The sequence below is a fragment of the Passer montanus genome, unplaced genomic scaffold, assembly GCF_014805655.1.
Source record: "Passer montanus isolate IOZ18808 unplaced genomic scaffold, ASM1480565v1 scaffold83, whole genome shotgun sequence".
Lineage (NCBI taxonomy): Eukaryota > Metazoa > Chordata > Aves > Passeriformes > Passeridae > Passer > Passer montanus.
In genome coordinates this window covers 328946-471843 of record NW_024373590.1, presented here as the reverse complement: position 1 = coordinate 471843, position 142898 = coordinate 328946, and the positions used below count along the sequence as shown (strand labels likewise).

Genomic DNA, 142898 nt, shown 5'->3' with positions numbered 1-142898 from the left:
ATAAGGGTGATTAATGTACATTGGATTAAATTCACAAATATCCTAAAAGAAAAGCTTTTACTTGTAATGCCTAACTTTACTGTTATATAAATTGGAACTGTCTCAAATAGCTTTAAGTAAGAAGCAACAAGCAAAAGCTTCTTGTACAAGGGCACCCAGATATCCTTCTTTTTCAGTTTGGGCTGGACTTTGTAAACAGACAAAGGAGAAAACTCAGTATAAGGGGATATAAGATACAGAGAGATGATATAAGTGATCTGCCAAGCATAACACAGCAAGCCTGAAAAATAAGAAAATTAAATTTAGATTTTCTAGCACCACAATACTGAATCAGTCCAGTCACAGGATTTTCTAAGGCTGATCCCTAATTTACACTCAAGAAAAAAGTTTTTTTTTCTCTACTTTCATGGGTTCTCTTTATATTTACATATAAAAGAGGTGTCAGAAATGACCAAACTGACACCCTCTGTTGAGTGCCAGAAAACATTGCTTCAGGCTCTTTCCAAATAAAATGTTTTCTATGAGGCTTCCCATTATTCTTTAAGGGAAAGGAAATGAAACCAGCATCTTGAGCTTTATTTTTTCTTGTGCTAAATGTTTTATATTTCTCAATTACAAAACATTTTAGAAATCTGTTAAAACAAAGTACTCAAACATAAGCTGGACAAAAATATTGGACAATTTGTAATATCTTACTGTTGGATCTGTTTTTCACTGCAAGATAAAAGGAAAAAACATTTTTATGTTTCCAACAATATTTTTAGCAAATTAACCACATATTAAAAACCTCACATTTTTCCAGTTCAGCACTACATTCTCTCCACAGTTTCTGGCTGAAGGAATCTCCTTTGGTTAGTCCTAGAGACGAATAATTTCCTTCAGTCATGTGAAAAGAATAATCTATTATTTTATGGAAATAAATACCACTGAGATGTAGAAAATCCAAAGTTTACTATGTCAACATCCTTCATCTTTTCACATCTGAGCATGATCCATGTCTTTATGCATCCTCCTCTTTCAAGAAACCATTTGCAAGCTCCAAAACATACAAATATTGGCATATACCTCACTTCCGTCAGCTTCAAGACTTTGTAGCACCTAGTATCACAGCAGCCTGGCTTAAATGTCTCAGGAGCAGTGCACACTCAGAAACATCCAAGCTTGCTCTAGCAGAGGATCAGGTGCACATACACCTTTCCTCCCATTCAATTTGCAGCCCAGACTGTGGTGGCTATGCCTTTGTTTGAAGTGGATTCAGCCAGAAGGAGGACAAGAAAAGATTACCAAAAGCAAACAGGCCAAGTTAAAAACCCATTGTGCTCTGATATTTGCAAACAGGCTAGAACTATGTGGGGATCTTCTAGTGAATATTTTCCCACTGTTCAAAGTGTTGGTTAGAAAAAACTGGAAGTTTCCTCAAAGATGTATCCTGTATGACTTACACAAGAGAAAAATTGTGGGTGTCTCTGAGCCTGTGTCTGCATGTGTGTGCAAAGGTCCACTACAATATAAGATAAGGAACATACATATCCCAGAAGTTTCTGTACAGCTCTTATACAGAACTATTTAAGGTGTTCTTTGTAATGAGACAATCAACATAGTCAATGTTTTTCACAGTTTTCCTCTGACCAATGAAATGACCAGGTCCTTCTCTGGATTATCTTTCTACCTAAAGCTTTATGGGTCAATCAAAAAGTCCCTGGTATCAACAGTAGCCAGTGTATACCTGGCATTTAAGAAGACCCTATATACGATTAAGCAGTAATTAGTTCTATTTTACTTAATTAGTTCTATGTAAGTTTGTGAGTGTGTTACCAGAGAAAGCTAGAGACTGCTTCCAGAGACCCAGTAGTTCTTTCATGTTATTATGTCCTCTGGCCAAACATAAGAAATAATTCCTTTGATTTGATTGAGATCCTAACATTATGTGAAGAAATTATGACTGCTACTAGTTAAAACACATAGGAAAAAATGAAATTTTTTAGTGAAATAAAATGTAACTTTTCAGACTTTTAATATTCAAGAACTATTAAAATTCATAATTCAGTAACACCATTCTCTCACATCTCAGATATCCTGAGAACAGTGTTCTCAGTTTTTATATTTTACTTAGTGATGCATTACTTGTGATGCATCACTAAGTAAAATATAAAGCTTGTGAAGGTAAAGATTACCTTTGTTTTACTCACAATTATTTAATACACTCATCTCATATTCCAAAGTAACAATATTACTGCCTCCACACTTGTTCTTGTTCAAAAATCAGCAGATATATTCCCAATGTGATAGACAATAGGGATACTTACACATCACACTCTGAATCCTCTTCAGTTACTAACACACATCTGTGATATTTATCCTGCAAATCCTAGATAAGAGATATGCATGAAATAATGAATAGATAGGGGTATGTTAACCCTGCCCACAGCACAGAAGTACAAGAGGAAGTGCAGCCTGAAGTATGCCTACACAGCTCAAAGTGAGCTACCTCTGCTTTCTAGCTCTATTATCTTTGTTCAGCATTTCCATTTCTGGAACTCATATGCACAGAATCAGGGGTTTTTTTCCCCCAGGGATCTGGAAGATAACTATGCAATTATTTCAAGGTAGTAGGCTCATCCTTAGGGAGAAAAAAAAAAATGGCAATGGATAAATGCATATTCAGTTATGAGTCTAAACAAAAAGAATAGAAGCCAAGAATGTCAGCTTCTACAAACTGACACAAGTCAGTGGAAATCAGAAGAAGATGACACATGTGCTGAGAGCCTCTCCCTGGAAGTGTAAAGTTATTCAGTGATGGAAAGACACTTTTCCCAATAATCTGCAGTAATACAGATACATTATACAGGATATAGTAATCTAAAGTGGTAAACGTTCTTGTCTTTTACAGTGTAAATCAATCTTAATAGGCTGTTTTTTATGAATAGGAAAAAAAGTGTTTCTGCTGATAAACAATTCCATAACTAAGGTTTTTGGTACTTTTGTTATGAACAGGATACTCAGATAGATAACCTGATTATCATGGAAATTACTAAACTCAGCAAGACAGGACAGCTACTAAAATATGAAAACGAAATGAGCAAAGAGCCACAATAGCAGAAGAGAAGCTGAGGGAATCTAGAGCAGCGATGAAATTATCTTAAGTGGAAAATGTCTAGAAAAGCAAAACTCTGGACATTCCAATTATCTTGTGAAATGTTGGAAAACCTAACAAGACATTATTAAATGCTCATTGTTGCATGAATAATACAGCATATCCTAATACTTTGCAGAACACTCATAATGTAGTGACACAAAAAAACAAAGGGCTGTCTACTAAATCTGTTATGGAAAAGTGTGCTAGGAGGGCTGTTCATCATGACCATCAAAAGCCTTAACAGCACTATAGCACTCATTCTGACAGCTCTTGCTTGTAAAAAATCTTAAAAGCATCATTCTACTACGTTATTGTTTTGCTCCTCCAGATTAAATCAACAGTGATGTACAACTGGTGTCAGAGGATGTGATGTATAAAGGTCATCAAGTTTTACCTGCTACCTCTGGGTCGTGATGATTGTGTAACTTGTCATGTTTAATGATCATCTTTCTCTCACTTTGTATTTGAAGCATTGGTCCATATTGTCCTGTTTTCTGTCTTGTAATTCTTTAGTGAACAGGATTAAATTCCATGTGCCAAGAGAAATATGGAATATCAGCCTGAAATATCCCCAGATAATGTGGTTTAAAAAGAGATATGTCTGAGCTCCCTATTGTGTAGCCATAATTTCACCTGTTTATAAGCCAGTGCATTCTATTAGACATCAATGTCCTACAGAGTTAAGTAGACAGAAAAGTAAATTTTAGTAGAATATATGAATTTGTAATAAAGGAAATGGTATTATTTGTAACTTGAGCAATCAGTTCAGTTATAGTACCTCAGGAATACATTTTGCAGTAAGCTTTAAAATAAACCACTTGGAGAGCAGTTTTCTGTTTCTGTTGCACTTTCCAAACAAAACTAAACAAAACAAAGCAAAAAAAATGGCTTTTTAATAAACCTTTTCATTATTGTTATGTACTGCATATTTTCCAGGAACAGAACTGAAAGAGATAATTTGTTATATAGGGCAATCAGCAATTATGTGCCAAGTAGGACTGCCTTTTACAGTGCCTTAACACTTCTGCCTTGTAATGTCCACACTGTTGGCCATGAGTACTGCAATTGTATTGCCCTGCCCCTCAAAACACTCACATAAATGAAGAGTGGGGAACCAAAAAGTCAGAACATCTGACCTGATAAATGTTCACGCACCACTTTTTCCAGGCCAGGCAAACCTCTGCAGAAACAAATTCCAAAGAACAAATGCATTATCCTCACAGTAACCACCAATACACGTGAATGTATTGCCAGCTAGCTGGTCTAAGGATAGAAAGTCACATAAATCTTTGTTGATTGACCTTTCTGCTTATTTACAACTGGGCCCCTGACCTTGGCAGGAATCTGACCATCTGGTTCTCAGGGAAAGCACTGTTTTAGTTGGATGAGGACAGGATACAGGACTGCATTATTTAAACCCTGGCTGACTGTGGCTCAGGCCAGGTGTGCTGTCAGTACCATCTTCACAGGGAAATCAGGTGAACCCCAGAAAACTGGGTGAGCTCAGAGGCCCCCGTGCCTGCTGGCCAGGCAGAAGAGTGGCCGGGACTTCGGGAGAGAAGGAAAAGCATGGCTCCTCCTCACCCAACCAATCTTCCACCACCCTGCCCGAAAAAAAAAAAAAAAAAAAAAAAAATAGTTCACAGGCTCATTCAGATCGAAGGCTCTCGAGCCCGTGGATGGCACCTAATTTTTCATGTCCTCCTAAACACCTATTACCTCCACTTGGATCAAAATTCCCTCATGTCCCCTAAGGCTGGGTCTCTGTGCTGCTGCCCCGTGGCTCGGCGTGCCCGCTGCGCAGGGAGGGAAGCAGGGAAGGAGGGAAGGAGGGGAGCAGGGACGGCGGGAAGGCGCTCACATGCCCGCGGCCAGGCCGCACCGCCCGCCGCCGCGCCCCGCGCGCCGCCGTTACCGCGGCAACGCCGCGCCGCGTGCAAACCCCTGCCGCCGGCGCGGCCGCCGATTGGCCAGCGCGGCTGTCAGTCACCGCAGGGGCAGCTCCGCCCCTGCCCGCCGGGCGCTGAGGGGGCGCGGGGAGCGCCTCGGGTTTGGGGCCAATCCCGATTTTTCCTGGCGGGGAATGCGGCTGAGGGTAACGCCGGATCAGCTGAGCATCGGCCAGTGTTCTGTGGGGAGTGACCCTGCTCAGGCTCTGCGGCCTTGCACAAGGACCCCTCTCTCAATCCCTTTCTCCTCTTGCCTGGGCGAGAAGGGACAAATGGCGTCATTGTGAAGTCCAAGCAGCAGAGAAGGATAAGCATGAGGAGTTCTAAATCCGTCTCCCACGTAGGCACTCTTCTAATTCAAAAATTCACACTTTTCAGCCAGACTGTTTTCAACACTTTTCCAAATTTAACTTCTGCAAGCTTCATATTTTCCTTGGAAGTTAATTCTTACAGAAACAATGATAAATAATTGCTACAAGAAAACACCGCTGGTTCAAGCATTCCCATGGCAAGAGTTCTCCGGTGGCAGTGCCAAGAGCAAGCCAGCAGAGCCGCTTTCATGCTGCCCCTTCCTGCATAACAAACTTCAGTTGTCAGTGAGAACTTAAAATGCACAACAGGCATCATTTGTGTAGGGTCATGCCAAGAGCAAGTGTTCTGCTAAGCAACAGAGATCTACTGCAAACAACCTCTAGTACCTGTTTGAAATTTTTGGTGTGCCTGGCATGCTGGTAAGGCAGAAGAAAAGCGAACCTATCAAACAGGCATTTGCAACATCACATCCTTCAACTAGGTGAATTCCCAGGCCTGAGACCCAAAGTTATACTTACAAAAAGCTTTCAGAGAAGTAAAATCAGGTTGTCTGATTTTACATGTTGCACTGCAAAACGTCTGTGTGCAAAGAAGGAAAGTGCTAGCATGCAAAGGTCTTTGGACACTGCAGCGCCAGGAAGCCCAACAGTTAATTCAGCTTTATGCTGTGTATGACAAAGGATGTTCATCAAATGAGTAGCACCTGGATTAAAAGCAAATTACATTTAACCTGCGCTTTGCCTTAGGGTTAAACACAATTTCTATTGCACCAAATTTATTGTCAGCATGACACAGAGCTCTGACCTTTTGACAGAATTAGAATGCAGACCCTCTTTTTAGCAGTATTTGCAGAATGCTTTGATGCCATAAAAAAATACAAGAAAAAATGATGTCACCTTCATCACTGATTTTATCACCCAAGACTGTTAGTTTCAACTTATTTGAAGTTACAAAACTGTGATTATTGTATGTGATAGATTATGTACTAAAGTACTAAAGAATAATAGTGCAGTTACAAAGTCAAAATCTAGGAAGTGCTAAGATTAGAATTACCCTTTGACTCAGCGATCTAACAGAAAGTTTATAAATAGATAATAAAAGTGTCTTTCCATGTTGTAAACATTAGCACTGACCTATGTGTCTTCAGAAAATAAAAAATAATTTTTCCCCATTGTATGATTTTAGGTGGTAGACAGGTAGGACTGTTGTTTCCACATGTTATTTCCACTGTCTCAGATGTCAACTCAAAGGTCTGAAAATAGAAAGAAGAGTAATCACAGTACAAGATTTAGGAAAAAGACCCTAACAACTTGCTATTTTTTTGTTTAAATTAATGAAAGTGTTTTCAGATCATTAAAAATGAGGAATAAACTAAACAATATTACTCTTCCAATTTAAAATCCCACCCTAAATCCTTAAAAAATTCTCATCAAGGTGAAGGAATACATTTTCTGGTACAAGTACCATAAATAAAACAGGTGGATTTTTAATAAGTTACTATGTATATAAAACTTGGTAATTTTTCATATAAATTAGTACCAACAATATATTAAAAATGGGTCAGAAATTTCCAGCCGAATTCCTGAGTGGTGTATTATGTAGGTATATAAATATGTACCTATGCTTGTATGTGTGGGGATGTTTAGGTATTTGAAAAACCAAAAATGGACAACCCTGAAAAATATTTGCTATATTACATATGCCATACATGTGATTTGCTGCAGCTGACTGGTACAGATCTCAGTGTTATTTTACATTAAACAGTACAAAGTTGCATTTAATCTGTTCTGGTTTGTATCTTTTCCGTACTCTATTATCAACTCTTGCTGACTAGATAGAATGCAAACAAAAACCACAGGAATTACTTTTACCAGAGAAAGAAGAACAGTAGAAATTAATTGCTTTCCACTGTGTATCTTCTTCAAGCCAGACTCTATCACGGACAAGATACTCCCTAGAACCGGCTTTATTATATGGAGTAATTTACATTTCATGTGCATGTGCAGTTAGGGCACCCTGGAACAATAGGAAGGATCATAGAGAAGCCATGGGAAACTTATCATAGGATATCAATGTGTCTTATAATTTCCCAAAGGGCCTGGGACAAACATCAATAAAACTATTTGTATCCCAGCAAGACAGGAACAACCCTGATATAATTACTTTGCACATATTTTTGTAACTATCTTTCCAAACAACAACTCCTTTGCTTCTGCTGCCCTATTTTGCTTCCTCCAAAACTCTGGGTGGGATCCTATCTGAAGGTCAACTTGGAAGCAGCAGAGGAACAATAAATAAACCAAGAGTATGAAAAATGCCTTTAAAAGTAGCTTGGATGGGGCAAAGATGAGAGGTCATCAATTGCTAGGACTTCTTTATTTTTACTCTCTATTATAGCTCATTTGCTCATGGAAAGAAAACAAATGAGGGAAGTCCATTTCATTATATATTATTTTTACTTTCAGGATTGCTTTTCGAAACATTTGGAAACGTTTGTTATATGTCTTTCCCATTACCAGTATTTCTTTTCTCTTGTGTGTAAAGCAGTAATATTAGCTCCACTGAAGATTTTCCTATGACAACATGTTTTGGTAACTGAGGATTTAAGAACTTGACTATTCAGCCCATGAAATCAGTCTGTGTTTAATATGATTTAGTTGTTGTGAAGAGATTACTTAGGAGACCAATGCATTTGGTTTTTGACATTGCCTTGTTAGGTGCCACCCTTTTGTTCTACTTGACAGATTAGCATGCAGACCCTCTCTTAGAGCATATCTTCAAAGCATCTGAAAGAATGTCAGTAAATTAACTTTTCTTTCCTGAAGAAGAGAAAGGTTACACTGAGGTTGAAAGAAACGCATGCCTTGTTTTCATTACCATTTCCAATGGTCAACCAGAAGACAGAAAAGATTATGTTGCAGCTAAGAACACAGTTCAAACGTGCACAACCAGATTTCCCTTTGAAGCTAGAAGTTTTCCCAGGAAGATGGATATGGCTGCAGCTGAAGCAACAATCATTTTTCATGAAATGAAATACTGCCACACATTCCAACACTGGACTACTCCAAGCAAATTACACAGTGTTAATGATATTTCCCCGTGTGACCACCTGAAAATACCTAGTGCTTTTTTTCACCAGAACTGTGTTTATCTCACAATTATACTTCTACAATACCTTTGATAGTACTTGTCAGTAACAAAGATTGGTGGGAAAAATGTCAGATCCTCTGAATTAGGGTCATTAACAAGAGAAAGAGAAATTATGAGAAATCATTTTGAAACTCCAAAATGCGGTGTGAGGGAGGAAGGACTCTTGTATTTGGACAGAAAAATAATCAACCCAGTACTCAGAAGAAGCAATGGAAGAATAAGTGGCAGCATAAAGATTATAAAATTATGAAGTTCTCAAAAAAAACAAGTCTTCCAGAAAGAACAATTTTAATTAGTGCATTGAATATCTTCTCTCTCTTGGCAGGAAGGTTTGATTCAATAACCAAGTAATAGGTTATTGAAGACATCTATATGTGAGCTATTCCTGTTGTGCAGTCTCACATTTCTCAGCCCGTCACAAAGGGTGCATACTATACTGCTCTGGACACTGCTATTAGTTTTTGCTCCCTCTTCAGGACTGTAGTTGCAGGACATGGTAGCCACGTTTATTGGCCTGCCTTCCCAGAAGGCAGCCCGAGAGTCATCACTCTGCACACACCAGAGCTCTCTGCTGTGAATTTCCTCCCCTGACTGCCAAGAATATCAGAGGAATTGGATTTGCAGAAACCCGAACTCCTCGCCTCCAGCTCAGGGCAGCCCATGGTTCCTTTATACAGACTATACATTTCTTCCAGCCCCCTCGGAGTGGCTGACTCATTGCAGCCTGACACAGTCTGCCATTTCACGCTCTTTCCTTTCTTTTTACATCGCACATTGCCAAATCTGTCCCGAGAGCTGGAACCACCTTGTCTCCAGTGCAGCCCCCTTTACCCTGCTATCACAGTGTCTAGCCATCAGCAATCTTGTGCCTCGAGCATCAATACCTAGATGCAAATTGGAACAGCAGTGTGTCAGCTGCAGGGGAGTCCAACTATATACGCACAGTATACTTCAGGAGGAGACAATTTTCTTGCAACAGATGTTCCCCATTCCAGTCACTCATATTACTGCTGCCTGGATGCCCTTTTTTTCACATATCTTTTGTACCTAGTGCACACTTTTCATTTCATAAGCATATTTCACATCAAGAACTTAATAGGTAATGAAGACTTCCAACAAAGCAGAAAAAGGCTTAACAGCAACAACAACAAAAAGAAAGAGGCTGAACTGTATAAAGATCAACCTATTTTAAACAAGAAGGAGTAAACTACCAGAGGAGAACTGTTAACATGCATTGAGTTCTTCCATCCCTCAAATCTCCATATCAAGCCCACATGACCTCAGGAAAGACAGGCTTTAGGCTAGCTGCAAAATTAGTTGGATGAAATACTACACTCATGTTACACAGTAGGTCAAACTAACAATCTGTTGATTCCTTCTGGCTCTAAAATCTATGAGTCAAGTTATTCTTCCTAAGCGGCCCCAGGGATTTGAGCCCTCTGTGACTTAAACCCCTACAATTTCTTTGTGCATTTACATGCTAAAGACTTTTATTTTTTAATCTACCAGCCTTTTTTCTTCCTATTTTGTCACAGTAGCCCCACCAAAATAGATCTCTTTGCAGAAGAGCTGCAAGTGATTAGCTATTCTGTCTTTTTCCCTCCATTTACTGCATTAAAAATAAATAAGCCAGAAATAGTGTCAGCAGAAAGGAGTGATTTCCAGTTCTTTCTTAAAAATCCCTTACAAGCAAGATCCAGAATTTAATTACAGCCAAAAGCAGTCAAGAACTGCACTTAGATCAGTTTTTATCCCATACTTCTAAGCCAAGATGTCACCAAAACAACAGCTGCATATTATAAATGTGACACAGATTTTAAAATCTCTCTGTACTCAACCAAAGAGTGAACAAAGAGATTCTCCAGTCTTCAGATGGGTCTGAAAATGCTTGAAGGCCTGCTATATGCAGTGTGTGAATGCATCAGGTGCCAAACATGTAAAATATCCACTAAGCCCTCTCCTGTGATCCTGGATTTACGTTCTGAAAGAGATCAAGCAAAGTCTTGGTGTGAGAAGCAGAGAGGCCACTTTGCAAGATCAGCTTTGTATTAATAATAGATGAAAGAATCTATCACTGTCACATTGGTCACTATCTGCCTTTCTTTTGTCTGCTTCCTCTTTCCCATATTGCAATCTTCCTTTGTCTTTTACTTCTTTATTTGTGTACACTTTATCCTCCTAGAATTTGACTTTGCTGATGTTTTGTTCTGTGGCAAACCTGCCAGTGCCAGCTTCCTTCTTCATCACCTTTCTCTTTTTCCCCAGTTTGCTTTCTCTCTCATTCCACTTTTCAGCATGCTCACCCTTTGTCTTCATTGCCTAGCTGTACTGTTTGGGCATTTTCTCTCTCCTTTTTAAGCCACTTACCTATTTCAGTCATATGTTCACATCCCGAACAGCTACACCTATCATCTATCTTTGTGATACGCTTTTAGTTGATTGTTTTATGCAGGCATATATATAGATTTACTATTCAATACATGTAACTTGTAACTGCAAGCACTGTGTTGATCTCCTAATTTGCTTGTGCGAAAAACACTTCCAGTTCTCCTCCGGTATTTCTTCTACTTCCTCTGAATCATCATCTGTATTTCCCTCAGCCTCTCTAGATAGCACCACAGCCATCAAGTTCTCTAGGCTTTCCCATCCTTCTCATTATTTTGTAGTCAGTTTTTGCTGCTGAAGAGAAGCAGAGGAGTTGAAGACAAAGCATGGGAGCCATTTCCAATTGCAGTCACCTGTTAAAGTCATCCTTCCTGTTAGTGGAAAGCAGGAGCAGCAGCCACATACCTCTTTGCAGCCTTCTCTGGAGAACAGGGCAATATGATAATTTGTCTAAGCATGAGGAGGGGGACCTGCAAGGAGATGGGGGAAAAGATATATACGGCAAGTTTTATGAAGAGGTAGGGGCCAAGATTACTACAGGAGAAACCAGAGAGTCTGTGGGGGAATAAAAGCATCCACAAAATGCTTCAAAAAATCAGAGAACTGGGTGAAATGAAGGGGCATATCCCTTTCCTGTAGGTGGGTTCACCCCATTAATACTCATACTTCTTGAATATTTTCTCTTTCTGTATCTCTTCAGCTGTCTGTATGCATATCAAACTATGCAGCTCACCTCACTTTCCCTAAGCTCAAAGGATTTCCTTGGCGCTTCCAAGTCCTGTGTGATACAAGCATGCCAGACAAACATTTAGCCCTCAAATGTACTTATGTAGTCTCTTGTTTTCCCCTTGTGTGGCTCTGAAGGGTTATGAAAATAAGAGGCCAAACAAATTCATGCCAGGAGTAATTCCAGCCCCACCCTGCAGAATGGGCAGACACCACATGGCCCAAGGAACAGCCAAATTTCATTATTACATTTAAATAAATGTTGACAGTTGAAAAGACTGCTCCGTTTCCCCCAGTTTTCATTCTCCTCATGTTCTTTCACTGCAGGGGGCTATCAGCACCTTGGCTAACTTGGCTGCAGCATGACATGAAGAAACTTCACTCTGTAGGAACAAAAAGTTCCTTTGAAAACTTGAAAATACCCACGTAACAAAGCAATACTGGTAAACAGGATTTTAGCAAGGGCCACAATGCTTAATGATTTCGGGGGTTAAGAAGAGGCACAGATGAGGTGGGAAGAACAAACTGCTTTTCCAAATAGTTTAAGTTCAGTGTTTGCCAAAAGCTGCAGGAGGGAGACAAAACCAGAAATATTAATAACAAGAAAATAAAGGATTTAGAGCAGAATTTCACTTAATTTTGTAGGCGGTTTGGGTATGTTGTTTGTTTGTTCTGCCTTTTTTTCTGTACTTGGCTGAGGGTACCTGTGGTATTATCTAGACACACCAGACAGGAATTTATAGTTGCCTTTTATTGAATTGTTCACAAGCTGTGTGGACAGTACATTTTTTGTAGTTCTTCTGATCCTTAGTTCTACAACAGACTTCTATGCTCTGCTTCTGGCTGTACAGGAATTTTTGGCATTACCAGAATTAGCAGGAGCTTTCATGAGCCTTTAGAAGAGTGAAATTTTTATTACCTGATTCAGAAAATATAAGGAAGATATTGTATATACATGAGACCTATTTTTTAAGGAAATAATTAGGAAAAAATTCAAGATTATTCTCAGTCCTTTTGTTTTCTGAAATCTGAGAATATGAGTTGTTCGCTCAGCTATTTCACTTTAATTTCTCTGTCCTGTGATTTGAATGCTGTCAATACAGATTCAAGAGGGCATATAAGGTTATTTTTAATGAGCATTTCATGGCCAAATAATTTAGAAAAGTTTACTCTACAATGATTAGAAATACAGCTGAAAATTTTGCAAATCCTGTCTCCATAGTTTGGGGGTTTTTAAATGGCAAATACTAAATTTACTTTTTTTAAACTGTGTTACAGAAGAAAGAAAGTATAGCTCAGACCTCACTGAGGTCTGAGCTACACTTGACATTGCCTATGTTACAAAGAGCAAAAATACTAACAACCTCTTTGTAATAGGTAGCTGTCAACTGTAAAAATGCTATGACATACTTGAATTTTCAAGTTCAGTATTTTTAGCGGTCAGAATGGGGCTTATGTTGTTGTTTACTTGGCATCAGTTATAAGTACAATACTATGATTTAAAGTTTTGAGTCTATTAATAACACATGAGATCTTTGACTGCTAAAGACAGTGTATAAGTTTGGCAATTTTGGATTTAGACTAAGGCTACATTACTTTTCTCATCCTTTCATTTTTTTTTTCCTTTTCACCTTCCCCTAATTGTTTTTGCAGGTATTGCCAGTAGCTGACTCTTGCAGGTTTGCCTTCAATATACTTCAGGATGTTGTTATAGGTAATAAGAGATCAATAGCATTGTGTTTCATGGACAACATATCTTCCTTGCAGGTGGCAAGACAGCAAACCTCAAGAAATCAAATGGCACAAGCATAACATATTTCTCCATATATTTCCCACTTGACTATTTGTCAGTAATGGATCTGTACCACTGATTAATTGTGTCACAGAAGACAAGACAATGCTGGCTCCGCAAAAACCTATCTAGTCTCCATGGGTTATTATCTTTGGGAAAAATGCAGTTTATGCAGAGCGTAGTGTAGGTTTGGACTGGGTTTTATCTCACTAGAGAGCCAGATTTGTTGTCTCTGCGTAGCACACACCAAACTAGAACTGTGGAACCCTCTGAAACTGCATCCAGTGGCCAGCAGATTTTATGCACTTGTGTTCATGCTGTATCAGGCATCATTTAGCTCCGGCTGTGCTGCAGAGCACTGTGAATTCCTAGAAAGTTTGTTAGCTCTGTTGAAATGTGGTGTACTTAGAGATCAGTTAAGGTCAGGTGCTGTGCATGAATGAGTGTGCTTCTCCTCCAATTTGGAGTGTCAGGTGGGGTACAGTGAAGGGATACTCCTAGGTCTGGCTGTTCTTATGAGAACTGGTTCCATGACTGCTCCTGGTACTTGCATCATCCATGTTTTTCTGCTATGTTTGTTTCTTTCCATCAGATAATGGAGAATTCGCCATAATTATTTTTGGCTGGAGTACTGCCATTAAAAACTATTTCAAAATGGTGTAATGCAAAATGGGCTCATGCCAGAGAATGGTTTCTTTGTTCTAAGAGAAAATGGTGTTACTGAAGGTCAGACTAAGAGGCTAGAAACCCCAGTAAAAATCAGCGTGATGCCGGAAAAGGATTGAACCTACTTGTGACATCAGTGTCCTAGCACAAGGACTTAACCTGCTGCTGTCAGCTACTTGAGAGAAGGACTCTGCAGTCTAGAGGTGATCATGACCAGCTTCTGTGACAAGACAGCGTCACCCAGGAGGTTTGAGAGCCCAGCCATCTCAGTATTTCCTGGTTGGCTGAGCAGGTAGCTCTTCTTAGCTTCAGGATGTTCAAACCATAACTCCTGTGGCTCGAGATCTGCATCCTGTATATCTCTGAGTGCTCTGGACACTTCACTAATGATTAAATACACTGTCATTGGCATTCACTGTTAAAAAACTTAAATGCAGAAAACTTTAAACTCTTAAAATTCACTCTTAAAAATATGTGAACTACTTGCATGATTTTGTTTTCTGGATGGGCACTCTATATGCCTGTAGAAAGAATGACAGAAAAAAAAGAAACAAAAAAATCACAAAATGCAGTTAATCTAAAGAATACATGCATTTTTGCTTTTTTTTTTTTAATTCACCAGATGGTAAAAATACCTTTTTTTACACAATATAATTAATGTTTAATTGGTATAGTGTCCATCACCTTGTTTCTCACATGAATATACCTGCCACTGTATTCTTAAGCCTAAATGTAGTACCTTTTGCAATCACTGCTCACAGGCTATGCCACAGAGAATGAAATTTACTTTAGCACATTTTGTGAACAAAGACCAAACCCCATCCTTATTAAAGTTCAGTCACTGGACTCTAGTAAGGTGATTTGGAGGAGTTCTGTTTCAAAAGAATGTTACAAAAAATGTGAAAGCTTCTACACTGGCATAACATGAGAAGACCCTACAGAAATTGAAATGCCAGACTAGTGAGCTGGAATTTGCCTGCGTTGCTAGCTGGGAAGGGAGCAGGGGGAAGAACAGCACACATTCCTACTGCAGAAGGAAAAACCTGGTTGTGACTCAGACAGAAGAATTTTTTCCAAGAACAGTTCATCCTAGTGAAACTAAGACACTCAGGTCATATTGCCAAGGTCATTGACATTTTTGTTTATCTGATCCTTAAAGGCAAATTACCAAGTTAAGAGTCTAGGGCTATATCCTCCATAAGGCAAACCATTGCACTCCACTGGAGGCACTTAATGAATGGCACTATGGGTTTCATGCTGTTTCTTAGGAGTTCATTTCTCATGTTATTTCAGTTTTGTATTACATTCAGTTTTAAAAATCTTTTCACAGTTGATTCCTGACTTTTCACAGTCTGGCTTCCCTATGTGTAATACTATAGCTGCATGGTTGTAAACAGAAGAGTGGAATGAAAACTTGTTTGAAATTGAAAACAGTATAACAAACATGCTGCATTAGTGTCTAAAGCAACACAGGACCATAACTCCCTGCCAATTGCTATCTCTTACCTCCCCCATTCAAAATAATCTCTCATTAAATGTCCGCCTTTTGCCTCCTTTCGTGTACCCTCTGATAAAAAGCAGCTGTCTAAGCCTCACAATTAAGCACTGCATTTATTAAATGTTGATCCCATGATCTCTCTATAGAATAAGCTGCACAAAACCCATCATCATTGCTTTTGTGGGAGGCAAGAATTTGAAAATAACTTCTTGCTCCAGATAGTGCCAGGTTTGTTATCTCAGTGTGATGAGTTCCATCCATAGTTTGAAATTGTGGGATTTAACTCTAGCACAATATCAGTGCTGAGGTCTTCTTATTTGTCTTCTGGGTGGACAGGCACTCCTTGCTGGCCAGTAAGGGGGGTATAAGAATAGTCCCAGATTCACTGCCGTAAATTAGACCAAAGGCAAATGTTTCTTTCTCGTTTTTGCTTCAGCGTTTTGCAGGCATACAGTGAACCAACAGGCCAGATTCAGCAGAGTCCTGGGATCACAAGTTATTTAACTTCTCAGTAAAAGCAGTGATTCTCACGCATTTGGATAGGTGGGGTTTTAAGAGCAATATCTCTCTCTGACAAGAGTTCTCCATTTGTACGTGTTGTCTTTAGTCACACCCAAGCTATGAGCTTAAAGGAGCATGTCTTCTCTCTGCTGTGACCAGGATATGCAGGAACCTGTTTCTCACTTGAAACTTGTGGATGGCAGTGATATGATGCCATTAGTAAAATATTGAATGGCTGTCAATAAGGAGCAACCTTCTGTGCAATTTTCTGCCTGACCAGATCTGTGAAATCTGATGTCCCTTTGATGAGGTTCTCTGGAAGTGTAATCTTCCCAGGCATCATAGGGGACCCTGGCATATACAGTGACACAACAGAGAGTGTCAACAATACAAACATTATTCCTCCTAATAAAAGGATCAAGAGTGATTATTCTCCATGTCTTTGAGTCATTTGTCCTACAGGGCGCAGCATGATAGTTCCTAGCAATACTCCTCAAGGAAACGCTTTGTGTAGGTTATCGCTTCATCTTCTCATCAAGAATACGGTCCAGATTTCCTCAACCACATCAAGCCAGTCAGTCAGAAGCCACTGTCATTTCATGTCTGACCTCAGCATTGCTTAACAAAACATTTTCCTGTTTTGGAAAACACTTGTCCATTCAAAGTACGAGCTGAGTACTACCCTTGTAGTCCCTTCAAGCAGTCTCATTGTGAAGAGTACTCAAGAGAAAAATACTGAAGGTTCAATAACAAACATATTTAGAAAACTGTAGCTAATCAGATGGGAAACCACATATTTCAGCACGTTACTCTATGCAAGATTTTTTTGTTACAGAAAATTACTAAATCAAACTGTTAAGAGAAATCATAAAATTATTTTATGACTAAACATTCCCCTTAATAAAATTACATATTAATCTACATGAAATACAAACTTTATCAGACTTCTTTGTCTACAAACACCCTCTGCATATCCCTAAAAAATTCAATAAATTCTTTTCTGAATTTATTAAAAGCTATGTCCATTAAGCAGTCAATATTTGTTGTTCCCCTGAGAGACTGCTTGAGGCAAATTTTACTGTATTTCCTTCCCTCCTGGTATTGACTTATAATAAAAGAAAAACATTTTTTCCGTGTTTAATGCATTTTCCAAAATTACATCAGTATCCATCCACTTCAAACAATTTCTAACAAAGGCTTGGTCCAGCTGGATAAACAAAATGATTTAACATATATTTCATTGTGCATTTTTTATGTTTTTTATTGTGAATATTAGAGCAAAACTTCTTGCCACTACTCAGACAAATAATGATTTGCATGTTTAAGCTGAGGTGTAGGTGTTTTTACTATCACAGTGAAGGTTAAGAAAAACATCCCAGTGTAATGAACTTGAAACCTCACATGAAAATAGGGCATTAGTACACATCAAGGATATCTCTGGAACAATAAATACTGACTGAAAAAAGAAAATAAACTTGTCATGCTGATACACCTGCCGTAAAGATGAGAAACATACGATATCTGAGCTTGTTTTCTTTTTTCGGCAGATTGAACACAGATCATTACCAAAGCTGATGGACAGATTTCCTGAGTGCAAAACTATTCTGAAACAAGCTGCCTACCCAGTGCCTCCTAAGATAAAAACTGTTTTCATTCCCAGCTGTTGATGGCACGCACCTGAATATGCTTAGAATGAAGCTTTAAGCATAAACTTTTGCGTTTTGTTTTCTTTTAATTAAAAACATTAAATCCAAGGAAACAAACCCAGTATGAGCCATCCTTCTTTGGTGCTTTGAGAAGATTCTGTTAAAGCTGCATTGAGTTCCACTTGATGTTAAGGAAAGGAAAGTCTGTTCCTGAGGACAAGCTGAGTGGCAGAATGGGCATGGGAAGAATGCCACTGTTTATGGATAAGTTTCAGCATCTTTGGTTCTTTTTTTTTTAAGGACATAAAGATAGATGAAAATTAGTTGACAATACAGAGGAGTTTTGAGTTACTGTATAACCCTGAAATATTATTCAAATCCAGCCTTTGCTTCCATTATCATGATGTCAGTGGAGTCAAATTTTCTTGTGGTGTTCTGCTATTGACTAGAGAAAATTTAACAAAAGGGATTTTTTCCAGTATTGGTATTTAAACTGATGAGTGCTCATGGCTGCCAGAGTTTTTCTGACTATAGTGTCTCACCACAGAAAGACCATGGAGTTCCCTTTTTTGAAAGCAGCAATGTACATCTGTAATTACTTGTTATATGAGGTACCAATTAAGAGTGTGTGTTTTCTTTATGTCAAGGTTTTCTTTTCCCCCAGTGACATGTATTTTAGAGCATCAGAGAAACTGGTGACTGTGTAGCTGATTCATAATCTTGTGGCAGAGGAATTCTGGGTCTTGCTCCAGGGTGGTCTTCCTGCATAATCTTTACAGTCAAGGGTCATTCCTTGTCTAATGACAACTGTGACCCTTGCATGCCACCACAAACAGTAGTGCATTGTGGTGGCTTAGCTCTGGCTAGCAGCTGAACTCCCACCTAGACGCTCATCACCCCTCTCCAGAAGAATGGGAGAAAAAATAAGTTGAGAAAGTTTATTGGCTGAGATAAAGATAGAAGATTGCTTATCAGTTGTTGTCATAGGGAAAACATACGTGGGGAAAATAAATTTCTTTTATTTTCAATTAAAATAGATTCAGATGGTAAGATACAATCAGTGGAACAGCTCTTCTCTCCTTTCCAAGGCCCACACTGACTTCTTCACTCCTGACTCCTCTATCCTCCTTGAGCTGCACAGCAGGGGCTGCAGTAAATACGCAGCAGTCTAACTGCCACCCAGCTGCTCCTTCCTCCTCACACTGTTCCCATGCTCCTGTAAGGGTGCTCTTCATGGATTCCAATTCGTCAGGATAAACGTGTTCCAACATGGGTTTTCCATGGTCTTCAGGGAATTTCTGCTCTGTTGTGGAGGATCTCCTTCTTCTTGTCTGACCTTGGTTTTTCCCTGTGCTGCTTCTCACTCTTTTTGTTCTCTCCTTCTCATTTTGCCCTTTTTAAAATAAGTGTTCCCTGACACACCAGCAGCATGGCTGAAGGGCTCAGCCATGTCCTGTGGTGGATCCAGTGGAGCTGGCTTGAGCAGCTGTGGCCCATGGGGCATCCCCCAATCTCCTCTTGCAGAGACTGCTCCCAAACCTTTCTTGGACACAGTGCCAATATTGTATTTCCTAATTGTACAAAGAAGTGCCTGCCATAATATTTATGTCATATCACTCTGTGCTGTGATATTATGCAAGGCAAAGTGACAAAAATTTGTGACTGGAATGTGGTATTAGTGCTGAAGGTTTACATTCTTTTTTTCCCAGCAAATTTAATTTCTCTGCATCCCTCTCTCAGCTTCCAGAAAACATTATGAAAACTCATAGGTTGAACCAGGTGGAAAGATTAAACAGAAAGGAAATACCGTACCTACAGCAATTTAATCACCTGAACAAATATTGTCAGCCAGTTTTCTCTCTGTGTGCTTATGTAAAAGAAGAGAGAGATGATAAAATGAAAATAGGGAGTGAGAGTATGAAGAGAAAGAACTTGAACATGAAGAAGGGGAACTTAAGAACGTATGCTCCAGACATTATGAGGCATTTCAAACAGCCATATATGCAGTTATCTATGGGGAAAAAAACCCCAAAAAACCAAAAAAACCCCACCATGCATAGGTGCAGACTGAACTAGGCTCAAGGAATGTTCGCATGTCTGTAACTTACTTCTCTGTAAATCTGTATCATACAGGATGCCTCCATTTTTCTGCTGGAGTACCAAAGCTGGGAGGAACATAACAGCATTTTAGGAATGGAAATTGATTTGTGACATCAAATATTGGCTGAAGAAAGCAATCTGTTGAGCACAGTGGTGGTTAAAACGTATTTGATCCAAGCTGCTACAACACGTTGCAGAAAAATTGGCATCTGTTTAATATTACACTTATAAGAAATACTTTAAACAAAGGAATTCTGAAGGTGACTACAGAAACCACAGACTTTAAAACAAGTTCTGAACTCTTAGTGTCAGCCTGTGTCAGCTCTGAAATACTAAACAGCCTGTGTCAGTCTTCCTGTATCAGCCCTGTAATACTAACCAGCCTGAGCTTTACCCAAATTATGACCAGTAAAATGCAGTGTATCATATGGGTGAGAAAACAGAAAAATCTGCAACTGGGAAACTTCTGAAAGTTCAAAATTACATATTCAATGTGAACACATTATGGCTACACTGGATTGTCAAGTATGATGAAGTAAACAAGGAAAATGCTTTTACGTATAATTGCCTTATTGAAGCACTTTAATGTTTTCAGAGGAAGAGGTTTCCAGTTCTCACGTATTTTATTCTAGGAGATATTTATTCTTCCTAGTCTCCTTTTTTCTTGCCTTGTCAGAAATCAATATTTCTTAAAAGAGGAGAAGAGCAAAAAATATCAACAGGAGGAAATGAGAAAAAATATTTTTGAAAGAGAACAAGAGAATATGTCTAGCTAATATGTTTTAAGAATGGTGCTGTCCTAAAGAAACTTGTCTGACAATTTCCTACTGACCTGTGATCTGACCCATTTGGGGTCACTCAATGTATATATAAAATAAAGCCATTCCCATTTTTAGTACTTATTGGTACAAAAGGGAGATGCAATGGATCAAAGGCAAACTATTTTAATTCAGTTTTATAGAGTGCCTGCAGATAAGAACAGAGACAGATTGACTAAGCATTGAGAGAATGCTACTATGAATTCTTCTGGAATAGGACAAGACAATTTAGAAGGCTGTCAACCTTTTAAATTTCATAACAATAGAGTTGCTATTTGCCTGTTTTGCCAGAATGCTTACAATCAAAATAATTTCTGCATTAAAATACAGTGATGATTCCTTAAGTCAGGTTTTTTGTGCCTTCAACTCTTGCTAAAGCCATAACATAGAAATAATATACATACAAATAATTAAATTGCTAAGTAGTGGTTTTACTTAACAATTGAATTACTGTCTACTGTACAGAATGATCATACAAGATTGGAGGGGGAGCTCAAGGATCATCTGGCCCAACATTCCTGGCAAAAGCACAGTGTAGACAAGATTACCCAGCACCAGGTTCAGCCAAATTCCCCAGTCGTGCTGGGGAATTCATTACTTTCCTGGGGAGATTAATCCAATGGCTTATTGCTCTTATTGTGAAAGACTTTCCTCTACTGTCTAAACAGAATATCCACAGGAGTAACTTGTACCAATTGCCCCTCATCTTTTCCATGTGACTCCCTGTGGAAAGGGAGTCTCAAATTTCTTTGTAGCTTTAAATACTAGAACACGTGGATATTCCCTAATTCTTTTCCCATCTGGCAGGCTTCCTTGTTCTTTGTGTCCCTTCTCTGGACTCTCTCCAGCCTATCCATATATTTTGTTTTGTGTGGCAGGGGCCAAGACTGAACACAATGTTCCAGGTTTAGCCTGGCAAGTGCTGATTAGAGTGAGACAATGACTCCTCTATCTCTGCTGGTGGTGTCCTTGTTGATGCAGCCTGGTATCCCACTGGCTTTCTCTGCCATAACCGGACTGTTCATGGAGCTTGTGTCAAAGGACATCCAGATCCCTTTCCACAGAGCAGCTCCTTAGCCAGGTAGATCGCAGCCCCTGCTGCATTCATGGATTATGTTTTTCCAGGTGCCAAACCTTCCACTTGTCTCTATAAGACTAACTCCATAAGATTCTTGTTACCCCATTCTTCCAGCCTGTGATTCTTCTACAGATCTGGAGTGCTGAGGGAGTTTTGGGCACCACAATGCAAAAAAGATGTTGAACTGTTAGAGAGTGTCTGAAGGAGGCCATGAGGATGGTGAAGGGTCCTGAGGGGAAGCCATGTGAGGAGTGGCTGAGGTCACTGGGGAAGAGGAGACTGAGGGGAGACCTCATGCTGTTCTGGAGTTTCCTCCTGAGAGGAAGAGGAAGACAAGCACTGATCTCTTGTCTGTGGTGACAGTGACAGGGCCTGAGGGAATGGCCTGAATTTGTGTCAGGGAAGGTTTAGATTCTTCACCCAAACAGCAGCTGGTTACTGGAACAGGCTCCCCAGGGAAGCGGTCATCAGCCTGACAGAGATCAAGGTGCATGTGGACAATGCTGTCAGGCATATGGTGTGACTCTTGGGGTGTCCTATGCAGGCCCAGGAATTAGACTTCAATGATACTGATCAGGCCCTTCCAACTCAGCATGTTCTGTGATTTTATGGTTCCTGAGGGGTGGCTCTTTTTTTCACAGTGTCCACATCCCTACTCATTTTAGAGTCATCAGCAAACTTTTTCAGGTTATACCTGGTGCCATTTTATCAGTGACTTACAGAGCTATTAAACAGAGCATTGGGCCCAGTATTGATATTGGGGGACCCCACTTGTGCTAGGATTCTGGTTTTTAAATGGCCTTTCTGGTTTTAAAATGGTGCATTCAGGCAGCCCCCCAGCCACCACATGGACCTCTTGTCTAGGCCACAACCTAGGCTCCTCTAGGAGCAGGCTGGGGAAATGATGATTTATTTGCGTTCTTTAGACACAAAGTGACACCTACTTTAATAAAAACTGAGCATTTAATTTTTTCTGGTTTTCCCATTTTTGTCTGTTTTTTCCCTTATTCAAGGAAATACACATACAGCATCATGTCCTGTCCTAAAATGAGGTTAAGAATGACAGCTATGTGCAAGACTGTGTGTTCCAACATTTCTTACTTCATATTGCTTGCTGGAGACTTTCCCCATCTCATCCTTGTAGATCTAGCAATTCATCCTTTACATCTAGCTGAAACAGTATGTTTTGCTTCACAATTAATAGTTCAGCTTTGCTTTGACTCTAAATTACAATGGCATTTGGGAATAATATTGTCTTCCTGTTCAATTAGGAAGTCAACTGAAGTAAATACTACTTATACTTGCATTTTTGAAGTGGTTCATACTGACTAAAAGTCTGGAATGGCAGAGCTACCAGCTGTGGCACCCTTCATTGTCAAATTGTGAGAATCACAGTAGTACAAAAAAATGGAAGAATGATGTCCATTTAGCTGGGACGAAGTTGATATGGGCTGACAGAAAGGCTTAACGCTTGGAGTGTGTTATTGTGAAGAGTAGCCACAGGAGAGAAGTGATAGAAAAACATAAAATATGCAATATATTATGCCCACAAAAAGATGAGCAGTTCAGAGCAAATTTGTACTTTGAGCCAGAAGCATAGAATCATTGAGCCAGGAGCATGTAAAATCACAGACCATCAGATTGACTGCAGCTCCAGAAAAATCTTAGTACCATTTACAGGTATAATTTAACCTTTATATAGAGTTTTGTCTGGTTTGAACTCTATAAAAATTCTTAGATTTAATTTGGACTGGGAAGATTTCAAGATGTAAATGAGAGTTAAATACACTATTCTTCTGACTTATTCATTTGAATTAAATAATTTAGGTATATTTGTTTGAATTTAATAATTTAGGTGAAGACTAAGTGAAATATAAATATTACTATCACATCAGCCTTGCAAGATTCTCTTTGTCTGCTTATACATGATAAGTAATTTATTATTATATGCATGTTTTTCTGATTGGGAAAAAGGTTATAAATAGGTTTTTTGCATCAATGAGTATGATGCAAATATAAAGGGGAATTTATGTGGGTGTAGTTACTCATTCACATTATCACTTGGCTTTTATGCCAAGGCTAACATCCTTTCTTTCTTGAACACTCCTCTACATATAATGGTAGCAAGTTATTTAAACCCTAATTCTCCCCTCAACTCACATAACATGCTGTACCTTGAACAACACAGCACTTCCTACCTTTGTGCTGGACGGCAAGGTTTGTTAGCAGGGACCCAAAAGAAGGCTGTTATCACCACATAGTGCAGTACTTTCCAGCAGTATACTTCCATAGAGTCAGAGAGAGCTGACCATATATTGTTTGCCTTCTTCTGGACTACATTTAAGATATTGTTTCTCAACTATTCCCTTGCATTGTTTTAGCAAATCAACAGCTCTCTTTAAAATTACTTTGCATGTATTGTTTCTTAAATACATTTTAAACACCTTTTAAAAGTATTTGCACTCTTCAATCTCTAGTGGGCTTCCTGGTCTTAGTTAAACAAATCGTAACACTTTGAAATGAGCCTAGAGTACAAAATTCTGTTAAAAATATATTTTTAAAATATGTTGAAAATCTGTGCCTGAATATTAATTTGGTGCTACTATTTTAAAAATCAAATTTGTTGGTCTTACACACACATGTGGCCCTGGAGCTATCAGGAGAGTAGCAAAAATGAGTCCTGAAGGATGAAGGAGTCCAGAAAGGCTGGGTGTGCTTTCAAAAAGCTATTAAATACTCAGAAGCAGGCTTTCCAAATGTGTGGAAAGACAAGTTGTCAGGGGAAAAAGACTGGCATGGTTGAGAAGAGAAGTTAGGCTAGTACTTAGGGGGAAGAGACTCTACCATGTCTGTAAGGCGGGTCAGGTAACTTGGGAGAACTATAAGGATGTCCTGAGGTCATATAAGGAGAAGATTAGAAAGGCCAAAACTCAGCTAGAATTTGATTTGGCAGCTATAGTTAAAGATAAAAAAGTTTCTATAAATATATTATCAACAAAAGCAAGGTCAAGGAGAGTCTCCATCATCTGTTGATTGCAGAGAGTACTGACATGGGATGAGGAAAAAGCAAAGGTGCTTGATGCTTTCTTTGCCTCAGTCTTTAATATCAAAACCATTGTCCTCAAGATACCCATCTCCCTGAGATGGAAATTGGTGATGGGGAGATCAATGAACCCTGCACAGTGTGGGAGGAGAGGGTAAGTGACCTGTTATGCCTCCTGGAAGGAGGTTGTAGTGAGGTGGGGATCCTGTATGGTGCCTGCAGTGCGAGCATAAGTAGAAATGGCTTTAAACTGAGACACGAGAGATTCAGATTAGATACCAGAAAAAAAATCTTTCCCTGTTAGGTGGTCAGATATTGGAATAGGTTGCCCAGGGAGGTGGTGGATTTGCCCAGAGGTGTTTAAGAAGGCTCTGGATCTGGTGCTGGGTGTACTCCTGAAGATTTACTAAAGGAAAGGCAAAGACATACCTTTCTAACAATTTTCATGCATTTGAACTCCTTAAGAGTCATGTAGTTTGTCATGGATTTGGATTGGTTGGAAGTATGTAGTCACATAACAAATAATCTACATGTAACCACTGCTGGAATAGCTCTTTATTTTCAATGTAAACCACAAGGCTCTCTTATCTTGAACCCAAAGACACACGGATGTGCCTTAGATAACCACTCCCTGTATGTGGCATGTGATATAACCTCTTGTATACTCTGGCTGTGGATATACCCAGAACAATATGGGATATGATGCCTTGTGGATAGTATGCTAATAGTCTCTGTATATTTTAGCTGTAGATAAACCAAAAGTTCTAACCCCTGTTAGTGCTACCATGTTATATAAAAGCCAGATTCCAGGATGTGGACATTTCCACTAAAACCTACCAGAAGGTCTGTTAAATCTGGCAGACAGATTATTTTGGGAGCACTGTGAAGTTATTTTAGACAAATTCTTTAGTCTAAACAGTCAGTTTAAAGTCTCATCCCATCAGAAGTAAAAGACTTCTCTTACTCCTGGGAGGTCTTGAAACCACCAACATACCTCCTGGACAATTTGGGATCTGAATGGAATTATCTTCAAATGTAGATTAATACATAACATAGCTAAATGAAAAGTGAAATTTTGGGAATGTCCCAATATTTTTGCTTTCACAACAACACTGAATCTGCAAGTTTGTGAGAGTGTACAAATTTGTGATATCAACAATTTTGCTTAAATAATTGTAGATGTTCATGCAAGTTTTCTAACAGAGCAAATGACTGGGGATTTGATAAATTAAAAATGCTGATTTTGCATTATAAAACACAGGGTCTTGCCATTCAAAGGAGGAAAATCAGGGATGATCACTGCTATGCCTGAGTTACCACCCTAGGCTTACTGCTGATGTGACCCTAATGAAGCTGACCTTGAAGACACCTGGTTTGCTCTCTGTCACACTTCCATGCCTGGAAGAGTCTTCCCTCAGGTGTGGGTCTTCAAAGTCTCTTTTACTACTTCAACATTCTCATTTCACAGGAGCAGGACAGCAGGTCAGAGAACAACTTTCTAAGTTAAATGTACTGATTGTAGTTACATTTTATACATGCACACTTGTATATGTAACATATACATACACACACAAAAGAAATACTTGTAGAAATAAGATAGGATTGTGCCCTCTACATTAATCAGAAGTAGCAAGTTTGCAAGGTAATTATATGCTAGTGAAAAAAAATACATTTTAGTATAAACTTGGCAATGGTCATATTTTTTAGTAGTAAAAAAAAATCCTCCCTATTCCCCTACTCTGCACCAGTCATGACTTTTAATTTGTATTGTTCCTCTGAAAACATCAGTTTCCTTCTCTGTGAAATAAAAGGTCCTATTCTAAGAAGCAACCTCATCAAATTAAAATGTAGAAAACTTAATATTAAGAAAATTGCCTACTGCAAGGGTTGTGAAACACTTGAACAGCCACAGAAAGCAAGTGGGGTCTTCATCCCTGAAGATACTCAGAACCAGTCTGGGCACTGACCTGAGCAAGCTGCTGAGGCTGTGCTTCATATGCTTCATGAAGAAACAAACTCCTCTGCCCTCTGAGGAATCCCTACCTATAATGGGCTGTTATCTCACAACAGCTTCCTTTTTTTTGCAAATATTTAAGGCAGGATGTTATGATGTTACCAAAAGCTCTTCTTAAAAAAAAATTCAAGAATTGTCTGCATGCTCCAAAGTAGGTGCTGCTGCAGCACAGGGAGCAGAAAGCTCTCAGGTGTGACTCCAGTGAAGCCTTTTAGCCTGGTATCTGCACCCTGATGAAAGGAGTTCTTTGTGCTACCTGAAAAAAGGTGTTCACGAGTGATACCTTTGACTGGCAAAGGAGTGCTTAATGTTCTTAGGAAATGCATTTTAGATATATTAAACCTGAAAACTTACCAGAGGAAACCAGGAGAGGGCAATGAGCACATAGAATATTGCTGATAGCTAGAAAGGCCCAAGTTACTGAATGGTATGCCATTTTTTCCTTTTTTATCAAGGGATAGATATATATTTGCACCATCACTGTCCTGAAGAAGCTGCAGTTCTGGGGTTAAATATTACCACATTGCACACAATAGGTCTAAGGGTCTCTCAAAACAAACCAAAGGTTTCCTCATCCATCTTGCTAAAATAAAAAACAGTTCAAAATCACTGCTGAGAATTTCCTCTTGCGCTAAATGGAAGAATGTGTTTAACTGGAAAAATTCCCAGAATTAATGCCACAGAAATTTGCATTAGAAAACAACAACAAAAAAAACCCACCCCAACAATCAGCATTTGGAAGTGGAAAACCCATTGAAAAAGATCTGTTCTAAGAAATTACTTTCACAACAGTCTTCACATGAATACACTCTTAGGTTGCTTCTTTCCCAGCACATATTCTTTTTAATAAACCTATTTATATCATTTTAGTCACTTTCAGGAAGTTTAACTTTTGGTGAACTCTGAAAAATCTATGTATTCATTAACAAAAGGAGGACAGCATTTGTTTGGTTTCCCCAGGAAAAAAATGCTCGCTGCTCTATGTGTTGCTGTTAAGTCCACTGCAGACATAAACAACAATAAATTGTACGGCAGGAATGAGGCATATAATTTTCTTAGTTTAAGAAGACAGGGTAACTGTTAACTTCAAAGATGCTGTAATAAAAAAAAAAAAAGAAGTTGCTTCAGCAGAAACAAAAATAACCCTCTCCAAAAGCAAATGAATAAGGTACATCATTATTCTCAGGTATAAACAAGTGCAGGGGTTTAAACTGGAACCTTTTTATAGTTGAAGTGGAAATATATTCCACCAAAAAAATACTCTTCTGAAGCTCAAGTCCTGATTTTTTATTTTTCAGCCTTAGTAATTTAGGTGGCATGTGTTGGATTCTGTTTTTGTCCTAAAGGTATTGGTTTAATATTTTATAACATAATATTTAAAGTCCTGAGGACTTCAGAATACTTTTAGTATCCACGGGAGCAAACAAACACATATTGCCTGCATACCTAATAGTCTAGTGGTTTACTGCAGTGAGAAACTGTCCACCACTTTTTATGGTTTAACCTCAGTTTTTTTATGGTTTAACCTTAGTTTTTTATGGGTTCCGATGAGTTGAGTTCATGTTTCTCCAGGATATTGTTTTCTCACACTTAAACTGCACAGTTTGCTCACTGTTTGGAACATCCTTCTGACATTTTGCATTTTAAATACCTGTTTATAAAAACATTATTTCATGGGATATGAAGAACAACATGACCATTTTTCTGGTCAAAGAAAATGACTGAATTAAATCTTGTGCTTTTCAAGAGGACAGACTTTATGAGAGCAATACTTTTAAAATTGGGGTGCTGCCACAGGGAGCAAAGTAAAAATTAAGGCAGATTTTTCTCAACAATATTTTAAATCCTAGAGAAAAGAGATGCTGTCCAGATGCTATACACCCACCAATGATTCAGAACAGGAAGGAATGTACCAGCAATCTTTATTTTGATTTGCAGGCTTTTTTCAGAGAAGTACTTTCCAGTAAGGGTTTTATCACATAGAGGTGGTGATGCAACAGACAGGTGCACAGGACTCAGTGGGACTGCACAGGCAAGACAGGACTGCCTGAGTCACACTAACTGCAGTGGAAATCTGTACCTTGTTTCTGGCCTCTGTTTGATATTTTTTGACCCCAGAGAAAGGAACCTGGTCGGTTTCTTCAGGTATGCCTTTTAAGCCTGGGAAAATGCTGCAAAACATGAAGTAAGACTGAACATAAGGAGCTCTGTGGTCCTGCAGTACTAGGCTTTTTTTGAGAAGTCCCTCCACTATGTACACCTTTTGACTACAATATGGATCCTAAATGTAATTTTATAAACTACATGTATAAATGTTCTGAATATAAATTTTGAATGGTGAAGGACTTTGAATTTTTTCAAGGGATGCAGTACTCATTCTGATCTCAGTGTTCAGCAAGCAAAAGCCATGTAACAAAAGAGAAGACTCGGCAATTTCACCTAATTAATGTGTTTGATGACTCCTTAAGAAAAAGACACCAGACTGTCTTCAGGTGCATGTACATGAAAACTTCCCAAAATGCTTCTGGAGGATAACTATATCTCTTCCTCCCAGCTGACAGTTACTAGTGGTTTTCTCAGCCCAGTAGCACTCCATCATTTGGTAGGAAGAATATAAAGTTAGATAAATAGATTTTCAGCACACCAGAGTCTGCATCAAAAACCTCCTTTACAGCAGCATTCCCTTTCTCAGCTAGAAACCCAGGGAGGGACAGTCACTCCAAAGACCAGATAATGCCACAGGTGTTTCAAAGCTGCTGCAGCTCAGATAATCAAAAATCTGATCCTTCCTCATGAAGCAAGCAGCCAGGAGGGAAAAGTGAAGGACCTTATAAAAATGAGGGAACAAGAACAGTAAACAAAACTTTTCTTTCTTTTTCTTAATTCTCTAGTCAACACTTATCATGCTTAAAACATTTTTATTCATGCTTGTGTTAACAGATATTTTCTTAGTACAGGTGCTGTCCTGAATGACAACTTCAGTTGAAAGTGTTCAATTCAAATTATAAACGAGGCACATTTGTTATGTTTTGTAGGGCAGGGAAGAAAGTATTGCATCAGCTGACTTTGGGATGTGGTGTGCTCTCTATCATTTGACCTCTTTAATCCAAGACTGTCTTTCTAAAAAAGATATCTTAGCTCAGATAATTATGATCTTTATGCAGAAATTGCTGGGTGAAATTCCATTGCCTGTGTTATGCAGAAGATCAGACTGTACAGGTCCTTCTTGGCTTTAAAATTTTGTAAATCCAAATTCTAACACATATAATCTTACTTACAGATTTCTCCAGGGATTTCTATAAAAGGATATTTAATTTTCTTTCTGTCCAACACTGCTCATTTACATTACTTCAACAGAGTTAACATGCTCTTCCTCAGCATTGTGCAAAGATCAGTCATGGGAGAGATTTCTGTAACATGCCTTTGAATCTTTCATGACATGATGCAAACCAAAGTTTCTTCTTGCTGGTTTTCAGTCTTTGGCAAATAACAACCTGCAAGGAGAGTGCAGTAATGTTGGAAAGGCAAGTAGTAGTTTGAGAAATACAGTACCTTGCCCTTCTTAAGTCAGGACGTTTAGATTGTGCTCTGGTTTGACTTCCTATACATTTAAACTTAAATTAACCAAAGTTTTACACCGCAATTGTGCTATTATAGTTTTAATGAGAAGCAAAATCCAAAGCCAGACCTACGATAAATAGGGCACCACAATATAGGAAACTGCAAACCCCATTAGACAGTGCCCAAAGGAGGGCCACAGGGATGTTGAAGGGCCTTGAGGCCCTTGGGGTGAAGCCGTGTGAGGAGTGGCTGAGGTCCCTTGGTCTGTTCAGCCTGGAGGAGACTGAGGGGAGACCTCACTGCAGCTACAACTTCCTCATGAGGGGAAGAGGAGGGGCAGGCACTGATCTCTGCTCTGTGGTGACAGTGACAGGACCCAAGGGAATGGCCTGAAGATGTATCAGGGAAGGTTTTGGTTGGCTTTCAGGAAAAGTGGGTGCTGGGCACTGGAACAGTGTCTCCAGGGAATTGGTCACAGCACCAGCCTGACAGAGCTCAGTAAGTGTTTGGGCAATGGTCTCAGGCACACAGTGTGACTCTTGGGGTGTCCTGTGTAGAGCCAGGAGCTGGACTTGGTGGTCTTTGTGGGTCCCTTCCAACCCAGCATTTTCTGTGATTTTATAATTCTGTGAAATAAGTGGGAAATACAATACCTGGAGCAACTTACGTTTTTTTAAAAGTCCATCACAGGACACATAAAAATGTGCTAAGTGCTCTACTCTCAGCTGCAAATTCTCACGCTAGTGTAACTCAATTAATTTCCATGGGAGTTTTCACTAGAACTCAGTATTAGCCACAAAACTTTTAAAGGTAATCCAGACATACTGTATTCCTTTCATGTCTGTGGGGGAAACATCTGATTCTGGAACCAGACATTCATTCTTCTCAAGCAGCATCTTTGCTTCTTAAACCTGCCAATGCTTAATCAGGTTCTGTCTTTCTACATGGTCTCTTCTGCTGCTATGATTCCTACAGGAGCCCTATAGCAGTTTCTGTAGTTTCTGCTCTTCTTTCCTCAAGAGGTCCATGAGAGTGAGTAAAACAATGCCACTAAGTCAAGGTTTTTGTATTCATTATTGATTTCTCTTTACCCTCTGGAAAAACTCTTTCTGGCTTACCCAACAACAACAACTTCACTGGAGCAGGCACAGAAACTTCCACTTAAAAAAGCAGAAAACCTTGGAGCAGGCATACCTCCCTAAAGTCCTTTCACACTGGAAGGTGTAGTCTGTCATACTGTGACTACTAAGATACCCCATGCTGTAGAATAGCTGCCACACTCCTGAGTTCTCCATAACAAAGGACAGAAATGATCATAAGTATAAAATCTCCTGAAGGTTAGGATTTTATGTGGGGTTTTTTGATGGTCTATGTAGATCCAAGAATTTGATTTTGTTTAAGCTCTGCCAGGAAATTGTACGTGCACCTAGATACAGTGTTATATACACAGATGCATAGAGAAAATTGTGTTAAACAAGAGCAAGTACAGAAAGAAATTACCATGGTAAAACTAGACCAAAAGGAAAAGGAAGGTGAGTTTACCTGTAGATTTATTGGGGAGGACAAGTAAGGGGTTTAATTTTTCCTGATTTTTCCTAGTTTTCCCCATCTCATGATCTCACATCATGTTTCCATATCACCACACAGATAACTCATACAAACCCAGCCACTGTGTGAAACCACAGCTTTTCCCCAGAGCTTTCAATTCCACAGAGAAGTCAGTGTTGCACCAGAGTCAAGGCTGTTGTCTGTGCACTCCTGCAGCCCATTGCCTGTCCTTTCATGGGCCTGACCTGCTGCTATCACACCACCCAGACCCAGCACAGGGAGATGACATGGGTCAGCTGGAGGGATGGAGAAGGGGTGTTGCTGTCTCAGTTAAAGGCAAGCAGCCACCTCTGTCGATACAGTGCACAGCTGAATGCACACACTTTTGAGTAAACTACCCATTTCACAGAAACTACCTCTTTTCTGTATGTTGAGATAATCTTGAACTCTCTGAAATGACACACATAAGAGCAGTTTAAACCAATTACTGTGTGAGACTTCAACTCAGAATAAACAGTGAAATCAGCTTGACCTACCGTATGAGTTCTGAGCTTGCCCTCAAAGAATGGTCTTCCATTATTAACTGCTTGAGTCTGTTCACTGTGATGGAAAAAAGTGTTGAACATCAACTTGATTTCAGCTCATTAAAGTCAAACAAGTTCTTTCTAAGTATACACTTTTCTTCTACTCTTAGTTGGTAAAGCAAATATTAGAGTCATTGCCCTGATATACCTTCAGCATATTTTTATAAACATTCCTTTCAATCTAACTGCATGACTTAATGTTTTACTTCAAAAAATTTCCCCAACCACTGAGAATATCTAAAGCTAAATCTGATAATTATGTGTGGATGAAAATAGGGATTAGATTAAGAATGTATTTCAAAAAGGATCTACTATAAAGCAGAATAGTAAAAGAGATCATAATATTGGTATGTAAGACAAAATATTATGATGAAATTTAGACCAAAGGGAAAACCACCATGGGTGTTTTATTTGAGTCAGAATTGCTGAGTGTCAACTCTGTTCAATAACACACACAGCTGCATGAGGGTTTTCACATGTTCTAAATGTCGCATTTGTTCAGTGCAGCATTCTGTATTCAGGACTGCTCTTCATATTGTAGCAGAGGCCAAAAGTAATAGTCAGACTCAGTGCCCTACTGTGAGCATCACTGAGCTGACACATGGGAAGCTGTGGTCCCTGCCCTGGGGAAAAAGAGACATAACAATTGGAAAAAAACAAGAGTAGCAAAGAGGAAAGATAACAGAACAAAGATCATGTGCTTGATAGGATGAGAATCTGAACAACAAACAATTTCTCAATAGTTTTAGTGTTCTCTTCACCTTATAAGGAAGGTAAATAAATAAAGTCAGTTTTTCCCAAGACTTACTCAATTAGCTACTACTTATTTCAATCTTTCTGAGATAGTTTAATTAGTTATGCCTAGACAAAGAAATGCTCAGAAGCCAAGAAATGCTCATCAGTCCAGACCATCACTTTAGGCAAACTAGCATATCTCTACTGTTGAATGTATGCTGATTTGTTTCAGGATTGGAAATATGTCTATTTTCACAGACTCATATAATGGTTTGGATTGGAGGGGACCTTCAAAAATCATCGAGTTTCAACTGTTCTGATATGGCAGGGACACCTTCACTAGTCCAGATTGCTCCAAGCCCATCCAGTCTGGCCTTGAATGCTTCCAGTGATGGGGCATCCACAGCTTCTCTGGGCAGCCTCCTTCCATGTCTCACCACCAGCATTGTAAAAAAATTTCTTCCTTGTATCTAACCTATATCTACTTGCTTTCAGTTTAAAAATATTCCTCCTTGTTCTGTCAGTACAGGCCTCAGTAAGAAGCCTCCCTCCATCTTCATTACAAGCCACCTCTACAGACTAAAATGCTGCTAGATTGTCTCCCTGGAGCCTTCTGTTCTCTAGACTGAACAACCCCACCTCTCTCAGCCTATATTCAAAAGAAAGTCCTCCAGCTTTCTGATCATTTTTGTGTCCCTCCTCTGGACCTGGTCCAACAGGTCCATGTCTTTCTTGTGCTGAGGACCCAGAACTGTACACAGTACTCCAGGTGGGTGTATCTGAACACAACAGAGCAGAGGAGCAGAATTGCCCAAGATCCCACTGGCTTTCTGGGCTGGAAGTGCATGCTGTACCCCTTATCTTCGGCAAATAAAACTATGCCACTCAGAAAATTTTTCAGGATGTTTTTAATCCCACTGCCTTGGTAATTAATGAAGATCTCAAGCACTACTGGTCTAAATAGTTACCCTTGAGGGACACCCTTTGTTACTGATCCCCATTTGGACAAGGAATGAAGCCATGCTGGCTGCCTCTTATTAACTCCCTGTCATCCAGGAGGATATGTTTATGTAATCCACACAGAAAACCTTTTTCAGGGTTTACACAATGAACACAGCTGTCTGATAAGCAAAATAGAAACAAAATAGAATACAAACATTTTCTTGCCAATACCATGCTAGGAACCAAGACTGAATTGCAAATGTCTTATTTTAGAAACATCCTTCCCCCTGATCAGGTGTTTCCATTTTGACATCATGTACAGCAAAGCACTGCTGTAGATATTCAGCAGGGATAGATGCCTAAACAATACTGTTTTTCATTAGGAGCTTGGCTAATACAACTTACAAGTTGGAACCTGCCTCCCTTACCAGAAACCTTTGTCAGGTTCCTGTGTCCTGCTAGAAGCAGATCTCACTCACTGGGGAGAAGTTGGACCATTCAGCTGTTTCTATTATACCCTAATTTCTTTTTCAATGCAAACTGCAAACCTATTTCTAATGTCCTTGATACCTTTAAACATTCTAATGTGAAGGTGCAGGAGGGTTGCTTGTTTTTACTGTGTATATATTCTCCAGTGAAAGCAAAGTAAACCAGTAAAATCCTAGACATAGGAGTTTCTCTGCCAGATCTTCATTTACCATCTTCAGTGCCCCACTTTTTATACATTCACCTTCATATTACGGGGAGCAATACTGATCAGTGTTTTAATTGAGCCTTGTCAGTATAACACCTTTTTTTTTTTTCTAATGTCAATTATGAAAGTTCACCTTGGGATTTGAAACAGGCATTTTCTCTGGCATTTTTCCGTCAGGCATTGAAGTTCCACAAATAAAGTCACCTGTCTCTGTGGTAGCCATGCAAATTTGGGGATGGTTATGAAGACAAAGATGATATTAAAAAAAATCACATCCAGCTGAGGTTAGGAGAGTTTTTTATGAGATGCATAGTAAAATCATGTTCCAGAATTTTTGCTGACATGTTCTGTTCTTACATTATGTTGGGCAGTGTTCCTCTTTGTTAATGATTTACAGGCACTCATGCCCTGCTGAAGATGGAAGAAAAATGACAGATTTGGAAAGCTATCAATTTCTCTCCCTTCCTACATAATCTCAACCTGGTGAAATGTCTCGATTCAAAACTAATTATTCTCTCAAGCCTTCCTCAGCTTAGGCTTATTAGATGGGTTTTCTTGCTTTTGTGTAAAATATGCATAAGGAAAGACTGGTTTTGGAGCACTGCCACAACAAAGATATGTATAGAACTGTTCAGCCAGTTTGTGTTTTTCACAGTAACCTCTCCTCAGTATCCACGACTTTCAATAAAAATTAGGTGCTTGTGCCTGAATGGTGGGCAGTGCTTTAGCACCTGCTCAGCTTGTGGAGACAATACAGGACTGAACTACCTAAGCAGTAAGGCACTGTTTACCCATGCACTGTCTAATCTAATCAGAATTCTATTGACATTGTTAAATGAAGATAACTCTAGTTCCTATCACAGGTGTAGCTGCACAGATCTTCACTTTGAGTGTCTCGGACTTCAGTTCCTTTGTATGTGTCATCTGACAACTTGCACACCATTGCAATGAATACTACATAGACAATAGATAGGGAAGCTTTCATTATAGATGCTGATGTATAAGGAAAGAAGAAGCTTTGGTGGATTTTTAACTCTCTGAATAAATTTGCAGTAACTGCATATTTATCTATTTATTTCACATTTTTCAATATCTCGCTTTTATAGAAATCTTGGAAGACAGAAAGCAAATAGGAAAGTTAGAAAAAATATACAGAGATGGAACACATTATAAATTCAAGAAGTGAAAGGCTTTTTGTTTAATATTCACTGTGTTCTTTCAAAATCTACATTCAAGAAAGAAACCATGTAACTGCATCCTGTGAAACCACTCATGTTCAGCTTTAGCAACACTTCAATACTCTAGGCCTAATTATACTCATATTAAAACCTCATCACAACCAGTGATTTGACAAATTCACTGATATCAGAAGGCTTTGTCTTCAGCCTTCACCATGCAAGAAAAGAGCAATGTCTGTCTCAGGTCCTGTAGCTGCTTTTCCTGATCAAGTTGTCAGAGATAAAGTGCGATTAATTTACTTAATCTGGTGAATTCAGCAATTCTACCCATGGTGCATAAAACCAAATAACCACAAACTGGTGTTGTGATGCAGATAGATAAACCCAAAATATTAGAGAAGGGACAGGTGGCATTTTGGCTGTTAATTTTGAATCGAGGTCTTTACCTGCTAATAAAATTATAACAACTTTATTTTTTTCATCAAATTAGCAAGTTCATCGAATCATTAAAAATCTGTCTGTTCCTTTATAAGTTCAGAGCAGAAAAAAAAAGTCTGAAAGTTTACTTTTGTGTTTTACTTATGGTAGTGGAAAGTTGGCTGATTAGAGACTTCAAAATCAGACATACAAAGGGTAGCTAAATTTAACTGGAAGACTAACTTTTGTAAAAATAATAACTGTCTGCTCCAAAGACTACTGATGTCAGAAAAAGTCTATAACTCTTGTCTCTAATTAAGTTTGTTCGTTAAAAAATATCTCATTACAGACCTGAATCTGAAAGTGCTCAGTGTTTTAGTTTCTAGTAAAGTTCACATAATGTAAAAAATACCTTTACATCTTAATCCAAATTATTAAGGGGAATTTATTAAAATTAGGAAGCTTTTAATCCAATAGACTTACAAGTGACTTCCTAAATAAAGATACCTGGACCTTCTGTAAAACATGCTTTAGAAAAATCCACAGTGTTCTGGTGTGCAACAAAATTACATAATTTTTAATATTTGAATGCAAAAAAGGGCAAGTAATAAAAAATATTATAAGTAAGATCTACGAAATAAGATATATTTGAATAATCTAGTTGCAACTCAGTGTTTATGCAAACTGAAGAATCAGAGTAAGTTCTTTGTCTATTCAAGCACAGACCAGATTAGTACACTGAATATTTCCCAGGTAGAAAAAGTTGAAACTAACCCCTACTTTTCAAGATTTTTCTTGTAGTGACTCCTTAACAACCAACCCTCCAATCCCAAGTGAAAAAAATCAGTTTATAATTATACTTAATACATATTAAGTTTTTATAGTTTCTTGCTAGGATTTTATAAAATTATTTATATTTCTTGGTTTATGTGTGTGACCCTAGCTAAGCATACCACTTTTTGACTAAACAAGAACACAAATTATCCAACCCATTACTACAGAGCTGATATTTTAACAATAATATTAAATGTAACAAATAAGGCGATTGATGTAAACTGACATTTAAAATTGCTTCCCATTTTTTACACTATCATATTTTTTTCATAAACATATCAACTAGTAAGATTAAAGAACCTTAAAATGTGTGTCTTAGGACATGTATTAAGACATGCCAAATTCAAATAGGTTTGGTTCTGTTTGGGGTATTTTTGTGGTGAACAGGTTAATATTTTTCTATTTTCAAGATGTGCAACTGAATTAGCAGCTTAGCAGTGCTACTAATGCTATTGGAGACATTTTTCTATTTGTAATATTGGAATGAGCACTGATACAACCTTACAATTAAATGTAAATTTAAATGCAAGTTACCACCTGACACCAGGTTCTGAGACATTGCTGCAATTATTTACTGACATCTGCTTTAGTTATTGTCATTTTTTAGTGAAGGAAGATTTTATTTCCCAGTTGATATACACTATATTTATTTCTATAAGCAGCAGAAATCAAAATCCCCACTGCAAGAAGTACCCAGGCATACCAGTCATTCCAGACAAAAAAGAAAGGGGTAAGCAAATGTTTAAGTAACTAAATTAACTGTGATCACTATCAGAACTGGACTGTACAAAGCAGCTGTACCAACCTCATTAGAAAGTTTAATATCAGAATGCTCGACAGTTTTTGGGGCAGTCACAGTACCTGACTTGCTTATGAGTCTTTTTAAAGTACTGCAGAAATTTTTACCTCCACACCTCAGGTCACACAGCTTTTTGATGGTCTTTTCAGACCCATGATGTAAAAACCTCATGTAATTGGGCAAGTTGTGGCGAGAGGAAAGTAGTTAAATGGACATGGACACCTAATGCTAAGGGAAGGACATGACCCTCTAGTGATGCTAGTAATGCTTTTCAGGCGTTATGAACCCTAAATTAATTAACAAATGAAGCTTGTGCTATGGAAAAAAAGGGCAAACAGTGTGAATGGCTGATAGATAGGTGAGAATACCAGCCTCAAATATGCTTTCTCCAGTTTCATGAAAAATAGTAACTTAATCAGGCATAAGAAAAAATGGCTGGAATCCCACTGTGTGGAAACATTGTCTAATATCGCACATTGGGCAACAACCTACTGTTTGTAACATTAGTAAGATTTAGAGGAAGATTAAAAAGACAGAAATCTCATTCCTTCAGTGTTGCATTTTCCCTATCTTCAACGTTTCCATTTTACTCAGCTTTAGTCACTGATTGTTCCAGGCAAACCCTTAAGTGGAGAATAATATTTTCAAAGCCACAATGAGAAAGATCATAGGGGATGAGCAGCCTGCAAATACGATGAATAAGAGAACCCAAGCCAAACCACCTCTGCAGCAGACTGCCCAAACTAGCAAACCCGCTTGTGGAAAGACACCAGTTACTGTTCTGGCTGGCAGCCCAGTCCAGCAGATGCTCCCCACCATCCTTGGTGCTGGCTAGCAGCGGTAACTAGCACCCACCTGGCTAGTGGATATGTTCTCAGGTGAGAGGACTTTGCTACCCTTGGAGCACAAGTGCCCTGTGCTGCTCAGTGTTGTGCAGACTGGCCATTTCTATGGTTAGAGCACAGCCAGCCTGGTGTGGCGAGCAGCCAGCGCCGGTCAGAGCCAGTGATCCCCAGTCCATGGGGGGACCTTTGACACACACGGTGGCACCACTGACTTCAGGGTGGTGAAAGTACTTCAAAGATGAGCACTGCAACTCAACAATTCTATAGCAGTGTAAATCAGCATTCACCATCCATCACAGCCACAATACAGGACCTTATTTTGCTGTTTTTCTATTATTAAGTGTGCCCCATTTAAAGTAATATGCAATTAAAATAAACTACAACACGACTCATGACAGAAGAACTGTACAAAACCATCAAAATCCAGTGGCAATGTCCACCTGGCCAGTAATATGTGGCTTGTTAACCTGACCTGGGGAAGCTGGCAGCAGTCCTAGGGGGCCTTGAATCTACCTGAGTAAGGTGGAAACCTCCAGCCCAGACTGATCATCATTGACAAGATTACTTAAATGTTCTCACCACCAAACTTTCAGTGAAGGAGAACTTTTGTGTATTCTCCTCAATTCCTTTGCAAGGATTCATAAGCAAACAGCCTTTGGAAAAATACACCCAAAAGAAGTTTTGGCTGAAATCCATGAACCTTAATTCATTTGCCTTACTGGGTGATTGTACTTATCAAAACACAGCCTTGATGAACTCTTGTAAAAGCAGAAAGGAAGGGAGAGGCTTTCAGGCCGCAGCCTGCTCCTCTTCTCCAGCAAGATTTTGGGGAGACACTACTCAAACTAGGTTTATTTGTTCTGGTGATGGGGCTAAGCCTCTCCCATGTGAAATTTCACTTTTCAATGAAAACTTACTCTGGGAGGAGCATCGCCAATATATTTCTCGTGTGACTCATATGCACAAAACCCAAAAGTCAATAGTCAAGAGTTTATTTGATAAAGGTTTTCTCCTAATTAAGAGGTCATCAAGGGGATCCGACTGTTACTCAGCGCTGAGACGAAGGTCACCAGCAGCTGCTCCAGCCCGGGAGATGTGCCGGCCAGCACATTTTCCAGAAACATGTTTCCTCTCTCGCCAGCGGCCCCTTCCCCCTCCCCGCCACCCCGTTTCTAGTCTCTCCAGCGCTGATGAGCTAATAGCATTTTTCCTTTGCATACTTTGGCGCTGCCCCACGGCATACTCTGGCAGCCTACGTGTGTCTGAGCGCGCCCGCCCGCCGCAGGCTCGGCACGGCTCGGGGCGCGGGGGGAGGCAGGGCAGGGAGGGAGGATGGGGAGCCCCCGCCGCCGCGCCGGCCCCAGCCGCCCCGTTCCCCCGAGCCGGCAGGCTCGGCACGGCTCGGGGCGCGGGGGGAGGCAGGGCAGGGAGGGAGGATGGGGAGCCCCCGCCGCCGCGCCGGCCCCAGCCGCCCCGTCCCCCCGATCCCCCCCGTTCCCGTTCCCCCCGTTCCCGATCCCCCGAGCCGCCCCCGCGCGGGGCGGGCGGGGGGCGGCCGTGGGGGAACTGTCAGGGCCGCACGTTTCCAGCCGCATTACGTGAACAAATGGCGGGGGTGCAGCCAGCCCAGCCAGCGGGGCTTGTGTAACTTTGCGAGCGTGCCAGCAAGTTTAAAGTCCCTGGTCTCTCCTCCTCCTCCTCCTTCCCTCGCTCCAGACACCAGCGCGGGCCGGAGGACGATGAGAGGCTGATTGTTTGCTCCGGCTCCCATTCGCATCCCCTCGCCTATAAATACCGGGGAGAAGAAAAGCCGCTCTCGCCGCCTCCCCCGGGCCGGGTTTCCTTTCCTGCCCGACCTGCCCGATGGCACCTCCCGGGTGCTGCAGCGCCTGAGACCCCGCTGCCCGCCCGACCCTTCCAGAGGCGCAGCCCGCACCCCTCGGCCTCCCCGCACCCCCCGCTCCGTCCGAGCAGGAAAGGCGCCCCTCGCTCTGCTGTCGCCACCCCACCCCTCCCCTCCCGGTTTCGCCCGTATCTCTCTACCCGCCGGCGCCCACGAAAGCGGAGAAGATGCGTTTCGCGCCGCCGGGGCTCCTGCTCGCCCAGCTTCACGCGTGCATCTACTGGAGCTGCCTCTGGCCCGCCGGCTGCCAGCAGCAGCCGCCGCGCCGGGATCCCCCGCCGCCCCCCGCCGCCTGGAGGCAGCGGATCCAGTGGGAGAACAACGGGCAGGTGTACAGCCTGCTCAGCCTGGGCTCCCAGTACCAGCCCCCGCGGCGCAGGCAGGCGGCGGGGGCGGCGGGCAGCCCCATCCTGCTGCTGCGGAACAACGGCACGGGGCGCGCAGCGGAGCCCGGCGGCCGCCACCTCCGCGGCCCGGAGCGCCTCCTCGGGGGCGCCGCGACCCAGCCCCGCCGGCGGCACCGGCACCGACGGCAACGGGAGCAGCACCGGGGCCGGCAGCCTGCCGCCCCTGGGCAGCTTCAGGCCCGGCCGGGAAGATGTCATGGTAGGAGACGACCCCTACAACCCCTACAAGTACACGGACGATAACCCCTACTACAACTACTACGACACCTACGAGAGGCCCCGCCAGGGCAGCAGGTACAGACCCGGCTATGGCACCGGCTACTTCCAGTACGGTAAGAGCCCTCCTTCCCGCCCGTCCCGTCCCTCCGGTGCCGCTGGCTCCCCGCACGCCGGGGCTCGCCGCCCCGCCCGGCCCTCGCTCGGGGCGAAACCTGACCGGGCAGGCGCTCGCCCGGCTCTCGGACCGCGGGCAGCCCAGGCCCCGCGTCCGGGAGAGGGGCGAGCTGCCGATAAGCCCACCGGGGGTCCGGGCGTCGTGTTTGCGGTGGGGTGTTTGGGACAAGCCTGAGCAAAGGGGAAGGCGAGGCTAACGGAGAGCAGGGGTCCGTAGGAAAACGACGGCTTCTAACGACTGGGATGGTAGCCAAATATTTGCAAACGTGTCCTGGGTTGATCTTACTGTTATGTGGTTGGTTTGATGAACTGCAGGTCTCCCTGACTTAGTCCCGGATCCCTATTACATCCAGGCGTCCACATATGTCCAGAGGATGTCCATGTATAACTTGAGATGTGCTGCCGAGGAGAACTGCTTGGCAAGGTAGGCGTCGTGCCCAGATTTTGCCCAGTTGCTGTGGGTTGCGGTGCTCGTGTTTCCACCTGTGAACACGGTGAATAGTGGAGAAGGGTGAGACAGGAGGGCTCACGGAAACACAGCCCTTTGTAACCTTCTTCCAGGTTTGTGGCAGGTGATAGAGTATGCACGTCAGAAAGCAATCCTGCCATATTAGAGAGACAAGCTGCAGATCTCCTGAAGAACCTACACTCTGTGGAAATCTGTATTACATGTTTTTATTGCCAGGCACACGTGAACGTTTCTGAATTTTGTGAAATGAAGGCACCTAGAAAACCACTTCATTCAGTTGATTTTCATCTCCCTCCTGTACTCCCACAAGCACATATGTTACTTCAAAAAAAAAAAAAAAAAAAATCAAAAACTGAACAAAACCTCTATTCTTAACCAGCACAATTTCCTATTAAGATTATAATAAGCTAATTGTTTCTGGGCCTATGCCTTTTAATGTTTCCTAAAACTAAAATCCCTCTGAAAAGTCTTTCAGAGTCTCTTAAGGGGTTGAAATAACAGCTTTGTTATGAAGTTAAGTCTTGTCCAGTTGGCAAAGAGAGATTTTTCCTGTTTTGTTTGGAATGAAATCAACATGGCTGTTTTTAACCATTTTAACTTGTTTGATACCTTATCATGCAAAACAGATTTATTTATTTACCAGCATCATAAATTTATGTTTCAGGGTCATTCCTGCTCTTCACTTGCAGAAAAAGAAATATGACATAGCAGCGGTTTTTTTTGCTAGCTTCACAGTGGAGACTCATTGAAGTGTTCTTGCTGGCTATTGGTTGATTAAAATATTCCAGTATTTAAAAGAGTGTAGATAATAGCTATGTAGAATAGAAAAACACAGCCTGATGCATAAACATATTAGTTAGGTTTTTTTTTTACAATGGAATCAAACATGTGTTGTGTGATCTTGCATACACAGGGAGTTATTTTGGTTAACAGCAACTAATGAAATGATGGTTTTTGGTACCAGAGTAATTTTACAGCTCAGCAGTGATCTTCTTCATAGAGGGAGTCAGTCAGTGGTCAAACTTCCGTTTAAAAAATTAAAACCAGCTCTGAATTTTACTCAGGTCTTGGTCTGACACCAGGCATTTCCACACCCTATGGAATTCCTCTGTGAATCTCCAGTGCATGAGGCGTATGGAGCATGAAAAGATCTCTGGTACCAGTTACTTCTGAGACAATAGAAAGCATTTTTTCAAAATATTTCTTGCATATACTTATGGCTTTTTCCTTTGTTTTCTTTGATTTGTATCATTGCAGTTCAGCTTATCGAGCAGATGTTAGAGACTATGACAATCGGGTGCTCCTGAGGTTCCCCCAAAGAGTGAAAAATCAAGGCACGTCGGATTTTCTGCCCAGCAGACCCCGTTACTCATGGGAGTGGCACAGCTGTCACCAGTGAGTGAAGTGCCCAGTATGGCATCTTCTAATTATGCTTTTCACTAACAATTGTCACTTACAAGAAAACATTTTCTAAAACTAAAGTGAAGTAGAGAGAAACCATGGGGAAACTTTAGCCTTTTACTATCTGATTAATTTTATTAATTACTCTTTGTAGGTAGTGATAATTACTCTTTGCACAGCCACGTGAAGCAAAGATAGATACAAAGCTTATCCATATGTATGAAAGAATGTGCAGATTAAATACAAATACAAGTCTGAAATGAGATTTCACATTAGCACTTTCACATTTTATTTTACATATAGTCCACTTACATTTAAGTGTAATCAGTAAATAAAAGTCCCAACCATATAAAAATAAATAGAAACCCTAAAGTGTACATTTACTAGAATATTCCCTATAATAGCACCCAATCACTTCAAACAGTGATCCATACTTCTTCAGCTGAATTCAATGAGCTTGTTCTTCACAAGAATGGTCTGATCAATATGGAAAAAGAAAGCTACTGAGTTGACTTAGCTTGACTGACTTTATCCCATTATCAATAATATTCTGTACATATGTGATGATATTTTGACATAGCAGCATTGCTCTAGAAATAGTGTATTTGCTGGAAACACAACAAAGGAAATGTTGTGAACAAACAGGTAACACTGCAAACTTGTACCTTTTTGGAAAACTCATGTGCAGAAGTTTGCAGGTTTGTTCCAGTTTTTGCTACTTCTCAGCAGGAGCAGTTATAAGATACTAGAACTAATTACTCAGAATACTTACTTCCACCTTACTTAAAATATGACTCTGATGCTACAGGTAAATACATGATGACTTAATCTCTTCTAAAAATGGTGTGCAACATGGGTTTGGTCTGAAGGCTTCTGAGCCAATGGAATGTTTCCCTCTAGGTGCAGAGGTTTTAGGTATTGAATGAAAAATTAGTATCATTAGAACAAATTCTTTCAAAAAAGACTCATATTATCAGTTTATAAATCTTACATGCATCAAAAAAGCTAATACTGAATCAAACCTAACAAAAAAGCATCCACAAGTCCTTTAGTTAACATCTATCCCTGAAAAAAATCTCCACCAATAACAAATCCCCCAACCCTCATGCCTACAAACTTGATAAATGGATGAAATGGGTAGAGAGCAGTTGAAGTTTTCTATTTGTAGAGCTTACTGTGCCACGACAGCCCAGCTATCACTGTCCAGATGCAAAATGTCTCTGATGTTGATTCAGTTCTTGGACAGAAAATACATTGCCTGCAAAAAAAATGCATCTCTCGTGATCATTTCCATAACAGTGAAGCAAACTCATTTGGAAATGAGCCCTAACTGCCAGTTGCTTTGGCGAGCCATCAGACCTCAGTGTTAGTCATCATCGTCTGAGGATGTGTTCTGGATGTGCCTGCTTGTGTGCTGCTTTGTTTTACCAATACATTTGAGTTTTATTTAATTAGGCCTTTCTCATATACCTCTTGAGCTGATAGCATTCAAAAGTAATGACAGCCAAATCCTGCAAAGACACGGTTTATTTTCCCACACATTGGAAAGGGTGAAATTACAAGAGTACAAGGTGTTAAATCTCCACAGTAAGAGCTAGAAGTCACTTTGTGTGAAAGCAAGAAAAATGCATCACTTTGCCCAAATCAAAAGCATACACACTTCTGAAATAGAGACAGCATTACGTACAGACTGGAAAAATAGCTGATATTGAATTAAATCTGCATTGCCAGTACAGAGAAGCTTTCTTTATACAGATTTTGCCTTCACCAATGTTACAAATGTGTTACATTGGCTGAGGGCCAGGGAAATGTGAAACCAAATTGTTGGGGTTTTGCTAGCAAGTAGCAAACTTCCATGGAATTTATGGTATGTAAGGTAAGCATTCCTAACAAACCCCTGGTTAAAGACACTTATAAGATGTTAAATTCAAATATGAAGTACTAAATACTTGCTATTGTTGTTGGAAAAAAGGTGAAACAGAATTTTGGAAAAACAGTGCTACTATGGAGTCTTTCCCATAACAAATTAAAAACTATTATTTATTTATAGGATGACATGTGGTATTTGAAAATGAGAGTAATGAAAATAATTAGTGGTCAGTAGTAGAAAAGTATACTAACACACAGGTTTTGGGTAGTAAATAAAATTTGTCCAGATTTGACAGGATGTAGATCAAACAGGAATATGTGAAAATGCTATTGATAAGATCTGAGCCATCTCTAATAATGTATCTGTGGTTTAACAGACATTATCACAGCATGGATGAATTCAGCCACTATGACTTGTTGGATGCAAGCTCACATAGAAAAGTTGCTGAGGGACACAAAGCAAGTTTCTGCCTTGAAGATACTTCCTGTGATTATGGATATTACAGGCGGTATGCGTGTACAGCACACACACAGGTAGGAGTTGCTTGGAGACAACCACGTGTTTGTGTTTGGGTAACTTTTCTGCTAATCACCTGATGCCCTAAATTAGCTGATGCCCTAACTAGCTTCTGGAATCCCCGTTACAGAGACCAGGATACTAACCTGGAGATGGTAATTCACCCACCTGCTGTGGGTTTCTTGCTAAAGGGCAGTGACACTCCCTAGCGTAGCACCATTGCTGACTGAACTATATTAAAACACACCACAAGCTCTCGTGGCAGTAGGACTGGTCGGGCTTGCTAAGGGGCACTCCAGACAGCCCATAAAGAAGCTGTTCCCAGTGCTCATCTCCCCAAACTGATGTCACTGGCTGGCGCCAGAGTTCATAGCCGTTGTTTTCTCCCTTGTGAAGTCTGAAGCTGTAAGGGGCTGGATTTTTCTAACACCCGCAGCTGCTGGCTGGCAGCCTGGCACAGTAATCTCAGAGTATTGTTCTGTGCCCGTGCAGCAGGAGGCTGTTAAAGAGAATGGCACCTGCCTGGATGTTATGATGTTATGATGGGCCATGCACAAACGTACAGCCAGGTGCCAGGGGGCCCGTGCAGCAGGAGGCTGTTAAAGAGAATGGCACCTGCCTGGATGTTATGATGGGCCACGCACAAACGTACAGCCAGGTGCCAGGGTAACATGGAAAACGGAACATACCATTATGATAGGCAAATACATGCAAGACTCCTGCCTTGAGTATTGCATCACCACCTCTCAGAACTGCTAAAGAAAAGCTTAAAAAATCCTAACCAGCCAATCCCAGCAGAACTAGGTTGATTAGCAATGTAGTATGGCTAAGAAATTTCATAGACTATTCCATTTGGAAAACCAGAAGTTAGACCAAGATTTGACTGGTGTATTGAAAGAAGAAATTTTTGATATTTACTGACAATAGTTGATGTTTCTGTCAATATATGAACTGAAGACCTGTCAGGCAACAGCTTTAAAACACAGAGGAGTGGTCTTTGGACACATGAATGAAGTATTAAATTCCTTGCCATTAGATGTTGCACAGATCAGAAATCTCCATGGGATCAAGAAGAATTTAGACAAAATAACAGATGTTATTAAACACAAAAATCCCATGCCTTAAATACAGTTAAATGCCTGGTGGAAGGAATTTGCCTGACATTACACATCCCACTCCTTATGCTCTTTTCTTGTTAGGCGTCTGCTGCTGAGCACTGTCAGAGACATGACACTGAGCTTTGCTGGATCTGTGGTTTAACTCAATGTGGCCATACGTACACATAAACCTGTATCCCTTATTCTGCAACTTTTAATCTAGAAGGTAGTTATTCTGTCACAGAGAAATGACAGCCATGTTTCCCTGCTGACTTGTCCACATTTGAATTTTAACTATAATGAATGATCTGCAATATATAGAGGCTTTGAAGAGGTTTTACAAATACTTTTTCTACTTCTGTAGACTATGACATCTAACTAAGCAACATACATATTTTACAGCTGGTGTATTTGTGTCACTAGAATCATGGCTGTGTCAGCATTTCCACTGGAAGCCCATATTTCAGGGGTTTGTAATTGGACTGTAAAACTTTCCTCCAGCCTCAGACTTGGCACAAACACACAAGAGTCTGAGCTGATCACCAGCTGGGTCAAGAGGGAATTCCTGCAGGACTTGGGTTTTCTGCACTCTGAGTGTTGCCAGAACAGATCAGCTCTGCCTAGAGCAATCTGTATTGGCCACAGCTAAAGACACTAGCTTTGAACCGCCAATACATTCATATGTGGGGATTCTTACTCATGTTCCTAACAACAAAGAATTTTTAAGAAAGATGCATCTGGAACAAAGGCTACATTTTCAGTTCCCTCAGATTCTTGTATCACTATTTGCCTGTAGAGACACCATTCCCATGCAAAGCTCAATGTGAAAATGGCCCTTACCCCTACTATTCAAAGATGGCACATTCATAGCAAAAAGTTGCATCTTTCCTAAGGGTAGAGAGAGGTTCCAACATGGTGATCAAGTCTGTCTGTACTCATGACCGCAGAAGATATTCACTCAACATTTATAGATCCTTACCTCCAGTCTGTGGTCAATTTTTATTGTATTCTGATCTTATGTGAAGAACAGGAAATAATATCATCAACAGTTTTTACATAAAAGGAGTACTGTAACAAATGATTATAAGAAAATACAGATACCTCACAGATGAACAACTGTCAATATTGTAGGTGTTTGTTATCCAGTAGTGATAAAGGGCAGTCTAAGTGGTACATTAGACCTAGGTGTTCTAGTTTAGACACACAAGTAAAATGCCAGCTAAAAATAAGATTAATTTTCTAAGTTAATTTTCTCAGTGAACTGTGATAGTTAAGTAACTTCAGTCTGAGTGTCCCTAATGTCTATAATGTCACCGTTTCTAAAGATTAATGTTTTTTCACATCAATCTTTACTTCATTCTTGAGGGTCTGAGCCCTGGCTGCTACGACACTTACAATGCTGACATAGATTGCCAGTGGATTGATATTACTGATGTAAAACCTGGAAATTACATTCTGAAGGTAAGCGTACTGGGAAGGGGGAGGTTTTTTTTTGGAGCTTTTTTTTTTTTTCCTGTTTAATGAAGCAAATCATTTGCATACATGCTTTGGCATATAAGTTACCAGCTGAAGCATGGCAGCAGACAGCAGTGTGCTCTCTCCCCTCCAGGTGAGTGTAAACCCCAGCTACCTGGTGCCTGAATCCGATTACTCCAACAACATCGTCCGCTGCGACATCCGCTACACGGGCCACCACGCCTACGCCTCTGGCTGCACAATTTCACCGTAAGTGCCTCCCCACTGCAGGTTTCTCTGACACTCTGCCCCACTGTCAGGATTTTGTTTTGTGGGAGTCTTAAAATTTGTGGGAATTTTGCTCTGGCACTCATGCCGTTGGAATATGTCACACTTTCCAAAACTGCTGCTCCTGTCTGCTCTGCCAGATAACAACCTTTGGCTCACACACCTTCTTTTGTACTTGCATCAGGACCTTTCTAGAATCATTCAGTGCCCTTTTACAGCACCCACATGCAACTGAGCAGCTATAGTGCTCTTTAACACATCTGCAAAATCCCACACGTGTTACTTTGCTGCTGCTGCTGCCTGCAGAGCAGCCATCCTCCCTGAAACAGTTCTTTCACACATCCTTCATTTACAGTTTTGCTCTTTAAAAGTTTAAGCAACGCCAAAATTGTGCATTTTTTACATTTTTTCCTCCAAAAAGGCAAATTCATTTAATAAATGTCCTCATGGTCTACTGTACCTTAGTATCTGTGAAAACACACAGAGAAAGCAGTCTTCTGTAACACAGAGGTAAGCAGATCTCAGAACACTGTGTAAGTTGCTCACATGAAATATTTATCAAGAGACTTGGCTTGGATTGTATAAGGAGTATTAACATTGTATAGAGCTTCATATTAAACAAATTCCAGAGCAGTCAAGGAAAAACATATGACCAGTGTAGTCTTCTATAACAATATCAGTGAAACAAATAGACTGAATTAATGTGACTTTTTTAATTAGCCTGTAAAATATTCATTTCTCACTTTGCATTAGGAAATCAGTAGTTAAATGAGCCAAACTTACATTTCATGCCTTTAACTTCTATGTTACTGAATACATAGAATAATAGAATAGTTAATGTCAGAAAAGACCTTTTAGATCATAAAGTCCAGCCATCAACCTCAGATCAACACCATGCTTACCATTAAACCATAGTCTCAAGTGCCATATTCACACTGCTTCTGAACACTTCCAGGGATAGCGACCTCACCACTTCCCTGGGTATTCCGCTCTAATGTTTCACAACCCTTTATGTGAAGAAGTTTCCCCTGCTATCCCATCTAAACCTCCTCTTGAGGCCATTTCCTCTCATCCTGTCTCACTGGTTACGTGGGAGAAGAGACCAACCCACACGTCACCACTGCCTCCTCTTGGGGTTTCATAGAGAGTGATGAGATCTCTCCTCAGCCTCCTCCAGGCTAACACCTCATATATATTTTTATAGGTACAAGTATATGTATATATATATATATATACACACACACACACACACACACACATATATATATATTTATGAATGTATGTATTTATGTAGCCCATACTTTATATCTCTCTCAGGTACATGTTCATGCAGGGCTAGGGAACAAAATGTCTGTTACTGTTGGCTGGCTTGTGCTTTCAAGGTGACAAGTGGGTATTCAGCAGTTCCTCTTTCTGTGCGTGCCTGTTCACCTGCATAAAATGATTTATCTTCTTTCAACAGATACTGAGAAAGATGCAAGAAGTGGATGAGATGGTGACAGATGTTTTGAACTGAAGTGTCATTATACAGACTTCACTAGGATGCAAACAGTATAGAAACAAAGCTACAGAACATACACAGATACACCCACACACCTTACGTGACTTTGAAGCACTTCTGCTGCTTCTCAGCCAAAACTTAACTGGATTTTAGGAATCTAAATTGGCATTACTTGTGTTGCTATTGAAATGCGTGAAACTGGTGCTTCATGTAGAGATATTTTAAATTTTTATAATCTAACTCATTCATAAAAACATGGGACCATTTCTTAGCTCCTTCCAATTTGGAGTTTATGTGATAGTAGACTTCAGTGGGAATATTACTGGTGGATGAGTTGAACATATTTAAAAATGTAGAAAAAAATGTATGCAAAATGAATTAAATAAAACTCAAGAGAAAGTACTAATGTCAGCTATCTCAGAAAAGACCATAATGAAAAACAGATTAAGAGTGATAATACAGTACTATTAAAAATTCTTGCTAGGACACATTGATATGAAAGAGAGAAGTATGTTCAGTTTTCAAGGAATATTAACATATAGCAGAGAAATACATATATATTATATATATCAGTTATACCCCCGCAAGAAAAGTTATGTTTACATTTTTAATACATTAGAAGTTTTTCCATTTTCTTAAGTGAAAAACAGATGGGGTTTTGAAATACACCTTTAATCTGTGAAAATTAATTAAACAGCTTGCCCACCTTTATATGTTCAATAAATTTTTCAAAGTGGGACTTTTAAAAAAGTTCCACAAACTTAATGTGGATAAAAGATACCGGTTAAGAAATGGACTCTTGATGAAGAGTCCCTGATGTGGTCATCTATGAAAAACATCCAACTTGAACAGGTTAACCATCAAAATAATACAGGCAATTAACTCAGGTGGCACCACAAACAGAAGTAGGTCAGAATCTCTTACAAAGTATTTTTAGCGTGAACAAAACCTACTACCTGCTTCCCCCTTAAGTACTGTAGTTGACTTTAAAATGTATATCTCAGTATTCAAAATAACAAATTTGAAAATATACTATGTAGAGAGGAAGAGCAAAAATCAGTGTATTTGACATCCTACTTTAGGCTGTTCAGGAACTAAATGCAACATTGTTAAGCGGACAAACTTCCAGCCCAAATTAAGGTTTTTGCTGAACTGCTTAACTGGTGCTGGGTGTACTACTCCTCCTCCCATCCCCAAATTATTTTGCTTTTGCAGTGCACCCTGCTGTAAGCTACAGTAGCTGTGATTTTTGTTTTAAACTGTGAAATGACATATCACAAGGGGATCTGGCTTTTTTTTTTTTTCAGAAGATTTCTGATCATGTAAAATGAAGAATCTACTTTTGGAGCAATGGGACCTAGAAATATTGATTGGTGTTCATTAATTTTATCAGCAGTTCAAAATACCTAATGAAATATTGGAAGCTCAATAAATTAAAAAAAAAATAGAAAAAAATGTGCTATTCAATATAGTTAAAAATTAAAAATCTGAGGAGTATGGAGAGGTTTTATTATCACTATTGAGAATACTTCAGGTAGTATCTGGAAATATTTTATACTTTGGGACCCTATGGATTTAATTTGGAATTTTGATGAATTACCATAATATCCTTCACAGATCAGCTGTTCTTTAGTATATTAATTTATTTCCACCTTAATCATAACTTGGTTACAAATTTGCACAATCAGAACTTAAAAGGAGCCTGAGAACGAGCAGCCTGGTGATGTCCACCCACCAGTGGGAGAGGGTGCGGAATAATTTAATTTACACCTGCAGGTCCCTTCCTGTTTGCTGCAAGATCTATTTTGGCAATCTGTAACTAGTACGGGCAATGAACAGAAGCAAAATTTGGAAACTTGATTTATGAGAAGACCATTTGTTACACATGTGTGCAAAAACGAGGGTCTGTTTAAAGTCTAGGCTTCTGAAATCTCAGCCCAGAGTTCTTAGGTTTAAGAGGTGGTAAGGGATGCAAGCGCATTCACCTTTCTACAGACTTAGGTCAAAACTGGGGTCAAAGTCCTGAGAGCAGCTTGGGCAATGGACACAAAAGCTACTGAATGGAAGCCAGGCTGTGGGCACGGGCTGCTTCCTGGGAAGAGGTGGTGCGCTCGTACCTCATGGTGCCTGATGCTGAATGTGGGATATGAGAGCACTAACTGGAGCCGGAGCAGCCGCGGGAAGGGGGGTACCCTCGCGCGTGACACACTCACCTGCTCTCACGTCTGTGCCCAAACTACTTGCAGAACTCCACTGAAGTCAGCAAGGAGCCAGAGGGGCCTTGAGCATCTGTGTGGGTGGAACAAGTGGGAATGGCCTCGTTTGGAAAGGTGTTGAATGCTGTAACTTTGAATATTGGGGATACTGGAGCTACAAAAATGTAGCTTTTTTTTCCGTAGCAAAATATTGTATTTGTTTTGAAATGTGTGTTAAGCGACATGACATTGATGTACAATAGCACAAAAAATTGCCTAAAACATGAACAAAAAACCAAGGGATTTTAGGATTAAAAAAAATGAAGGAATGTGACTTCAACCCTGTCTAACTATAGTCAATCACAATGCAGTTAGAAGTAGAAGAGTTTATTATATAGCATGTGTAGAAATAGTTCTAACTAGGGGAGCACCACCCAATATTTTCAGTATCTTGGCTCTGCAGATTTGACACCTTATTTTTTGTGTACTGGAATATGTTTTTGGGATTATGTGCATTTTTAGAAACTGTTTTGGAAAGTTTTTATTTTTACAGCAAATTGTATTTGGAGTCCATTTTACCAGACATCAGGCTTATTCCCTTATCTTTGAAATGTATTGACATTGGTCTCAGTGGGAGCAAAACCAGATTTAAATTTTGTGGGATTTCTACTACAAATTTGCTGTCTTGCAGTCTCAAATTTCTTCTGAAAAGCCAGAATGTGTAAGTGTGTGTGAAACAATAACCTCCCACACTTCAAATCTTTACTTATGAATTGCACATAAGGAACATAATGTATGTCAGGCTCATTAGAGGAAGGGTTTGTTATATATATTTTTTTTTTAATCCTGAAATACATTTGGTATTTGTGTATTTCTAGATAAAAGTGTAACAAAAATGACAGACTGGTCACCAATGGAACCAAAACATTGTGTAGATGATGTTTTTGTGTTAGGAAAAGTCTACTCGGTTTTTTCTGCTCCAGAATGAATGCACATATCAAATGTATCTTCCTGTTGTCATTCATGCATTGTTTGCAGTGTGCTCATTCAAAACCAGCAGGGTGGTTTTCATAAATGAGACACTGAAAGGTGGTTTATCCTGTGTCTCACATTTATGCCAAAAAGGCATTTTCATTTTCTCCAAATCCTAAAAGGTGCTGAAAGATTTTTAACTTGAATTAAAACCAAAGAGTATGTAATTGGGAGGTTTTTATTATGCAACTAAATGCTACAGATACAGTGAAATGCCACTTATTTTTTGCAACTTTCTTGAAGACTTTTCATTATTTCCCTCACTTTTCTTCAAAGAGTCTTAATTTCAATAACTTTGCATCTTTATCTGAAGAGCTCTAATTTATAATATTCAGGCACTAGCTTTGTATTCTTCACTGCACTTTCATATTTTTGTGTTACCTGCCCGTATTATGGTTGCAAGTTTATGTGAAAATGACTTGAATAAAATGTTTCAAGCGTTCTACTTGTCGAAGTATTACAGTATTACTTACTGCACAGGCCACATCCATCCCTCAGTGAGAAGGCTTCAGTTGAGCTTGTTATGTCGACATGAAAATGAAGAAAATTCTGTCTTGCTGACAGTCTCAGAAAAAATGTGACAAGAAGGTAGAAACAAAAAAAATTCAAGGCACGATAAATTACCCCCCACACTACACAAAGGATTAACATGTCAAGGCTTAACAGGAGGAGGCATATGGTTCATCTGGACACGCAATTTCCCTACCACATCGGTCTTGGTGAAAACAGGAACTTAAAAAGCACTTTCAGAATTTCTGCTCCAAAAACTATGCTTTCACAGAAAGAGCATTTGAGCAGCACATGGTAGGAAGTCTATGTACTCTAGAAAACTGACTAACAGATTAAACATGCAGTTACTCCAAACACATTTTATCCTGTTTTTTACATCCTCTGAGTTCAAGCCAGTGTCCTGCTGCCTCTTCAATCTGTATGCTAAACTGATGAAACAGTCTGAGTTGTGAAGCATCTTCTTGTCCCTTCACTGAGGGACTACTACAGAAGAGAATAGTTAAAAAGAGACTTGGAGTCTAAATAGTTTAACTTAATAGTTAAAAAGAGTCTTACTGGAGACTTGTTTCAGTAAGAAGTCACCAAACACATAAATATCAACTAACTGGCACACTTGGCTTCAAGTAAATGGAGACAAAACTGATGTAATATCTTTTAAAATTCATAAAGGTAGAATTATTTCAGATATAACCCACTTTGTGTAATGTTTCTCTATTTAAAAAGTATTTTCTATCCTCCTACTTGTTAGAGCTAAGAGCTTCAAACTGAGAATTTCTGCAAGTGCTATTCCCAGAGCACAGAACCTGGAGTGGATCAGCTTCTGTGCAAATACAAAAATTTGCAGAAAGCATATTAAAATCTATTAAAAATAAAGTATCTCCTAATTTCCACATGCCTTCTACCCCCATTCTGCTCTCATTTTTACATTAGACCACCTGCCTAGTATCACAAAATGATCTACCACCAGTAGATCTACCACCACTCACAAAACAGCTCCAGAAAGTATTGATGTAACCAAATTTTCATCCAAGCCTCATTTTTTTTTGATCTAACTATTCCATAAAAACTGATTAAATAAATATTTATGCCTGTTTGGAAGTCTACAAAATGGTCCCATCAATAATACACCTCTTTGCTATTAACAAAAAACAACAATCACATTTAAATTAGTGATGACTGTCTTAAGAGATACTGAAAAATCTGAGATTGATTTGTTGGTAAGCATGAAGTGAAAAAATTGTGCACCTGAAGCAGCCTAGTAGTATCTGACAGTACGTACCTGGCTAAGGACATTTCTTCTATGGTATGGTATTGACCTGAAAAGCATGGTTCCCAACATTTTAAAATCTAATCATTACAGAAAGAAATAACTATAAAAATGTCACTATAAAAATAAATTGCTAGTACTTTGTGAGAGGTCTCTGTCTAAACAGCGCCACTGATATGATGTAAGTTAAAATCACATATATGCTGAAAATGTTGTTATAAAAATGTGCTAAACTTTATCAACAACCTCCAGGGTATTGACCTGAAAAGCATGGTTCCCAACATTTTAAAATCTAATCATTACAGAAAGAAATAACTATAAAAATGTCACTATAAAAATAAATTGCTAGTACTTTGTGAGAGGTCTCTGTCTAAACAGCGCCACTGATATGATGTAAGTTAAAATCACATATATGCTGAAAATGTTGTTATAAAAATGTGCTAAACTTTATCAACAACCTTTATCAACAAGCTCACTGGGTTTATCAGTTCATACACAAATTGCCCAGTAACATGTAAAAGACATTATCAGCTCTCCACCATCACTACTAATTTGTATAATATATTAAGACTGTGATCCAGGTGAGTCACTAAGCACCAGTAGAAAGTAGCAGTAACCCATTAAAACATGAAGTAATGCCGGTATCCTAATCTATTTTCTCTCATTCATGTTCAGAGTATGTTATCTGTTTTATTTCCTTTAAAGTAAGAGCTCAGAATATTTTTGAAGGAAAAAAAAAAAAAAGAGATGTTTTGATAAGTCAGGCTTCCTTCAGGGAGAATTCTGTGGCCACAAATTACAGCTGTAATAATTCAGTAAGAAACTTGCTCTAATGCCAAGATAAACCAATGCTCCTATATCTTTTAAGCACATGCAAAAAAACCATTTTAGAACATTGGCTCCTTAAAGTCTTGAGTTTTTTTTCAAGCTATTTGCAATCTTTAAGTTTTTGATCCTTAAATAGGGTACTCATCTGCTAAAAGTAAGCTAAGTAGTCCATGTTACAACTGATGACACCTACCAAGACATTTCTCGTGCCTTACACTGGAAGCAGAGAAGTCACATACCAAACCTTTGTTTGTTGTGGCACTCATCTAGGATTTATTTACTTGTTGTATTTAAAGCTTTAATTTGCATCTGAAAATCCTGAAGTTTGTAGAAAGCAGGTAAATGCGTGGCTTTTTCTGTGAAATATAACCTTACAAAACCACAGTAAACATTTTTCTATGCTTCATTTTGCAAGTTTTGGCCTTCAATACTGTTCCATATGGTACAGTGAAAATAACAGCAACAAAACCACTTTGAAATGGAAGATGGTTTGAATTTCTCACTCCTCTGGGAGGCAATGACATTAAAGACAGTATTACATATACTGACATTTGTTCAGTACATAGAAAAGAAAGCCTAACTAGTGAGGCAAACCATGCCTAAATATTAATCCAGAACAGACCAACTTGAAGGTTTTGTCCTCAAGAACTTAACACAAGATGGGATGTGTATAATGTAGCATTATCTGTGCTTAGTCCAGGGCAAGGATCCTCATACTGCTGGCAACATTTTCTAATACAGCCCAGGAGGCAAAGAAAAACACTAGGCTTTTTCAGACTGCAGTATGTAGGAATATGTCATCTACGCCTTTAAGGATGACATACTCTACAAGTTTCCAGGGATGTAAGAGCAGACAAATCTGAAGAAAGGAAATTGATTGATCAAGGATTATTAAACTCCATAAGCTACAATATCACAAGATGTCACTGCGCTGTGAAACTGGAAGCTTGAAGAGATGGATGTTGCATGATGTATCACTGTGTGCTCCTTCTGTTCTTAAAGCATCCTTTTTTAACTAGTTTCAAACATACTAGGTTAGATGGGCCTTTGAGGTGATGCAGGGCTTTCCTCAGGCATCTTAAAATGCTACATGAATAGTACAGTCCAGTCATTTACCAAGTTTATGAATTAATTTGATTATGAAAGGTAACTATATTTAAATAAACAACACTATTAAAGATTAATTACATGTTCAGAATTTCCTTCAATTAGGTAATAGAAAAAGCACTTGAAGTATTCAATTAACTTTTTTTGTCATATTCTAATCAGAAGAACTCCCAGTGTCAGACTGGCACTTAAAAGTCAAATGCTTCTTAATGTACAAAGTTTCTTCACATTTCCACATTCTTTCAGAAAGTGGAAGACACACATGTTGAAAAATCCAGACGTAACTACCAGAACAAAGTATTAAAGACACCTCTTAATTTCTTCAAATTGGCAGTATAATCAGAGGACAGAGATCACAACTTAAAAGCACAATATTTTATTCTCTACAGAAATTTTCATATTATGCTCAAAATGGATTGACTTTTCCAGCTACATGATACACTGATAAATTTATAAATTTAAATTTTAAGAATCTTTTACTTTGTCTGGGTTGAGATATGACAACCTTTCTTCTGACAATCAAGTTCTCATATAAAGCACATTTTTTTAAATAAAAAAAACAAACCCTTCCAAACTCCTCTCCAAAGAATCTATACTATTTCTACAGGGCACAAATTATGCTCCTAAAAACCCTTTATTCACGTCAGGGTATATTTCATGAATGGTGGTACTGCATAATGGGACTTATGAACCAAATGGCCATTACATTAATCACCAGACAGCACGAAGAATGAATGAAACAATCTTGATATTCTATGATGGTAAATAATAGTTGCAATTTTGGAAGTTGCAAAGGATATGGACAGTATAACAACGATGTTCAAATAGTAGCTGCAAAAAAATTTTTCTTAGAACCCCCATTTACATATAGTCTAGTCATCAAATTTAATCTTTTTCCCCTGGAATGCTGTAATTTGAGACATTTGCTCTCTGCGTTTCCTGCTTGCTTCCCATGAAGGATGAAGAGGCTGCTCCAAAGATGCTTTCTTATTGTTGCATTTAATATCCCCTGAAGCTTTTGCAAATGGCTTCTTCTTAAGCTTTGTTTCATTTTTAAGAAAACCTGCGCAAGTAAAAAACAAAACATTAACCACATCAGGAACCTTCATAAAAGTACCCCAAATCCCTTGGGATTGCAGATATTTTCAAAAATTTCATAATGAGACATGGGGAACACCGTTATCTGAATATTCACAGCAAGATTTCTTCATCTTGCAGCCTGGTAAGTTGCCACTCAGTAGGCTGCAGATAGTTAAGATTTATTAATACTGACTAAACTCTAAATTTGTGTAGACAAGCATTCAGCACAGTGCAAACTTTTTTCTTCACAATAAACCAATGACTGTTACACAATGTAACTCAGTATGACTGGAATTATAACCTCAGTCTAATGAACTTCAAAATGGTACCACAGAATATAAACTGAATAAAATATTCCACATTCAGGAGCTATGGAAGAAATTTCTTGAGATAAGGAACTAGATATATATAACAACCTGGTACCTTTACCTGTGCATAAGTAATGCTAACTGCTTGACAGACAGAAAAGCATTTCCAGTGTTAAGTATTTCTAATATGAGAAAATAGAAAATAGCAGACAATATCTACATATTAAAATGAAAGCTAAGCAGTTTGACCATTTTAACAACAAATGTTAAAATATGTGCCACAAACTTGAAAAGAAACAAATACATCCCATCATGAATAGACTGCAGAGGCAACAAAATTTCAAAATGTTTTTTCTCTCCTAATTTTACCTGGTAAAGTAATACATACCTGTTCTTTCCTTTTTGAGAGGCTGGTGTTTAGTATTTCTAAAAAACAAAAAGAGAAATTAAGATTTTTCAATAAAATTGTAAGATTACAAATACCTGTGAATAAAGAATCATCATCACCAAAACACTCATGGAGTAACTTCAAATGTAACATGTGAGCTTCTTCAATAGTGCTCCACCCATGTTAATAAAGAAGTAGAAAGAGAAATATTCAGAAGTGATTGAATTTGGGTTTAGCTCTAGTTAGGAATCCTATGCATAAATCAGTGCTATTGTGAATATAAAAAATTGTCAAGAAAGCTTAAGAAGACTAGTGAGTAGTTTCTGTGAAAATGTTTTGAGGTTTGATGGGCTGAAATTCTCTTTGTTTAATAAGGATTACTAGAAATTACAACTAGAAATCACATTTCCATTGCCATGAAGGAGGGAAGGAATGGAAAACATAACATGGGGAAGAGGTTTACCTTCTGTTCTGAGATTTCTGATTGGTGGTAGACAAAGAACTGCAGAACACTGACTCCAGCTTGCTTGCTTTTGCAAGTGACTTCTTCTCTTCCATGATCAAATCCTCTGCTGTCCCAGTCTCTGTACTCTTCTCTGTTTTCATTACTTTTTTCTGAACACTACCCTTTTCTTTTGTTGAAGAAAAACTATTAACTGCTGCTACTTTTTTCTTCTTTTTTACTTTTCCAATGAAGAAATCATCATTGCTGTCACTGTCAGAATCTGATGATTCATTGTAAAACCTCTCTTCAGTACTATCATCAAAGTATTCCTTTTCATGCTCTTGGTCACTATCATCAATTCTTTCTTTTATTGCATTTAACTTGTTCATACTCATATTTTCTTTCCTTTTTTGATAGTCAAGTTTCTTTTCTGTTTTGTTTTGAGTAACTGTTTGCATTTCTACTGCCTGAAATGAAGGTGTTTCTGGAGCATACACTCTCTCCATTTCCACAGTTTTCTGCTCAGATTCACTCTCACAGAGCTCTTCAACCACTTTGTCAGTTTCTACTTTCATGCCTGGTTTTGTTTTGTGTTCATATCCTTGCTGTTTTTGAGGCCGCTTACAAGCTTGGTCATCCAAGTTGTTATTGGAATGTTGTGCTGATTTAGGCTGTTCTTCTGACTGATCCTTTTTCACAGGAGTGGCTTTGTCTGGGTTCTTCCTTGCATCCTTAAAAGCTTTAACAGCAGCTGTACAAGGGGCAGAAAAATATTTTGTTGCAGCTACATATGAATTATTTTTATATAATAAAACATTTTTGCAACTTATATGTGTTGTATTGAGCATATTTTGAATGTCCTTGTGAAATATAAAGTATTTACATGGGACAAGAGATATCTTAGAATGCAGTAGCAACGAAAGTGAAGGAAAAACACTGAAAATATGATCAATAAATACACTATGAAATTTGGGTTAAACCATGAACTTCTCTTTCAAAAATAATCTGCAGCTGATAATCGTGCTCACTTAGTGTACACTTGTACACACATGTACACTTTGTGTGTAAAATTGCAAACTGATATTAATTTGTTCCTATAAAATTAAATGGGTATTTGGTATGCTCTGTTATTAATGAAGTAACCTTATGACAGTACTACTAAGACTTTACCCATCTTAGCATTAATTTTAGGTGGAAAATTCCAGTTTCAAGAGAGTAAGAGAAATCCTAAATAACCAGGAAAGATACCCTAAGGATTCTGAAGACAGTTTTCAGGGAAAATTAAGAAAGTGATTTGTAAAACCTTTTAGGTGCCTTTGAAAATCCAATTGTAATGATCCATTTATGTTCCTATTTAATTCAGAAACATTCCATTACATCTACTGGATTTTTAGAATTCCCATTATGAGCTCTGTTTGTTCAATACCCTATATTAAATAAATGTTGTATTGCATACAGTCACATATAAATTTCAACCCATACAGATGGTTTGAAGTTTGTGGCTTGGTTCACTGCAGCTAGTTAGGCTAATTACACAACCTTTTGGTTTTTGTGGGTTTTCTACTTTTGTTCGTGTCAGAAATATAAATGAACAAGGTAACACACAAGTAAGCTACAGATAAAATAAAAAATTCAATAAAATGTTTCATACCTTTAAGTTCAACAAATCTGGGCTTCAAGGTGGGGTGTGTTGCAAGTCTTGCCATGGCTCGCTCAGCTGCAGTACAGTTTGGCTGCACAAGAAAAATTCAAGGGCATGAAGTCACCAGAACAGTCAACTTACACAGGTCTGTATCAGTTATGCTACAATGCATACTAATGTGATTCTCACCAGGAACTGAAGAAGAAAGCTTATGACACTAACAAGTATTTTATTTTTCATGTATTACTGTCATGCTAAATGCATTAAAATCTGCCTGCCTAAACATTGACAGAAATGTAGCAGATATCACACAACACATGATATTTCTCAGGTACTGAATAGGGATAACATGACTTATGTCTTCTTTAAAGCCTAAGAGATGCATTGTTCTCTGATTTTATATTTACTATTTCATACAAGAGCAAAGAAAGTTAATGAACTCACTGAATAAAGAACATCATACTGGTAGAAGGCATTCTGCTTGAAGGAATGCAATAGGTTGCAAGAATCCCATAAAAGTTGGCAAAATGACATAGCAGATATTGAAGGAATACATGTAAACTATTGAAAGGCAAGGTCTAACTTGACCATAAAGACAAATAACCTTAAATTTGATGTGGCAGAATACTGGAACTCTGCAAACTGATTCAAAGAAGAAATATGATCTTGCTTCAATTAAAAAGAGAAAAGAAGGAATTGTTTCTATTCTGACTTCCTCTTTTTGATACTGGAAATCACACGTATGACACATTGTAAAAGCTCTTGTTTTCAGGTTCTTGTCATCACTCCGCTTGAAAAATAAAATGAATGGTATCTAAGACTTTTTCAAATACAGTCCTGTCTTCTGTTCAGTTTTTTTTTTCTGTGTGATTGTTTGTTTGTTTCCTTTTTTCTTATCTTCTTTATTGAAAAAAGGAAAAGCAGGTCCAACAGATTTGTAAAGCACACCTTTATCAGGAAGATTTCTTAAAGCCTGCAGTAGAATTCTCTGGGAGAGAGTGGAAAAGACATACAAAAAGACATACCTTTCTCTCTTCCTCCCAGTGGTACTGCAGTGGATACAAATTGTTTCTGTGATTTCACCTTTGTGCTATGGAAATATCACAGCAGAAGCCACCAGAATCAACAGAGGATGATACTCATAAAGAACCAAACAAGTGCCCTGTGACCAAACCTGAGCTGATTTTGGTGGCACCAACTCAACAGAGCATGCTGCCTCTCCTGTCCTAAGCAATCACCAGAGCAAATGCAGCCCAAGCCCCAGGTGTTACCTGGTAGACAACAAGGAGTAGAAGTGGTACTGGCTCTCTCCTGGGATGGAGTTAACATGCTTCATAGTAGACATGATGGTGCTGTGTTTTGGATTTGTGACTAAAACATTTTAGAGTTGGTAAAACATCAGTGTTTTAGTTACTGCTGGGCAGTGCTTGCACAGCATCAAGGTCTTCTCTGTTTCTTGCTCTGCCCCTACCATAGGCAAGGAATATCCCGGTACAGCTGATCCACATGGACCAAAAGGATATAAAGTCCTTTTCAAGTCATGTTAAACAATAAAAGCTTGAGGTAACAAAAAAGTCTGGGGAGATGTTTGTGGTTATCACGTTTATCCTCCCAAGAAACCATTATGTGAAGTGAAGCTCTACTCTCTGGGATGTGGCTAAACATCTGTCTGGTGATGGGAACTGGTGAATAAATTCCTTCTTATCCTTTTCTTGCACAAACAGATTTGATTTCCTCCTTAAATTATCTTTATATCTTGAGATAGAAGTTTTTCTGATTTCTCCTCTTGGGATGCACTCCCCATCCCACAGGGGCAGGGTGAGTGAGCAGCTGCTGGGTGCTTAGCTGCTGGCTGGGGTCAAACCCCCATGACACACATGATACCCAACACATCAGCAAGTCACACCTAAGCAGCTAATGTGATCCACATAAGACTGCTCAGTGGTGAATGTCACTTGTTTGCATGTCCCTTTTCTTCCAGCAGAACCATGTGTCTAGAAACAGTTATATATCCAGTGCACAGGTCTGAAGGAAACAGAGCAAAAGAAGGCACTACAAATAAACCAGAGTCAATACTTCTAAATGCAGAAACATTTAATTGGTTTGCCAGCCATAAATCTTCTTCCTCAACCAGTGGAAAGCAAATCCCATTTTGTAATTCTTCTCCCCTAGTTTTAGAGCTTATAAAATATACTCTGTGGTCAGCCATATTTCAAGTTTGAAGTGTAGAGCATCTGGGAATTCTAGTACTTTCCTTCCCCCTCAAGTCTCTGCTACTACAACATTATTTCTTCAGGTCAAGAAAAACTGGAAAATTGTTCTCCCTGAAGTCTGTCTACAGAACTATGAACACTGGCCAGAGGAGACAGGTCAAACGATGGGTCCATTTCCAAGGGCCACAGATTGGCTTATTTCCAGGCTAGTTTAGTTTAGCTCTAAGAACTTGACATCTGAATTTTGATCCCCATGTGACAGTGCTGCATGCTGCCACCAGATTCTTGGGACAGAAAACTCACATTTCTGAAGATCATATGCTATTTTCTTTGGAGATTATTCTATAGCTGGAAAATCTATTTCTGAACTTAATTAATATAGTTTTCCCCTCAGCTACTTCCTGTGGGTTTTGAAAGAATATACTATGACGTTCAGAAAGCAGCAGCAGCTTCTGTGCAACATCTGGTGTCTTTTAGTTCAAGTATTTATAGAAAGGCTTTAAGCATATATAGGACAATCCATATGGAATAACCACATTTTTTTCCTTAAGAGTAAAATACTTCACAAACACTACTCAGAGTGATAGCCACCAACTAACAAACACACGATATTCACATTCCCTCAAATTTCTCATTTTTCTGTATACGGATTTTTTGGTTTTGCTTTGGTTTGGGGTATTTTTGGCAAAACCCATGCTCACTTTATTTTCCCTCAAATATTTTCCAGTATATAAAATGTTTTAGAAATATAGACAATATAGAAAAAGACTTAACAAAGAAATGCCAACTGTCTTTACAATCAAGAACACTTTCCCCACTCCTTCCTATCCCTTGGATGTATAATTAGATACTAAAATTGTACATCTTTATCCTGACATAATTCTGCTACTTCTTGTATTATTTTGCACTACTTTTACACAAGAATGTGCTAGTACTTTCTACAGGAACGTTCTTCGTCCTTCAGTGTGCAACTGAGGCACTGGAAAGTGAACAAAGCTACAAAGCAGTGCATAGTCACACTTTGCAGTGAGAAATTTTAAGTTATGTGCTGATTGAGGCTGAGGTAGAGCTAATTTCCTTCACAGGGGCTGGCATGGGGCTGTGCTTGGGATTTGTGATGGACACAGGGTTGATGATACAGAGATGTTTTGTTATTTTTGAGCAGGGCTTACACAGATTCAAGGCCTTTTCTTCTTTAGTACTCCCATGTTGGTGAGGAAATTGGGGTGCCTGGGAGGTTGGGGGGAGATACGGCTGGGAGAGGTGGCCCCAGCTGACCAAAGGGATATTCCAGACCATGTGACATCATGCTCAGTACATGAAGGGGGGCAAAAGGAGGAATGGGGGGGACATTTGGAGTGGTGTTTGTTTTTCCAAGTCACTGTCACTGTTTGATAGGGCCCTGCTCTCCTAGAGATGGCTGAACATCTGCCTGGCATAGGAAGCACTGACTTCATTCCTTGTTTTGCTTTCCTATTGTGCACAGCTTTTGATTTCTCTATTAAATGGTCTTTATCTCAGCCTGTGAGTTGTCTAGCTTTTATCGTTCCAATTCTCTCCCTGATCCTGCTGGTGCAGGAGTGAGTGAGCAGCGGCCTGGCACTTGCTGTTGGCTACAGTTAAACCACCTGAAGACAGTCACCTCTAAAATTCTATCTTGGTAAATAACGTGTTATTTATGTAAATAATATTAAAAACATCTATTATCAAACACACATGTAAACCCCACACAAGAAAGACAATCTTGGCAAATAGTGGCAATGACTGTGAAGAGAATGAACGTTACAAACTTGCGAAGATAAAAGCAGATTCTCAGTGCAAGTTTTGAGATGGGTTGGAACAGGTCAGAAGTTTGGAATGGCTCTGAGAGCTGGCACCACAGGGTAAAAAGAAGGAGCAGTGTGATGTAAACATCAGGCATAAGCAGTGTGGGTAGAACTTGTTTCATACCATGCAGGTAATAAAGTGAGAATGAGAAAGTGAGTGTTTCAAGGCAGATGGGATTGCAGGAGCTGAATGGTATGCCTCGGTAGTAAGTCTGAGACAGTAGAGCTTCAGGATGAATTAAAGGGCAGAACCCATGATTAATCCAAGAATATGAAGTGTAGACTTTTGACCATTGTTGTATTCTGAATAATCTTTCTGTTCCAAGACTTTTGTCTGTACCCTCTCTGCTATAGTTATAATCAGTAACAGGAAAAAGGTCATATTCTGTTCTTCAACTGACTTTTGCACAGAAAGAGAACTGCCTCACTACAGATCTCATCAGAAACAAGACTATTATTAGAAGCATATACTACTATAAGGACAACAACTACAGTTTCACCTGGGCGAGAGTGCTACTAAACTGGTAATGCTTTGTGGCTCTGCATCTGTCATTAGTCAGCTATTTAAAACAACGATATTCAAATGGAGACAGTAAGAAACGCCACTGGGAAGTAAACAGTACATGGAAAAAACACGATACAGAAACCAACATTGGAGAATGTGATACTAGTTTTTAAACTACCTAGAAGTGCAGTTTAATTTCAGATGTTAACAACACCCTGAATTTAAGAAGGAGGTAAAAAAAAGAGTCAATACTAACTAGAGTAAGCATAAAAAAGGTTAACATCCAATTCGGGGCCAAAGAAGACGTCATTGCAATACCCTTTATTAGCAGCTTGGGAGAAGACCTCTCTATTAAAAAATAGCAAAAACTGACCAAACAACTAGAAACTACACATTCTTTACAAAACTCTAACTAGTTACAGCTGTCCTTCATAACAGCAGATGTGATTAATGTGAAGTCACAGGGTGGTTCAAGGTGCCAAATCATGGCTGCCACCCAAGTCTACACCATGACCTCATACTGCTTTGGAACAAGACTTGAAAGAAGTTACTTTCTGACTGTGAAACTCAGCAATTTCTCCCTCTTGCTTTATGTCGGTAAGGCATACAGCATGTGATTTGTGGCCATCAGACATGGTGATGATTTTGGTATGGGAAGCCACTGGTTAATGGTATTACTCATGGCAGCATTGCTGTCTCAGCTCCTGACAGCAAGGGGTTGGTAGTTGACTGTCTCACATTAATGGTGACAAATGATGACAAATTATTTACTCATCATCTGCCAAAACCTCTCATTTTTATAATAATCTACTACTTTGACATCACTCAAGCTTTAACTATTTTCAACATAACATCAAAATGATCACACAGTGTTAGAAAGTAGCAATTATAATAGCTTAATAGCATGACTGGTGAGAAGTTCTTAAAGAAATAATTTCTTTATGCATCTCAGGAAATTACCCAAGTTTCAGCAGATTTTTATTTTTAATTGGATAATATACAATTTTAAAATAGGCTGATAAAAATTTCCATTTGAAGATTAACAGATCTAAAAGTCTTAACAGATCTAAAACCTTTGCAAAAACTCTGTTCTATGACAGAACTACAGAATTAAAAGTGAACAAATTCTTATAAAACATCAAGACACACAAGAAAACTTGTTTATTATTCTTTTCAATGCTTGCCACAGTTTATATTAATTGACTTTTTTTTTTTTTAATCATAGTAATTCAACCATGAAAGTATTTGGATATTAACTTTATTTATCTTGAAAGCCATGATGGGTCAACCTCAGCTGGATGCCAGGTGCCCAGTGAAACTGTTTTTACCACTCACTTCCTCAGCAGTACAAGGGAGAGAAAATACAATGAAAGATTCACAAGGATGGACAGGGAGAGATCACTAACCAAGTACCACAACTGGCAAAACAGACAGCTTGGGGAAGTAATAATTTATTGCCAATCAAATAAGAATAGGGTTTTGAGATCTAAAAACATCTAAAACACCTTCCCTCCACCACTCCTTTCCTCCCAGACTCAATTTCACTTGCCATTTTCTCTGCCTCTCCCACCCCAGTGGCACAGGGAGGTAGGGAATGGGGGGCCTTGGGTCAGTTCACACATTATCTCTTCTGCTCCCTCCTCAGCTCCAGTGCCTGAAGCACCTCCTCCCTCTTCTTTCTCCCACATATTCTCACTCCTCTCTTCCCTGGTTGCAATTGCTGCTGTGCATTCCCCCCATTCCTTTTTAACTCTGGTATCCCAGAGGTGCTGCCACCATCGCTGAAGGGCTCAGCCTTGGCCAGTTGTGGGTCCATCCTGGAGCTGGATGGCACTGGCTCCGTTAGACACAGGGCAAGCTTCTGGCCCCTTCTCACAGAATACATGCCCTATAGCCAACCCATTCACCAAAATCCTGCCATGCAAACCCAGCACAAAACACTATGAAGAACATTACGAAACTGAAGACATGGGGTACCTGGCAATATGCACAATATTTTTGCTCATATGTAAAAGTGCACACAGTAGAAGGCAGAAGTCTGGAAAAACTATCTGAGCTTGAGCTGCCAGCAGCAGCACTGACTCAACTCATCACTGTCTACCACAGACTCTTGAATCTAGCACCAGGGAACAGCATGAGATTCTTCTAAATACTATCAAGGTACTTAGACGGCAAACCCAGCACGAAACACTATGAAGAACATTACGAAACTGAAGACATGGGGTACCTGGCAATATGCACAATATTTTTGCTCATATGTAAAACTGCAGTTTTACATATGAGCAAAAATATTTTACAGTAGAAGGCAGAAGTCTGGAAAAACTATCTGAGCTTGGGCTGCCAGCAGCAGCACTGATTCAACTCATCACTGTCTACCACAGACTCTTGAATCTAGCACCAGGGAACAGCATGAGATTCTTCTAAATACTATCAAGGTACTTAGACGGCTGTAATTTTATTTGAATGTCTGGACCAAAGCTACCCTTTTCCCAATAGATTTGCTCACCTAGATTCACGTTCATTTCCATATTAAGTTTGTCTTGTCTTGTTTTTTGGCTTGTCTTTTATCAAGAAGTCTGATGTATAAACATGCTTCTATCATTCCTCCTCTTCTTTTGAAATAAGAGTTCCAAATAGGTCATTGATTCAAATAAAAATAGATTATTTGCGGTTCTTTACTACATGCACGATAAAAAGTACCTACTATCTAAGCATTTCAAGATGTTAGGCTCTTTAAAAAGCCTAGCACTCTGCAAATGTTAGATGACCATATTTAATATGAGTATGAAAGAGTCAATAGAGTTTTGGACTAATCTGTCACAATTCATTTAGCCAGGCAAAAAAGCGTGAAGTAAATGCTTATTTTTCAAATTTGGAAATGGTCAAAGAGAAGCGGAGTAATTAATCCCAAACTATCAGAGTGATCTACAGCATGGCTTGGCATAAACCCCAGACCTGCCCAGAACAAATTATGTACTTAATCTTCTACACTTTTCTTTTTCTCTTTATGCAAAAAACCAATTCTTATGATTGTTTCAATACAGAAAAGTCAGAAGAAAAAAGTCAAGATTAAAGTAGGCATGGATTCTTGATTATTTCCTTATGGAGAACAGGGTCAACTCTAGGTGTAAGTGGAAACTGCTTCTAACTCATCTTCATTTTTTCCAAGGCTAGTAAGGTTATGTGTCTATAATCATCTCAATTTGACATCCCACACAAACAATGTGCACATTAAAAAACAAAAAACTTCTTAAGCTTATTAAAGAGGACACAAAGTGAGCTCTGTGACAACTCTTCCTGAGTTGTGATGGTCTAATTCATATGAACACTGAAACCACTGCTGGCCTTTAAGAAAACCTAGGAGAATGCTGAACATTATTTTAAGCTATAGAAAACTGTGGACAAATTCCAAGTGGAAAACAGATGTGAAGGGAGTGCTCCCTATTTAGAGTATAAAAAAATTAAATAATTTAAATTGTACATCCTGGACAATTCACCAGGATAAAATACATGCAGTTCTGACTTATACAAATGTAAAATCAAACACAAAGTATAGCAGTATAAAGGCTACTTGTTTGTTTTAATATACAGCTTTCTATAAAATATATGTCTTTCATATATATTTTGACATTTGAACCATTTGGGCACAGTATCGCTATAAAATACATGCACCTTGCCAAACTGCATAAACAATTTTGGGGGAGAGCATAGATGGCACTAAAAAACCCACCCAAACTCCACATAAGAAAACCAAGCAAACATTCCATCCCAAAAAGGCAAGAGACAATCATACTGAGAGATTAAACTGTAAAGCAAAATAAGATCAATAGAAACCCTGAAAGAAAATACATACTCCAGGGGGAATAGAAACAAAATACATCTTGGAAAACAGGCAGTAGCTGTGAGAAAAAGAAAGTTCTTTGCCACAAAATCCACATAGAGAAGAGAAGAAAATGAAATTTGAAGGAAACACCAACTATATATCAGATCTGAAACCATAACTGACTTTTACAAAAAAGTAAAGGTGATATAATTTCTTGTAACTGGCCATCTTGACTGAGGGCCTGAAAAATTAAAACAGGCAGCTGTTTATTAAGTCTGAAGAGACAGTTAAACTAGGTAATATAAAAATTAAATATGAAATACATTTTTAAAGAAAAATATTAAAAATTGATTATTTATACTTATTTGTTCTAGAAAAGAGAGCAAAACCACAAAGGAGACCAACAACACTTAGGCAGAGCTGTAAAACAATCAGTAAACAGAATTCTCTGACTTCATTTTAACCTGAATGCATCTGAACTCCCATGAGTCAGCTGCACACCATGGGCTTGTCTAAAGACTGAGTGGAGCTGATGGTAGCAACTAAATTGGTGATAAAGGGATGAGCTCTGTATTATTAAAACTATTATAATGAACCAAGAAGTTAAAATATTCTGTCTTGGATGAACCAAACGAGTTTCAGAACTGAAATATTCACAGCTGTCCCTATGACATCGATATGCTGACAAAACTCTGTACCAAACTATCAGGGATGTAATCTTGAGATATCCTTACAATATTTAATTTTAAAACAGATGTTCAAACCTCAAACTATAACTACTCAGATGCAGCTTGATACTGCACTGTAGTATAAACACATATGAACTTAAGTTTATAGCAGAGAAAGTAGATGTAGTTGAGCTTTTCAAATTTAAAACAGATGTAATGCTTTAAAACTAGCTAATATTTCAAAAAGAAGTGCCACTTTAATCAGGTATATTTCAGATAATTTATTACATAAAGGAAAATAATTATCCCTGTGGACAGATCTTGTCTTGGTCAGACCTTTACAGTTGCAAGCACTTCCACCAGGAACACACCTATATGTAACTAAAGTACTGTCAAGTTTCCAATACTTTGTCTTACCTATCAATATTGCCAGAGAGGTGCAATGTGCTGTAAACTTATGCTGTCATTTTACCAAGATTAAACCTTTTCAACTGGATGGTCTTGAAAGTAGCTATGTTCATTGGCATCTCAATACATAAGAATTTTTTTAAACAGAATTCCAATAATTCAGCAACATCTACAGTTTCAGGCAATGGTGGCTCTAGCACTTTTTCTCCTAGTTTTTCAGTGTTAACAACAGTTTGATGGGGTTCCTAATGAGCTGAAAGAGCCTGCTTAATTCCGTAACTTTTGTTTTACATTTTAGATTTTTCTAAGTATCAATTTCTTAGTACTTAGTTGGGCACTTTAAAAACTTACCTGTATAGGAGAGATGGGAAGAAATCAGAATAATGTACTTTATTTTTACATTTTATATATATAATGAAAACCTGACAGAGTTTCATTTGTGAAAATAAAAGGAGCATAAGACACCAGCATCTGGCTTTCATTTTCAGAAATATCAGGAATGTCAGATTTTTTCTTTAATTTTGCAATGCAATTCTGAGTCACATGACAAAGCAAATATACAGAAATAGTTTTTCCAGTTAATAATGCACAAGGAACTGTTAGTCTTTAACATAAGTTAAATCACACTTGTTTATATAACATTAAAGACATCTTAACACTTACAATTCTCTAAACAAGCAACCAAAATAATGTTTAAACTCATGTAAATTCTACCTTATGTTTTCTCCTTGCACTTTTCTTCTAGATAGGAGTGCATTCACTTGGCACACTATCACAGAGTCCCAACTCTATTGTGCTTCTCAAAGCAAGATCAAGACATAAACTATGGCCATTTTCCCCTCCAGAGTTCACTGATTTCTCAAATTCACAAACACAGAAAAAAGCCTTCCTGCTGGAAGTTGGATCTCTTAAAACCAGCTACAGGAAGCTTGGTTGAAATTGCTCAATGAATGTCAATTCTCAGAGTATTTAGAGATAGATGGCAAGACAGAGGAAACATTTCGCTTTGTCATTTGGTTGCACAAATCTATCTCCCTGCCCCTTCATGTGGATCAACTTTACAAACTGATTACTTTCCCTATGGATATCCCTATGGTATCTTTTATGTATCCATAAAAGATACCATAGGGATATCCATAGGGAAAGAAATCAGTTTTATGGATACATAAAAAATACAATTTAAAGATTCTGTCTTTAGTATTCAAAATAATTAAGAGTAACTGAAAACATTGACTCTTATTATCTTTCCTAAATTTATAGCTTCTCTAGTCACATTGAACATTTTCTGTTCATCATTATCATTCTCACTGGAGCCTGTAGTACATAACTGGTATCAAACTTTTGTTAGAGTTGGAACTTCCATTCAAAACACTTGAGTGCTTTTTTTTTTCTGGTAATACCTTTGAACTGTTAAGCAACAGTGCTTCACAGAAAAGTACCACTCTGATGTGTGTACATCACATCCCATTATCCCTGTAAAGATGGTAAATTGAATTAAATTGCAATTTGCATCTTGAAGATGTGGTGGAAGAAGGGCATCTATATTATCTATATCATCTGTGATGATGATACATGTCAGGAATTCTATCTCCCTGCCACTGCTGTTTTCAGTGCAAGGGTAAATATTGAAGCATTCATAATTTACACTCTTTCCCTGTATACCTTAGTACTGGAGGTGTCAATCAACTGTCACTGTAGCCGGTCTGATTTACCCTCATTACTTGTTGGATCAAGCTGTTCTGTCCTGGGCCTGTAAGAGACATCCTCAAAAGTAGCCACATGCTCCCTGTGTATTATATCATTGCTAGTTTGATGTTCCTCCATGCATATAATCTCCCCTGAGCTTTTAAATATTCCTTTATGTCCTTTAAAATTCTCATCACTGACAGCCCATTGCAATGTGGACAATGCTGCAGGGTCATCCTTCAGCTTTTCCTGGCCCCAAACACACTACAAGTATCTAAGTGTCTCGTTTTTATACCCTACACTTATCTAGGCACTGGTATTCTGCCTCATAGGCATTGTATGTGAGTCTGGGCAATATTCTGGAGAAGGAGATTGTGGCTATCAGTAATTTGGCCTTTATTAAAAAAAAAACCCAAACAAAAAACAACCAACCCCAAAACCCAACAAAACAACAAAAACCAAACCAAACCAAAAGGCTGCCAAATCAACCACAGTACCCTGAGAACCTCTTTTTATCTCACTTTTCTTGTATTTTCTTCAAGCTTATATTCTCCTCTATTATTCCTGTGACAGCTCAAATCCAGACAGATACTGATGACACATCATTAATTTAAAATAGAAATGAAAGTTGTGAGTTGATTGTCTTTTGTGAGTGCTGCAACATAAAGCTTTCTGTGACTGAAGAAGTACAGCCATGCAGCATCATGCATCACACCATCACACACACCACCACTGCCACAGCCGTATCTGACTTCAACAGCACTGTTCTACCCACGCCACTTTTCATCCATTATGCCTTCACAAGCATATTCATTCTGTTTGAATTACCTGGGGATCCAAGCCAAATCTCACTCACAAAAATGTGAACCAACTTTCTCTGAGCTGTACTAACTATGATATGTTTGCCCACATTCTGGTCTGGCACATCAAGTAAGTGAAATGAGCACTTCAAATCAAAGGCAATCACACCACTTCTGAGTCTAGGGACAAGACTCTACTTTAGCAAACTTGAAATGTTCAGGCAACGAAATTAAGAAATACAGTCTCACAGGAATGCAAATGAGTGGTAGAAAGATTCTTGGACTAACAATTTAAAATCTGAAAGGTGTCAGCCGTTTTGTGTTAGAGATAAACAATATCTCTGTGAAACACTGCCAAAATTAGTAGAAGCTTATTTCGATACTGAACTTAAAAGAAGACTTCTTCCAGAATGAGCAAAATCAAAGCTGTGGTCAAACTGAGCTCATTGCAATTGCTACTCTGATGTTAAAGACAATGCTAGCTTTGGTCTAGCCTACCCCCTTGCTCTCAAACAGTGGCACTATAGTGGAGTGTGTATGGCAGCCTAGTTTGAATGTGAAGGGGCAACTGGAGAAGATGGATAAGGTGAGAGTGACATGGACAGAACCCAGCACAACTCTGTACTCTCCCACTGGAAGCCTGGGAAGGGATTGATACTGGCCAGGCCAACAGACACACAACTGCAAAGCAAAACAGGCGGGAAGAAGACTGGAGAGAGATTTGTCAAAAATTGGCAGACTTCATTTATACTGATATAAAATTACAGTTGCAGCCACAGTAATGGATTCTAGGCTCTGAAATACAGCCTGGTATATATATAAAGGCCATGCTAAACAGCTTGGAGTTCAAGAGATCAAATTTGGAAGATGAACTTTCAGGAAAAGAAAAAAAAGAACAATCAGTCACACCGAGAATGTATTTACACCTGAATGTGATATTCATCAATGAATGCAAAATTCTTCACTTCATCAGTAGTCTTCGGAAGACTAGAGACATTCCTGTTTAACTAACATCTGGTGTTTGACATAGAAAATTCTCAGGAAACTGTGGCTTCATACATTTAGTGAAACTTCCATTCAAAGTGAGTAAAAATACTCAGGAAAAAAAAGAATTAAACTCTGTAACACCGATGCCCAGCATAAAGACAATTATCTTAGTCTGTGATGCAGGAAATTGTAATATTAAATGAATGCAACATATTTCCAAGAAATCTAACATGTTGACAGATGCATCTACTACAGAGAGAAAAGTCTATCTAGCATCTAATATGCAAATTAGTATCCATTGTTTCATGCTGAAATAATTCTCCAACAAATCTTACTTTGTTGGAGAATAGAAACCATGTACCTAGTAAGGCAGTACAGTCCTTCTGGAAAAAAAGGAAATAAGATAACAATGTTTCCAGTACTTAATACTTATAGGCAAGGGGGCAGGGAGGGAGATAGAGATTATCTGTGAAATCCAGGTAGGCCATCAGTGTGTGTAATAACCAAAATTTAGAGAAGGAGAATCAAGTTTTTCATGGGTTCCCCAAAACCACCAGCCGTTTGCCCCCACATAGCCAAAATCAAACAACAAAATTGCAATGTATTAATGATAAGCATATTATACAATGCTTATGGAATACCATATCAGTAATACAAAGTTAATTGATTCATACAATAGTCTTGTCCCTATGATTTATGTACTGCAAACAAAGTATTTCCATAAGCAATGTTAAAAATCCATTTACATAAGAATCTACTCTTAAAGGCACTAACAACAGAAAAAGAAGTTTTACATCAATAATAACATCTAGACTAATTAGTATGCTTGTGTCATGAATAGAATTCTTCAGGAGGGCTGGGGGGAGGAGAAGAGAGGAGGTTGTGGAAAAATCCCCCTAACACTAAACAAAAGACAGCAACTATTCTGTGTTTGATTCAAAGCCTTTGAAGCTAACAGCAAGTCTCCAATTAAAATGCAGAAGACCCTTTTTAGGGGCCTTTTTTATGATTTAGTACATTTCCTCAGATTAAATCTACAGTACATGCAGAAGTTAAGATATTTTCAACTAGGAAGTACATTTTTAAAAATAAATGAAAGCAAAGATCACAAACATACATTTAGGATTATCAGAAAAGAGAGAAATCTTTCTATTTTTCAAAATTAGGAAATACAGATATGACTGCTGCTCTATAGATATAGATGTGTTTAATCAAAAATTCTACTTGATTCAGAAATAACATCTTTCTTATCCTGCAAAAAAGTCCAAAATTACGAGGAGTATTAAGTTTGAAATTTCCTTACTAAATAAGTGTATTTAGTAGAACAATGTCTCGTGTATTCCTTCAGCACAAATGATGTCTTGTATCCATCTAGTGAGTGATTCTGGGACACCTGGTGCTCCAATTAATTACTCAATCTTAATTAAAGCCTTAAAGCTAGCAGCCTTTCATAAACTTTCACAGCCTTTCACATACTGTAGGTGCGAAAAACATTTTCAATATAAATCTAAAAAGAAGAACAAAACTAGTATTGTGACTACTCCACCCTTGCTCTTTTTTTGGTTATTTATGACAGAGAAGCTGTGAATTTATAGACTAATCTCAGGTCTTCACCTGCATAATTTAAAAAGGACACAAATCTGACAAATGCTATTTTGATAATGTCATTGAAACACACTTTTGAAAGAAATAAAGTTAATACATATTTAGCCCTGTAGCTTTGTCATTCTTCTTCCTGTCTGTCCTGGGCAGAAACACCTTTCTAACTTCCTTCTCATGTCCTTTTTGCCCAAGGACTTGTTAGTGAACATCTGTTAGCAAAAGCAACAAAACCAGCTGTGGTTATGATGAAGGTGTTTGCAGGTGGACCAAAGTCCTCCTTTCCTGAGGAAACACCCCGATTATAAACATGCTTTTGTAATACCGGAAAGACATTAATTGGTATTAACTTATTTATCCTGCCTATCTTCACCCATCTGAATGACTGTTCAGTAAAACCTCTGTTAGCGACAAGTTGAAGTGCTTTGCCAGTGCCCAGTTCAGTTTTCTGCTTGTAATGAACAGCATTATTAGGATTAGCTTCCAATTTGTAACTTCAGTGTCCTGGAGCATAACACTGATGAATCAAGATTCTCATACACTGCAGGAATATATGTTGTATGCAACAGCTCAAAATGCCATCACAGCTGCAAATGTGAGTTTAAAATATGAGCTCTATGACATGCTTTTCTAATTTTACTAATGTCTGCCACAAATATATTTGTGACAGCCAATGCACAACTTGGTGCAAAAAGTGCACAAGGACTTGGAGAAAACCTACAAAATACAGGTTCTGCTCTTCAACAGCTGTAAATAGAACAAATAATATAAAACCTAGTCAACTTGCACGGTAACATTTATCAAAATTTTTACTATAGGATTTATTACCTCTTGGTAACAATGGTGCTAGTTATAGCAATATTCAAATAGATTAAACATACTTCAGCAGACATACACAAAGAATTGTTCACCAGCTGCTTCCTGTAGCACTTTTATAAAAAGTCTTGTGCCAGGGGGCTGGTGACTCTTGCCAACACCGCCAGCAACTCGACAAATCTGATCTGCTTACTATCAATACAGCCATATAGAAATCTAAATCACAGGAACTCCCAGTAAACTGCTACCTGCTAAACACTTAGCACAATTTCATTGTACTTGATGGAAATATATCCAAACTCTTTTTAAACAGAAAAGTATGCTTAACTTATTCTGAAAAAGGCTGGGAAATAGCAATGGAACATAAAAGCTCAGTGAGCAGAAGCAATTAAAAAAGTATCTTGACTACATGACCACTATGCAAAACTAATATTCAGCATTCCACAGTGAATTAAAAGCAGACTGCCTTTTGTCAATGAAAACAAACCTATTATGAAAATGAAAACAGCCACAGGATGTTTTCCTTCAAATATTTTGAAACTCAAGTTAATGAAAAGGTAAACAGTGTAGTCTGTATTTCATGAGACTACAGAATATTGCTAAGGACAGAAAATCAAAATTTTTTAAATTGTATATTTAATGACTAAGTGGGAGAATAAGAAATAAAATACTGGAGAAATAACTTCTGTTTCAGCACAGAAGGGATGCCTTCTTTAGTTGGGGATATGTTATGGTCAACCAAAAGCAACCAGTGAAGTTATGATATATATTATACATATTCTTCTACTGCAGTGAGGTTAAAACCCTCTGCGGATTTAAGAAAGCATCAGCATCTATCCATCAGCTTGATTTGAAATGTAAGTTCCATCCACTAAAAACTGTAAGATTAACAGGCTTCCATTCCCCAGAAAAACAGGGCCACCAGCAGAAAGTAACAGAAAACAGATCAAAACCCTGAAACAACTCCATGCATTACACATTTTCAAGAATTAAAGCTGAATTAAAGCTTATTTTAAGACTTTAAGTAAATATGAGAAGCACACCATCAGTCACGACTATGAATATATAAACAATAATGGGGTGAAAGTAAGATTAATTACATTTCTTCAGCATTGTTTTCAATAAAATTGCCACCTTAGAAAATAAAATTCCAGCTGTGAACCTACAAACTCCTTTAAAAAATAGCATCAATAATTTCATTTTTGTGCTCCTTCACTTTATGAAATCGGCATAAGCCTGATGAATTTGAAGTCTTGGCAGAAGAATCTCCTATGGTTAAGCCACAAAATGTCACTGAATTTAGCATCCCTCTTCAAGAACTAAATCCCTCTCCATGTGTCCTCACACATTCAAAATCTTCATGTCTGCCCCATTTCTAATACCACAGTAACCAGTTTCTGACTGCCTCATCTTCACACTGGAAAACCCTGGTTAAATAAATTTAAAAAAAAGAATGCTTTTTTAGCTTCATGTCAGTGTTATCTGTGACCTTTTCCTTACTCTCTTCTATCATTAAGAGAAGGAAAAACAGTTAGGATACTTCTACCCAAACCCTTCTCCAGAAATACCAAATTCCTATGATATTTTCCTATTAACTTGATTTTGCTGACATGAAACATTGAAAAACTTGCTGCACACTTGAACTACATCACATGACTGTAATATGCAACAGCAGAGTTACATTACAAACTAATGATGCCATTAAAGGAGTAAATTACCCAATTCTACATTAAAACTTATCCTGTGTACAACAAACATTTCAAGTTTCAGCCTTCCTCAGTGGACCAACCAGGAATTAAGGATAAAGTGAAAAAAACATAAAACTTAATGCATTGACATTTTTAAACTCAGAATTGCCTTCTTGCATCAAAAATGTAACATGCTCTTTGAAATAGGACTGCTCTCAGCCTCAGCTGCTTATTTCAATGAGTGTCGTCACACTTCTATGTCTTCATTTAATCTCTTAAGACATCACAAGTTAGGCTGTTAATATTTGACACTGTACCATCAGCAGGCTTCAAGAGAAACATTACACTGAAATGTACGAGTCACAGGAGTGTTAGAATTCCACCTTTATTTCAAGCTAATGTTTGTCCTGTTTTGTTTACACATAGAAACTTCTCTCTGCATTTAAAAGTATTGAGAGCCTTTTTCCAACTGTTGCTGAAAGCTTACTCAGATTATTTATACTAATTGAAAATTAATATATACTAATTGAATTTATACTACATCATGTATACTATATAAACAAAACAAATCTATTTATAAAGACTAAGAAATCACTACTATGCTTCATGGTATTCAGTTGTAATTACTACGGACTAGACCACCTGACTAATGACAATTCATACCAGATAGCTATTCATTTTTCTGTAGATATGTCCCAGTGAATACAACTCCTCAGAAAAGGAAGATGTCCAATGAAGATACAACACAACAAACAGAACACATTGTGCCAAATCCATGTACTGGCACCCACACATGCACCTTTTCACGCTCAGAGCAGCAGGGGAAGGAAAACAAAAACCAGCAAGGCTTACCTTTTTGCAGACACTTTCAAAATTAACTTCTGTCCTAAGAGCAAGTCTGGTAACTTCATCTGGTTTTATTTCCTGTAGACAAAAGATAAGTTTATTCTTATTATGATCAGACCATATGAAGTCTTTCTAAGGTTCACCTTCCTTATAAACATTCTAATCATGGCACCTCCCTCATCTCTTAAAGTAAGAAAACCAGCTCATTATATGGCAAATTTTTTAGTGCGTATGTAAACACTACATTTATACTGACTGACCTTTTCAAAACACTACCTTATACCTAATCTGACTGCATATACTAGTGCTGAAGGCAAGAGGGATTTTTCAACAGCAAAGTATGTAGAATGGGTGGTTTTATTCACAGAAATATTTCAATTGTCCATATTGTTGTATTACAAATAAACTTTGGAGGGCCTTAAATTCCTGACTTATCTTCTGATGAAGTTACGTCCTATCAATGTACATGAATATGTTAAGTTAAAGACAATGAAAATGAAGGTGAGATGAAAAAATAGTATGTTTTTTTTTTTTTCTAGAGAGACTGACTGAATATGCAGCTTGCATTTGTGGACTTAAGCATTTGCAGTGGCAGCTAAAATAGAGGAATGAAAATTCTGGACAGTAGATTTTGTTAAAAGCTGAATATTTTATAAAGCATGCCCCCACGACAGATTTCTTGCTATTTTAAGACACATGCTTTATGTAGGTTGTATTACAAAATACTGTATTAACCTCATCAAAGGAATTAATTGAACATTATTTTTCCTCCTAGGGCAGTACAACAAAAAGTCATGTTACATACCAGTTAAGTTTCCTAGATAGCCATTTGCCATTTCAAAAGCAGTTTAACTATTCTTATGCCAGACCCAAATAACGTCTCCACATTTTGAAAAGTTAAAATTCTCTACAAAGTAACTTAGTTCTTATGATAGCTTTCATGTTCAACAACTATATTGTATTTGTTAATTTCTTTCTTTCCCTGCTTAACAATTCTTGAAACCTATTCCAATACCTACATTTCAACTCCACTGTTAAGTTCCATATTCTATTCCTTTTCTGTTGTAAATCCAGAGCAGTCTGTACATTTCCTTAGACGTAATTTCAGGAAGAACCAAGTAGCTTACCTTCTTATAAAAGGTCATACCTTGCATCTCAAAACCTTATGTTTTTCTTCTTTGTATAGATAAGATACTTTACAGACACTTGCAATTTATCTATTTATTTATCATGAATTGCGTATGACTTAAAACTGTAAACAATTATCTAGTAATGGGAAAAAAGTAACAGAACTCAGTTAAATTAACAACAACAAAGTATCTCTTTTTGTGAATGTCAGAACTTCCTGACAATGAGATCTAGAACTCTGCAAAATCATCTCCCAAAAGTACTAGTGGAAGCCCAATCACTTAGAGGACAGGATCCACACTGGAAAAACACTGGTGGATGTAGGAAACAATCTTCTACTGGCAGATGAACAACTGGATGACCTAACAGAGATGGAAAAGACCTATGATTCAGTTTTCCGTGACTTTCCAAAGCGTTTCACAGATGGTGAAAGTAGGACACGTTGGTTAAGTGACATGCTTACTGTCACATAGGAGGTTAGGGGTTACGAATGAAGCTCTCTAACCCAATTTTTTCATTAAAGCAAGCTGTTGGTTTATGAAAAAAGAACAAAAACACAAAAAAATATAATTCCTATGATCTTCATCCCAAATAAAACTGCCTATTTCCTGTCTCCTTAGGATTTAAATGCTGCAACAGGGTTCAGGGCAGAGGCAGACAAACCTCAGCAATCCCTCCATGAGAATGTCAGAAGTTTAATTTTGATATGATAACATTGCAGAATTCCCAAGACATTGCGGAATCACGAATAATACTGAAGAATGAATTACACTTTGGAATGTGAAGTCATTAAAGCCACACTGAAATGGCGAGGATACAAAATGAGGCCAAGAACCTTCTGTTCAGGCTTAAATCCCCAACTTTATAAATTATCTCCTTCACTTCTCCTAGACTCAAGGCAAACTAAGCATTTTTGACTTATATATTCTTCCACAGAACCTTGGTTTTGTAAATGTAGTCACATGAGTCAAGTTACTGTAATAAATACATGTTTATTCTGTCTCTATTAATGGTCAGCAACAAATAATAAAACAGAAAAAGAAACAGTGCTGTTTTTATACAGTTTTCTCAACTTTGAGGTGCACCTGACTCACAAGGAAAATCTTGGTATTGAATATCTATTATAGAACCTTCTTTCCAATTGTGCTAAGGGATGTTACAAATGGATGCCCCCTCCAGCATCTTCGAGGCCCATCCAGGGATTCCTCCTGCCCTGATGCTTCAGCCCAGCCCAATGTGTCCAGAGATCAATAGGTGTCTGTCCCAGTTCCATATATGTAGCAGTTGCTTTCTTATTGACAGGTTCAACCAGTAGAGAAGCTCAGCTTTACAGGATGTAGCACTCTCAGGACTCACATGAACTTCAGCAGAGCCAGCCAAGACCTCTTCCTTCTTTTCTCATCAGGACTGAAGTTCACTACTGAGAGCATACCACCTCCCACCCTCTCAAAATGCACAAATGCATGAGGACTTGTGGGTCCCTCAGTTGCAGCACAGCTTATGCTTCTGTCCATCTAATACCCCTTGGCCTGGGTCATAGCTCTTGTGCCCCCTCATGGGCCTCCCACTTAGTGGCTGGCAGCAAGTCACCAGAAGGCAGATGCACACACTCACAGGCACCAGCAAGGGCCCTATGGCCACCTGATATCCCTTCCCAGATCACAGAGCCACAAAATGGTTAGACGGGGACACACACTGCCTGTCCTCCCTGACAGTGCATATGCTGTTACTGCCCCTGTGCCTGGAGCGGAGACCCTCACCCACTGTGGTGACACCACAGGCTTAAGACACCTACGCTCCTGCCCTGACTCCTGCTGCTTGCCCCATACCCTCAGCAGCTGGCACCTAGTCCTTATAGTACTTGCAGGCAGGGGACAAAGAGGTGAAATTACAAACAGGTAAGAAAAGAAAAAAATGTCAAGATGACACTGGGAAGAGGTGGCAAAGGTGTGGCAGCAGTAGGACCAGCCTGACTCAATTTTTGCAACAGTGTGGGGACTGATGCTCCTCCAGTCATTCACTGCTCAAGTAGCTGCCCCAGTGGGCAGTGGAGCAGTGTCAGGAGAAATGACCTGTCAGCCAGTTGGATCCTAGCTGCAGATGACCAGGCCTTGGCCTGAGATGAATAAACAGGTTGTGAAAAACTACTGGACATAAGAAAGCTGGATGTGACAGACAATGCAAGAAGCTGCAGAGTGGCTGTACAGATCATCAGGGCAGAGTTACACAAAAAGCAGACAAGCTCCATGGAAAGGTCGAACACAGGGCAGACTTCAGGGGCGGATATCTTGCAAGGTATTAAGGTAACTGAACTATTAATATTACATGAAACAAACATTGTATACAAAGTTACAGTGAAACACCAAATTTGCGGAAAAAGTAACTATGGGTGGGCAAAGAGTGGCCTAGGCTGGGCAAAGCCAGCACTGGGGCACGGGAAAGGGTGGTTGTGGGCCAGGCAATCATCTCTGAACAGAGTACTGGTGGCAGCGAGCTCACCCCAGTACTTACAGAAACTCAGAACAGCAATGTCAGGAGATTTCTTTTTTTTTTTAAATAAACCGTAACTGTCTTACACAGAAAGAGAAGACTATATTGAAGAGAAGTACATCAAATGTAAATTGTATGTGAAAATAGGATTTCATGCTTATATTGATTGTGGCTGCTCAGATGACACTTTATCCAAGTGATACTGAGTAAGAGAGAGGTTCTAACCTAAAAGCCATGGAAATGTAATTTATTGAACAGCCTCTGAAAGACAGCAAAACCAAAAAAACTTGCTGTCAAATGAGGCTTCAACACATCTCAGAAATGCAAGATTTTTCATACAAAAGGTATTCCCAGCTATGCTATCTCAGGCAGTTTTAGATTACTCAGAAAAAAACCCCAGGCTGCCAGCGGCCTGTGGAAGCAATTTAAGAGTCTTCAAACTACTAAAAAGACACAATTTCGATTTTGTTTTGACTAGTATTTTTTGTTTACCTTTATCATAATATCCATTACTTCTCATCATTATTTTTTGACATTTTCTTAGCTGTGCAAGTTTTAAACCCTTCCATATGAAAATATTATTTTCATCACAAAATGCTGAAACTTCTAAAAAAAAAAAAGTAATAGAATCAAGGTATATAGAAATATAAACAGAACACCCTTACCAAAAGTCATATGTCTGGTGAAATCTCAGGTATAGTTTGCTACCCATTTATACACTTCCAGCTTTTAAAACATAACCATAATCTTTACTCTTAAACCTGTGTTTGAGACTATTTCCCCACAAAGTTTCTTATATTTTTCCAGAGCATTCAGTCTGTCTTTGCGACTTTCTGTCATTTTTCTAGGTTGCTTATGAGGAGAAAGGTATAAGAGAAAAAAATTCTAGAACACTTTTTAAGCTTTTCTTTCCCTACAATTTAATCCCTGTATGTCTTCTTGTCATAACCAATTTGCTCCCCTAAGTCTTCAGAAGTTCAGTATTTTAGTCATTCAGAATAAAAGTAGTCTCAGACTTATGGGTAAGTATTACCATTGTGAAAATACACAAAAATGGGATCTCTTCAAAGTAGTGAAATAAATCAGCCATGTCTCATCTGAAAGCTTATCCAGCTTCCAAAAAGAAATTAAATCCATTCTAAGAGCACAAATTTTTTAAGTTACAAAGGCATGTTTTCCAGAAATGCAGTGCTGTAACTGATTATTATCAAAATGATTATGAAGAAAAAGAATATCTTCCTCCCCTAGCAGTTTATAAATACAAATCCCTTGTCAGTAGTTGTGACCTAAATACAAATACAAGAATTTCCACTGTAAAGGCACATTAGTGGACCACCACACCAAAGTAAATGGCACTCTGCCTATATAAAAATATAAAATAAATAAATTGCAAACCTCCATCTCCTCAAGTCCCCATTTTACTAGATGTAGAACCAAGATGAAAAGTACTACCAGAATAAGAATTTGGATAAAATTAATAAACAGAATAAAAAAAATTGTTCTGATAAGTAAAATATTACATCGTCTAGTTAAGTGTGGCTTAAGCTTATTAGCAAATTTATGAAACAAATCAGGGCTACACTGACTTACCTGCTTTATTATAAAATCCCTATGTAATTTTATCACAGAGGTAAGCATTTTCAAGTAGATGCCTGACTTACTGCCAGTGTTTATAAACTATTAGTAAAACACCTCTCAAGCTCTTTTCTGAGTAATTAAGATATCCTGAACTTCATCTACCACAGAATAAAAGTTTAAAGATATGTAAGGTCTCCAAGTATCTTTTGTATTTGCTCTCATTTATTAACTACACCTTTTAAAACAGGAATAAAATGGGAGGCAGTGTAAGATATCCTGAACTTCATCTACCACAGAATAAAAGTTTAAAGATATGTAAGGTCTCCAAGTATTTGCTCTCATTTATTAACTACAACGTTTAAAACAGGAATAAAATGGGAGGCAGTATCTTTCTTGGTAAATCTCACAGAAGAAGAGAAGTCTGATCCTAGACAAAGTCTGTAGCCTTAGCCCTGGAAATTTCATCTTCCATTTGGCTTTAGTTTTTTCCTCAATGAAATCCAGGCAATCCAGGTCACTCTCATCTTTATCCATCACCTGTAAATTACATAAAATGCTTCCAGAGAGGCCTGCTGATTTGTCCCAAATTTCCCCAACTGTACTCTGATGATGGGTAAACTCAGAACACTGTACTTGCTACTTTTTGCAACTGCACCTTCCACAGTAAAGCATTTTTCACCTGAGAACACACCTTTGTTTTAATGATTTCCTGCTTTGCTCACTGTGACAGCTCCCAGTAAAAATTTATCCTCCCAGCTGAATGACAATGTGAGAATGCCCAAGTGGTGCAATGGATCAGTTTATTTTACTTAGTGCGTATAAACAGATTGGTTAACCATTAAGATGTTACATTCATTGCATTTCTAAAGCATGACCTACCATTGCCACCTTTTGCAGCAGACACATCTGTGAATATGAAAGCATTACATATTTAACAGGCGTTTCCTGCTGAGAAGGACTGAGGTTTTCAATCCACAGATGAGAATCCCAGTGGGAGCCAGTAATAGTCTCATGAGAGGTAGATTGATTTGGCAGGAAGTCCAGGATGGTGCTGTTAGGGCCATCTCTGTCACAGGTCTGAAGCTGACTGATGTCCAGAAAATTATGAAGACTGCCAAGTCACTTGTTAAGAATACTGTAATACTTCATGAATGCATCTCCATGCTAAAAACTTTCCTGTTAGTTTTTTTAACTGTCATTGGGAAAAAGCCTGCACTCACCCATCCTGAAAGTGTCAGCTGACTTGCTGGCCCATGCAGCTGAAATAGGGACTTGTTCTTGGAGCTGTTGGGTGAATCACACTTGCAGTTAAGGGCAGAGGATGTGCTGGGAAACATTAGCACTTCAGCTGTCCTCTGTTACCACAATCCACTCATATCACATAGGGAAGGGCCTTGCTGTGCCTACTAAGACACAATACTGGATTTAAATAAAACACCATTAAACCCATTTATTTTTAATACCCAAAAGCAACAAACATATACAAAATTCTTAGGAAAATAAATAAAAGACAAGTTATACCTAATTTACTCACACTAAGGTTAAAGACCTCTCTACCTCATTCAGTCTGACTTGCCATTCTTCCTGGCAAGACAACATTTAGGATTTTCAATGTTTGTGCACATTTATGCCAGAGCCTACGCCTTTCAGATAGAAAAAATAAAGGAATCTAGTTTTGGGAGCTATATTCAGTATTTGGTGACTCACTGGCATAAATTCTTGCTTTTCAGATTACAGAAGGACACAAAATCTAAGTGGTGCTATCATGCAAATCTTCTTAAAAAACACAGTGCTCTACTGTGTAGTAAGAAACCATAAAAGATAGTAACTAACCACTGTGGGGTGCATGTGTTTGGGAAGACCTTTTTATCTAATGCAATGTAATACAGTGACAAAGACAAAACTGTCTGTTGAGGCACATGTGCACTCAAAATGAGTACAAACAAAACAAATCAGCATATTACTAATGTACTTTTTATTCTATGAAAATTAGATGCCACATTACAATGGGGGCTACGAATGTCTTTCTGACTAGCAATGCTCTGCATGTTGTGGAAGTGTCTTTTCACTATCAAAGACAAATATGCACTAACAGATTTCAAAGAGAAATCTAACAGTACTTGAATAAATACTATTTCAGAAGTTTGCACATATTCAGAAACAATATATTCTTTTAATAAATAACTTCAAGAAGTTAGCCTTTGCTAAGCTTACAGTCAATGCAGCAAGTCTGATAAATATCTGAAAATATATGTATGTAGAAATGTAGCTTTCTGTGAAAGTCAAGTTTTACTGTACACACTTGTGTCATAAGGACGGACAACTACAGCAAAAGCAAAGGCACAGCAAGAAAAAAGATTCAATGGATTTTTAAAAAAATTATTTGTTTCACCAGTATAGCCAACACAGCTTTTGCCTGTGACCTGACTGGATTACTTGGTTCTGTATCCCCATATCCTGAAAAGAGAGGTTTTATCCAACAGAAATGAAGACATTTTCTCTCTAATTGGAGAGACAGGTTAAGTGAATTACAATTTAAATACATTCCCCTGTATCACTTAGGTTTAAGATTATTATGATGTTCAAAAGTAATGATAGAGTTTTAAATTAATAATTTATCTAAGAACTGCATTACAAAGAGGAAGAAAAGCATAAGAATTAATGGTTCTACAGTTTCTAATTTTCCTGATGTGTGCACCAAAGACATTTAATGTATTTTTAATGACTTTGCATATTTTATCTACTGCCTAAAATTTTCAAAAGCTGTACTGAATTTTACATTGCTTTTGATTGTCTTTGATTTTAATATTAGACATCTCAAAATAAAAAAGTAATCTTTCTTGAAATTGTTAATTTTCAACCTTGCTGGGTTAACAACAACTTGGAGAGAAATACCACAAAACAGATTAAGAAAAAAAGGTAAAATTTAATTCATATTTTAAAATAACAAAACCAAAGGTGTCACTAGAGGAAATTACCAGAATACAACTTCCCAAAGATATCAGAAGCTTAGGAATCACCTCACTTTAGATGAACAAAGGAAACTGATTTTGATGCAAATTAACTATCCTAACCATTCAAAAAAAAAAAAAAAGAATACTCCAAAATCACAGTTAATCATTGGGAATTTAAGAATGTACTTCAAGAGGAACTTGTCTAGCAATTGTTCTTTTTGTAAACTACACTGGTGTCAGGTTTTTGCTGGCACCAGTTTTAAACATTACTAAATGTCTACAGTATTGCTGTCTCAGTTTAGATCCAAGTGAAATTCAGTGTCAACCTGTGAATTTTCATCTAGTAAGTTTCACAACACAAAATTTTATAGTTTTCTGGGTTTGTTGTTTTCTGGAAAATTAAAGTTACAAAAATACCCATCTAATCAATTGACTCCATATTCTTATAAACACAGTTTTGCACAAATGGTTACCTTCCTCAAGCTAAACACCCTCATTCTTCTAGCTGCATAACCTCTTCTGAAAGCAGAACAAGCAGCTGAAGGAAAAACTACTTATTCATGCTTTAATAACAAAACAAAATGAATAAAACAACTCCCAAAAAGAACACTTAACATGGTTAATTGTTTGAGCTCATGTAAAATACCCAAACTTTATTTGGCAAGTATAGGCCACTTTTTTCTGCCACGTTTATAAACTAATTTAATATTTCAAGAGGTATGCAAGTCTAATGCCAGCAATTACATCAGTCTACTGAGATGAACACTGTGAACTTGGCATTTTAGTCTGTCAATTAGATTAAACGAATTGTTTCATTTTGGAGGTTCACATCTGATTCAGTAGTCACAATCAGAGAGCAGTCACTGTTTTCACCACAGCAGACAGAGAGCAATTAGCTAGTCTGCAATCTTGTGACAATTCCAGCAGTAGAAGGTATTATGAAAGTACACTACAAGCATATAAAATGATAAAAAAGAGAAGTAAAACAAGCTTAGAAGCACAGCAAGCATGATGCCAGAAATTATCAGGATTTGAATATTCCTTTTCCTTCAAACATCCCTTAGTTCTGAATGTCAGTGTTCCCTTGCACTGTAATGCAATCTGCAATTTCATTGCACTGACACGCTTTGCTCCACAGTGCTTTCCTGACGCTGAAGTAACAGCCACATGCGACTTGAGGGTTAACACACTTCCACGCGGCCCTGCGCTGGCGGGAAGCGCCGGGGTGTCGGGTTACCGCGCGCGGCATTCCAGCAGCGCGGCCGAGGGCGCGGGCACGCCTGGCGCGCCGCCCCGCTCCCGCCGCTCCGCCCGGCAGCGCAGAGCCAGCCCGGCGCCGCCGAGGCAGCCAGCGAAAGGCCGTGCTGGATGCGCACAGCATTCCCGAACAGCAAGACAGTGACTGACAAACGGGTGCGATCCGCCTAATGACCCCCCGCCCGCTAGGTTCGGGTTTGAAATAAGAGACGGAAACAGAAACAAAGAATGGGGACAGAAGAACTCGGAGAGATGCAGCGTGAAGCAGAAGCACGTGAATACACAGACCGCATATGCACAACCTCTTTGCTTCCAGAGGGCATAGGAGTTCAAAGATTAGACACCATGCAGGAAAAAAACTTCCTGTTTTCATTTCTTTTCCCAGTAAGCACTGTCTCCAGGAAAATTACTCCTCCTCCAGTCCTTTCTTCAAGCTCCATGGAGGAAAAAATTAATTAGTTTTTGCCCTTTCCTAGAGATCTTGTAACTTCAGCATGAGAAATCTGTCACCTGGGAGGAAAAAATGAATTCGTTTTTGCCCTTTCCTAGAGATCTTGAAACTTCAGCATGAGAAACCTGTCACCTGATTTGCCCAGGATAAGGAGTAAAGGCTGAAAGAAGAGATTGAAACAAAACACACGAAAAAGGTTTTGCTTTTAATACATGCAGATTTTCAAACGGGCTGTTAAAACCACCTCAGAAAAATACTGGTACACAAGATGTATACAGGACAAATATGTGAACTGTGTAAAACTCCAGCATCAGTAGTTCACCTTATATCCTGGAGAATCCTCTTCCAACTTTGTTACACCTTATACAGATGCTGTGCCATGTATGATCAATCTTGACACTCTTCTTTATACTTTTATTAGGTTATTTGGTTGGGTTTTTTACATACACAAAGACGATTTATGCAGTATACAGTAAAACAATTTTAATCGGAACAGACTGTCTTCTGTCTGAAGACAAGGAAGGGCAATCTAGCATTTTCACAGATATATATGGTAACTATGATATCCACCTCCTAGAGTATCAGCAAAAGCCAATTTCTTTCAATCCAGTAAAAATGAAGAAATGCAATTCTCAACACCACCACAAGTACTACTTAGCATTTATTACCATTGAATTTCTTCAGTCATTTAGCTGCCCAGTTGATCAGTTCTGCAGTGTTTTAAGTATTAGTATCTTCACTACCCCAAAATTCTGGAATCATCAAGCTCTGTCATTCATTCACTTTTTCTGAATAATTTCCAGCACTGATCTGCACAAAACTCCACTGCTAGCTTTCCAACACTACAAAAGCCAAGCATTTATTCTTCTCTTTCACTTACTATGTTTAACTCTCTGACGAAAAGAAGAAAATTAGTATTAATGACCAGCTTTAAAAAAAGAAAAAACAAACTAAAACCACAAAATCTTTGGTGAAAGCTGGACAATATATTTGTTATGTTATTAAAAAAACCAAAGACTAAGCCAACAATATGTACTATATATTTACTCCTTCAAAGACCTCTGACTGATTTGCAAGGCATGACTTTCATCTCCTAAAGGCACCATTATTCTACCTCTATGTGTAGACTACATCCTCACCTAAACAAAAGTGCCAATACAACTGTTCAGCACTGGAGTCATATTTACCTTAGCATTACGTTCCCAAACAGACTTTTTAAATTTTTTTAAGGAGGCAGCCATGGGGGAAATAAGATTTTACACACAAAAGCATCAGTTGGAACAAAGAGTCATAGCAGCTGCAGTCACCATACTGAACTAATTAATTTCCAAGTGACTATAAAGATACTTACAATTATCTCCAATTTCCTCCCCCCTCCCACCACAAACCCTTCAAAAGATCTAATTTCTACCGAAAATTTCTTCAGAAGAAAGAGGACAAAAAGAACAGTTGATTAAGGATATTTAGACAGTTTAGTATTTATCCACCATACTAAGAAAAATCACTATTTATTGCAGATATTATTCTTTGCTTCTCCAGAATAAATTTACCACAAAGACCAGCTAGTATACAGCAAGAAGTTAAATAGAATTCTCTCAGAGATCTCACAATGACTACAATACCTCAGCACAGGATGATCAAAATACAAAGCAAAAGTATGCAGTACTTACAGACATATTCTTTTCTTTTTCAGGTTCTCATGAATTACAGAGATGTTTAAGAAAAGGCCCAAATTGGTTCAGTAAAGTGTTGGGATAATGAAAGATGTAAAAAGTACAAAAAAAGTGTCTATTTTGAATACACACGTATTTTCAGAATGAGTGCAGAAACAAGCTGACACTTGTCATTATTTTGATTAATAGTAAGTGGTTTGTTTTGCTGTCACTGGTCAATTTTCACATAAAGGCATGTGAGTTGCATTCTTTTTCAATATTATTGCAAAGGTTGCCTCTCTATTAAAATAAAACCATAAAAATACACAGGATTCAGAAAAGAGACAAAGTCCCATCTGCAAGCCCTATTTTTTAAAAAAGTGAAAATAGCTTATTCTGCATCCTTACAAAAAATGAGGTAGTAAAATTCTTATGCAAGATTCGATTAGAAAAAGCTTCATCTGCAAGCCATATTTTTAATTCAGTTGACAACCTGCACTTAGAACATACTTTAATATTTTCCTTAAGATGTCTCATATCCAACAAAAAGCTGCCCTTGTGATCTGTTTTGACTTTGTAACTAGAAATCTAATGCATAAGAAAAGAACCACAATAGCTGCTGCTATTTAAGTATCTTGTCAACAATAAAGGTTTCAAAATGAAGCTGATGATATTTTTACTGACTTTTATTTTTAAGACATGCAGCCCATTTTTTATGTAATCCAATACAGTATCTCAGTATATTAAAAAAAGCCAAAGAACTTCTGCTATCATAATGTAATAAAACAGTAAGAATGGCTGTCAGCTATTTTCTTCCTTCAAATTAAAACTGTATAGTACAAGATCCCACACTAATTTTTCTCTTTCGTACAATTTTAAGTATTCTTTTATGCTTGCTATCTAGAAAAAAAAGGAAAAAATAAAGCATCATATTCTACAGTATTCTCATGCTGAGATTGCTCATTCAACGTATTTTGACCCTGCAAGAGAAGCAACCAAGAGACTAGCTTAGGAAAACAGTTAAGAATATTAAGTATGGAGTTTCTCATTTCAGCATAAATATGAATGGAAACAATGTACCAGTGAAAAGAGTATGAAATGCTATGAAGATTAATAACAGAACTCAGCCAGTGATTATATCAACCTGCCTTCTCACTATTTTGAGAATCCAAAAAGGCTGTAAGTAGGAATATTCAAATAAAGTGGGTACCTTGAGGAGACATGTAGGCTCCTGATGAATTGTTCCTTCCTCATTCTTATTCATCAATTAAAAAAAACATTAAATAGCTCACCTTTTTCAGTATCTCCACACTGAGCTGTGGACTTTTATTTCCTTTAGCCTTCTGATACAGTGTACCTACAGAATCCATTCCTACAGAGCTTGACATTCCTCACTAATTGAAAATTTACCAGTATTTCATATTTGCTAACATCATCTTTGCACATAATCAGCACAGTGTCTTCTACATTCCTCACAGGCTGTCTGGTCTTGCTTCTACCTTTGGTGGACATCCATTTTGTGTTTGGGCACTGTTTATCCACACTACCTTCTTCTCCATTATGTTAGGTGGTCTTTACATTGTGTTCCCTACTTGGGAGAGCTTTTACTTCAACCCTAACATAATTTTAGATAGCCACTGAATTAATGTTCAGTTTTCTTAACAAAAATAATACTCCCTAGTAAGGCACACATTCTGCAGAACAGCCATGAACTGCCACTGGCAAAGTAGAATGTGCTGTTGAGAGCACAAGCAGCAAACTTTTGTGTTTCCTAATAGCACCTGACTTCTCGCACATCTATGCCTGACCAATGCACATATGGATGTATCTGCCACTCAAACTCCTATACATCCTGCTTTTCTGTAGAAGAATGCATCAAGCATGGACAGAAAGTCACACTTGCGCCAAAGCAAGGATCTGGACTGCTGTGCTGAAGGAGGGCTGAATAACCCTATACATCCTGCATTTCTGTAGAAGAATGCATCAAGCATGGACAGAAAGTCAGACACCTGGGCCAAAGCAAGGATCTGGACTGCTCTGCTGAAGGAGGGATGAATAACTTTAAGTTTTACCCCTTCTTCCTTCCCTGAAATTGTCTACAAGTGGCATCTGGCCCACAGAACTGCAGATGCTGAACCACCCTGGCCTCTTGATGAGAATCATCAAGGACTGTTTCTAGGCTGACTACACTGAAGTTTAAGCAATTCCCATTAGTCTTACAAAAACTTTTAAAGGTTAAAGATTCTACAACATTAGGATGAATATTTTATTTTAAAAGAAAATCTGCAAGACTGTTGGAAACACATGCCAGGAGAAAGAAAAAGCAAAAAAGTGCATTTGTTTCCACTCTGCCTTAAGATAATCTTACAGTGAGATGTTAACTGAAAGCCAGGTTGCAGAAGATGAAATCATTAACTGTTGTGGTGCACTAGTTTAGTTGTTCTTTTGCAGTGGGTGATTGGGAATTTGCACAGAGTAGTTTTTTATATTGCACTGTATAGCTTATGTTATATCATGTGGTTTGTTACCCCATTTCCCCATCACATGGTCTTTGCCTCACCTGTCCCAGTACCACCTGGTACTCTCCCCTGGGTTACCCTTCCCCTAGCCACCCCTCACTGGTGTCCCATTGGCTGGAGACAATCCCCTGGGTTACCCTTCCCCTAGCCACTCCTCACTGGTGTCCCATTGGCTGGGGACATCTCCTTCTGTCCCCATCCCAGGGAGTATAAAAGTTCCCTGCTAACAGGGAATGCCCTCTTTCTCCCATGGGTTTGTCTGCCTGGTGTGTCTCTTGGAATAAAGGACAACATTTCCCACGTGGAGGATGCTTCTCAGTCTTTTACCTTCATCTACGAAATATCGTGTGGGCAAGGGTCTATAGCTAGCCAGAGTAGACCCCAACAGCCTGGCAGAAAACACTATATTTTAATTAACCAAGAAAGAACACACTACTGACTGCTAGAAGAAAATGACAAAGATTTACAAAAAAGACTGGTATTTTAGGATAGAAAAGGCCATACTAGAAGAAAGACCTACCAAGTTCCTGACCTACTACAAAAATCTTCAGTTACCCAGCCCTATCCTCAACCTTACACTATTCTGCACCTATTACTTTGAGGAAATTGGTGTTGTTCCAAGGACAATGAGTGTGAAAACATCCTTCAAACTGAGGTTATACTTTTGTAAAATAATTTGCCTTTCACATAGTAATGGAGTTCATGTTTAAGTCTTTAACTTAGTAATGGAGTTCATGTTTAAGTCTACTTCTGTTAACATCTTGCTAGAATATAAAACTAAGAACATAATGTAAAGTGTTATTTTTTTCCTGTATCTTTTGTACTAAATTCATTATTCTGTGATAAATACTGTTGTTTAAGTCCATTGAAAACCCTCATTGTATTAACTAACCTATTTCTCCAGTGATAATTTTCAGGATAGAAAACGTATCTTTCCAAGACATTTGAAAATGGCTGAAACAAACTGCTGCTCATTCCTGACAAACGGAAAGCATTTTTCCTTCAAGCACTGCAAATTGTCTTTTGTCCATATTTTCTTAATGGGCATCCCCCAAACATGATATAGCAACATCTTGCTATATCATGACAAGATTTTTGTTTCAAGATAAAGTCAAAAGTACTCCTGGGCACCTGGTAAAGAAACAATGATTATATTAAGATCTTTCTTCAGCCAAGAAATTCCAACAACTCAAGGTAAGCTACACATTGTCTAGTGATTTCTTAGCAATCTGCTATTTTTGTGTCAAGAAACTTTCAAAAAATAACGGGTTCTTAAATATGGAAAGTAGTATTCTACAATGCATAATTAATCCCTTTTGATAGTATCATCAAGCCTGACAAACAAATAAAGAAATATCTGTAAGTATACACAATTTTATATTTCACAGAAGTCTAGAAAGGATCTTACCATACTTTTCCCCCATATTTTGTGAATTCTGGAATAAATATTTATACAGTCTTGGAAAAATGAAAACTGAAGAACTCAAAAACCAGTGTATTATTCCAATAGCTTTGAGAACTCCTGCAACCAATTAACCCAGTTCCTGCATCCACGTAGCTGGAACTTTTAACTGCTCTCATTTTTCACAATGTTTACTTCTGATTGTTGTGCCTGAAACACTTTTAATTCTATTTGCCAGTTAAGATTTTTTTAATTCTTCAGTTCTAACAATGAAAATATAGAGAACAAAATATTTAAATGCCATTCTAACAATACCTACAATATATACTATTTACAAACAAAAGGTTTTTCAACACAGCTCAGCACCAACACTTAACAGATTTTCAATATATATGCAGAACTGTGCATGCGTGACTATGTAGAGCATATTAAAAAAATACATGGACACTCTATTAAACCTAAAAAGAAAAACATGTTATACCATCTCACTCCCAGGAAACAATGTATTTAAAGTGATATTATGTCAGCACTGTCTGCTCAGAATTTACCTGAGGACAGGAAAACAGCATCCCTGACAGTTAATAATATAACTGTAAGTAAAAGCAAGGATTTTGTCCTTCCTATTGTATCAGACTGTAGTTAGTACAGACACAAACTAGAAAGAGAGAGAAGTTAAAGAGAGAAAGTTTAAATCCAGGAAAGATCAAGAAAGAGAAGTTAAAATCTTGTAACTGAAACTTCAAATTTGTTTCATTCAGAGAAGTCCTGCTGAGCGGCAGGCTCAAAAAATGTATGAGTTTACAGGCAGCTGAACTGAGAAACATAGTCCTTAAGAAAGCAAAGAATTCTCTCTGATTAGGATTTCAAACCATTAGATTTAGATTTTTTTTTATGAGTAAGAGAAACTTAAGCCATTGTATTAAAAACTTCAGTAAACAGACAGCTGTGTCAAGGTTGCAGAATTTCAGTCTTTCTTCCTTAAGACTGAACCCAATTACCTATAAAAGACAATCCACCAATAATGCCTTCTGAGGTTATCAGAATACATGAAGTCCTTCCCAAGACTTTGCTACCAACAGTCCTCAGGTGGCTTTTTTTTTTTTTCCTGGACATATGATAAGGAGAAGGGAGGTCTCGGTCTGTTCTTGATGATGGAAGAAAAAGGACTGGTGTTTAGAAAGAGGCATCTTTGTGCATTGGTTTAACACAATGGCTTTTAGCGGGGATGGGGGAAGCCACAGAAGCAACTTCTGAGACAAGCTCCATGAAGTTTCTGCTATGCCCAGAAGAGCCAATCCCTGAAGGCTCTAATGACAGACATGTTGTTGACCCAAATAGAGAAGTTGGTAATGCCTCTGCAATGACATATTTAAGAAGGAAAAAAAATGTGCTCAGTCCGTCCTCTTCTTCCTAGGGGTGGGGAGGCACTGGGGCCATCCCGGTGCCACGAGCGGCTGCCGGGGCCACGCAGCACGCCATGTCGGCACAGCTCGAAGTGAACATTGCCTGCTTAGCTGCTTTTAGCCAGCTGTGCTGCAGGCAGAAGGGCAGAGGCAGCAGCAGCGGCGGCTTCTCCTTTTTGGTGCCGCACATGAAGAGAGATGCGGAATGGTGCCAGCACCGTGGCAGCTGGCACAGCCCATGCGCTGCTGCTGGCACGTGGCCGACAGCAAGGGGTATAGTGAGCAATTCCCCGGCACAGAGCCCAGAGGAGACCAACCTTTCAGCGCTGCAAAACCCCAATAGAACTTTTCAACTGGCAGACCATGAGAACAAAGGAATCTACAGACATTTTTTTCTTGAGTCAGAGAAATGGAGAAGGTGAGGACACATGAGGAGAACAACATGGTGATACTACGCTTGCAGTGAAAGGAGGGAGGGACAGGAGGTCAGGAGGTACTCCAAACATTGAATCCAAAATTCTTCTACTAGATGTGGTGAGGACTATAAAACAACAGACTGTTTCCTGGTAATTCGTGAAGTGCATGGGGGAATCCAGAGATCCATTCACAGGCTGTGAGAAAAGGTGCTCACACTGGAGCAGGTGCATGCTGAAAAGCTGTAGTCTAGTAGGAAACCCAAACAGAGAGCAGACCCTTGTTTCCAGAGGTAGAAGAACCTTGTTTCCAAACTAGAGCAGCTTATCCTTAAAAGACTTGCATGTACCTCATGAATGAATATGACCCATAACATGTAGTTAGGAAAAACTATTTTGACTGGGAGAGGGACTCATGTTACAGCAGATTGGGCAGGACCGCTACTTGTGAAAATTAGAACCACTCTGGAAAAGTCTGCAGAGAACTGTCTCCCATGGGAAGGTCCCCATAGCATAGCAGAAGAGCCTCCTCTCCCTAAGATTTTGAGTGAAAAACTGACAAAACTCTCATGCCCTGTCTCCCTGTACTGTCAGTGGGAAAGAAGGAGAGGCTGGAAGAAGAAGTGTTCTCAAGGTTTAGTTATTAACATCTTTTAATCCCGTTAACAAATTTTTCTTTATACCTTTTAAAGTTTTGAGTCTGTTTTGCCCTTGGAGTGTTTTCTCCTAATCTTTATCTCAACCCATGAGCCCTTGAGTCTTTCTTTCTGCCTCCTCTGCTAAGCTGTAGCAGAGGAATATGAGTGAATAGTTTTTCTCCTGAGTGCCTGGTGCTTATCCAGTGTCAAACCACGACTTTGGCAACTGGGAAGAACTTGGAAAAAAACTGCGCTATTTTTTTCAGCCTACAGAAAGCCTTTAGGCCTTCAATCAATAAAGAATTTCCAGAAGTTTTAAGTTACCATTTCAATAAATCTTTTATCATGAAAATACACATACTATCAGACTCTGGTGCAACATCCATTTTCTGGCTCCAAACCACTTTGGCTGCTGTCATTATTTTGTTGGATTTTTTGTCTTTTCCATTGAACTGCTCTTTGTAGTTTGCAGCTCCTCAAGACTAATCATTCACTAAGAGAGAAGAGGCATTTTTTCTTGCATAAAAACACATAATGAGAAATTAATGGACAACTTCTTGATGTTAACGTAACATGAAAAATTACTATATCCACCATGCAATCCATCAATTTTGAAAGGATTTTGAATTTCCTCTGGCATGTGTTTGAGATCCACACACTAAAACTGTTAAAATAATCTAAAATAACTCAAACCTTAGTTGCTCTAAACTGCAACTTTATAGACCACTTTCTATTTCTATTGTGTCCATCTTTCCTTAAAATTCTCCAGTTCTTAATTTGAGTTATGTGAAGGTGATTTTAATGCATCTTATGATGCATAACTTAAGACAAAAGTTTGCTTGGAGTGAGATTTCACCAATATAAAATCTTGAAGTCATGTGAAGGACTATTACCAGTTGGTGTGAAAGCTGTCTTTTTTATTTTTTCCGTGCTGAATGAGGAATATTTCAATGTCAACTCTAAAAATCTCTGTTAGTGCAGAAATCAACAGTGGTTGGAAAAATACATAAATATAGTGTCTTTTAGGTAGCAATTTATAAGAAACAGGAGTTTTTCTTTCATTTAAGAAACAAAGGTACTGTAGAGCTAGTAAGTGTCAACTTGTGCATTTTTGAAGTCTAAAAATCTCCAAGTAAACAAACCTTTTCCCTATTAAATAGTAATATAACAGTACATTGTTTTTAACAATAAAGTCAACTCACAGCACTTAAAATTTCAGATAACCAAGTGCATTTACTAGCTATCTACCCAAGAAAAGGGAGAGTTCTTCCTTCTCAACTGCTTATTTTGAGGACTCCTCCCTTTCTACAAACTATTTCAGAGCAAAATTTGCCCTGAGCTTTCTAGACTACAAGTCTATCCTCCCCTGATAGCCACTCTTAAAGCTACCATTTACAAGCCTTGTACATGTTCATGCCAACTGAAGCAACACCTGAATGTACTTGGCCAATACAGTCCTGAGTGCAAGCAGGCTTTAAGATGTCTGCATGAACCCATCCTGGCAGGAAAAGCACAATGTGGACAAAACAAAAACTCCTGGTAAATGCGTGCAGAACAAATCTTGCAGTGAAACCCTCTCAAAACATTCACAAAAGCCCCATAAAAAAACATGGGCTTCTGAGCTCAGTGGTCCAGCACACCTGATCACTTCATCATTCTCTTAGAAACGGAGACGCACATACTTGGCATTAAAAAACAATTTAAAAAATTTTAAAAAAAAAGGAGAGAGAAAAAAGACCAAGTTTAGGACTGATGGCAAGTCAGTAATGCAGAATGCCTCAATATTACTGTCATGGTGATTGGGCAGTGCTGCCCATTTTCTTTTCCCTTTTGCTGGTTTATGAAGACTCTTCCTGGAAGTATTAAGCTAAAAATCCCTCTGATTCTACTTCATCAATTTGGCACAAAGCACATATAAATTGGTCAATTAAGCCTTTCCTGTTATTAGCCTTTTTTGAAGGCTAAGATTGCTGCAAGGTTGAGAAATGAAAGAGAAATGCTAAAAACAAACAAAAATATTGTGTGCTCCCAGAATAGCACACAATAGTAGCATAATGATATAATCACTACAGTTATCAAATACACTTATCAAGAAAACAATCAAAACAGCCATATTGTGAGAAAACATTTGTCACAACCTATACATGACTTGTGCTCAAGTCCTATGATTGGAATTCATAACCCATTTCACCATACATAATTTTATGTAGTATCAACTAAGAGATAAGCACAAATCATTATGAAGTTATAAAATTTCTGAAGCATTTTCTTGATGTCATAACATATAAGATACAAACACTGTATGAATTAACAGCAAGGCTGAACACTAAAAAAAGATCTGACTCAAGTGTAACCAGTCCCTTGCAGCTACAATTTGAAATTATTACAGAACCAAATACAAATGGCATGATATTTAGAGCTTGCAGGACAGACAACGAGGATACTGTACTGTCAGACACACAAAATGCCTTCCCATACCCCTGAGCAGCACAAGAACTTCAAATTCTGTGCTTTAACTGTTACAGTAAAAACTTCAAACACCACACACTGGTAAGCAAATTCATGTTTAGTCTGGAATGCTTAAGACTCAAATTGTTTAACACCTTGACAAACGCAAATACTCACAATTTGCTAGCTATGTTAATGTTCAAGCTTACTCTGAAAATACTTTAAAGTTTCAGTAATGCAGTCGCAAAAACCAGACAATTTAAAATAGTTGTGTCTAATATTGAATTATCTACACATGGCATTACCTTCATGGCATGGATTTCTTCTATTAATCTCTCAACTCGTTTTTGGTTCTTTAATTTCAAGTCTTCTGAACCCCTGCAAGTGAAGTCTATTGTTATTAAAGAAATCTCAGTTTAGTTATTTTATTTCCTCTCTGGCAATACCAAATAGCAAAATAAAAAAAAAAAATAAATCAGGAGATGATGCATAAACACAATCCCTTTTTGGCAAATGAACATTTTAGCAAAGAGCTGAACATAGCCTAAAGCTTTTGCTGAACTGAACAGCAGAGGAAACAGTGAGGATTAAGCAGAACAATGTGAAAACAAATGTTACTGTATCAGAAAATACAAAACCACAATTCATATCAAGAACAGGCGACATCAGTGTCTCAAATAGAATTCTATTTTAAGACCTGTAGTACTTAAACATGGAAGTTCATTGGATTTGCTTCTTATTTTGGACAACTTGCTAAAATTGTGAGAGTATCCTCAATTTACACTATGAACACAGTGTGAGATGTATCTCACACCATCTCTAAGACACATGCCAAGTTATTTCAGGCCAGTAATCTTCAAAAACAATCTACAATATATTATTTAAGCTGCTTATATAAGAACCAATTAATAGTAATTACTAAAAATCAAGTATGACCTGTATATCTATGAAAATGAAGTATTTTTTGATACATACTCCTGAAGACAACTATTGTGAAAAAACTTGGTGCAACTTAAATTCAACAGCAGAATAACCTAAAAGATGAAATCTTTTACAGCACACTTTCAGATGTGCTGTAAAAGGTTCTGTAACTGATTCAGATCACCTTCCAATCCCATTAAAAAAGTCATCCCAATTCTGCTTTATGAAACTCCTTTTAGTTAGTATTTTTAGTCTACGATTATGTTAAAATAAGACAAATTTGCGTTTTAGTGCCATAAGTTTTCAATGTAGTACATTTTTCTCTCTTTTTTTTGTTTTTGTGAAAACAGTTAAAATAGTGTCTTATTTATAAACCACAAAAAAACCACTATTATATAAAACTGACTTTTTCAACTTTAATTTCCCGATGTGTCTGGTTAGTTTGCGAATAGTGAGGACTCTGGCCTTCTTCACATCTTTTCTCATCTTCACAACCTGTAAGAAATATGGAAGACATTATAAACTGTTTTCCTTGATTATGTTCCATATACAATACATTCATTGCATTGACTTAAATTTTAGAAATTAGTTCAAAGAGAAATATTTTGAAAACAGAGTGCATTTCCCTGCTAACCAAGTTTCATTTCAAATTAATTCAGATTTCCATTAAAATCAAACTGCTTCCATAAACATCAGAGGAAGAATAACCAACAGTCTAAAAATGTGTCTGAGGTCTAAATAGAAGACAAGACATTCCTAACTAGCCATACTTTAATATTATTCTTAGAGCTAGACTAAGCTACGAATTTGAAATGTCTCACCTTTTGCCTTCACTTAGCTTATTTTGTCCCAGAGAAACACCAGCAGTACATTAAGTCCATTGGTGCATAACACATAAAAGCATTTTAATTATTAAATATCGTCAAGTGTAAAGGAAAGACTCTCAAAAATTAACATTATTTATTATGGAACAGAATTGAGATATTATTCTTTTTATATATTTGAATTAATTATTGTTGAAAACAAACATCCAAATGATTTCTAACTTGCTACAGTCTGTCTTAACCTGCCATCCTACCTGGTACTCTGTTCCCAAATTTAAGGCAGGCAGTTTTAACGAAAATTTGACAATGATATTTTGGTCTTAATTTTCACATCAATAACAAAGAAAGAATTCTCATTATTATTATCAGACAGGATGAACAAAAAAATCATACCAATCTTTTGCAATTAAATTCCATAATGGAAAACCTTAAGCCTAGGTACTGTCTAATGATGAACGTTTCAGATACAGGGAGTCAGTAGTGATCCTTTATTTTTACAACTCAACTTCCCCCTTATTTATACATATAGATCTTACTATGTCTATTAAAATTTTGTATTTAACAGTTAAACTTAGAATAACATGAAATACTAACAAGAAAAAAGAAAAAAAATCAGTCTTCCTGACAAAAGCTACATTTATCTTAAATTTATCCATTGGGATAAGTTTCAAAATTAAGCTGGCACCTCTTTCTCAATAAAGTTCTTTACATCAGATTTCTATTCTAATTTCTCAGTGATAACATCAAAAAAAAAAAGTGATAACTCCACCACCTAGTCAGGTCAAGAATATTAGTACTATAAACCTACATCAAGCTCAAACAAAAAAAAAAAAAAACAAAAAGAAAAATCTTCAAAGCTCACAGAGCAGTACTTCACACCTGTGATGGGGTACATATACATGGGGTACATATCTGGCTAGTACATATACACCCTGCCATAGACCATAAAGAGGACACTTAAAAAACCCAAAAGGAAAGCAGAACACATACTTTGCATAACTGATTAGGTTTGTAACTTAGATTACTGATTCAATCAAGTTGTTAAGCCCTGAATGGCATTTACCAGTAGCTTCACTGAAGGCTGAATCAAAGCAAAACAATTTCTAGAGAGGGGGTATGTGCTGATTGTCAGCCTTCGTCTGCCAGGCAAGCCAAGGAACATAGGAAGCAGTGCTCCTCTGAGAAGCAAGGGAGGGGAATTGTATGGGGGGCAGCGTTAGTCACTTGCACTATGAGAAATAAAAAGGTAGAGGAGGTCTTGGGATACAAATAAGTGACCTAAATGTAGTATCCTGTTCCAAAAATTGTTACAGCAAAGGTCAGTACTTACCTTAGTTACCCTAGTAAAAGTAACTATACACACAGATCTACCTACAAAAGCATTTCAACTTCAGTTAACAGCAGAAATCACATGCTAAAAAGCACCAAGTGCTGCTACACAGCAGCACTGCTTGAGACTTCAACTCCTTAAGGAAGAAACCCATAACATCACCATTTGCAATCAAGGCATGCAGATATTTCTTGTTATAAGACACTGAATAAGATTATCATAGGTCCCTGTAGTATATCTTCTAAAAGGAAGAAAGAAAAAAAAGGCAGCTTCTGTCTGAACACCTTTTCAGTACTATACATACTGGTACACTGAATGGAATGTTTGGAATGTCAGAGGAAAACTGGGTATGCATTCTTAGAACTCTGGGGAGGTTGTTTTGAGTTTGTGATTTTTTTATTCTCTATTTTTTTAACAACCACAAAAAACTAAAAAATCCAAAAAACCTAAAAATCCACAAGCTAGAAACATACTGGAATTTAAATGCATACTTTACATATTACTTACTGTGTATGCAAAGATGAAGTATATTTAACTTTCAAAAATGTTTTGTCAGGTATTTTTTATTAGAAATATTAATGCACACACAGCATGTTTCTAGGGCCTATCAGAGCCAAACTTCAGCCTCCTCTGCTGCCAGCCAGTGAAGGCTGTATAGACATGACAGCAGGAATGAGGGAAGGTATTCGCTCCTTGGCAGACTAGGAGTATCAATTTATGTAATCCAGTCACTTCTTTCACACGGGACAGTATGCATCAACTCTGTTCTTGGAAGTACTCATAACGTTCTCAAGAAAGCAGTCAGCTCTTTGGGAAAGAAATCAAAAAAGTTTAGCTTCAGATTTACAGTGTGCCTGAAACAATGGGGCTTAGACCACCAGGGTAGGCCCTGGTCTCTTGTATTACAAAGTGAGAGAGGCAACTTTGCCATCAGTAGAAAAAAAATCCCAAACTAAGCCAAACCAAACAAAAAAACCCACCAAGAATAGTCATGACTTTCAAAAAATAACAAATATTTATTAATATAATAAGGTATTTTTTATAAATAGTTCAAAAAAAGACAGTAGGGAAAGGAGAAGTCTTTGCACTGAAACATAAAAAGGCTGCAGTCTAAGTCAGGATCAGACTTTATGCCTTAAGACCAGGCAATAAGGACTTTTAATGTACTCAGCAGTGACAGTAAGCACTAAAGAATTATTATAAACAAGCAAAACACAAACCAAACAATTTCTTCTATCAATAGGATCTAGGATTCCTGGAAATTAAGGAAGTCTGCAAATATATGTGGAAATAACCCCTTCAAGGATTTCTTTGAACAAAGAACAAGAGATGTTTTCCTTTGCTGAAGACAGTTCTTAATTTTGTTGGGAAATACTATTTATGAGACAATTAAACTATACCTCCTCATTAACGCTACCAAAATGTCTGTGTTCACACATTAATAATAAAAATAGATCATATCAAAGTAAGAGTAGATATAGACTACATATCAATTATTAAATACAAAAGAAATCATAAAACAAATGAACTCACTTTTGAAAACAAGCCTAGGTAGTAACATATAGAATGTACACAAACATATTTCAGAAGCTATGGTTATGAACAAAAATCATCCATTTAGCACTATGCCCTTTCACAAAATAATATATTTATATTACTATTGAAACTAAACAAAGATGAAGTTCAAAAAATTCCATGACTGATGGTACTCCACAAAGAGAGGCATCCATCAAGCCAACAGCTTTCCACCTGCAGTAAGCACTGCCACAAAGCGTTGACATGTACCAACCAGCAGCATGCAAACCATTTCAAGCCATGGGCAGATGGTAGCTGCTGCTGCCCTTTCAAGAAAGGGAAAACAAAGAGCACAGCAGGGAATCAGCAGATGACAAGCCAGACAAGAACTAGAAACTCCCCTGCAATTCACCTTTTCCAAGGAGTGCACATTACTGAGGGAGACTGTAACAGGAATTGCTGGCTTCAACACAGCCTACATTCATGTGACACTTGGCACAATGCTCCCAGTACTCATCTGGCAACAAAAACAGCCCCAACTTCAATGGGTACCACTCACAGTACAAAGGCACCAGAGGGTACATATCAAACCAAGAGTGTGATTTCTAGCAAATAATAAAGTGTGTATTTAAAGACATCACAAGAACTGTATTTAACCCACAATGCACAGCTGAGAAAGGGAGAAACTAATAGCCTCAACTACTTTCCTTTCTATTTCAGGTTTTATACCTGGCTCCAAAGGGTTAATAGCTATTCCTAGAGATTTGTCCTTTTGTGTGGAAATTCAATCAGACCTTCCCAATCCGCAGCATGTCCAAGCCCTTCTCCTGGCCAGAAAGAAACTGACACAGGATTACTTAATTGTACCTTTGATCTCTTAAGTCTTCTCTAGGATTTTTCCATGAAGTAGTTCCATTTTGACACTGGTATTTCACTGGAAGTTACAAATTAATTTTGACTAACAAAAGTCTTGGGCTGAATCAGTTCCTAAATCAGTGTTAGAAAGTGTTAGGAAAGGGCTTCTGATCACAGACATTAACCCTTTTAAATTAATGGGATGCTGTTATTGTACATAAGACAAAACACATGTTTTCTACAATAGAGGAGGAAGTTATTTTAAGAGCCTCCCACATAATGAAGGTGTTCCAAAAAAACTGGCTTGAAAATATTCAAGTCTTTTTAAGAGAAATGTAGGGCATTTTTAGACAAAACATCAAGAAGGCTAGTTTAGGTCTGAATTACTACAAAACAGTCCTGATATTAGGGATGGTAAAAAAAACCCACAAAGGTATGTGGATAAAATGACAGTGTAGGTACAATTATACATTCAAATTCATATGACTAGTCAAAGATATTTGCCTTCACATTTTTAAGACAACAGCAGCAAAGTTCTCAAACGAGCATTACATTAGAATAAAATATTATACTTGGCCACTTCTGAAACTTGTTTTGAGGTCTGTACAAGCAACATGACTCCAAACTAAGCTAGTGTTCAGCCAATTAGAAAAACAAAAAAGGAAAGTGTGACTAAAGATTTGTAGATGTATCAAGAAAGGTACGTGTCTACTCTGAACTATGGTATCAACTGTACTTGACAAAAAAAAAAAATCCCCAAACCAAACCATTACTTAAAACAAAGAAATCCCATGGATTGAGAAAAGCATTAATATGTTTCTACCTATGACTTGTTTGGATGTATTTTATTCTAACAACATTGAAATATTAGAACAACTGTGAAGAAAAGCTTTTTTTTAATATTACCACACACACAAGCTAATATCATATATGAAAACATCTGAAGGACCTTGAATACCTTAAATTCTTTTTAACTAAATTTAATAGAAGTTAACTTACACAGTTAGCCCCAGCTATCCAAAATGCATGAAAGCCAATAAACTAATGGACATGTCCTTTTCTTCAGAGCAGTCTGAAGCACATACAACTGTTCTTCTTGGGCTTCAGTCCATGAGGTACTGAATATTTTGGTCCTGACCCAATAATGCACTTAAATTACTAAATCCTTAAACAACCAGCACTAGACAGACCAGAATTTCTTCATCCACTTCTGCTTTATGCCAGCACACAGTCTAGTCCTACTTCTGGTACAAGCAAGCAGAAAAGACAAATCATTCTGTTCTCTTCAAGGAAGGACACTGTATGTAACCTCATCTAGTGAAAAAAAACCTTCTTGTAAGAGTTTATAACATTGTGAAATATCCCTAATTTGAACAAATACACACTCATTAAACAGAGGCCCCCAGCCTCTCCCTCAACATGCTGTCTATGAAAACTGTCTTTAACAAGACAGTTTTGCAGACACAACTGCAAAAATATTTCTTTTACAATTTGAAGACACTGTTCCTAAAGCAGTGTCCTGTAATTTTACATAGACATATTCAAATTCAATATAAGGTACAATATAAGGTTTCTAAAGTCCTTTCTATCACCTGATGCCTAGAAGAAAAAGACTGTAGTTCTGAGCTTGCTTCTCCATTTCAGTTTCTTCCTGTACTCTCCAGGCTTACAGGACTTATTTGACATGAGGGTCACACGTGAGAGTGGAATACCAAGGAGAAAACATCAAGAACCAAGGCTATTAATTCTGTCCCAGGAAGAGTATTTTAAATATAGCCTACCATATTGCTATTGCTAAACTACCATTTACCAAAGCCTAGTGAATGAATGACAGGAAAAAGAAGAAATTGCAGGTACAAGATATAATTGAGCCCTCAAACATTCCCTTCATGCCAAAGAATCCTAGGAGGTTGAAATGAGAGCCTGGTCTACTAGAATCAAAATTGCTCAAAGCAAAAGGAAAATATTATTTATATATATGCCTGTAGGTACACAATAGGTTTTAGATTTTACTATGAGATTTACTTTTGAACTTCAAGTTTAAACTGTACTGCTAAAGTAGAAAGGCAAGAAGTCACTAAAAATACACCAAAATCACTTGTGTTTTGTACAGTGGCCTTTTCTACAAATTTTTACAAATTGCTTAGATTACACATTAACAAGTGTGAAAACAAGAAATCCAGCTTAAAAAACCACCAAATCAAATGATACAAAGAATGTAAAATGTTTAAGATGAATATTCAAGGTCTCTCCAATACCTGTAAAAAAGCCATGGAACTCAGTAATGTTTCAGTCTCACTGGTCATCTTTCCCTTCCTCATTTCAGGCACATCAAAAACACTGGTTTCACTTTATAGTTACTTGGCAATCTTCTAACAAAGAAATTACCATGGCAACAGAGTATTCTCAATGTTAATTTTTGGTGCTATTTGGCAACACAGAGTTTTAAAATTCAAAACACCTGCAGCTGGATCACAAATTAGCCAGAACTAACAACAGTACATAATCTCTTGAGTGAATAATCTAAGGGAAAAAATGTTTCTGGAACTTCATTACCAATATTTCTCTCTATTATCTGGAATGCCAGCTTGAAAGATCTAATGATTTTTAGATTCTTGCGAAAAGCTACTAATTGCCAAGTTGTTTTTTTTTCCTATTTTTTACAAAAAGAACCCTTGTATTACAGTATATATTTTATACATGTCAAAATATGTGGAACTAGGCATAAAGACTTAATAGAGCTTCATACATTTCATTATAAAAACATTTAAGTAGAGTGGCAGAAGAACCAAGAAACAACACAAACACATCTGTGTGGAGTATCAGTGTCCAGTTCCGGAACAGTTTTATACAAATATATACTGCAAAAAAGAATATATTAAAAAATCAAAACAAGGTGAATTTTCAGCCAGATCAGTTTCCTGAACTGTTTTCCCTTATGGTCACATGAATGTTGGCTAGTTCCAGCACAAAAGAGCAAAGTAAGAAGGCAGAAGGCAGATGTGGACCACAACATATGAGACTACAATAAATGAGTTCTCTTCATTTAATATAAAGATCAAATCCCAACAAAGAAAGTGCCAAGGAACACAGTTTTTCAATTACTGTGTGTGCCAACGTCATGTTAATCAACACCACTGACATCTTAATCTTGCCTTTGTCATCTGCAGCTACATGAGAACAGGTTTGAATCAAGTGGATTCAATTCTATCCCAGTATCAGAACGTACAAAAATTCTTGAAATATGAGGTAAATTCTTCTGGATTAGACTATTTCACCCGGCTGCCCAAAGCTGACAGAAATCCAGAGCTAGAGCATCCAGAAAGCAAAATACCTGCAGCTTCTCAGGGCTCTGGGTACTCAGCCACTCACACTGTCAGGTTTCCCAAGGGATTTGCTAAGGATGAATGAATAAAGCACACCACCCACTTGGGCGAATTTCCACCTTCCTCACAGGAAAAGTAATGCACACACCCCTTGTGAGTTACTGTCAAACCCTTCCTCCACAGGCTGCCCACGCTGCTTTCTTTGTATTTTCTCAACTGAAGCACTGAAATATGGGTTTCTTTTTTCCATATAGCATTGTATTTCCTTCTGCATGGAGAACAGTTGTAATTTCTAGTGTAATTTCTCCAAGTGGAAACCACAGTGAGTACTCGGAAATGCTAGAAAAGATAATTTTCATTTAAAGGTTTTGGAAAGCAATTCCAAGCATCTAAGATAGTTGGGAAGGAGTAAGACTAGCCTAGAATTACTTGATCATTGCCAAAGACCAAAATTTAATGGATTTACTGCTTCAAAGTCAGTGTCTCACTGGATGGAGTCAGAGCCTATGCAGTACTTCAGAAAGCATTCAAGTCCAAACCAGGATCATGAGATGGCTAGACACATTTCTGAACCCTGTGCACACATCAGTAACTGCAAACGTCCGTATAAGAAATAACAGTTATAAACTAGTCTCAAAATGCTGTATTAGATATACTACTGCATCCACAGGGAAGTAGAAACTATACATGTTTTCCAAAATAGAGGACCTGAAGGTAATTTCTAACTCTGTATTTAATTGATCAGCAAGTTTGAAAACCCCCAGCTACCACTCTGCTATAAATATTTCCATGGAATGTTGAAGGAGGATGTGATCATGGCATTAAATACAGACAAGCTCAACTCAATGGACTTTGATGTCTAGGACTTCTTAATCAGACCAGAGCTCTAGCTAGAACTCACACATGAATTTCATGCCTCCTTAAGCTCTGACTTTACAGAAAGACAATAACAGCAGAAGCTCCAGTAGTGACAAAAGACTTATGAGGGTAAACACACATGAATAAATAGTAAGAGTGCTGAGGGCTTCTACTCCTCTTCAAATGGTGAGCCTTTTAAAAGCAGCTGGTAAAGAACACTGATCACAAGCTACATAAATCTACATTTCGTGCATAATCTGAAGCATGACACCACAGCTTGACTCAAGTGACAATCTATGTAATTTTTTACATTAATTATATAGGTCTCAAACATGATCCAAACCTGTAGAGCTGAACTGCCATTATGAAAAGAAAACTGTCAAAATTGGGTAAGAACCTTTCTCCCTAACAAACATGAAATTCAATCACAGTGATTCCAGTATTAATTTGGAGGTATGTTTGGTGGTGTGACTGGAACAGCAATCAACTTCTGCTGCTCATGCCGAAGTCCGTGTTCTAGACAGAAGCAAACTATGCCTCAAGTTACATCTTGCTACAGTTACAGCTAATTTTCATCAACAGCACTGACACATTTTCAAGGGATATGCTGCTCTCCCTATTACACTGTCCTCCGAGCCTGAAGAAATCTCAGTCCTACAAGTATATTTTCAAATAACGATAAAAGTTTCGCCTCTATAAGCTGTAGTTTTCACAAGTGTGCTTTCTTGTCTGATGTTCTGATATGACATGTATTAACATTTAGGAAGACAAAGAAATCATCTATAAAAGCAGCATCACAAGACGTAACAAAAAACTTCACACAGGAAGTAGAGCGGTATGTCATGGAATGACACAGCATAATAAGAAATGAACAGAATGGTGTTAAATCTAAAACACTGATCACATAAAATTTAGTGAGTTGATTTCCAGGAGGAAAAATAAATAATAATAAAAAATAAATAAATGAATAATAATACTACATAGCCATTTTCTTCTTATGTCTGGGGAAAAAGCTATTGAGAAATAAAGAAGGATTTAGTATCCACATTTTTAAAGGAAAAAAGTCCTTTGTTAAAAAAAGAAAAGAGAACAAGAAAATAGGGGAAACAGAAAAGATGTGTTTGTGGTTTATGGCTTCCAAAGTACCTGGTACTTTTGCCTTTCTTCTTAAAAAAAGAAAAAGTCTACCACCTTATTCACAAAATGGTACCAACCCCAAATTTCTTTGAAGAAGCATGAAACTCCTGTTACTAATAGACAATCTAACTTTTCTTATGGTGCTCCTAGCACAGATACCTGACATGCCTATAAAAAGTAAGTATCAAAATGCATCCCATGAGTACAAGTAAGTACAACCAACTCCTGTTCAGACCTAGGGTATGCCAGTGACCAGCAAAAGCCATGGCCTCAGGAAACACACCCTGATAAAAACCTCATATAAGGGAAATCCAAACTTGCATCACAGATCTTTCTGACTTACTCTTCCAAACAGACTGAGTATTCATCCAAAGACTATGAACATCACCAGAACATGAGATAAACTTCCACTGGCTTCAAACATGCTGCAGTATTATTGGCCTGACAAAGTCTGAAATGCTATCCTGCTTCTCACAGAAAAACTGCTCATCTCTTAAGGTACTCTCTGTTATTATGTTTTTTGTGGGAACTTTCAGTCAGTAGTTATAGCTTTATTTAAAAAATTAAAAGTTAAGTAGCACTACCATATAAGCCACTTTTCAGTCTTTTCGGAAGGGTGGCAAGAATTCTTGCTAGTGGGAATGCAGAAATACCTTGTTACACCAGTTAGTGTTCCTTATTCCCTCAAATCAGTTTAAAAAACAAAACAATTTAATGATGAGAATTTTTCATAAACGCAAACACATGGGAAAATCAGTGTTTGAAAAAACCCCAAAAATCTAATAATCTGCATTCTTCCTAGCTTTATGACATCAATAGAAACTGAGGAAAAGGACAAGTATGAAAAGTAGAAGAAATAAAGCACTTAAAATATCCCTGCCAGATGTCTGACATCTATTTGTTAATTTAAATACCTTTCCACAAGTTGTTCTCCATCAGTTGCCAAGATGCCAAATCTACAACAGATTTGTACACCACTATCCCAGTACTACTTGCTAACAACTTGGAGCAATGCTTAAAAGTTCCTGCAAAACCTTCTTTGTTGTGACAGAACAAGTACTCTCACCTGTCTGCCCAATAATACATTCATTGTCCAGCCACTGACAACTTTTCTTCCACATCAAGTGCTGGTTCTGTTGGAAGATTTCCTTCTTCTGAAGCTTGCTACCTTCTTCTTCAACCTCTAGGTGCTTCTCACCAAACAGATTTCCTCTTTCCTGTCCTTGTATGCTCTCCTCATTCATCAACCTATTTCTTCTTGTTCAACACACCCCATCACCCAACCAACATTTTCATCTGTTCTATTATTCAAATACTTTCAAATCCCTTCCTTCCGCCACTTCCTTCTGCAGGAGCAAGCAATCACCTTAACTGCTTTAATATTGTTTGGAATTCCTATCTTATCCATGTAAGGTATGCTCCCCTGTGCTATTCACAACCTCTGCAGCATTTCCTCAGTGACACCTGACCCTGGATGAAATCCACCATTCATTCCTTTGAACCAGTTGCCATTCAGAACAGTTCTTACCAGTCTCATGTGCAAACAGCTTTTACCTGCTCATCTCTTGCTATATTAATGTACCTGTACATGACCTTATGTTTTCTCATATGTGTCCTCATTAAACAGCAGAGAGGATTCACAGAATCATTTACACTCAAAAACACCTTTAGGATGATATAGCCTAACCATAAACCAAATACTGCCAAGCCAACCACTGAACCATGTCCCTAAGTACCACATCTACACACCTTTAAATACTTCCAGGAATAATGACTCAGCCATTACCCTGAGCATCCTGCTGCAGCGCTTGACAACCCTTTAGGTGAAGAAATCTTCCCTAACAGCCAATGTGCTGCAACTTGATGCCATTTCCTCTTGTCCTGTTACTTGGGAAAAGAGACCAATCCCCACCTCACTACAACCTCCGTTTAGGTAGTTGTAGAGGGCAATCCACCTCAGCCTCTTTTTCTATGCAGTTTCACTTGGTATTAAATGCCATATGAATAAACAGGTATCATTATGACCCCTGTTTGCAAAGGAAGTAACAATGCTACTTTTTTCATACAAAATCAGTAAAAGACTTTTAAATTACTTTATATGACTTGAAAGACATTTAAAAGAGTAACTGAATTTAGTAGTTGGCCACTTCACTTCTCCATTAATTTCTCTCAACTACTGCGGCACAAGACAAACTGAAAAGAATTTTATCATTACGTACCAATGAGGAATTGCAATGAATTCACAACTGACTACTATTCTCTTATAGGAACATATCTGTCTCCAAGCCCCAAAATTCTATTATGAAGAAGTCTAACACCACACCTTCCCTTCTACACCCGTTTCAGCCTTGTTCCCATCTTAATTTAGCACCAAGTTCCAGACCCAGCAATGTAAAGGCTGTTGAAAGACCTCTGCAATGACAGCAGTAAGCAATTACGCCCATTTACTGTAACAGAACTATTTTTAAATTGTGTTTTACTCAGGCATATATAGCCATAAATTACATTTAATAAAAAGAAACTACACTGCGTACTGCAAGTACCTCACAGTTCCCTTAAAGTAAAAGTTACTAAGTTTCCCATGACCGTTTGCATGTTTTTTTCATTATTGCACACTACCACACCAAGGAACCACAGATGTTTTTGTTTTATGAGAGCATCTTACTAGCCTACGTGGCCTACCACACACACTTTATATAAACCACTTGAGCTAAGAAAAAGTTTTCATTCCTGTCCTCAAGTACAGTAGTCCAATAATGGCTGTATACAATAGTGTCAGAAGTAAAAAACTGCCTTGTTAGCCATGGTTAATTGCTTCAGTAATCTGAAAAAAAAATTTGTGATTGCTTGTGAGCAAGCAGATCAGAATTTGCTGCTAATATTAGTAAAACTGATGATGTGGCAACTCTAGAAACTTTAGAAACAGCTGCTGGAACAGTTCCTAGGGAAAAAAAAGCCACAATTCCTCAGAATTTTATCTCACAGAGTATAAGTTTGGAAATTTCATAAGCTTTCAAAAGACTTTTTCCTTAGGACATTTACATGGTCTGTAAAAGAATGTCAGCAATTTAACACTTGAACTGTTTTAAACAGAAACCAAGCCCTATGTAGCACAACTTTCTTTTCCTTCTTCAAGAAACTGTTGTGCCTACAATTATTTATTAGTAACACAACTAATGCAAGAATTTTTACATGCATTTCCATAGAGCTAAAATGACTGCTGCCAAGTATTCCAGAGTTTAAAAAGAAAGCCGTGTTTGCTTTCCAACTTTGCATAGACTTGTAATATACAAAAAAAACGCAGTGATTTGCCAGTGTACTTAGAAATGAACTGATGGAAAAGATTAGCTGTTTAGTTTTGAATCGTGCAGAAATTTATCTTTTCTCAGTTCTCATAACTTGTTTATATGCCTTTCCAAGACTTTAGACTGACTTTAGTGACATTTAAGAGAATGCAGGACAAGCTTCAAGGAAGTATTTAAGACCATGTGCGAGCCAGGGATACACAGATCTTGGCAGTGCCAGTAGTCAGCCACAGCTTCAATTTGACCACAAAGCATCCTAGACACCCATACTTTTTCAAAAGTATCCAAGAGCTAGCCACTCTACCTTAAGAATAATTTTGAAGTGGTCACACATGAACTTTAAGCCAGCTTAAGTCGACCAGGAGGCAGAGACTCTGTGATACATCTGAACCATATTGGCAGATAGCTCAGGAGAGTACAAGAACTGGAGTCCATCTGAGGAACAGTCTAGATGCTGGGGCACCTAACAAACCGAATAACCTGGTATAGGAATCTAGGGTAAATGTTTCTACTTCAAGAAAATGGCTTGGCCAGGATACTGTATAGGTACAGGATAAAATACAGCTCATAAATCACAGAGACAACAGCAAAAGAGAACTTGTCTACAGACCAGCGAAAAATTTTGTCAGGAGTAAAGAGTTCTGAGTGCCAGTTTCTCCTTCAGGGAGCTCATGTATTTTATGCTAATTGTTGGATAAGCAGCCCTTGGAGCACAGTCAAGGACTTTTCCTACGGAAATGCTCCCACTGGTGAAACACATGACCAGGCTCTCCCCTCACTCCACAAAATCACCCTTTGCCAGACAGTAGTCCAGCAACAGTATTTGTTAATATTTGTGATTAGTGCACTCTGCTGGCCATTGAGATTCACAGGAATCAACTCACCTCAGACTGAGGGAACCTATACATTGGCTTTCTCAATTACTGAAAAGTTTTATAACAACTAAGCCATTAAACTAAAAATTTTTCCCCCTCAGATAGCTTTATGCCTTAAAGAAAAATAATGTATTTTTACTTACGAGAAGTTAAGACATCTCACAGCTTAGTCCAATACCAGGGAACTGGTCAGATGCCTCACCTGAAGTCTCACTTCCCTTTTATACAAAGAGACCAGACACAAATATGAGATTGCCCTAAGGGATTCCTTGATTACCACATAGCCCAGAGGATAGCATAAAAATAGATCTTTGGGGGTAGCTACTTTATTTCAGTGAGATGCTGGATCACTGCACTGGACTGGCTGCCCAGTATTTCGAACTGCCTAAAGCACAGTAGTTCTACAGCACTCTGTCAATGTTATTTTGGAAGTTTCCATCTAGAATTATTTTTGATCATTGTAAGGAAGGCTTAAGAATATACTTTAAAATATCACATAATACCTTAGGTAATAGAAGCTATTTGGATCCTTGGATCTAATACACTAAAAATCTGAATGCTCACATCAATTTGCCCATGACAGCAAAAAGCATTTTCAAAGAAACCCATTGAAGCATCATGCTTCAACAAGTCCCTGAGAGTAGCAAGTGTTAATTTCTTAATTACTGTTGGAAATACAGCTCAAATACTACCATTTTCCTCTACTTATTACCAGACTACAATTTATTCTTTCGCAGACAAGAGACCATTTTTCCCCCCTTAGTCACATTTCCCAAAAAAGAAATATAAACTTAGTGACATACAAGAGACTGTATCACCAGGTTCAAGGAAGTATTTAAGAACACAAATCATCAGGGATAAACAGATCTTGGCAGCGCCAGTATCCAGCCTCAGCTTCAGTTTTGACCACAGAGCATCCTAGGCACCTGTACACCTAGACACCACTGAAATTCTAAGATTTTTCTTTAAAGCTGATTCTTAACAAGTCTCCTAGGAACTCATTATGTAAAGCTATCAAGATTAGACAAATATAGGGACTCCTTTGGCTTCCCCTTTGAGCTCTGTAATTCTCCTGCCTTTACAGACTTGACTGCTATTTAACATCTGTAAAAGAACACCTGTCAGACAAGATAACTGCACATTATATATCATCCTACAGTAGGTTTTTCTGGTTCAATACCCTTCTTAAATTCTATGCTTATTTCATAGAAAGCCACTGCTTACAGAGAAACACATAAGTGAGATGAAATACAGCACAGCTCTATCAGCCAACCAAACAGCTCACTCACTCACTGTGGTATGACAGTCCATTTCTTTACCTCTGTGCCCGTCCCACTCATCTCAGCTCCCACGTTGCTGTTGCTCCCACTCGCTTGTAAGAAGACCCTGTTACCATCAATCTGCAGCAAAAAACTACACTAGCAACAAACTTCTTATGATCACAGAAGCGGGAGGCAAGACCACATGGCTGGAATGGGTGAGGGAGAAGCCCCAGATTCAGAAGCAGCAAGTCCAGACACTTGTGAAACCGCAGAGAATCACACTCCATCAGGGGCACTGCTCATCTGTCTGAGCTGCAAAGCAATGCTCCACATTGTGAAGGTGCCTTTTGTGAATTGTGAATGATGAAATACAGCACAGCTCTATCAGCCAACCAAACAGCTCACTCACTCACTGTGGTATGACAGTCCATTTCTTTACCTCTGTGCCCGTCCCACTCATCTCAGCTCCCACGTTGCTGTTGCTCCCACTCGCTTGTAAGAAGACCCTGTTACCATCAATCTGCAGCAAAAAACTACACTAGCAACAAACTTCTTATGATCACAGAAGCGGGAGGCAAGACCACATGGCTGGAATGGGTGAGGGAGAAGCCCCAGATTCAGAAGCAGCAAGTCCAGACACTTGTGAAACCACAGAGAATCACACTCCATCAGGGGCACTGCTCATCTGTCTGAGCTGCAAAGCAATGCTCCACAAAAAGCCTTTTGTGAAGGTGCTTCAATGTTTAAAACTCTCTCGCTTTTTACAGAATAAAATGTGAGTAAAAAAACAGACCATGAATAAACAAGATTTTGAATTGTATGTCTAAGTTACCATCCTAAATCTATAAAAATCCAGACAGGTATATCACATCTGAATGACAAGCTACTCACACACAACGCTGAAGAAGGCTGAAAATACGGAAAATCTTGGGTAACTGCAAATAAATATTCACTTTGTACAGAATGCTTCTTGCAAAAATGGTGACCATTCAAAGACTAAAAAACTTTAAGTTAATTTCATCATCAATTCAAAAATATTTATACAGACATGCTAGACATACCATATAAAAACTAGAAATATATAATACACTAAGGACTAGCATAGGTAAATACTCAGACCTTTCACACTTGGCGCACCTTGCAGAAATCATGAGGCAGATCCTGGTTATACAAATCAATTCAGCTCCAGGAAGAATGAATGACCCGCTCAATTTCCCCCTCCCTAATCTTTCCTGATATTCCGTTCAGACCATGTTCTCTTTACTGACATACTGAAACTTCAGTGACCAAAAGTTATTTACTTATCAAAGGATATACCTGAGCTTTCTTCAGTTTGTGAATGAAGACATGTATAAATGCAATTTCAATAGCCCTTTCCTTTTTGTTTTCTGTCTTAGCTGTGTCTGAACACCTAAGGACAAACACAACACCTACCTATGCCACTCCAAGACAATTCAGTCTTTATATAAGCATCTCCAAATATATATTTACTTCTGTTTGTACTGTTATAAAAGATAATTACAGATATAGTTCTGTACAATTGTTAAACTACAGCTAAAACTCAAGACTGCAGTTTCAGACTTCATGGACTGTATAACTTTAACTTTCTCACTAAGTTAAGGTTATTCCCCATGGCTTTTTGTCTGATTTTTTCATTATCAGCCACGCTACTCATACCTGACTTTGCAATACACCAATCTAAATTCTTAATTCACATGTCCAGACTGCTTTCTAAATGTGCCATTACCTAAACTGCTGCCTGGCTAAATCTGAGGCCAGGATGTCAGCACTAAATCTAAAGAGTAGAAGAGCTAAGTGTTGCCATGTAGATTATCACAACACAACACAAAGTGCTGGGACCCAAAACATTGTAAGTGGAATTTATCACCTTGAATATCATTACTAAGCTCCCTACATAACAATTTTAAGTCTGGACTTTGCTTGACAGGCTGAAAAATATGTGCGCACACGCATCATTGTCAAGTATGGTTTTATCTCGAGCCTACTTTTAGGAAAGAAAAAGAACAATTCCATTGTAGACGACAAGCATTATACAGACATCACTTTTTATTATCTAAAACCTGTAGTTTTGTAAATCCAGAGAAAAATTATTTTGTCCACATATGATCAAATTAAAGAGAAAAATTCAACTGATAGCAAAATTTTGATATCCAATCAATTCTGGAAAATTTGATTCGCATGTCCCATAGACAGAAATTACTCTCAACTATAATATAATAATGCATTATATAATATGATGCCTTACTACTATTCAACTGTAGCCATTATGGCACTCATCTAGGTATATATAAGAACAGCGATTTTTACAACACTGTATACAGACTTCATTTGCATTAGCTTCATGAGTTTTCTGCAGCATAGCCTCTTGAGGTAGCTGCAAACAGAACACCATTTAAAAAAAGGAAAAAAATAGTAGAAAGAGAATTGAATTTTTTGTTGCAATAATTCAATATTGATAGCAGATTAGGGCTGTAAAAGCAGAACAACATCATTTAAGAAGCACAGGTTCTGAAAAAAAACCTACAAATCTGTAGGGCTCCCATTCAACAGCTTCTGTTTCATATTATTGTGTACTGCTGATCAACAAGGATAATTTTTCACATTAAACATGAGCCATTTCCCTTGAAACTAGCCCTTATCCATGGTAGTTGATGATTACGTGCTGCCATCTAGCAAACGTTTCAAGAAAAGTTTAACTTTGGAAGCTATTCTGTGGCAAGACACCTGAAATTTCTTAGAAAGCCTTTTAAAATAGGAAACATATTCAAGACAGCAATAGGTTTTTAAAATTATACCTTCAACCCGCCTGCTTGCAAGAGCAACCACAATTGGAGAATACAATTAGGATTAATACAGACAAACCCTTCAAAAGTAAGACCATATGCAGTGAATATGGTACTGCAAAACTGAAATTTTCATTCTACAACTTATGCTTTCCTTTGTTTCAGTGAACACAATGAGTAGAAAATGGTTAAGAAATACTGCATGGTCTTCTTTCCTAAAGACTCTAGTCTTCACTGTTTCACTTAGTTCCAATTTTCTGGGTTTTATTTCCTTTGCACCCACTCCATTCTTCCTTGGTAATTAAAAAGCAGCAATCCCATACAGTAATATGATGGCCGCATTACAAAAAAATGGTGTTTCTTAACCCTTTTCAATCTCAATTTTTCAGTCACGCAGTCACACTGAAACTGTACCATGCTATCTACTAGCAGGAAGATGGCTTCTTAAAATTACTGGACCTTGTTGACTGTGGGTTCTGCTAAAACCTTATTTTTTCTGTTATTATCAAGGTATATATTCAGTTAGAGAAAACTTAAGAAAACATTTATACACTTTTGGCACGAGTCCTACTTGTTAACATGGAAATAGTGTGACATTTTAAAGCACTTACACTGCTATATATTTCTTTTCGTTAAAAGAAATATTAACAAAACATCTAAACTAATTATTTGTGAATATTATTGTTTTCTTATTATTTTCTGTCTTATTTCACCTCATCACAATAATTGCAATTTCCTCTTTTCACCTTGGGTCCTAACATTGTACAGTTACCTTAGATCTCTCATTCATCCAGTCACCTAAACAGTAGAACATCGTCATTCTTTGCTTCCCATAGATCAGAACAGTGGGGAGACTATTGCTCCATGGAGGTATTACTCTTTAAGCAAATTATAATTTTAAAAAACCCCAAAGCCCAATAACTTTTGGGGTCTCCATTCCTCTCCAATTTCTCTGAAATTAGCCAATGGCTTCCAAAGCCCTCAGAAAGGACACAGGCATCACAGCCCACTATTTGTCTCATTTCCCCACAGCATTTTCTTAACCACCATCATCACTAAATAATCACACAATTAAATGTCCTCTAGTTTCAAAGCACATATACCTCTCATGTGGTATCAAGCTTTTTGATGCTTACAACTATTTGTTAGTTATTAATATCAAACAAAAACCAGTAAGTAATTAAAATAAAGGCCAATTAACATTAGGATAAGTGCCAGTTTATATCACTGAGAAACATTGGTCTTAAGAATATCTGTTCTTCCTGTAAACAAAAGGCAAATTGGTAAAAAAAAATTTTATATCTATCATTCTAAAATTCCTTAAGAATCCACCATTTACCATGACATGGTACTTTTTGTTAATTAAAAGCAGAAGTCTTTCTTTGCTAGAATTAACCCATGAAATATATATTACAGAATTTCATAGAACGGTTTGGGTTGAAAGGGACCTAGATGACTATCTGGTTCCAACCTTGCTGCAATGGGAAGAGTCATCTCCCACTTGACCAAGTTGCTTGGAATGCATCCAACCTGGCCTTAAGCAACTCCAGAGACATGGCATCCACATATGCAGGGCCCAACACAGGCTAGTGCCTCACCACCCTCACAGCATAGAATTCCTTCCTAATATCTAATCTAAATCTACTCTCTCTCAATTTAAAGCCATTCCCTCTTAGACTTTTCTCAAAGGCATGTAGAGATAGTATTTCTCAAGCTTCCTTGTAGACTCCCTTCAGATACTGGACTGCTGTAAACCCACCAAACAAGTTTATCAGCTATATAAGGGTGACAAGGTTGTCTCTGCCACAAATACCATCATACCTAGTGTATATGACCTGATGGGAAAAAACCCATATGATCCCTAGTATTGTCTGGTTGTGAAAAGCTGAAGGTGCACAGACTAGAGCTCCTCCACATTTACTTTCCCTTAGCAAATTGAAGAATATACAAGAAATATTATTTAACAGACTGCATTTTCAAAAGTTATTCCTTTAAAGATGGTCCGAATAAAATTCCTCCATTTCATCTCTTATTAGATGAAGATCTGATTTTTACTCATAAAATGTATTCTTACAAGGGCATCTCTGTAACAAATACACAGAGGGTATCTGTTATAGAGATATGAAATATCAAAGTATTGATAAATAATTTCTTTTACATTTCAAAGTATTGATAAATAATTTCTTTTACATTTTATAACTAAACACCACAGTAATTAATACAGCTCTGACACGTACAAAAGGACATATGCATAGAACTGGAAAACACTTTTTAATCTACTCACGCTAGGTCTCATCCTACTCTAAGCCAGTCTGACCTTCTGACCCTGTTGAAGAAATGGCATCCAGGATTTCAGCCTCTGTCCTACCTTACATCTCAGATGGACCTATTACTACAGATTGTATACTATTTGTAGAAACTTGTAAAAGCTATCTCCTCCAGAACTTTTAGTTTTCTCTTAGGAGAAAGTTATGTTTGAATTGTAAGATGAAATGGCATTCCCAGTGTCCTTACTGCAATTTTCCAATATTTTGGGCAGAAACTTACTGTACTCTTTTTCTGAAGAGCTCCTCAGTCAAAGAATGCTTCTGTCTTCATCCCTTGTTATACTAGCATTTTTCATGGTGAAAGACTACGAAACATCACCCAAATGTGAATCAATCACAAGAAGTCCACATTACCACAATGAATGAAATACCCTCTTCTTTCCTTGGTGATTTACAAGTATGTTTCAACGTCAAATCACTCATTTCTGACCATACACTTGTTAACAGCAAGAACCAAAAACAACTGAGTAAGTATCTTGACTTTATCTATCAAACACTCTTCCTGATGAAGAGGCTACACTTGACTAAATTCCTGAAATCAACTTGCAAATTAACGCCTCTTCAAGTTACCACATGCTTAAAACAAAGTAATTTTTGTTCGGCTGATAACTGTAATCAAGCTGTTAGTTATGTAGGAATTCTGGAATCGCACAGTGCTAAGTGCAGGTGCTGGTATCACACATACTCAGCAGAACTGCCAGCTATTCTAAACTGTTGGTGCAACACCTAAAATAAAGTTACTTTAGTTGTGTCAGGCTTACTGTGCACAATGATTTGCAAATATGTAACCAAAACCCATCATAAGTGAAACACACATAACCGAATTCACACTATAAAGAAGAAAAAAAAATATACGGAAATAAATATGAAACACCAAACTTCTTACAGAACAGGAAGAAATTAGCTGTAACCTATCAATTTTTCACGTCTAGTCCCTCCATGTCCAAGAAAACAAGGCAATATCTTTGCCATCCGGGAGACAGGCAGCTGGGGCAGGTGGGTCGGCTGGGTCACCTGCAAAACTTCAATGTGAACACGAACACAGCAAGACAGGCGTGACGAAACGACACCCGGGGCCAGGACGTCGCACCGAGGCACACGTGTCGAGATGGCGCGGCACACCCCTACAAGCAGCTTGGCTTCACCCGACGGAGGTTTGTTTTCATCGCAGCTGAGCTGCAGCACCACGGGACGCGTTCTCCCACGCCGCGGGACGGCGGCAGCCACCTGCGGTCTTCCCTACGGCTCCAGGCCGCCACGCCGGCTGCGGGCAGGGCCGGCCCCGAGCCGGCTCGCTCGCAGGGCGATCCGCCGCCGCGGCCCTCCCCGGCCAAGCCCTCCCCGGCCAAGCTCCCCCCGGCGCCCCGCGCGTCTCACCTCGTTGTTGAGGTTCAGCACGGGGGCCATGGCGCCGCAGAGCACCCAGGCCGCTCCGGGCGCTCCCCACGCCGCCGCACGAACCGAAACCGCGCGCAGGCGCCGAGAGACCGCTGCCGCCCCGCCCCGGAGCCCTGGTTCGAAACGGGGCTAAAGAGCCTGGATTGGGGCTCCTGCCTGCCGCTCGCTCGCCGTGGGCGGCGCGGGCAGGGGGCGGATCCGAGCCCGGCCGCCCCGGGGCCTTGGGGTCATGCCTGGGAAGGCCGCCGCCCACCAGGCGAAACCTGAAGTGTCGCCGAGCGGCGATGTGCCTGGCATCGCCGGCCGGCTTGCTTGCTTAATCCGGGGAATGTACGTTTGCAAATCCTTAAACTGAAGTGGCCTCCGCCCCCACGACTAGTTTATGATATAAATATTTTTGGGGTTTTTGCCTTTCCCGTCGCTTTGCTGCTGGGTGGAACGCGTTGCAGGAGCAGGCTGTGGCCGCTGCCGTAGCTCTGGGCTTTGCACCATGACAAAACCGTCTCCGTTTCCAAAGTGCTGTACAATTTTCAGATGGACTTTCCCCTTTGTGCAGAAGGAAGATTCAGGGCTGTGTAGAAGCTATACGTCCTGAAGCTTTGATTGTGTGAAGTTTTTATATACATAATTAATTTTAAATAGCTAGGTGAAGTGTGGCTGAGCATGTGTTTTGGACTGAGTAATGTCTCAGTCTGAAAATTTTGGCAAAGTTTCATCAGAACTTTCCTCATCATTGCCAGTTTCTTGTGCTAGAAGAATTTGTTGATTTAAATTTCTGTATTCTTTTATTGAAACTTTTGCAATACCCGTGCTTGAATGAAAGCAAAGCTTAATATGTTTAGAGAATGAATCACGGTGTTTGGTTTTTTTGTGGATTTTTTTTTGGTTTTGGGGTTTTTTTGGTTTTTTTTGTTGTTTTTTTTTTGTTTTTTGTTTTTTTGGTTTTTTTTTACATTCCTGTTTGTCTGCTGCAGTATTCAAAAGAACGGAGGTCATATTTGAAAATATTTGGGGAAATTGTTTTAAACAAACCAAGTTTTCTTTATATAAGAAACAAAAACAAAAAAACCCAAAACCAAACAAAAGAAAAAAACCAAAAGAAAACAAACTACCCCCCCCCCCCAAAAAAAAAAAAATTGAGGAAATTTACCAGCAATTAGCTGGCCCCTGGATGGCACTGTTGTGCCTGGAATTCTCCTTTGAAGTCTGACTATTTAAACAAATACAACTGTTGTCAGCTGTCTCTGTAATACATATTATCTGCAGGATCTAGCATTTGGAACTTGTTATATTTTAATGTTTGATTTCTAACGGGTGCTTAGGCATCTCCTGTGCGTGAACTGCAACAAAATCGCCCTTGACTGTGCTTTTTATCAGGACTTACATGCTAGTGAGGCTAGCCCAAACTAGTCTTTTCAAAGTGTTACTTTAAGTTCCATTTAGGATGTTTCTGAAGGTGATGCTGGATGTTCAGTAGCAGTCTGGGTGTCGTCTCGATCTGTAAAGAGCCAGCTGAAAATACTTTGAGCTCATCCCTTCATCTTGTAGTGAGGCGATTAGTTCCAACAGGAGCTGAATTTATTTTAAAGCGTATGTTTGAGGAGAGTGCTTTGAGTCTCACTCCAGATGAAGGGTGTTTACCACAGCTGGTGCCTCATAAAAGTTCTGACTTGGACAGTTATGTCCAGTTTAGAAAAAGTCAGCCAACTGTCAGAGACTGAACTTTTCTTTGTAGTACCACAAATGTCAGGCAGCTACAGTGATCTACATGAGAAGGAGCTGAATTTGACTGTATCTGAGTATAGATTAGCATTGGATGTGATACACACAATGCCATCAATATATGTTTAAGATTTACTGGATACAATCTCATATCTAGGTTGTATTTGTTTGCAATGGGTGTAAAATTGGATGCAAAAAAAATCCAGAAGGAAAGATTGTCCAAGGAAAATAAAGAGCTCCTTCCTTTTGTCTTGGTATTTCATGCAAAACTAATTCCTACATAGGCCAATCTTAGGTTCCATTGTGCATCTTAGCAAAGAGAAAGACAAAAGCAGGAGCAGGGAGCCAGCTGTGCTTCTGTGAATCCAGCCAGTGCCAGCCTGGCCTCACATCAATTAGAGTTGTTCCATCTGTGTAGCCTATTGGGTCATAACTTCAATTTTCCTTTCCAATTCCTCTGAACACTGAAATAACTTGCTTTGAAAGTTTCTTATAGGCCCTGATGACACATTTCTGGCCCTTCTTCATCCAACAATTTTGTTTTCTTCTCAGTTAGTCATTGCTGAAAGTAAGTGCTTCATTTCTTTCTCCCTTTTTAAACCTCAGTGGTCATCCAGAGTTAAGAATCTTTGTGCCTCATAGCTTCCTTGTCAGCCCTTTGTCATACTATTTTTTGACTTAAATGCATTCTAAGTCAAGATTTTCTTGTCAGCTTGTCACAGTCAGGATGCTTTGAGGCATTGCCCCATATAACACTTTTGTACTTTGATGCTTTGTTCTGACATTTCTTCTTGTGGTGTCAGTATTTCACTCCAGTATTTTGGCACATATTCTCAGTGTTGGAATGCAACTTTCTGAACTATATTTTCTCCTTTGTGAACAACTGTTCTGTGTTTGCACATTGCAGGGCAGCATATATGTGTGGGCTACAAAGATGGTGAAGGGCCTAGAGGGGGAGGCCAAATGGGGAGCAGCTGAGGTCACTTGGTCTGTTCAGGCTGGAGAAGAGGAGACTGAGGGGAGACCTCACTGCAGCTACAGCTTCCTCATGAGGGGAAGATGAGAGGCAGGCTCTGATCTCTGCTCTGTGTTAACACTAACAGGACCCAAGGGAATGGCCTGAAGCTATATCAGGGGAGGTTTAGGTTGGACATTAGAAAAGGGTTTTTTCACCTAGAGAATTTTTCCCCAGGAAAGTGGTCACAGCACCAAGCCTGACAAAGATCAAGAAGTGTTTGGACAATGCTCTAAAATATATGGAGTGATTCTTAGGATGTCCTGTGCAAGGCCAGGAGTTGGACTTGAGTGATCTTGATGGGTCCCTTCCAACTCAGGTATTCTACAATTCTATGTTTCTATTTGTAGGATGTAAGATGTTGCAGAACAATACAGGGGAGTTGAAATGGAAAACTATTTAAAGAAAGAGGGGGTTATAGCTGGGTCCTCTCCCTTTAGCTTGGCATTCTCCAGGTTCATGTGATGTGGTAGCAGCTGTGCAGACCATCTTGTAGCTATAACTGGCCTTGATCCCAGAAGCCATGAATAAAAGTTATATTTTTGGAATACTTACTGAAATACGTGATTATTGCAGATGCTTGCATTTGTATGCTCAGTACAGATGTAATGAAATATGTACGAAGTGTGTTTTGTGTTGAAAAATGACAATAAGCAAATTTTAGAAATTTCAATTAATCTTTTATGCTTTGTAAATTGAATTTGAACTTTAAGAAGTTTTTTAGTAAGGAGTGCCCGTCATGTTAGCTAGGCACTGAGGACAACAAAACCAGAAAGTTTTCTGCAATTTGATGTTTCCTATAGTGTGTGCTTTGACTTTTACCAGAGGAGTTTCTTTTTACTGATACCAAGACATCTGTTCTGGCCTTGCTCCCTTTCTTTTTGTCATGACAATTTAAAGATGATACTCATTAAAATGAATTGTCTCCTCTAATTTCAACCAGTCCTTTTCCACCTATAAGGAACAAATATTAGTAGATATAAGTTTAAAAATAGTGGTTACTAACAGGCAAAACAGCAACAGGCAAAAAACCCCCAAACCAACCAGCGAATAGTCACTTAACACAAAATTTCTATATCTCAGGAGCCCCATGAGTTTGGCAGTACCAAAATGCCCCCTCCCAAGATGGCAGTCCCTGCTGCTGACCATGTGTAAGGAGACAAAGGGAAAATGATGCCAACCTCTTCCCCAAGATAGGAATTCTTATTTACATAGGAAAACTATTGAAAAAATATACAGTATTTTTTTTCTTCCTGTATAAATAGGTTATATGAAATGAGTTGTTTTGACTTCTATGACAGAATAGGAAAATTTGTTCTTAATATTCCAGATATTTTCGTTATTGCTTTCTTCACTTTTGAGTCTTCACACACACAGAAGACAGAAATCTTCATATGTTACTGTCCTTATGCACACATTAGCACACACACTTTGGTGAAACACACTAAACTTGCTTCATAAATTACTATATCCCTCTGTTACTAAGAAAGCACAATTGGCTTTGAAATTCCTTCCTGCTTAGAATCCATTCAACGTTCAGCAATACTTTGATAATTTAAATTTTTAAAAAATTAAAATCTGAATTTAATGATTATTTTAATGTGTATGAAAACAGCTTAGAAAGAAGGTTTTGTGGTGAACTTCCACCTGGGATATTAAGTTTAAATGTGTAAAGCACATTATTTTCTTCTACAATCCATAATAAATGCATTATTTAATAATTTTTATATCCTACATTTTTCTTTTTTAAGAAGCAGTTCCAGTAGTTCAGCTGGCTCTTTCAGTTGCTTGTTTTGTGAGGCCAAAATTTTCTCTTATTACATACAGGTAAATTGTTAAGTAAAAAATGGGATCCTAATGTCTGCTAGATTCCTTAAGTAGTATTATAAATTAAAAAAAAATTCCTGTGAAAGCGTCGTGGGTCACTCAAAACATTCCATATCCAGAAATTTGTTACAGCCTGTGGAGTAGAAAATAACAACTCTATGTTTCAGTCCAGAGATGACTGCTGAATTTATGATAGCAGAGAAGACTGCTCAAAGGAAAGATTCAGGTGGAGAAAAAGACAAAAGACCAAACTCTCTCTGATCCCTTGCAGGAGGAACCCTTGAAAATAAACTGCAGAAGCACTCTGAAGAGATCCCATGAGCAAAAAATGGATGGTGGGTCTTTGTCATGATGCTCAAAGAGGTGTACTGGGAAAGATGAGAATGAAATGGGTCTGAGTCATTCACAGAGAAAGTTTGTTCGAATTCACAGTAAAAGATGCACAGGAAGTGCACATCTGTGGTGTCTACAGTTAGAGCTGTAAGATGAGTCCTTGTACCAAGTCCCTGAAAAAGAATTTGGAAGTGGGTGATGGAGCTTAGAAATGGATGGGGAAGGGATCTGTGGGATAGTAGTGGAGTGACTGATGGGATTAATGGGACTGTCTGCTGCCTGTATGGCAAAGAAAAAGCTGCAGAGAATGAGTGGGCAAGAAAAGGATACATTTTAGTATGAAAGTTTTAGTAAGTGGGATCAGGAGTAACATGGAATCATTACTGTGAATGGAGAGGTATGGACAGACAAGTAGAGGAGACACTTCTTGGCTAAAGAGAATTTCACAGCTGTACAATAATTTTAGTTACTTACATGAAAATGTAAAACAAAGCATCATTTGATTTTACTCAGACAATTCAGAAATTATTTTGTTCCAGAATTTAGATTTGGTAAGCATAAATTTTCTGTATAGAAAAGTCTGAAGGCCAAAGTTTGTCACACCCAGTGTTAGGCTTTTAAACAGAATGTTTTATCAGGCAGGAGTCAAATCAGGATTATTTGTGACTTCCATTCCCTTCAGAGTGAGACACAGGGATGCTTCCAGAGAGCACTTAAGACTTAACAAATATCTTGTTGCTGAGGGTAACAGAAGTCTAGGGTGACTAGATTCTTGACCTAAGTGTCTCAATAAAAAATTAGTTAGATAGGATGAATCTTAGCATGGCTGTCATTGTAGGTGTGATGAAAAGCTCAGAAATACAGAAGGAGAGAAACTGGTAGTTACAGTCTGCCTAAGTCTGCAAGCATAAACAGATGTGATTTACTCCAGATGCAACAAGGTGATTCTTGAGTGCTCCGTGCAGTAATTAAAAGCCTTTGAGCCAGTGTCATGTTTCATCAGGTTCATGGACAAAAGCAGGTGGGGAATGAAGATTCTTAGGGCTTATTCCAGTGGGCACCTGACTGATCAAGATTGCTCTCTATTTTCTTTTCCTTTTGGAACTGATCTAGGAGTCAAAGCTGAAGCTGAGCAGAATTCAAGTAGAATTACTCTTTCAGGAGTCCAGTCCAAGGAACTCATCAAACTTCGCAGATCAGAAGATGATCTGTGAAGCTTCCTCACTTCTAAAATGAAGCTTTAGTTTGGAAAATCAAATGATTAAAGTACAAAGAGTACTACTTTGAAAATTGCATATTTACACAATACTGTTAAGTGGTGATTAATGAGAATCATGGTTCAGTGTTGATAACTAATAGTTTTGATATGTGAGAAAGATAAAAGACATACAAGAACAAATTTTAACAATGTAAAAATTTGAATTTCTGAATTCACAATTTTTCTGAATTCAGAATTTTTTCTGAATTCAAAACTCTGAATTTCTTTCAGGCTACTAATTAACAGTTGTTTTTACCAGAATGTGCAAAGGATTGTGGCATTTTAACCTGAGTTTTTAGAGACATTGTTTCCTCATATCCTATTCTTAAAGTAAACTGATTTTTTTCTGGAAAAAAATTCATGCTTTGTCTCCGTGAAAATCAGCAAAATGTAAACAAAAGTTTGGAATGCACTGTAAGTTTTCTTCAAATAATTAGTTATACTCAGTAGTTCTTGGAACACTCAGATTTTCTGTCACTGATCTTCTCACTTTAAAGAAACATCTGCTGTCCCTTAGGTTATGAGCATAATCACAGAACTAATAGAAGTTCTAAAAAGTTTGGGTAGCCAACAACATGAGCAAACTTTGCAATATGAGGTGCATATTGCATTTTATGATCTCATATATATTTCAAGCACTGCCCTTATATATCTTCACCTGACCATCTGTTGTATCTTTGAATAGGGAAGTACATTACTGGCCAATTTCAGGATACATAGAATATAAGATAGATTGTAGCAACTTGAGAGCAGAAGGTTCTACTTACAAGCATGTGAGTCCAATGAATGGGTACTCATTTGTAATATCAAGTTCTCAAGGATAACTGTGTTTCATCAAAATGAGCAAAAATAACAATTTTCAATAATTTGTATTCAACATGTAGTTTATGAAACAGGCTGATTTTTGTTTTATACAATTTATAGAAACAAAAAACCTGGGACACTTTATGCTTTAAAGTTGGAAAGTGTTTTCTTGGTTGTTTTTTGTGTGTGTGTGTGTGCTCCTGGCTTAGAACTAGTTTACAATTAGTCTTAGAAAACGAATGTTAATAGCTAAACATAATTTGAGAGTGAGAGTCTGTTGTGAAAATTCTGACTAATGAATCTGTAGCTCTAGCACCATTAGCAGAATTGTATTTCAAGGTTTTTAAAAGTGGAGTTGAGAAATAAAGATGAAAAATTAATGAGTCTTTTTAATTTACAGGGTTGAACCAGCCCAAACAGTAAAAAGTGTTTCATTTAAAAGTGCTCCGTGTCATTACAAGAGAGTACATTATGTGATATACCCAGAGTTTATGTAACATGTTATCCTTTGGCAAAGATTAAACATACTGAGCTTTCAAGCCACAAAATGATGGAGAAAATTTGGTGTCTTTCCAATGTCAAAGCTGTTGTTGAATATTTGCTGTGAAACTATAAACAAGATAATTTTCTGAATTCTAAAAGCTTGGGGCTGATGTGGTGGAAAGCAACTTGGCAGGAAAACACCTTGGTATCCTGGTGGGCACTAGTTGACCATGACCTAGAAGTGCACCCACATAGCAAAAAAGGCCAGAACTCTCCTGGGTTATACTAGGAATGACATTGCCTGCTGGTAGGTTGAGGATAGTGTTTCTCCCCCTCTGTCACATGTGAGACACATCTGAAACTGTCAGTCTAGCTCTAGGCTTCCCAGTGCAAAAAGACATGGACATCCTGGATCAAGTCAAGTGGAGGATGATTACAGGACCATATGTTCAAGGAACATGCAAGAGAGTTGAGACTGCTCAGCCTTGAGAAAGCTTAAGGGGATCTTACCAATGAATATAAATATGTGATGAATGTAGCAGTGCCTTCTTGATATGACCAAGAGGCAGCAGGTGCAAACTGATAATAATATCAAAACCCAGTGAATAAGTAAGTTTTTGGTGTTTATTACTCTATATTGAAACAGGTAAGTGATGAGAAGAAGAGTAGGCCATTCCTAACTGATCAGTGTTTATATCTCAGTTCTTTGGGTTTTTTGAGCAACTTTGTCATAGCTTGAGGGAACACATCAGGGGTAGAATCTTGTATTCTGGTCAGAAGAACACTGCTAGAGTGATGAAAAGATGTTAGCCAGCAGACTTGAGTGATTTGAACAAAAGAGCCCTCCTTTTATGTTTTTTGAGGTTTTTTTTGTTTGTTTGTTTTGTGATGTGATTTTGTAGGAAGGTGGCCTGTGTTTTTTGTAGCAAGTGAGTAATGAGCTAGAACATGTAAGACTCAAGGATGTTGTTACTGCTTAAATATATTAGGCACCTGCCATGGTTTTCTTCACAGTCTCCAAATTAGACCTCCTTTTCAGCCCACTGAAGATTATTCTCAATAGAGATTCCACCATACAGATTGTCAGAGTTTTTCTTCCTGTCTCTTTTTTCAAATTGCCTGGATTATATACATCTGTTCTTGTTTCCAACTTGATCTAACTTCCATTTCTGAAATAAAAGCCTGTCTTGCATGCCATAAGCTGTGAAACAGAATAGGAAAGTAATTGTATCTGTTGTCTTGGATTTTTAAATTTTTCTTGCATTTTATTGATGTTTCTAATAAGCACTCCAGCAAATTTTATGAACCTCTGTATTTTAATTCATTATAACTGTAGGAAGAATTTCTTCCTTGCTTTTTTTCTTGATATTTTTAGGATTAGCGAATTTGTTAAGCTTGCTAATAAAATATTAGTAGGATTTTTTTGGATGATTTGGTATTTGTGTGTGTGTGTGTGTGCACATGTATGCTGTGGATCTGTAGCTTTGCTTTGATACTGCATGAGAGATTAAATAGAAAAGTCTTTTGCACTACTGAGAGAAATTCAGAGGAAATCATTCACAAGGTCTCCATAGGACTACTGCAGCATGGCTTATTTAGTGCAGACATAGCTCTTCACAGATTTTGCCTCTTTCAAAGCAAATAGAGCGGGAGAGGAGCTTAGTGATTAATCTGTCTTTTCTGTTGCATCTGTTGCAATAGAAAACTCACAATGGTGTTGACAACAGTGTCAGGCAATGTTTCAGTCACAATATTTTTGGTGTTTATTACTTTTCTATAGGGATGACTGGCTTGTGAATTTGTATGTGGGTTCTTCTGAAAATGGTCACCAGAAGTAAATATTCGTAAGTGGGAGGCATGGGGTGATTACCACTCTGAATGAATGGCAGCTATTTTAGGAAGAGATGCATGTACTTAGAGAACTTTTCAAGTTCTCTGCCATTGAATGTACAAAGTCTCTGCAACCCTTAATAATATCTTGATCGCTGTGTGGTTTTAGTTCTTCCATTCATAGAATCATGCCTGAAAATAGCAAGTGTATTCATGAGGTTTCATTTAGAAAGAAGCCAGTTTAAAGTGCAATTTTCAAGGGAATACATGAGTAAGAAATTCTGTGAAATGATTCTCGTAATCTGATTTCTTGATGTCCGATGATGAATATCCACCTCTGGAAAAATTTGTCACAAAATATATGTTGAGAATATCTTTTAAACTGCTTAGGCTTGGTTTGCTCAAAATTCTTGTTCAAATTTCTATCAAGCAAGGTTGATAGAAATAAATAAATTTGGTTTATGCTTTTAACTTTGTGGCCTATCTACTGCATTAGCAACATTTTAGGCTCTGGTTTCCAAGGGAAAGGTTATGTCAGTTCTTCTTATTTCTCATTCATTTTGTTGATAGGTGAAAGACCTGACATTTGTGCAGTGCACTAGTTTTGGAAGGCAGATAGAAAGTTGATAATTCAGCCTCCATAAGACTTCTCTGCACAACTTCTGGGGGTTAATTAATGGTAATGGATTCTGATTTTACTCCTTATCCTGATGTGGGAGTTCCTTGGAAAAAAAGAGAGGTCAGGATAGTCATTAGCCACTGAATTCTTTTCTGCAGTTGCTGGCAGCAAGCTATTAGGATGCTTAAATTTATGAGAAGGTCAAAAAAGCCAATTGCAGGGCTGCTGGATGTCTGAAACGGACAAAAATTCCTTGCTGAGCATAGCCAATTGTGAACCAGAAAATCTAGGGTAAAATCATGTTGGAAATCTGAAGTGCAAAAGCACCTTTGTGCGTAGGCTTCACACTTAAAAGTCTGGCTTCAGCTCATGTAAATCATCCACTTAGCCATATCTTTTTTATACCAGTTAAATCCAAGTATCTCATTAAAGCTCAAAAATAAAGATTCCTCTAGGGTTGAGCTGAGGGGTTTGGGATGGGCATAGGGTTAGTCTTGTTATAATGATCTGACCAATGGGGATTTTTCTACTACCACAAGTAGATACTTTCAGAGATGATGAGGTCTTTTATGATCCCATTAAAATGAAAAATTGGTGAAAAAGACCAGAAGCCAATTTCCACACTGCTTCTTGAATGTTTATGTAGCCATTAAAGTAATACATGGACATCCACGAACTCTGCAAGTACAACAAGAGGAATGAGGACATTCACCTTGTACACACAGCCTGAAAAGAACTCTCTGAATAATTTATTTTTGTGCCCTAGTGTCAAACCAGAAACCTGAAGGAAAAGTTCAAAATTACCTGGTTGTAAATTTAAAGTAATGGTTATTTACACTATTTTTTCACTTACATTTAAACCAACTTTCCTATTGTGTAGCATAACACTGGGAAGAACATCTGGAAAAGAAAAATTTTCCTCCTACACTTGTCTTTGTATTGTTGTCTGACAGTTTGGGGAAAAGTTATTGATAAATTATGACTTCTTTATTCGAAGAAGTTTCTCTACAGTCTTTGTTTACCTGTATTGGTTTTGTACCACATATCTGGATGGTAAAAATCCCGATTTCTTCCATGTGTGATGCTTTGCATGATTCTGTTATTGACTCATAAGATGTGTGCTCTACCTGAGAACCCTGATTTGGGTTGTGTATGGTGGATTATGCTTGTAATATAATTTCTAAGGGACAAATTCTCATTTGCTGCTTTTCCAAAAATTCAGATGTTTTCAGCAGGTTTCTTTCTGCATCCTTTCTGCATCTTTCATCCATAGAAAGACTATGTGTTCTTTATAGACAAAAAGGTACTGCCTGTCATGCAAAATTAATGTTAATGACATTAATATTACAGTCATTTGAATATTTTCTTAGACTTTGTTATAGCAACTTAGTTTTAAATTTGACTAAGCTTTAGGAATGGTGTGTTCTCTTGGTCGGTTCTTACAGATCTTGTGTATGAACTTCTAAGATCTGCTATGAATTGCTTTGCCTTCTGAAGTTACAGAGATTTGCTGCAAATAAAGTGAGTACAGCAAGGTCAAGAGTTCAGGTTATGGCATTCTCTGTGTTATAGACTGAAACAGCTTTTCTGGTGTCTATGGTAAAGGATAAAGTAGAAATAGACCCAGCTGTTGGGTTTTGAGTAAATTATACAATCTCTTCTCTCGTAATTTTTGAATTCCAGCTCCTATTCTTCTGGCTTACTTCTCAGAAATAAGTTAGTTTAACCCAGTGGAATTTGGGTTTTTTGATAGCTGTGGGTTGGCTACTGCTGGATTTTTTAATAAATACTTTAATAATTTTTTTTGTCCCCACAGCAGATCATTCAGAACCTCTATAATTAAACCTCTTTCATTGTTATGTTTGTCAGTTCAATGTCAGCAAGTGTTATGTGCATTTTGAACATACACTGTGAATTGAGGAATGACTGTGCTGGCAGAAGATGTCAGTACTTCTTCTGATAGTCTGAAAGATTAAAAAATGCCAAAATCTTGCAAAACATTAGTTTATCTGGCTTGGACGGAGGCTATATACAGTTCAGGATAATGTGTGTAAGTGAGGAAATGTTACAGTTTGTTGTTGGCTATTATAATTGGGAGGTCCAAAACCCACTAACATTTATTTGCATGAATGTTCAGATTCTTGCTAAATACTTGCTAAATTATGGTGAGCAGATTTTAAGTAATTTGTGTGATGTGTGCAATTCCTCATAATAGTCTGTGAATATAGTTAGGCACATAAAACAGGTAGTGGGATGCACCATATATGAGAACAGGAGGTGTTTTCTTTCTCTAAGAAAGAGTGAAAATGTAATCATATTTGTAACTTTATATCATGCAACTAGTAATTAAGGTGGATATGAAAGAAGTTCAGCTTTTAATATCACCAAGCAATGCCTTCAGACATCACTCAACAGTCAGATTTGATCATGTAAATTCAGCTGTTTTTACAAATTTTGCTCACTAATACCTAAACAGCCAGTCTGCTACCATCATAACTTAGAAGCATGTTTGGGAATAAAGTGTTCACTGATTAAAGGAGCCTTCCAGGTATTTATAAGCATGTGTGTCCTATCTTTTGTTCTATCAATACCAATATTCCTTTATTTGTAGGAAAGAAAAGTAAAACTGCTGTTGGAGTTCTTAAAGGACTTTTCATTGCTAAAAGGGACAGCTTTCTAAAACTTCACACTATTTTTTCTGAAAGTTCACGCTATTTAATGGTAATTTTTTTTGTCTACTCAACAGCAGAGACAACGTGCAAAGATGTTCATGTTGAGAGAGAGACCTTTTTCACAATTACAAAAGTCTTAGCACATGTGTATCATTAGCTGATTTTGCTGCCATGAAGTTTTTTCTTTTAACTGTTTAATATCAGGTATTAAACAGATAAGCATGTTAAAAATCTATTTATAATTTTTTGAAATTTAAATTCATCACAAGATTCCTGATATTACTGGAAGTTATGAGAAACAGGCGAGGAGATTTTACTTAGGGTAAAAGGAAATACTCTCTAGTATTACATGTTTATAACATCTGTTCTCACAAAATTTAGGCTCTGATTTATTTAGAATATATATTATTTGCATATTGTATAATATGCACAGGTATAAAATGCATATGTGCTTACAATGTAATGCTTAGATATGATCTTGACTTTAAGGATATATTTCAAAATTTTTATGAAGAGCTAGGGACTTAGTGGTAAAACAGCTTTCTTACAGAATACCTTGGATCTTTGTATTTCAGTAGAAATCAGTTTTGTACATGCTTAAATACTGTGCTTTCCTTTTAATTAAGGAATGCACCAAGGTTTGCTTAAAGGTTACTTTATTATTCACCTTCTTATAAGTAAAAATAAATTGCAGTTCAGAATATGATTTTTCAAAGTATGTAAAATAAATCCTTCTACCTACAGCCACTGTTACTCAATATTAGATTCAAAAATTAGTTCATGTCTGTAATCTCTAATTTTCAACAGAAGAGGAAATGTGAGGAGCAAAGTTGTACTAACAATAATATGATTGTTCATTCATTCTTAATCGCTTGATACCAGGGTGGTTATTGCAGGAGCTCTCTGTAGGAGAGCTGTCATTACTCATGGTTGTTTCCAGTATGGTTTGTGGCAGTACCTGAAAGCAAAATTGCAGCATCAGATTTCTGCAGCGGAAGTTAGAAGGTAGTGTTCTTCAAAAACCTCTTCAGTACTACATGAAAGGTGGCACAACTCCAGATTACAATTTTGAAGTAGTGGGATACAGACTTTAATATAGCTTAGCCAATATAAGAAATATATGAATCTGTATATGAAACAGTCAGATACATAATCAGATACAGATCATCTAAGGCAAGAAATATGTTTATTCAGTTGTTCCTTTTCTGTTCTTTACAAGGAACACTACCAAGCAGTTATGAGAGGTGGCAATCTCTTCAGGAAGGTACACCTGGGTAGAATGTCCTTGAAAACACCTTAGATAACATAACAACTGCCCTCAGCCACATGGGTGCAACATACTGTGATACAGACTTCTTGCAAGAGAAGAAGATGAGGGAGCAGTATTCCATAAGGCATGTTCTTTTCCCAAACTCATATCTCATATGGAGAAGGAAGTAAATATAGAATATTTACCAATAGAAAATCGGTCTTGCCGTACATGCTTTGAGGTCCTCATTGAAGGCTTTTCTGTGTACATCTGTACATAGAAGTGGTATAGGCATGTCCTTGTTTAGGTCAGTCTTCATTGCAACTTCTGAAATATAATAGAATTTCAGTTTAGTCTTCATGGTCAGAAATGAATTTATGTTATGGTATTATACTTTACAGGTACTAACCCCATGATAGTCACAAAAAGTCCCCCTAGAGCTGCTGGAAAGTCAAGATTTCATTGCTAACTCTCATTTCAATAACGTTTTTGCCTTTGAATTTTTCAGAATAATTTGTTGTCTAACATTTTAAAAACATCATATTACCAAGCTCTGTATTGTTAGGTTAGAATTCAGTTATATTAATAATAAATTAATTGGTTAATAAATAGTTTTAAAATATTAAATGCTGTTTTCAGATAATTTTTACTTAATGAGGTTACTTTTAAAAGCTGAGTTGTTATTAGTCTCCATCACTGTCCTGATATATGTGCTGTTATAATATATTCTTATTATATTCCTAATTCCTATATATTGCTATATTCCTGGGATATTCAGGGTACTGAAGCAAATGGTTGTCGGAGCATTGAGTATTGTTTCAACACTTGATCCTAACATCTGTTTCTCATTTGAACTTTCTGTACTCCTTTATTTTCCTGCCCTGTCTGGGCCTCACTGTGAAACAGATCTGCCAAAAGGAAACAGAAAGAAAAAAGAATTTTCTGGTCCCTTGAAACTCTGGTCAGGCAGCAATGTTCTGCAATATTTTCTTTTTACACCATTAGACATGAGAACATGCACTTATTCTACATTTTTTCTCTCAGGAAAAACTCTAGCCAAATTTATGACAGAAGAAAAGAAGCAAGAAAGGCTGATACATGACTTCAGGTTCCAGAAGATGTTTTAGACATTGTGGTCTGCAAATAGATTTACCAGTCTATTGATCTGGACTAAGTCATCCTTCAAAGGAAAATAATTTACCAGGACACAGTGGGCAGCAGTCCTTCTGAGAGCACTTACCTTGAAGAGCCAAGATATTTCAGAGACTCGTATTATGAATGTGTGTTTAAGGGTTGCTAAAGAATCATTGGCAAAGGTACTGCAAAAGCAGGGCTTGTCTAACAGCCAAAGCATAATAAGTTCATTGCTCAGGTTTAAGCTGCTACTTACTAGATGGGTAAACAGGGAAAAAGCAAACAAAAATCTAAACCCATTTAACCTGCAACCAAAATCAACTCCAAAACTATCTGTGACAAGGCTTGGGGGCTGAGGGAGGAGGAGGGTGAGGGGGAAAAAATGGTTGGAAAGGATAAGGGTCAAAAGGGAAAAGGAATAAAGAAGGCCCTCCTGTTGACTCACAAGATTCAGAGTAGACCCCCTTGTTAAACAGAGCCTAGGAAATTTTTCATCTAAAGGTTTAAATCTAAACCTAACAGCAGTTAGTCTATAGCTTAAGTTAAAAAATGGAACAATTTGTAGCACAACAGTAACTCACAGGCTTAATTTACTTACAAATCTAAAATACTTAATCCAGGAGAGCAACACTCCCAGTACATTTGCTAGGGCATATTCATATTAGCATTCACACAGATGTCAAGAGTGCAGGTCAGATATACACCTCTGAAAAAATTCCCGTCCATTTCATTGAAGTACTTTTGTCAGATGCCTTTGCATCTTCTCAGCAGGCAAAGGGTTGAGTCTGGAGGAGGGGGTGTATCACCATCACTGTTGTTCAGCAACCCTCCAAGTACAGCAGACTGGAAAGTTCGCCGCCTCTGAGAGGCCCCGCTCAGAGGGAAGAACTGGTCACAGCTGCTGTGGTCCAGGAGAGCTCCAAGGGTCTCACTTTGGACTATGGTTTAGAGGGTTACAACAGAGTGAGCTTTGGTCATAATGATTTCTCATCCTGGCTGCAATTCGGGGAGGTAGCTTTCTTCAAAGTGTTATTTCCCTTGGGCAGTTTTTCAGGCATGAAAAATAAATTTCCAACACTGTTTGTTGAAAACCAGCAGCTCGTTGGACAGCCCTAGTTCCTGGGAAGAGTTTTTTTGATAAGCTCAAGAAAATAGGAGCCCAGGTGCTGTTCTTCAAGGCTGAGGCCTAATGAGCATTCCTCAGATCATAGTTTGCCCTGAGCGGGGCAGGGGATGCAGATTGTCATAATGTGGCACTCTGCTTGAGTTGGGCCAGGTTTCCATTGACAAAAACTCACAGTACTACCCAAATCCCACTTCAACATGTGTCTGGTGGAGACATTTTAAGAACGCATTAAGAAAGTTTAGTGAAATGTGTATATGAAGCACGTTTGGATTTCCCCTTTTTTTTTTTAAGTAGACAAGTATTTTCAGAAATTCATTTACATATCAATGGGCTGTGAGAATAAAATTGTATGGGATATTTTTGTAAAAGATGGAAACATTTTCTTAGAATTCTGAGAAACTGATATTTGTCTAAAGCACATTAGCAATGACTCATGGAATGCAACAAAAAGGGACACAAATTTCTTTGTCACTAGGAATGCAATTAGGTGATAGCAAAGTTGGTGCATTTGCAGCATGGTTCAGCCCTGAAAGTGAATCTGCTTGGAGTTAAAATACTATGCATAAAGTATGGTAAGGGAACTTGGCAAAGGCTAAAATCGGGGTGGTTGTTTTTTTTTTTTTTTTTTTTTTTTTTTTTTTTTTTTTTTAATGCGTAATAGCATTTCAGTGTTCCAGTAGTTGACGAGGGAAGAAAAGGCTGTGTTGGTCTTCTCTGCTTTCCAGTTCCTTCTATGATGAATTAAAATTTTTCAATCATGTAGCCAGATCAAAGAGGGAGAAGTTCACATTGGATTGTGGGACATGGTATTAGGAAAGCCTTGGCTGAAATGGATGCCTGACATATAATTTCCATAATGCAGTATAGGGCCTGGGAAATGATACTTAAGGTTTGGGGGTTTTTTTGTGTGTCAAAAGGACATTTCCTTTTGGTGCATGATAAGATATATGAGTCAGAGAGACTCACAATTAAATATTTAATTTGACTTTATATAAGGAAAACAGTTTTCCTGTGGAAAATTCACAATGAGCTTTAGTATTAATATTAGTTAAGCAACTGCTTATTCACTAAACATGTGGAACTGTGCTACCTCTAGTAAATTCTTTTTTAATTTGTATTCAAGAGCCTTCAGGAGGACAAATATTTTAGTAGAAACTGGTGATCTAGCATCAGTTTCATTCTTTCTGGTTAAAATTGATAAGGAACTTGTAAAGACTGGATAAAATTTCTGTCATAGGTATGTTTCTGTTACAAGCACAGTGAGAGGTTACACTGAATGGAAAAGAGTTTCACATGTCAACCATAAACGTACAAAAGACAACACAGACTTTTTTTCCCCTTTGCTCACAGTCCCTACATACAGGATCCAGTTGTTTTGATCTTGAAGCATTTGTAGACATGATTTCCTCATCAATTACTTAGTCTAGAAATGTCTTAACTAGAAACTTATGTTTTCAGGCAATAATTCAATTCTGAGCTGTTATTCAATCAGCTCCATAGATGAAATCTCCCTAGTTTCGCTCTTAAATGTGGATTGATTCATCCACCTTAATACTTTGCAACTTTGTTGTCACAATTCTGTCTTGCAAGCAAGACAATACTTCCTTGTGGAGAGGTATGCCAGTTGTATGTTAAAAGTTGTCTGCATAGTTTGAAAACAATAGCAGACAAAGTTAAAGGATTTTAGTAGTCAATAATCCTATGTTACTTCTGTTAAATCAAGAAAATGCTATGGATAGCACGTAGGGCCTTCTCAATTTCTGCTGAGAGAAGCAGAGAACTTAAGTGATACTTCAAAAAGTTGTTAAAAATAGGAGAGGCCCAGGTATCAGACTTAAATACTTGTAGACATGAGCCAGGAAGGAAAAGTGGTCATGCTGACATCATAGTTCCTATAGTCTGCTCCATGTGAAAGAATAATTTTGTGTATTTCATTGTCTTATGAAAAGCACTTAACTGGTCTTAATAGTGCTGAAGAATAAAGCACCACAAGTTCTTTTTGAGGCTGCTAGATAGTTATTATCATCATTTTCAAATGCAAAAAACATCCTAAGGTTATTAATGGCCTGAGATAGACCTAGGGAAAGGACTCAAAATTCTTGAATTCCTTTGACTTAACCAGATGACCTTTTCAAGACAATATCTCCTATTTCTGGGTATTTTCTTAATACACAGCGGAAGAAAGAAAAGGATTTGTTTGGTATCCATTACTTCAAACTTTTCCTGTTAAGTCTGAGTCTCCTGAAGGTAATGCATGGGCTGACACATTTATCCTGTGCTCCCGGATGAACATCGGGAGAAAACACTGCGGAAGAAAGGTAAAAGGACTTTTAATAAGAACTTGCTTCAAAAGTTCAGGTTTCAGTAGCTCTTGTGAATCAAAGTAGCAATGTGATCAAAGTCTCTGAGTTACCACACCAGAGATTCTAAACAAGCAGCATGTGCAATTGAGCCTCCTGTTATGTGTGCAGGAAATTCTTTGCTCAGTGCTGTAAGTGTAATGTTACAAAACTTAGCATCTGGAAATTCTGAATTTTATTGCTTCATTACTGCTCAATGAAGTCTAGTAGTATTTTCACAGACCCCATCATTGGTTCAGCTCAGGCTGTTGTATGACAGCATTCCACATGGAATCATAGAATGGCTTGGGTTGAAAGAAACCTTAAAGACAATTCCACTCCTCCCTGACATAGGGATACCTTCAACTGGACCAAGCTGTTTAAAGTCCCATCCAACCTGGCCTTGCACACTCCCAGGGATGTGGCATGATAAAACTTCTCTGGACAACCTCACAACTCTTCTCTGGACAAGCCTCACCACTCTCACAGTAAAAACAAAATTTCCTGAAGTCTAATCTAAACCTACTCTCAGTTTAAAGGCATTTTGGAATTAATTGTCCAATTACAGCTTCAGGTTTGTTCTTCTACAGCTTCAGCTCCTAGTTTGTTCTTCTCAATTTTCTGTTGTTTATACTTTCTTGGGCTTGAAGATGTGATGGTGACCTTGGTTTTCAGGCTGGAAATGGATTGTGTTGTCTAACTAAACTGTGAAGATAACTTGCTAACACTTTATGTGTAGTTTAGAATGATATATTAATGCAGCACAGAATCTGAAAAATATGACAGCTAAAACTTAAGGCATCACTGGAAGGCCTCAATTAGGTCACCCCAAAATTTTCTCTTCACTAAAACCATAAAATTCTTACACAGGATCTGAAACACAAATGAAGACATTTCCTACTTAAGCATTTTTTATGATGTGGAAAGAATGTGATTTTAAAACAGGATCTGCATTTCAAACCAAACTTTTATGAACTAGGGCTGCAGAAAAAGGTTTAGCATTGTCACCTAGAATTTCTACTAGCCTTCCTTAGGTTGAAGAGCTGCTTTACTAGCTTCTGGAAGGAATTGAACTGGCAGCCCTGTAGAGGCTGGATGAAAAGATATTGCTGATGCTAGCCAAATGCAGTGTTTTTATTCAAAGAACTTGGAGTTTGTGATTTATTATTAAGACAAATGTGTGTCTAAAGAAGGTTGCCCTCTGTTCATTCAATGAAAACATAACGTGCCATTGGAGCAATTCACTTTTAGTTGGGCTAGATTATTGCATTTATGCAAAATAAATTCTTAAATGTCACATACTGTAACAGCTTTCTAATGACAAATTATAACTCTTTATATGTATCAAGATTTTTAAGTGGTAATTTTCATAAAAGCTGTTGAATTATAAAAAAAATCTGGCACAGAACAAAGATGTATCCATGCTCCTTGGGTTCTAAGTTTTAAAAGTAGATTTTTTTCTTATTAATTTCCTTAAATACTTAATTATATATTGCTTGTGTTGGAGAGCTTCCAAATAAGCTGAGGACATTGAACTATTTCTTGAACAATAGCATATAGAATCTGTCTTTGAAGGCTTCCATAGTGTTTACATTAGTAGGGATTGTGACTACTGGTGAAGGGAAAACCACTTTTCACTTTCTTCTGCACTAGTACATAATGATCAAAGTTAGAAAACCACCTTTTTCTTTAGAAACCAGTTTAAAAAAATGAAATGCAGTATGATCTTGTAATTACTCTTAGGCTGGCTGTGCTGTTTTGCATGCCAAAAAATCCTTTCATCTAAGAGGCATTAGTGTAAAAGTTTATGCATGCATCTATTGTTTCTTATGATGTGCCATTAAAAGCTTCAAGCAAGCACAGTATTAAGTCAGCTTTAAAGTGATCCTAAACTCTTTCTCTTTCCCTTTCTCAGAGATGTATTTAAATGCAGAAATGACAAAAAGCAAAAAGATCAAAACTTCATTAATTCCCAAACAAATAATAAATCAAAAGCCTCAAACTTAGAATAAGTACTTCTGAAGTGTCAAAGATTTCTGTTATTTTAGGGTAGCTAGGATATTATGCTGCAAGGCTTTCATGTTTCAGCAAAAACTCCTCTATGTTGCTGTGCATTGAGATAAAAGTCATCAAGTCAGTGTGGTTAACAGACGTAAACAATATTTTATAGTGAGTCTCCTCTGATGGTACAGATGGCATAGAAATACTCATAGTAATACATTAGGAAAGCTGACAGAGTTACAAAACATTGAAAGAGGGGAATACCCTTGAATATCCTTTTGGGACTGTGAGGCAAATTTATTCTAATGTGTTGAAGTGCTGAAGTAGAGCTGTGATACAAATTCGTCCCTGTCATAATATGTCACAATGACTGCCTTGTCAATTTCAGCTAATTGCCATTGCCAGTAATCCCAGTAAGATATTACCTTAGAAATAGCTTATGATCTCATGGGTACTGGAAAATTAAACTCCCCTGCTGCTATATCTATCTTTTCCATC

At 38.1% G+C, this 142898-nt stretch overlaps 2 protein-coding genes across 2 annotated transcripts; one reads left to right on the top strand and one right to left on the bottom strand.

Moving 5' to 3' along the window:
* The first annotated feature begins 40875 nt into the window (after positions 1-40875).
* On the top strand, positions 40876-48736 carry LOX (lysyl oxidase). Its single transcript, XM_039733133.1, is given in 7 exon segments — positions 40876-41287; positions 41289-41593; positions 41970-42078; positions 43381-43518; positions 45771-45927; positions 48373-48468; positions 48617-48736. Coding segments are annotated over 7 exon segments (1191 nt in total). The 5' UTR covers positions 40876-41021.
* A 7609-nt stretch (positions 48737-56345) lies between these two features.
* Positions 56346-122114, bottom strand: SRFBP1 (serum response factor binding protein 1). Its single transcript, XM_039733137.1, has 8 exons — positions 121968-122114; positions 100579-100667; positions 99557-99629; positions 78925-78996; positions 61063-61144; positions 59430-60162; positions 58967-59004; positions 56346-58253 (listed from the first exon to the last, which is right to left on the bottom strand). The coding sequence occupies exons 1-8, from the start codon at positions 121995-121997 to the stop codon at positions 58063-58065; spliced, it is 1308 nt and encodes a 435-aa protein (XP_039589071.1). The 5' UTR covers positions 121998-122114; the 3' UTR covers positions 56346-58062.
* Between the last annotated feature and the right edge of the window lie 20784 nt (positions 122115-142898).

Excerpts from the sequence above, each read along its gene's own strand:
- SRFBP1 (XM_039733137.1), bottom strand. The coding sequence starts at position 121,997 with ATGGCCCCCGTGCTGAACCTCAACAACGAG. Across the intron at positions 60,163-61,062 it reads CAGATTTGTTGAACTTAAAG|CTGCTGTTAAAGCTTTTAAG; the intron begins GTATGAAACATT and ends CCCCTTGTACAG. Across the intron at positions 59,005-59,429 it reads CAGAAATCTCAGAACAGAAG|AAATACTAAACACCAGCCTC; the intron begins GTAAACCTCTTC and ends TTTGTTTTTTAG.